A 110,239-nucleotide genomic window follows, 5' to 3' on the forward strand; every position below is an offset into this window, starting at 1 on the left:
CTCAAACTGTAACATTGATAGGCTTTTCATAGCTTTATACTCATAAAAATATTTTAAAGTTTAAATTTATATAATGTGTCCAAAATTTCAGTATCTTTTACTTATAGAAATTTATTTTAAATTAATTTTTGCCATATAAATTGTCAGAGAAAGTATAAATGGACCAATGGACCAGATTATTATTATAAATACTAAATGCATTAATCAAAACTAATTTCCATACACAGTAAATATTTTTAAGTCAATTATAATCTGATGCACATTCTCAAATGTTCGACGGCATTTTATGCTTTTACCTCCTATTTTTTTACTGTTTATATTTATATAATCATAATTGGATAGTTAAATTTCAAATAAACTTGGTAATATTTTCTCTTTAAAAAATTCAGTAGTGTTTTTGCTGTGAATCCATTTACTGATATGTAATAAACGTTGAAAACTTCTGTAAAGTATGGCTAAACTGAGTGACTTTTTATGTATTTTGTAAAGGACAAACATAGGTGTTAACTTGAAGATCAACTGTGTACACCTCACATTTTGCTATTTTTTTTTTTTTTTTTGACAGGCAGAGTTAGACAGTGAGAGAGAGAGAAACAGAGAGAAAGGTCTTCCTTTTTCCATTGGTTCACTCCCAAAGTGGCCACTATGGCTGGTGCACTGCGCCGATCCAATCTGAAGCCAGGAGCCAGGTGCTTCCTCCTGGTCTCCGATGCGGGTGCAGGGCCCAAGAACCTGGGCCATCCTCCACTGCACTCCCGGGCCACAGCAGAGAGCTGGACTGGAAGAGGAACAACCAGGACAGAACCAGCGCCCCAACCGGGACTAGAACCCGGGGTGCTGGCGCTGCAGGCAGAGGATTAGCCTAGTGAGCTGCAGCGCCAGCCACATTTTGCTGTTTTAATAATTCAATCTTCAAATATTTATTAAATACTTGCTATGTCAAGCACTTTTCTAGGTACTGCACTCTTATATGTTCCAACAATATAATATTTTGATACTTTTTATGCTTATGAAACTTTTGCATTTTAGATTATTCTTGCCTTATTCACAAATGTGGCTATTACATTTTATAAAGGAGACACCTATTTTTCCTTTATGTTTTGTAAATATTTTATTTTTCAGAGTTAATGAATAAATTTTACTGTTCCTCTCCAACTCTTCCAGCCCCAATCCTCTTTCAACTTCTGGCTCCTGAACAATCAAAATTAAGATATTACAAATCCACAAGTGCTGTTTTAAAAAACAAATCAGCTTGGAGAAAAATATCTATCAAAATGGGTTGAGTCGTATTCCAGTCCCTAAAGGTGAGAATGGATTCACCTTTGCCCACATCAGAGCATCATTCAAAGAGATAGTAGACTTCCCATCTTCAAGGAAAAATACAGGACCCTGCACATGGTGAAAAAACGAAGAAAGAGAAAGTGAGATTATAAATTTGCAACACATCTGTAAACTTTCAGAAATACAACCACTTAAATAAAAAAAATATTTAGGCCATGCTAGTGGGAAATTTAAGAATATGAAAAAAAATTAGTTTTTGAACTGTCATCAAATATAGAGACATTTTCAAATATCTTAACATTATGTCATGGTATTTCCTGATGTCTGTCAAAATAAGATTTAGTTTCATAATTTGAATTCTTTTTTAGTGTGCTTTTTTATTTTAATTTTAATTAATTTTTAACAGGCTCAGTATGATTTGTAAGTACAATTTTAAGAACACAATGATATTCCCCTCTTCCCTCCCTCCCTCCTACCCTTATTCCTTCTACTCCCCCACCTTTTTTTTAGTTTTGGAGATAACATATTTCAAATTTACATTATAGTAAAAAAAGGCTTAATACTTCACTGAATAAGAGGTTTAGCAAGTAAAAAGCAAAAGAACCCTAAAATAGTGGGAATATAGACAATGGCTATAAACAATAATTGAATGTATAAATGACCATTTCACCCATATACAGTTATTTGGTCAATTAGTCATTCATAATTTCTTTCAATGAAATACAACCAATGACAATGTAACATCTAAATAGTTCATTTAGACTTTCTGCCAAAAACAGCAGGTATTTTTAACAAATTGATTCCAACAAAACTAACTTATTTTATGAAAACATCTTCTCTTAATAATACATTTAAATGTGTTTCCCTATTTTAAGCATGTAGCCTGTTTCAGAAGATGACTATACTGCTTTATGTATGTGTATATAATTGGAATTATGTTTCACTAGGTGATTTACTAACATATTAATAATTTAGTTGCATTGGCTACTGTGCATACCAAGGGTACTTATAAAGTACCAAATATAAAAAAAATACTTTTTTTTATCTTTTATTTAATGAATATAAATTTCCAAAGTACAGCTTATGGATTACAATGGCTTCCCCCCCCCCCATAACTTCCCTCCTACCCGCAACCCTCCCCTTTCCCGCTCCCTCTCCCCTTCCATTCACATTAAGATTCATTTTCAATTCTCTTTATATACAGAAAATCAGTTTAGTATATATAAAGATTTCAACAGTTTGCCCTCACATAGCAACACAAAGTGAAAAAATACTGTTGGAGAACTAGTTATAGCATTAAATAACAGTGTACAGCACATTGATGACAGAGATCCTACATGATATTTTTTTTAAAAAAATTGATTAATTTTCTATGTAATTTCCAATTTAACACTAAGTTTTTTTTTCATTTTCAATTATCTTTATATACAGAAGATCGATTCAGTATATACTAAGTAAAGATTTCATCAGTTTGCACCCACACGTAAACACAAAGTGTAAAAATGCTGTTTCAGTACTAGCTATATCATTACTTCACATTGGACAACCCATTAAGGACAGATCCCACATGGGACGTAAGTACACAGTGACTCTTGATGTTGATTTAACAATTTAACACTCTTGTTTATGGCGTCAGTAATCTCCCTAGGCTCTAGTCATGGGTTGCCGAGGCTATGGAAGCCTTTAGGGTTCACCGACTTCGATCTTATTCCGACAGGGTCATAGTCAAAGTGGAAGTTCTCTCCTCCCGTCAGAGAAAGGTACCTCCTACCTTGATGGCCCCGTTCTTTCCACTGGGATCACACTCGCTGAGATCCTTCATTTTAGGTCTTCTTCTTTTTTTTTCCAGAGTGTCTTGGCTTTCCATGCCTAAAATACTCTCATAGGCTCTTCAGCCAGATCCAAATGCCTTAAGGGCTGATTCTGAGGCCAGAGTGCTATTTAGGACATCTGCCATTCTATGAGTCTGCTGTGTCTCCCCCTTCCCATGTTGGATCCTTCTCTCCCTTTTTGGTTTTATCAGTTAGTATTAGCAGACACTAGTCTTATTTGTGTGATCCCTTTGACTCTTAAATCTATCAGTGTGATCAATTGTGAACTGAAATTGATCACCTGGACTAGTGAGATGGCATTGGTACATGCCACCTTGATGGGATTGAAAAAAATACTTTTAATCTATATTACTCAACTCTTAGAAGAAAAAAAATATGCAACACATTCTATTTTCTTAATGTGGTTCTAAAGCTATCAAGTTTTTTGTCATGGTCTTAAATGATACACCTTGTTGTTAGTATGGTATTTTTAGATATTTGTTTGAAATTTGATAATTATACCCTAAATGCATTAATTTTCTGTTGAATTTGAAATATCCTGGAAAAGTGGCACTCAATCTACATTAATCATGTGCACTTTTCCACAAATCCTGAATGTAGATTTGGGTATGGAGGGGTTAGATCATATCCAAGAGGTTGGCTATCCCAGACAGAAAAAATCAACTTTAGGAGAAGAAAAAAAGTAACATAAATGTATTGAACAGTAAAAATTATACATAATGGGTAGGCAGTGTTACTGAAAACATTCTCTGAAAACTTCATATTTTTTCTCTAATTACAACAATGAATTTCTTGCTTTTAGTTGGTTACTTTTGCATGTAGGTGGATAATAAAAGTGTTTACAACTATATGCCCTATTTTTCTGAACAGATTGGTACATGCTGAACACTGACTAGCTTGCAGTGGCAGGTTAAGCTTTGGTTATCATCTCCATTAATATCAGTGATTTCATTTATTCTGATTGTGCTAAAAATACTTTCTTCATTAGCCTAGTGTGTCAGCACGAGAAATGTAATTTCCTGACTACATTAGAAATATATTCAATAAAATATATTACTAAGAGGTGGAGCTCTTTTAGTACAATTTTGAGTCTAAATTAGCATTCTAAAGGGACTCAGCTTAAATGTTTGCTTCATCGGGACTACAAGCCTCTATCTAATGTGGTGAGAAATTCTCTATTCAAGATAATAACACTCTTGGGTCACACTGGGGGGCTCTGGCATGGTTCATCATCATTAACTTAATTGTACATTATGGACTATTCCTTGGGAATTGCTATTTGCCATGATTAATTTCCCTCAGGACTTGACCTATATGTATTTCAAAACATTTGTTACTAAGTGTATAAATCCTTGGTTACTATGTATATGTGTTACATAAATTGCTACTGTCATAATACAATTACTGTCTTTCTGAATTTATTCTAAGGAGCAAAGAAACCATTTATACCAACTATGGAAGCACTAAGGGCAATGTTTTCTTACTGAGCCACAGACATATTCATAGTCACCAATTCTTATTCAAATTATGCTGAGTTTAAGATAACATTTCCAAAACTAAAAACACATAAAATGCAAATTTATGTCTGAGAAACTGTACCTGGATTTTTAATCCTGTAAAACATGAGATGTGAATGTCGGAATGACTTGGGAGATTTGATCCAGTCACATAATCTGGTCCAATAATTCCTCTGAATGGCTCTTCTTTTAGTCTCTTTAATAAAGTTGTATAAATCATTCTTTGTGAATCAGAAGGGGGTGTATATGTGAATTCTTCTGACGATCTGTATTTTCAACAAATGTTAAATTTTCATTGTTTCAGAATCATACAATAGGATAGATTTAGATTAGAACAGTCTCTGATGACTACTGGGTCTCCATTATGGAAGGAGGCAAATCAATTTAAAAAGGTAGAGAAGAATAGCATGGCAAATTTTTCTTGAATATATGTTGAATGAATTAGGAGTCATTGTTTAGTAATGAATTCATGCACATTTCCAATGTTTTCCTTTTCTGTAACCCTACTTTCCTTATTCCAGTTTTACACTATGTTTACCCACCGGTTGGTAGATTGTGTGCAAGCTCTCCATGCATCCAGTTCCTCAGAAAGATGCTCAAGTTTTAAGGGTACTGAAACCTTCCGACGTTTTAGTAGCTGACTGAAACATTAAAAATAAGTTAGCTAATTTGACACAAAAACCCAGGATATCAGAAAAAGCAAATATGTTTAAAATAACTGCAATTTTAGATTAAATATTGTTAAGAATATGTGTGTATGAGGGTACTCTAAATGTTTAAGGAAAATGGGATTAAGTGATAATATTTTTGGTATAAACAATTTTAAATCCATTCATATTATAATACACACATACACACACTTGTATATTTAGCATTTTAAGTCTTTTTGAAGCCAAAGGTATTCCATAAGTATTGGCTGGATGAGTGATTGAATGAGTTGTTGGATGAATAAATGAACTGTATAATGTACAGAGAACAGATAGACAAGACTAGCAATGCTGAGTAATTGCCACAGTGAGAACACTTAATCATAACCCTCATCATTTAATTCTGGTAGACAGATTAATGACATAATTAACAGAGAGAAATGGGAGAAGAAGTAGAATAGAGAAGGAAGAGGATTTTAATTCTGAGCACCCTATGGTTAAGGCTGGAAATCAGCAAACTGCTAGCAACATACAAAGGGCCTTGACGAGGAGGAGGCTATCAGATTATAAAATAGTGAATTATCTCCATAGAGATGACAGTGGAAGCTGAAAAGTGATGAGGATTCTGAAGCACAGAGTGTAGAGAGGCAGGATGTGAAAGGAGTGCATACCTGAGAGGAGAGTGAGATGGGGAGCAGGAGAAAGGGAAGGAGAGAATGGAATGAAAGAAAAACGTTGGGTCACATATTCAGTAGGGTTAGGGAAAGAAATACAGGTAGAAAGACAAGACAACAAAGATGGAATTATCGTAAAAGTTCTTTAAAATCAGGGAATTCTTAAATTTCTCTTTTGAAACAAACATGTTACTCAAATTCATGTCTCACCTCACAAATGAAAACCCTTTTTGTTATTCTTTTTTTTTTCCAAAAAAAAGATTATTTAATTCAAAGGCATAGTTACAGGATGGGGGAAGAGAGGGAGAGGGGGAGAGGGAGGGGAAGAGGGAGTGGGAGGTACAGAAAAGAGAATCTTCCATTTGCTGGTTCACTTCCCAAACAGCCACAATGGCTAGGATTGTGCTAGGCCAAAGTCAAGTCAGGAGGAGCCTGGAACTCCATACGGGTCTCCCACATGAGCAGCAGGGTCCCTAGTACTTGAGTCATCTTCTACTGCCTTTGCAGAAGCATTATCAGGGAGCCGGAACAGAAATGGAGTAGCTGGGACTGAAATTGCTGTTCATATGGAATGCCAGTGTTGCAAGCAGTGGCTTAATCTGCTGCACCACAACACTGGTCCTCCTCCTTTTTATTCTTGATATAAATTTGGGCAACCATTTTCTTTCTTATCTTCATCATTACTGAAATTATATATATATATATATATATATGTAACATATTTAATTAAGCATTATTTCAATTCTATGTTATGTAGCCTATTGTTCCACTAGTATGTTTTGATATTGCTAAAAGTAGCTTTCAGAACTTCTAAGATCAATCTTATTCACAATAGCAACAAAAAATTAAATACTTTCGAATAAATTTAACCAAGGACATCAAAGATCTCTACGATCAGAAGTAAAAGCATTGCTGGCAAAAAAATAAAAAAAAAAAGTGGCCTAAATGAAAGATCTCTGTGAGTGAGATCCCAGCGGAAAAAACGGGCCATCAAAGAGGGAGGTGCCTTTCTCTGAAGGGAGGAGAGAACTTCCACTTTGACTAGGGCCTTGTCTAAATAAGATCGGAGTTGGTGAACTCAAGAGGCTTCCATAGCCTTGACAGCTCATAACAAGAGCCTCAGGTGATTACTGACTTCATAAATAAGAGTGTCAATTGTTAAATCAACAACAGGAGTCCCTGTGCACTTTCTCCCCCTGTAGGATCTCTGTCCTTAATGTGTTGTACTATGTGAATTAACGGTATAACTAGTACTCAAACAGTACTTTACACTTTGTGTTTCTGTGTGGGTGCAAACTGTTGAAATCTTTAATTAGTATATACTAAATTGATCTTCTGTATATAAAGGGAATTGAAAATGAATCTTGATGTGAATGGGATGGGAGAGTGAGACGTGTAGATGAATAGAACAGATAATAAACTCCAGAAATCAACCTATGCATCTGCAACCTATTTATCTTTGACAAAGGAGCTAAAATCAATCCCCGGAGCAAGGACGGTCTCTTCAACAAATAGTACTATGAAAACTGGATCTCCATATGCAGAAGCATGAAGCAAGACCCTGACTTTACAGCTTACACAAAAATCCACTCAAAATGGATCAAAGACCTTAATCTACAACCTGATTACATCAAATTATTAGAAAACATTGGGGAAACCCTGAAAGACACTGACATAGGCAAAGAGTTCTTAGATAAAATCCCAGAGATACAGGCAATCAAAGCTCAAATTGACAAATGGAATTATATCAAATTGGGAAGCTTCTGCACTGTAAAAGAAACACTCAGTAAAATGAAGATGCAACACATACAATGGGAGAAATTACTTGTAAACTATACAACTGATAAAGGATTGATATCCAATATCTATAAAGAACTCAAGAAACTAAACAACAGTAAAACAAATAATCCAGTTAAGAAACGGACACAGGGTTTAAACAAACATTTTTCAAAAGAGGAAATCCAAATGGCCTACAAACACATGAAAAAATGCCCAGGATTACTAGCCATCAGGGAAAAGCAAATCAAAACCACAGTGGGGTTTCATCTCACCCCTTTTAGAATGGTTTTCATACAGAAATCAACATACAACAAATAGTGGTGAGGATGTGGGGGAAAAGGTACACTGTTGATGGGAATGTAACCTGGTACAGCTACTGTGGAAGATACGGAAATACCTCAGAAATCTGAATATAGACCTACCATATGACCCAGCCATCCCACTCCTGGAAATTTACCCAAAGGAAATGAAATCAGCATATGAAAGAGTTATCTGTACCCTCCATATTTATTGCAGCTCAATTCACAATAGCAAAGATATGGAATCAACCCAAATGTCTGTCAACTGAAGACTGGATAAAGAAATTATGGGATATGTACTCTATGGAATACTACACTGCAGTTAAAAAAGAAATCTTGTCTTTTGCAAAAAAATGAGTGAAACTGGAAAACATTATACTTAGTGAAATAAGCCAGTCCCAAAACAATAAATATCATATGTTCTTCTTGATCTGTGGTAACTAATAGAGCACCTAAAAGATAATTTGTAGAAGTGAAATTGACACTTTGAAATGTGATGACTTTGAACAGTCCTTGTCTCTACTGTTGAAGAACAGTCTTTTTTTTCATACTATTTGTTGAACTCTTCACTTAGTATAGAGTTAAACTTATGTGTATAAAAGTAGTTGAAAACAGATCTTAGTAAAAATAAGAACAGGAGAAGGAGGAGGAAGAAGTGTGGGAGTGAAGGTGGGAGGGTGGGTAGAGTGGGAAGAATCATTATGTTCCTAAATTTGTACTTGTGAAATGCATGAAGTTTGTATACCTTAAATAAAAGGTTTCTTGTGGTAAAATAAAAAAAAACCTGGTGTTAATTGGAAATGGCATAGAAAATTAATTATTTTTTTAAAAAAATATTATGTAGGATCTCTGTCTTTAATGTGCTGTACACTCTTATTTAATGCTATAACTAGTACTCCAATAGTATTTTTTTTCACTTTGTGTTGCTATATGGGGGCAAACTGTTGAAATCGTTACCTAATATATACTAAACTGATCTTCTGTATATAAAGAGAATTGAAAATGAATCATGATGTGATTGGAAGGGGAGAGGGAGCGGGAAAGGGGAGGGTTGTGGGTGGGAGGGAAGTTTTGGGAGGGGGAAGCCATTGTAACCCATAAGCTGTACTGTGGAAATTTATATTCATTAAATAAAAGTTTAATAAAAAAAAATAAAGTTGCTTTCAACATTTGGCTATGCAGTCTGTGTAGAAATAGAGTTTTCTTTGTCATCATAGTTTTAAGTCCCAAATCCTTAACTAGAACTAGATGACAGTTCCCGCTTTAATGACAAAATTGGGAGAAATTAGGGATATTAAAGGCTTTAATTTCTTTCAGAATTCCCTCAGTCATCTGAAGGGCACTTAGGAAAAACTGCTTACTCATCTGTAAGACTCTTGATATTGTTAAGAGTTAAAACATTCACTTACTATACCATTTATCAAAATGGTAGGCTTGGCAATGGTTTTTTATGGGAAACACTGTGAATTTTTTTTCAAGTTTTAAGCATTGGAGGTCAACAAGCTATTATAAAACATAGGAGTGTTTGGTAGGTTATAGTTGAATATAAAATAATTATATAATTATTGCTGCACAAATGCCCCCTTTACCGTCTTTTTCTATTCAGGAGTTTGGAAAGCTCAGATAACCAATTTTCATTTTCTTTTAAAAGTAGTGTTGCACAATTCTGGCCAGTAAGATGTAGGCATACAACCCTCAGGAGGAGTTTCTTTTCTAGGTATGATGGTTTTACCATGAGAAAGTCCTTTGTCATCTGTTTCACCCTTACCTCTCTTTCCTGTTTAGAATGTGGAAAAAACACGTTCTTGTAATCATAGGAAATTCAAGCAAGAGGAAAGAAGCCAAGAGTGTCAGAGTGGAAAGAAGCAAGGACTCTAGGCACTTGATGAAATCAGTGAAGAGATGTAACAGCCAAGAAATGCTTCGTTCAAGTGTCCTGACATATAAGACCAATCAATCTTATGCGTTTAGGCAATTAGGATTGCTATTTGCAGCCATACAGTTATTCTATATTATTCATAGAGTTAATTGCTGATTTAATATAAAGCACACACTGAGTAAATGTACAGATGCACATAATAATATATTTGGTGGCTTTCATGGTCATCTTTGTGAAATGATTTTCTTTAACATCATGGAAGGAGAAAAATTATTTTTACCTTGTGTACTCATAAAGTGCTGGAACAATGCTTTGGTACTGTTTTTGGATAGCCAATAATGCACCAATATAGCCACATAAGATGAGCAACTCATTTCTAGCTCTAAAAGAGAAGATATATATATATGTATATATATATATATATACATATTTTTTAAATTCCACAATTAGAGGCAAAAACACTACTTTCTCACATAGTTCATATACTTATATCTCTATATTATTATGGCAGCATTTACATGCAAAGACACTTTGAAAGTATTGTGAATTTGAAGATAACTTATTCATCAGCTAATAATTCCTATTCAGGCATTTATCCTATACCATAAATTGTAATATATGACAAACATATTTAAGCAGTACTTAACTCTTGCCTGCTTGTTTTTCTCTATTCCCTGGCTGCTTCTTCATGTGATTTATCTCTAAGTACCTCCTTTGGTGAGATTTAGGAATGCCTGACAGATTGTGAAGACTCTAGGAAAGGGCAAAGGCTATCTACTACATTTCCTGCTTGGGGTGTTTGCTTATTTCCAAGGTTGTTGCATGATTTTTCCATGCAGGTATTAAAACAAAGAGGTGAATGCCTCTTTTGCAAGTTAAACACGAGTTTTTAATGGCTTCAGTTATATAGATAACAGTGTCTTTAAATGGTTCTTGAATTCAAGGATGATGCCTATTTTCTATTTCCATGCATTTTTACTTCTTTACCCCAAGTTTAGTATGATGCCTTGCTCACAATAGATATTTAATAAATATAACCATTAGTTTCTTGAGGACTTGAAGTTCAAAACCATCTGGAATATTGAGTACAGAGAGAGCAGAGGCAGAGAGAGAGAGAGAGAGAGAGAGAGAGAGGTGTCTTCCATCCGCTGGTTCACTCTCCAATTGGTCGCAACGGCCAGAGCTGTGGAGCCAGGAGCTTCTTCCGGGTCTCCCACATGGGTGCAGGGGCCCAAGGACTTGAGTCATCTTGTACTGCTTTCCCAGGCCACAGCAGAGAGCCGGACAGGAAGTAGAGCAGCTGGGACTCGAACCAGCACCCATATGGGATGCCAGCGCTTCAGGCCAGGGCATTAACCCGCTGTGCCACAGCGCTGGCCCTATCAGTAAGTATTGCCACTATCATTTAATATTTGTTTCAGATTGACCTCTGTATATTTTTAAAGATTTATTTATTTATGTTGAAAGTGAGATTTACAGAGAGGGAGAGACAGAGGGAGAGGAGCGAGGGGGTGGGAGAGAGAGAGAGAATCTTTTGTGCCCTGTTTCACTCCCAAGATGGTGACAACAGCCACAGCTGGGCGATGCGGGAGCTGGAAGCCAGGAGCCAGGAGCCTCCTCCAGGTCTCCCACGTGGATGGCAAAGGCCCAAACATTTGGGCCATCTTTTGCTGCTTTTCTCAGGCCATTAGCTGGGAGCTGGATTGGAAGTGGAACAGCCGGGGCTCAAGTCAGTGCCTATATGGGAAGCCAGCACTGGAGGTGGCAGCTTTACCTGCTATGACACAACACCTGCCCCATCCTCTGTATTTTTTTAAAGAATTTTTCTACATGTGCAGTAGGTATCATTCCAAGATGATTCTATTTCTTCATTTGTACTTCAGAAAAACAAAGTCATTTAAAAACACACAGAGATTTACATTTGTAATTTGGAGAGAAAGTACTTACTCAGTACATGTATGCAAGACTAATTTTTCAGTACGAATATAACTTAAGAGGTCAAGAATAGGGTAAATGGTATCCAAAGTCCAATCTGAACTACTGATGTATTCTGGCAAAATAAAATCAAAGGATAGATTCTTTAAAGAATATATTTAAAATTTGTTCATCCAATATATAATTTACATAATAAAATCTTTGCTAGTTAGTCTGCCTACTGTTTTACTTTTTAGATCACAAGTATTTTCCTATTCACCCTTTCTCAGGTTCCCATACAATAAAATCAGAAGGGGTATCAAATTTTATATCAATAATCTCTCCTTTTAAAATTTAGGATCGTTAGTGCTTTATTTAAGGCTGAATATCACTATAAATGAGGAGATCAAATAAATAAGTAGATTTCAAATTATATTACCACCCAGAAACTTACCTTTGATGAAATCAATGCCAATAGGAAGGGCTTTCTCAGGTTCTTGACTTAGCAAGTAATACTTAACAGTTTCAAATATATTACCATTTGTATGGGCTGTCTCAGCTAATTGCATACATTCTTCTACTGTGGGTAACTTGCACTAGAAAACAATTGATTTGAAGACAGGGTCACTAAAATAAAAGTAACTGTAAATATATTTACAATATACTCAGTATAGTTTTCTTACTAAAGTTGGCCACAACAGATATAAATGAAATTATAGAATACATGCATGGGATTTCCTTACTTTCTAAAAAGAAGTGGTGTCATTAGCTATTAAGTCAGTAGTTTTTCAATACATAAATATCTAACAAAAGTGGTGGAAGCAAATTATTCTGATTGTAATTTTGGAATTAGCATCCACAAATAAAATAGGGCAAAAAAATTTTGAGATATGTTGTTTTAGACAAATATCTTGAGAGTTGTCAAAAACTACATTAAATGTAGCAAACTAAAAGAAGATACATTATTAGATGTCCTCTACATTATAATTTAATTTTACTTGGATTTTTAGGACAATGTAAATTTATTTCAGAGGCCAAAAATGCAGCAGTTGTCAAAGATGTTGCACTTAACATTTTGAAATATCACAAAATGGAAACTTTTAGTACATGAAATTTTATTAACATAAAACGAAAAGCAACACTATATATATTATATAATTATAATATTATAAAATATTATAATTTTCCTTATAATATTTTTGCTTAAAACTGAGAGTCTGGATATATTTTATATTATATTCTGATGCATTTGTAACTTGTTTCTTTTTAATATTTATTTATTTTTAAGTTTTTATTTGAAAGGCTGAGAGACGAGAGAAAATCTTTCATCTACCATTTCACACTTCAAATGCCTGCAACATCCAAGAGGTGAGTCAGGATCCTAGAACTCAATCTTAGTTTCCCAGGTGGGTAGCGGGGACCCTTGTAGTTGAGACATCATCTGCTGCCTCCTGGAGTATGCACTAGCAGAAAAACTGGATTGGAAATGGAGGAGCTGGGACTTGTGACAGGCACTCTGCTATGGGATGAAGGCAGCCAAGTGGTGGCTTAATCACTGTGCCAAAGCCTGACCCCTTATGCATTTATTATAAGTAAAACAAAACATTAAACTGTATGTTAATGTACCTTAGAAAGAAATCATTTTTATTCATTTTTTTATTTCTAAGGAACATTAATATACAGTTTAAGGTTTTGTTTTACTTATAATGCATTTATTTTAGTTTCTTATTTTTCTATAAATATTTATTTATTTATTAGAAAGTCAGAGTTACAGAGAGTCAGAGAGATCTTCCATCTGCTGGTTCTGTCCCTAGATGGCTACAGTGGCTAGTGCTTGGCTTGTCTGGAGCCAGAAGCCAGAAACTTCATCCGGGTCTCACAGTGGTGGCAGGGACCCAAATCTGCTGCTTTTGCCAGGCTGTTAGCAGGGATCTGGATCTGAAGTGAAGCAGCCAGCTCCCATATGGGTTGTGGGTGTCACAGGCAGCGGCTTTATCTGCTATAGCACAATGCCAGTCCCTATTTTCTGTTGTTTTAACATTAGGTAAATGGAACACTTTAGATCTTCCTATCCCTTTCAAAATATAAATCTGAACACACTGAGGTAGATTATCTACTGAGCAGATAATGTGCTAAGTGTTCAGCCTAAGGAAATAGAAAAAAACTTCTTCATCTTGATGTATGTCCACAGTATAGAGGGAATAAATAAGGCTGTCATTAAAGTTTCATTCTCAAATAGAATATAAAAAGAAAGGTAAGGCCATTCCTGTAATCCTTGTTCTATTTTAAAATTTTAAAAGCCATGTGAGTTAACATCAATTTGAACAGATAATTTTAGTACTATGAAATTGTTCAAAGTTATTAATACCTTTACACATACCAGAGATATAATTATATCTTTAGAAGGTATAATGAAAAGACCAGGTGAATATTATTCTTGCCCCCTCATTAAAAACTACATAAACTTATTGGTAAGTCATTTAGCTTTTCTAGGCCCCGATACTAACACCTGCACTTCTGTCCTCACAATATATGTTAGTGTATATTCAACTACTACACAGTAAGTGCAAAGCACAGTTGAAGAAATTATAATTCCTGCTACCTTCTAAATGCAATTTAATTTAAACATAAAAATAGCTTTTGGTTGCCAAGTTAATAAAAGCAAACCTTGCTTTATATGAAGAATAACTTAATGACTACAAATAGTGAAAAAAAATACTGATAATCTTACAACTCACAGGTAACTGGACATTTATCCTTTCACAGAATTTTCCTTGATAATCACACACACACAGGCACATACACACGCACACACATTTACATGCATACATCCACCTATACCAGATCAAGTATATTTACATTACACTTAGTTAGGAACTAGAATCTGTTGAATGAATACAACCACTCACCAACTGGGTGGTTCAAGCAAGTGAAACAAAACGTTATTTTGAAAATTAAAGATGAGCAAATGTTTTACTTACATTTTATGTTTTTTAAAAAAGAAACTCTAGGTATCTTCTGTTATGTGCTATAAACAATAGGTGCATTCTGAGTTATCTTCAAAATGAAGTCATATGGCATGTGCATTGTTTTGTAATCTGCTATTTAGCCATGTTTTAAAGTCATCTACTCATGACAATAAAAATAGAGCCTCATGATGTTTTTTGTGGACTAATAGCATTGAAACACAGAAATGTACTGTAATTTATATAAATAATTTCCCTTTTGTTAGACATGTTGGTTGTCTTTTATATAATATTGGATACAAATACACAGATTCTTATATTCTGAAAAGAATTATTTTTTAATACTTATTCACCTTAGAATAATGCTGGTGAATTTTGTTGTATTATATGAGTTCTTTTAAAGATTCTAAGCCATCTATTTAAAAAATTTATCATATAATAGCTTAATATGCAAAGTGGTATAGTGAAAAAGACCTAAAATTTGGAATTAGATGTGTTGAAGTTGAAATTTTTACGCCAGCATTAAATGTTTTGAGCGAGTTCTTTATCCTCTCTGAATTTGTAAAAATATAGCAATGTCCCTTATTTTTTAGGATATCAAGAGAATTATCAAAGATACTAATGTATGTAAAAATTTAGAACAGTACCAAGCACATACTAGAAGCTCAATAAATGTTATTTCTTGTTATCGTTTTTATTGGATTTAAAAGTATCTCAAAGGGATATTGTGTTTCTCTATATTACAACTTAAAACTAATTAAATACTAGCATTGCATTCCAAACCAGGATATTTAATATCATCAGCATACCTTCTCATGAAGATCATTTATCTCTTCAGTACATCCTGGGTAGAAAGCACAGAGTTTTACTAAATGTAGTTCATTATCAGGAGTCATCAGAAGAAGATCAGCTGCCAAATTCCTGTTCACATAAAAAAGGGAGAACTTACCTGGGGAAAAATCTAATATTTTAAAATATTTCATGGGCAAGAAACTCATACATATAATTTGTTTTTCTATTTACACAAGTAGTACTAACTTCCTAATTATGAAATTAGTTTTAATTTAAACAATAAATAACAAAGGGTGTGAAAGAGAAACATCTTATAAAATTACTAAATAATTTTAAAGTTTTAACTCACATACAAGTCTTTGTATAATAGATTTTATTATTAGAAATTAGTTCCCTAGCCAAGCTAAGTAGTTTCAACTAAGTTCTTTGGAGAAAATTATAAAAGAAACTTCGTGAAACCTAATTTTATCAAATTTTGTTATACTTATTAACAGTGGAAAACTGGATTAGCCAGATCATTGAAACTAGCAGAATACTTAACTATTTTAACTTTAGAATATCCTGTACATTTTTTTTTTTTTATTTTTGACAGGCCGAGTGGACAGTGAGAGAGAGAGAGACAGAGAGAAAGGTCTTCCTTTTGCCGTTGGTTCACCTTCCAATGGCCACCACAGCCGGTGCACCGCGCTGATCTGATGGCAGGAGCCAGGTGCTTCTCCTGGTCTCCCATGGGGTGCAGGGCCCAAGCACTTGGGCCATCCTCCACTGCACTCCCGGGCCATAGCAGAGAGCTGGCCTGGAAGAGGGGCAACCGGGACAGAATCCAGTGCCCCGACCGGGACTAGAACCCGGTGTGCCGGCGCCGCAAGGCGGAGGATTAGCCTATTGAGCCGCGGCGCTGGCCCTGTACATTTTTCTAAAGTTTAGGTGAAAAATCAAAGGGAGAAGTATAGTTTTCTTATTTATTTTCAACAGATTCAGACAGTGGAATATAAAATTTAAGGTTTTTTTTTTAACATATAAGAATATGGACTTAGCAGTTTCACATTAAAAGATTATATATATATATATATATATATATATATTTCAAATTACTGGTTGAGTTTTTGGCTGCCTGCATCATAACTGAGAAACCACATTATTTTCAATTATTCATATTATTTGGTTTTTAATAAGTTGAAATATAGACATTCATTCAGTATGATGTTAGAACAGGTGCTATTTCAAGATTTTATAAAATTGTGTGTCAGGGGCTCTGGAAGTAAAATGTTCTTTATTCTTTGTGAAGACTTCAGCAAAATTTCAATTGGTCATTCATTTATGTTAACCAATTGTTTCTAAAAACATAAAAGGTAAAAACAAAAAACGTAAGAGGTGCCCAATCAAATGTATGGTGAGCCTAAAGTGGAAATAGAGGTAATTTTCAACATCTAGTGTCAAATCAAAAATTTTATTTAAAAAAATACCGACACATTACAAACAGGATAATTAGCACTGAATTAAGCTTATTTTAAGGCTTTGACAATAAAAACACTTTAATGAGGTTTCATAAAATTGTTCCTAAAGTATTTTCATAACAGTCTACTAATAACTAATATTCAGGATGATGTCAGTAGACAATCACCAAGAGTTCAATGAATCATTATAATATTTTCTCAAGTTATCTAACATTAAATATAATGTCTAATCTGCCATATTTTCTATTGAACAAGTAAATCTTTAAGTATTTTTCCATATTTCAAGTTATAATAGTTTATCTGTTGTTGTTATAAAGTATGAATGACTTTATGTGTTTTGTGATAGGAAATTTAGTAGGAATTTTAAATAATGTCCATGAGAATACAGATTTATCCTTTTCTTTCAGCATATATAAAATAGCAATGCTAAAATTCTGTTCAAATTTCTATGAACTGTAGACAAACTACAACTGTCTTACTATAGAATTATATTGTCATATAGTGAAAATTATAACAGAAGTTAATTTATTCATTCTTTAATTCACCATCTTAAAATTTGATACACCAATAAAGTTAATAAATATACATACAGGTATATAAAAATAAAATACATACCAACAAAATTATCTGAACTATTACATTTCACCATAAGGTCAGGTATTTTATTTTGCTTAGATGAGTTGGCTATGGTACAGTATTGTAGAGATCCACAGTTCATTTGTTGTACAAATATTAAGTATAAAATCTTGAATGATATTGTACATAGTTCATAGGAACTGTTCTCACTACCCTGTAGTTTTTCTGTGGTTTCAGTTATATAATTATCTCTCTATATATATACACACGCACATATGGTCTGGCATATTGTAAAACAAACTGAAAATATTTAATGAACATTTTTTACTATAGAGATAGTATACAAAATGAATAAAATAGTACATGGATTTTAATAAACATGCTTTAAAATAAAACTAGATAATACCTGTATCCAACAGACGGAAAGCTAAAAAGAAAATACTCAGTATCAATATCATGAAAATACAATGAATACCAAGAAGCAACAAATTTAACCAATAAACACTAAAAATTGAATTGTGTTTAGTTTATAGAATTATGAACACTCTCTTTAAATTAATCAGGTTTTTTAATCTGTAAAATTCTACTCTTAGCTGTGAAGATTCTAGATTTCTTTGAGAAATTAACCACTATATTTAAAATTAATATATTAAATTAAGCGCTGTATTTCTCGGAATTTGACCTTTATCTTAAATTCTACTACACACATTGATGGTCACAGAAATTAAGAATTCTTGCAGAGGTTACAGGTAAAGAGAAGTTTGGATTTTATTAAAAGTGATGATACATAGTCCATCAGGAGATATTTAAACTTTTAAAAAAGCTTACAGTAGGCCGGCGCCATGGCTTAACAGGCTAATCCTCCGCCTTGTGGCGCCGGCACACTGGGTTCTAGTCCCGGTTGGGGCGCCGGATTCTATCCCGGTCGCCCCTCTTCCAGGCCAGCTCTCTGCTATGGCCCGGGAAGGCAGTGCAGGATGGCCCAAGTGCTTGGGCCCTGCACCCGCATGGGAGACCAGGAGAAGCACCTGGTTCCTGGCTTCGGATCAGTGAGATGCACTGGCCGCAGCGGCCATTGGAGGGTGAACCAACAGCAAAAAGGAAGACCTTTCTCTCTCTCTCTCTCTCTCTCTCTCTCTCTCACTATCCACTCTGCCTGTCAAAAAAAAAAAAAAAAAAGCTTACTGTATATTTGCTATGTTTTATCTTTACTTTGTTAAAACTACACCCATCTGATTTAGATGAGATGATGATTTAGCATAGAGTCAGCCACCTTTGTGAATAAATAATTTGAGTTTTATTTCATACTTTGGGATGAGTCTAAGGCAAATCATTTTAACTATGTAACTGGCTACATAGTTCTCCACAGAAGGTCAGTGGTGTTATGAGAAGATGGTAAGGTACAAACACATTTTGGTGTGGTATGGAAGTATTTGGGGAAAAAGGATACAATTCTAAAATCATCTTAATTCAACAAACTCCTCTGGAAGATAGGACCACATAATTCCTAAAGGTGACTCCAATGTGATTGGATTGTCTGACCTAAGACTGTGGCTCTGAGGATGTGAGCTACAATTGCTTGGATGTGGAATTCCCAGGATCTAATTCTTAGTATACAGCTACAGTTTGGGAAGATTGTCCATTTCGCGTCTTCAACAAAACAATTTTTGTTATTGTTTTCCCTTAAAAATCAACTTTATAAAGTTTCAACTAGGACACATGATCTGAAAGGAATACTTGATGATATGAAGAATTTTTAAGATGTGGAATGTGTTATTCTGATGATCTTAAGAATCACACAGTTGGGGCTGCCCCTGCAGTGCCGGCATCCCATATGGGTGCCAGTTCAAGACCTGGCTGCTTCACTTCCTATCCAGCTCTCCACTGTGGCCTGGGAGAGCAATGGAGGATGGCCCAAGTCCTTGGAGCCCTGTGCCTGCTTGGGAGACCTGGATGCTCCTGGCCTCCTGGCTTTGGATTGGTATAGCTCTGGCCATTGCGGCCAATTGGGGAGTGAACCAGTGGATGGAGGACCTCTTTCTCTCTCTCTCTCTCTCTCTCTCTCCCTCTCCTTCTCTCTCTGTGTAACTCTGACTTTCAAATAAATCAATCTTTAAAAAAGTGAATCACATCTTTGTTGGTCATGATATTGTAGGTGGTTTGAAACATCAAACTAAGATATAAGATACTTCAGAATGGGATGTGGCAAATTTCATTATATAAACATTGTAGTTTTCATCAGTAATTCCTTCCTGTATTGCCATTTCTTGTCATAATCTTATCAATCTTATCATTCACAAAAAAGGAGATCCTGGCCAGCGCTGTGGCTCAATAGGCTAATCCTCCGCCTGTGGCACCGGCACACCAGGTTCTGGTCCCAGTCGGGGCGCCGGATTCTGTCCCGGTTGCCCCTCTTCTAGGCCAGCTCTCTGCTGTGGCCCTGGAGGGCAGTGGAGGATGGCCCAAGTCCTTAGGCCCTGCACCCGCATGGGAGACCAGGAGAAGCACCTGGCTCCTGGCTTCGGATCAGTGCAGTGCGCCGGCCACAGCGGCCATTGGAGGGTGGACCAACAGTAAAAGGAAGACCTTTCTCTCTGTCTCTCTCTCTCTCTCACTGTCCACTCTGCCTGTCAAAACAAAAAACAAAACAAAACAAAAAAAAGGAGATCCTATATTCTCCTAACACATATCTTATCAAATGTAGCTTACAATTTTCTTTGAGTTTAGCAATTCTTACCATGTTGAAATCATCATGCATTTTCGTGCCAATAATTCTAGGGCATAGTGTGTTGCTGGCGCTGCAGACTCTCCTAGTACTGTGCCCACACAGACTGCCAATTCCAGTTCATTTCCACGAATCAGGTATGCCATAGCAAGCTTGCTCAATAAGAAAATAATTTCTTCAGTTGCATAGATGCAGGGTAGGAGCATCATTCCCCTCCAAGCTCATAAAGTAGATAAAGTAGCATTAACCTATAAATCAATTATTCTTATAAAATATTGATTGTAACATTCCTATAAAGTACCTATGAATGAGTAGCTGAAATTTTCACATGGAAAAGTGATAACAGAATACAGGAAATTTTATCAGGTGAGAATTTAAGAATTTAGAACTCTTGGTCCTACTTTTGTAATTAAGTGGTAACACAGCAATATCCTCAACACATCCTTTAATGTTCCTATCAGAAGAACACAAACATTCTTAAAAGACTCTTCAAGATTGTACACCATATGAACTACATGAAATCTGTTCTCTTTATTTTAATAAAACTTAAGTAATCAATAAAGAAAGAAAAAGAGAAAAAAATATATTACAATCACCAATTATTCTCTAAAGTAAATCTATCTAAGGATAAATGTAAAATGGAATTTTTAGCTTAATATTTTCCCTATTACATGAATGGGTCAAATGGCAAGTACCTTAAAATAAAACTTGCTAGGAATATATAAAAATATATATAAAAATGAGTCCTTTAATCTGTATTTGCATAACCTAACAACTACATGTGAATAAGGTAAAACAGGTATTCATATTTCTATTTCTTTGAGACTTCAAGAGCTAAAATGACATACCAACGTCAGTATGTGAAACAGGACTCAAAGTCAGATCTTTGAGTCCAAGTTCAGTTAATTTTCCCTTTACCACACTACCACTTTTAATACATAATGAAATATTTAAAGGATGTTGTTATAAATATTAATATTATGATAAAAAAGATTTCACAGGCTGTATATGTGCTTATTAGGGATGCTATTACTTAGGCTTGGAAAAACATGCAAAACTAAATTTTACAAAGTTACCATATCTCCCTAAACACTATGGAATTGCTAAAATGTATATGCCAATTTGAATGTTGTACCTCAATATCATCTACAGCTAGATGGCAACATGCGGCTAGTACTGCTCGTCCATCCTGAAAATACCACTCTGCAAGTTCCTTACTGACTTTGTGCAGGAGTCTAGAAAGAAAAGAACAGATATTCTATATAAACACAAGAATTCCATCACAAAAGTGAACCAATGCCCTTTCTTCATGGTGAAAAGGATTAAATATAATTTAATTTTACAACCTTGATTTAGTACAAGGCCTTATTTTTTAAAGAATTTTATTTATTTATTTGAGAGGTAGAGTTACAGACAGAGAGAGGGAGAGAAAGAGAAAGTTTTCCATCCTCTGGTTCACTCCCCAAATGGCCACCAATGGCCGGAACTGAGAGGATCTGAAGTCAGGAGCCAGGAGCTTCCTCTGGGTCTCCCACGCGGATGCAGGGGCCCAAGCACTTGGGCCATCTTTTATTGCTATCCATCAGAGAGCTGGGCTGGAAGAGGAGCAGCTGGGACACAAACCAGAGCCCATATGGGATGCCTGCATGACAGGTGGAGGCTTAGCCACAATGCTGGCCCCTAAAACCTTATTTTTCAGAAAAAATAAATCGGGAAGCCGATCTGAGAAGCTTCCCTTTACGTTTGGCTTCTATAAAGTGTCAGAAGAAAAGCCTGGGTTTCAAAACTTCCCATTTCTCATTGGATAATTATGGCTCAGCTACAGAAGTGATAACCTTAGAAGAAAAATAGGTTCAGCTGAAATTTTTCAAAATTCAGTTGGAATCAAGATATTACTAATATAGTGGATATTTACAGTGCCACATTTAGAAATGACAGAGAATAGCAGCAAAGATCCAGGAAGGGATACATAGTCCCACCATGTTATTTGTTTAACATTTGTTTAACATAATTGATGAGTGTCCTAGAAGTTTAAATATCCAATTTCTAGGGCAATAAGTAGAACTAACAGAAAGTAGAAGGTAGGCTGTCAGATTTTTAAAAAGGGTTGGAAGGCTGAAAAATTCTAATGTCTGTAGGTTTTTTATAATAAATATCTAAATTTCTTCTTTAGATGGGAACTAAGTGTTATTTCAAACATGGACTCCTGGTTCATGGGCTTATAAACTGCATTACTATGATTTTATATTTACTTGCTTTACAGTTAAATATTAATAAGCAGCACATCTTTTTTTTTCACTGCATGTCCTCCCCAACAGATTGGTAAGTTTTTAAGTATTTAGATAATTTACAAGCAACTTCTCTACTGAAATGCATTTTGCTTTTATGGAAAGCTATGTGTGTAGCTGTGTCTACTTGCCAACTATATCCTGATTTATCTAGGCATGGATGCTGTAATGGAACTAGATCATAATGAGAAATGCAGTGGAGGACACAGATAGCCAAGTTCTCAGGAGGCAGACAGATGAACTACATGTCTTCAGAAACTCATCAAGGGAAAGCAACCTTAAAAAATATTGAACTGAGGGGCCGGCGCCGTGGCTCAACAGGCTAATCCTCCGCCTTGCGGCGCCGGCACACCGGGTTCTAGTCCCGGTCGGGGCACCGATCCTGTCCCGGTTGCCCCTCTTCCAGGCCAGCTCTCTGCTGTGGCTAGGGAGTGCAGTGGAGGATGGCCCAAATGCCTGGGCCCTGCACCCCATGGGAGACCAGGAGAAGCACCTGGCTCCTGCCATCGGAACAGCGCGGTGCGCCGGCCGCAGCGCGCTACCGCGGCGGCCATTAGAGGGTGAACCAACGGCAAAGGAAGACCTTTCTCTCTGTCTCTCTCTCTCTCACTGTCCACTCTGCCTGTCAAAAAAAAAAAAAAAAAAATATTGAACTGAGGGCTGGCGCCATGGCTCACTTGGTTAATCCTCTTCCTGCGGTGCTGGAATCCCATGTGGGCACTGGGTTCTAGTCCTGGTTGCTCCTCTTCCAGTCCAGCTCTCTGCTGTGGCCTGGGAAGGCGGTGGAGAATGGCCCAGGTGCTTGGGCCCCTGCACCTGTGTGGGAGACCTGGAGGGAGTTCCTGGCTTCGGATCAGTGCAGCTCTGGCTGTTGCGACCATTTGGGGGAGGGAAGACCTTTCTCTCTGTCTCTCCCTCTCACTATCTGTAACTCTACTTCTTAAATAAATAAAATATCTAAAAAAATATTGAACTGAAACAAAGAATAAATCACTCACTCATTAAAATCTTCTTTGTAGATATCATCAGTATACGAAGCTCCTTTAGGTGTAGAAATGTGTAAGGTTTGCATGTTCCCCTCACATGCAGCCTAGAATTTAATTAAACCTTTAATTAATCTTTAGATAGTATTGATAATTTCAGAACATTATTTTAAGAAAAATGAGGTTCCAGTAAGTGATTACTAAAAAAGGAAGCTGTCCAAATACCTGAAATGTAACATTCAGCATGTGAAAAATTCAGAGTTCAAAAGTGCTTGTACGCATAAAGATCTAAAATAAGTTCAATGTGACTAGAACAAAGATAGTATGACTGAAATATTGAGGCATAGGTCAAGAGAGGTAGACAGAAGCCAAGTCATTTTTAACTTTGTCAATCACATGAAAGTGAATCCGTCAACATAATCTTCTCCCTGCTGCAAGTCCACCCACCAAATTTGTGGTATGTATAATGATATAGTTGTACCTGTGCAATTAGCAGAGCTTCTTTAAGTTGGCCTCTTGACATAAAAAAATTAACAAGCTTCCTGACATCACCAATAGCTATGCAGTATGGAATGACATCATCTTTATCTTCCTGTATTAATTGGTCAGCTCTCCTAATAAAATAAGGGTAATTTTTAACAATAGTAATTTTGATTGAAACATTAATTTCAATTGGACTGAGATTTTTCTGAAAGGATAGTTAAAATTTTTGGCAGATTTCAAAGAACATTCTAGCAAATCTATTTTAAAAAATTCATTTGAAAGGTAGAAAGAGAGAGAGAGAGAAAGAGAGATATCTTCTATTCATTGGATCATCCTCCAACTGCCCATAACAGCTAGGTCAGGTCAAAATTAGGAGCCAAGATCTCCATCTGTGTTTCCCATACAGACAACAGGGACTCACTACTTGAGCCATTATGTGTTGCCATCCCAGAGTGCACATTAGCAGGAGGCTGAATCAGAAGTGGATGTGGGACTTGATCCAAGGCCTTCTGATATGTGATGCAGGCAGCCCAAGCAGTGGGTTGACCTGCTGCCCCCAAACACCCCATCCTGTAAATCATTTTTTAAAAGATTTATATTTTGTAGTCAAATACATAGGGGAGACAAATAAAATTTTTGTAAAATAATATATACTATTGGTACTTGTTGGCCCTTAGAGCACTACATATTTCCATATTTTAAATACCCCAAACATGGTAGATCTGAAAATCAGTGTAGTTGGGGGATTCCAAAATCATGGAATAGGGAATAACATACTCTGCTAAGCTAGAAATAGATACCAAAAAAAAAAAGTGTAGGAAGTGCACTGTCAGGGGAGAACTAGAGAGAAAACTGCACTGGAAATCCTACAAAAGGAAGAAGAATGCCGTGGAGGGTGTGGACATGCAGCAAACGTGAACACAACAAATGACTGCAACAGGCAAAGCCTGAGTGGGTGGCAGCTTAGAGATGGGGGTGAGACTGGACTGCAGCAAACCAGAGTGATATAGAAAAAGGGTAAGCATGGCATGAATACAGACTGGAGCCCTGGGTGCTAGCGGTTGCCAGTGGAGGTAGTGGAGATAGAGTGACATGTTTTTCTCACCCCAATTTCCCCAAAACAGCACTTGCTGCCTGGCTGAGAAAGGGTAGGAGACATTTTGGGTTTGGGTTGCAGATGTGGTAGCTTTTGTGCGTGCGCACAGAGACAGGACACCTTCTTGGAAGTATTAGCAGCAGCGGTGGAGAGAGAGCAATATTTGGTCAGTGGCTCTTGTGTTTGCATGTGATCCAAAGATGCTAGTGGAGGGGAAAATCCCCACTGATTTTGCACCTTGCAGAGAGATGACTGGGCATCCATGTAGGGCTGTTAGGCACACCCAGCCTCCCAGAATCCAGATGCCTAGGTAAGATGGCTCTGGGAACATCTGCCTCTTTGTTAACTAGACAGGATGGCAGGACAGGACAAAACCTCTGCACCTGGTGACTGTGGGAGGCTTGTGTGCTAGACTGTGGGGACTTGGTGGTTACATGAGAAGGTGCATGGTATAGCTGAGTCTCTGCGCAATCATGTTCAGAGCTTGTTGGTTGCTCCCTGGTGACATCTACCCCACAGCTCTTGGTATTCACTGAAAGTGAAGACATTCCACTAAGCCACAGAGGCATAGCTCAAAGATAAAAGCCATCAGAAGAAAAAAACAATAATCAACTCCCCAAAATGCCTAAAATAAATGCAAAAACTCAAGAAACAAGAATAAGGAAGATACCATGACCATCACCCCAAAGAAACACAACATTTTTATATTAGAATGTAAAGATGAATATATTGAGAAAATGCCAGAAATGGAATTCAAAAAATGAATCATAGGATTACTCAAAAGCAATCTAACCAAATCCACGAATGTAAGAAAACCGTACATGACATTAATAAAATTTTTTACCATGAAATTGAAATTTTAAAGAGAAATCAAAATGAAATACTAGAAATGAAGGGTTCAAAGATCAAATAAAAAATGCAGTGGAATGCCTTAACAGCAGACTTGGTAAGGCAGAAGAAAGAATATCTAAGCTAGAAGACAAATCTTTGAAAATCTTTCAGTCAGACCAAAAAAAAAGAACAAATAAGAAACAGTGTGGGAGGGGCCAGCTCTGTGTGGCATGGCAGGTGAGGTCACCTCTTGTGGTACCAGCATCCCATATGGGCACTGGTTCAAGTCCTGGCTTTTCTACTTCCAATCCAGCTCTATGCTGTGGCCTGGGAGGGCAGTGGAGGATGGTCCAAGTCCTTGGGACCCAGCACCCACATGGAAGACTTGGAGGAAGCTCCTGGGTTCTGGTTTCAGATTGGTTCAGCTCTGGCCATTGCAGCCATTTGGTGAGTGAGCCAGCAGATGGAAACGACTCCCTCCCTCCCTCTCTCTCTGTCTCTCTGCCTTTAAAATAAAATAAATTAAAAAAAAACACTGTTGGAGATCTATGGGATACTTTCAAACGACCCAACATATAGGTCTTAGGAGTTTCTGAAGGTGTGGAAAGAGAGAATGGACAATAAAGCCTATTTAGTGAAATAATTATAGAAAACTTACCCAATTTAGAGAAAGAAAGGGACATCCAAATAGGGAAAGCACATAGAACTCCTCACAGACATGACCAGAAAAGATCTTAACCATTACACATTGTAGTCAAACTTTCCACAGTAAAACATAAAGAAAATACTCTAAAATGTGCACGAGAGTAACACCAAATTACTTTCATAGGATATCCAATTAGATTCACAGCTGACTTCTCATAAAAAACCCTATAGGCTAGAAGAGAATGGTGAGAGATAGTCTAAGTCTTAGGAGAAAAAAAGTCAACACAGAATACTGTATCCTGCAAAGCTCTCATTTATGAATGAAGATGAACTAAAGACCTTCCATAAGAAACGGAATTTTTTTTTGAAGCTAAATGCAATTTGTTTGTTTTATTAGAAAAAAATACTCAAGCAAGGTCTACAATCATCGGTCAATTAAAAATGACTTACCAGAACATGAGGCAATAAAATAAAAAACACAGGTACAAACTATATATCTGAAACACTTTTATCTGGCAATGTTATAACAAATCAAAACTTAAAAAGAACAAAGGAGCTCCCAGATTACTTCACAGTACAGAATAAAGCAACTGATGACATGCTTATGCAAAAGAAAACAAAAATGTAAGAAAACACACTGCTTTTCTTTTCAAAAATAAAATCACATTTGCTAGAGATGGCATGGATAATACCCTTATTAAACAACCATTCCAGAATGTCTTATAGCAGTGCTTTTCATTTGCACTTCATTTACTTTTATATGACTCATTTCACATATATAGCTCTTTACTCTATTGTTAATTAGTAAAGTCTCCCATAATTTTTATTTATTTTTTATTTTTTAAAGCAAATGAGAAATGACTTAAGTATCATGGAACCTTTCCCATTTTGGAACCAAAGGCTTACTTCTATATTTTTGTCTACTCTTTCTTTTAAAAAATTTAGTGTAAAAACTGCTGGTTTTTTTATCATTGTAGTAAAGTGAAAACTCCTTAATCAGGAGTATTTTCTGCAGTTTGACTGCATATAACCACAAACTTTACAATATGTCCTTCCAACAGCAAGGAAATAATGGATTTCACGGTCACTGTCAGAAATGAGTGCCATAATTCTATTATGGGTGTAGGCCCTCCCTCAAAGACTTTCTGGAAGGATGTTCAATGTGTTTTGTTCTTATAGATATTAACAGTAGTACATAGTCCCTTAAGTCTGCAAAAGACATTTATTGTTAAAGAAGGTGCTTTATTAACAATTCCTCTGGCAGCACTAGTGAATTACAATATCCTTCAATATTATTTCTACCATAATATATACATTTAACTTTCATGCCTCTAGAAAAACATCTACAATACATTTCATAATATAAAAATATATTACAAATCTGCTGAATTATTTACAAGCAATGTTCTATTATCTCTATGCAACATTTGTCTGATACAATACTAACAAGTTACACATATTTCCATTTCTGTAAGTAAAAAACAAAAATCCATATAGCTTCTTGCTTAGCAAGCAAGAAAATGATTTTATTTTCCTTTTCTTTTTTATTTTATTTTTATTTATTTTTATTTTTTGACAGGCAGAGTGGACAGTGAGAGAGAGAGATAGAGAGAAAGGTCTTCCTTTGCCGTTGGTTCACCCTCCAATGGCCGCCACGGCCGGCGCGCTGCGGTCGGCGCACCGTGCTGATCCGAAGCCAGGAGCCAGGTGCTTCTCCTGGTCTCCCATGCGGGTGCAGGGCCCAAGGACCTGGGCCATCCTCCACTGCACTCCCAGGCCACAGCAGAGAGCTGGCCTGGAAGAGGGGCAACTGGGACAGAATCCGGCGCCCCGACCGGGACTAGAACCTGGTGTGCCGGCACCGCAAGGTGGATTAGCCTAGTGAGCTGCGGTGCCGGCCTTTATTTTCCTTTTCAAAACCAACTTTGGTGCATAAAAGATTCAATTTGAAGATACTTTAAAAAATGCACTTTTTCTTATATTGATAAAAACAACTCAAAAACCAAACTGCTATCCTCAGAAAAAAAATTAGTCATATAGGTTAAATGAAAATACAAAGACTATTCAAATAATTTGAAATAGAAGTTTTTCAAAAACCATTAACAGATGAATTATATTGGTAAATATTAACATACTGTACTCCATGAGGGAACCCTAGTCCTGAAACATACATACTGCAACACTCTGTAACAGTAATTTTCAGCCCTAATTCAATAGACAAATTTTTAGTTGATTGCAAATGTTCTTCACTGTTTGCTTAAATACAAATTGAACACTTTTCTTATCAGAGTTCTGCAAAAGAACACAAATGGCAACCAATCACATCCATTTATCATAACTGAAAAGTTAATTATCTCTTGAAAAATTTTCACTGCCAAAATATTTCCTAATTTAATTCCAATTTAATAGACACTGGTAAGATAAATATCCTTACAGTGCTTTTGGAATTTGAAAGGGCACATGTTGTATTTTTCTTTTCAGTATAACTATTGTAATCACTAAAGGGAAGAAAAAAGAAAAGCAGCTTAAAGCAGCAAGCATGCAAAGCCTTTTAGAAGCTGTTCCGCTGGCGCCGTGGCTTAACAGGCTAATCCTCTGCCTTGAGGCACCGGCACACCGAGTTCTAGTCCCAGTTGGGGTGCTGGATTCTATCCCGGTTGCCCCTCTTCCAGGCCAGCTCTCTGCTATGGCCCGGGAAGGCAGTGCAGGATGGCCCAAGTGCTTGGGCCCTGCACCCGCATGGGAGACCAGGAGAAGCACCTGGCTCCTGGCTTCGGATCAGCACGATGCGCTGGCCGCAGCGGCCATTGGAGGGTGAACCAACGGTAAAAAGGAAGACCTTTCTCTCTGTTTCTCTCTCTCACTATCCACTCTGCCTGTCAAAAAAAAAAAAAAAAAAAAAAAGAAGAAGAAGAAGAAGAAGAAGAAGAAGAAGAAGAAGAAGAAGAAGAAGAAGAAGCTGTTCCACTAAGTTGCCAGCAGAGTGAAGGGACAGAATTTGAAAGAATATATCATCACCCATCCAGCCTACAAAAGATGCTTAAGGATGTGCTGCATTAAGAAACACAGAAACATGGTCATCACTATGAAAGAAGGTGAGGGCAGAAAATCTCTCAGTAAAAGTACAAAGGCAATCCAAAGCAAACAATACAAATATTTATAGAAAAAATGACAGGGCCAAGTTGTTACTTATTAATAGTCACCTTGAATGTAAATGGTCTCAACTCTCCAATTAAGATACAGACTAGGTGACTGGGTTAAAAAACAAGACCCATCTATTTGCTGCCTACAAGAAACACATTTCACCAACAAAGATACATGAAGACTGAATGTGAAAGAATTGAAAAAGGTATTCCTTGCTTATGTAAAGAAAAAAAGGGCAGGTGTTGCTATTCTAAATCAGACAAAATAGACTTTAACACAAAAGCTGTTAAATGAGTTGAAGAAGGGCACAATATAATGATTAAGTAATCAATTCAACAGGAAGATGTGACTGTATTAAATTTCTACACAACCCAAATACAGGGTGCCTGACCACTTAAAAGAAATGTTAATGGATCTAAAGGAAGACATAGACACCAACAATATTAGCAGTGGAATTCAACACCTCACTTTCATTAATGGAAAGATCAACTATACAGAAAATCAACAAAGAAACAACACAGCTAATTGACACTTTGAACCAAATAGACCTAACGGATATCTATAAAACTTTTCATCACACAGTTGCAGAATACACATTCTTCTCATCAGTGAATAAATTTAGCTAGGATAGACCATATGTTAGGCCATAAAGAAACTCAAAAAAATCATTCTGTGCATCTTCTCTAAACAAAATGGAATAAAGCTAGAAATCAACAATTCAAGAATCTCTAGATCATATATAAATACACAGAGACTGAACAACGTGTTCCAGAATAAACTGTGGGTAATAGAAGAAATCAAAAGAGAAATAAAAAAATTTCTGGAAACGAATGAAGACTACAATACATCATATAAAAACTTATGAGACACAGCAAAAGCAGTGTTAAGAGGGAAGTTTAGAGCAATTGGTGCCTACATGAACAAACTGGAAAAGTACCAAATAAATGAGCTATCAATGCATCTCAAGAACCAAGAAAAACAACAACAAATCAAACCCCAAATTAGTAGGAGAATAGAAATAATTAAAATTAGAGAAAAAATAAGCAAAATTGAAACAAAAAAATAAAGAAGATCAATGAAGAGCTGGATTTTGAAAAAAATAAATAAAACTGATACATGATTGGCCCAACTAACAAATAGAAAAATATGAGAAGACTCAATTCAATAAAATCAGAGATGAAAAAAGAAATGTTAACAGATACTATGAAAATAAAAAGAATCATCATGAGGGGCCGGCGCTGTGGCATAGTGAGTAAAGCCACCACCTGCAGTGCCAACATCTCATATAGCCACAGGTTTGAGTCTTGGCTGCTCCACTTTTCATCCAGCTCTCTACTATGGCCTGGGAAAGCAGCAGAAAATGGTCCAAGTCCTCGGGTCCATGCATCCACATGGGAGACCAGGAAGAAGCTCCTGGCTCCCGGCTTCGGATTGGCACAGCTCCAGCCATTGCAGCCAACTAGGGAGTGAACCAGTGGATGGAAGACCTCTTTCTCTCTCTCTGCCTCTCCTTCTCTCTCTGTGTAACTCTGACTTTCAAATAAATAAATAAATCTTTAAAAAAAAAAGAATCATTATGAATCACTATAAAATTCTGTATGCCAATAAATTGGGAAACCAAAATCTACCAAAATTGAGTCATGAAGACATAGAAAACCCAAAGAGACCAATAACCAAGATAGAAATTGAATCTGTAATAATGACCCTCCCACCAAAGAAAAGCACAGGACCGGACAGATTCACTGCTGAATTCTACCAGACATTTAAAGAAGAACCTATTCCAATTCTTCTTAAGCTATTTACAACAATTGAAAGGGAGGGAAGCCTCACAAACACCTTCTATGAAGCCTGCATCAATTTAATTCTTAAAACAGAAAAAGATACAACAGAGAAAGAGAACAATAGACCAATATCCCTGATGAACATAAATTCAAAAATCATCAACAAAATATTAGCTAATCGAATCCAACAATACATCAGAAATATCATTCATGTGGACCATAGTGGGATTTATCCCTGTTATGCAGGGATGGTTCAATATTCACAAATCAATCAATGTGATACATTGCGTTAACAAACTGAAGAACAAAAACCATATAGTTATCTCAATATATGAAAAGAAAGCATTTGATAAAATACAACATTCTTTCATGATGAAAATTTTAAGCAAATTGGGTATAGAATGAACATTTCTCCACACAATCAAGGCAACTGATGACAAACCAACTGCCAACATCCTATTGAATGGGAAAAAGCCGGAAGCATTCCCTTGAAGATCCAGAAGCAAGCAAGGATGCCCACTCTCATCAATGCTATTTAATACAGCCCTGGAAGATTTAACCACAGCCATTAGGCAAGAAAAATAAATTAAAGGGATACAAACTGGAAAGGAGGAAATCAAATTTTCCTTATTTGCAGATGACACGATTCTATATATAGGGAATGCAAAAGACTCCACTGAGACTATTGTAAGTCAAAAAAGAATTTGGTAAAGTGGCAGGATATAAAATCAACAAAGAAAAATCAAAATCAATACTCTTTGTATACATAGACAATGCATTGTCAAAGAATGTTTAAGATCAGTTCCATTCAGAATAGCTCCAAAAAGAATTAAATACCTTGGAATAAATTTAACCAAAGATGTCAAAGATCTCTGCAATGGAAATTGTGAAACACTAAAGAAGAAAATGGAAGAATACATTAAAAAATGGAAAAGTCATCCATGTTCATGGATTGGAATAGCATCATCAAAATGTCCGCACTACCAAAAGCAATTTAGAGATTCAATGTGATTCCAATCAAAATATCAGTGGCATTCTTCACAGATCTAGAAAAAGTGATGCTAAAATTCATATGGAAACACAAGTGACCCCGAATAGCTAAAGCAATCTTATATCATAAAAACAAATTTGGAGACATCACAATTCCAGATTTCAAGACATACTACAGTGCAATTATTATCAAAACAGCCTGGTGCTGGCACAAGAATAGACTTGTGGACCAATGGAACAGAATAGAAACTCCAAATATCAATCTACGCATCTACAAGCAACTTATCTTAGACAAAAGAGCTAAAATCAATCTCTGGAGCAAGGAGAGTCTCTTCAGCAAGTGGTGCTGGGAAAAACTGGATCTGTACATGCAGAAGTATGAAACTAGACCCCTGCCTTACACCTTACACCAAAATCCACTCAAAATGGATCAAAACACTAAATCTATGACCCAGTACCACCAAATAACTAGAGAACATTGGGGAAATTCTATAAGACTTTGGCATAGACACTTCTTGAAAAAGACCCCAGAAGCATACGCAATCAATGCCAAAGTTGACAAATTGGATTATATCAAGCTGAGAACTTTCTGTACTGCAAAAGAAACACTCAGCACAGTGAAGAAGTAACCAACAGAATGGGAGAAAATATTTGCAAACTACACAACTGATGAGGAGTTAACATCTATAAAGAGCTCAAGAAACCCAACAACAATAAAACAAACAATCCAGTTACGAAATGGGCAAAGGATTTACACAAGCATTTTTCAAAAGAGGAAATCCAAATGGCTTACAGACACTTGAAACAAAATGCTCAGGATAACTAGCCATCAGGGATATGCAGATCAAAACCACAATGAGGTTTCACCTCACTCCTGTTGGAATGGCTCTCATACAGAAATCAACAAACAATTGCTGGCAGGGGTGTGAGTAAAAAGGTACCTTAATCTACTCTGGTGGGAGTGTAAACTGGTGCAGCCACTGTGGAAGACAGTATAGAGATCCCTCAGAAATCTGAATATAGACCTACCATATGATCAAGCCATCCCACTCCTGAGATTTTATCCACACGAAAAGAAATCAGCATCTGAATGAGTTAAATGAACACCCATGTTCACTGCAGCACAATTCACAACAGCTAGGATATGGAATCAACCCAGATGTCCATCAACTTTGACAGGATAAAGAAATTATGGTATATATACATTTTGGAGTACTACTCAGCTATAAAAAAAAAATGAAATCCCATCTTTTGCAACAAGATGGACGCAACTGAAAACCATTATGCTTAGTGAAGTAAGCCAGTCTCAAAAAGATATCATATGTTTCCCCTAATCTTAGTAACTAGTAGAGTAACTAAAATGTAATGCTTAGGAGTGAAATGGACATTTTTTATATTTAATGATTGTTTACAGCCCTTGTCTCTTCTGTTGAGGAACGGTGCTTTTTTCTTCTCTTCCTTTTACATAATGTAGCGTTAACTATAAGATCATTAAGTAAATTGAAAATAGATCTTTGTAGAAATTAAGAATGGGAATGTAGGGCCACTGCTGCAGCACAGTGGGTTAATCCTCCATCTGTGGCACCAGCATCCCATATAGGCACTGGTTCTAGTTCTGGCTTCTCCTCTTCTGATCTAGCTCTCAGCTGTGGCCTGGGAAAGCAGTACAAGATGGTCCAAGTGCTTGGGACCCTGCACTCATGTGGAAGACCTGGTAGAACTCCTGGCTTTGGATCATCCCAGCTCCAGCTGTTGTGGCCATTTGGGGAGTGAACCAGCAGATGGAAAACCTTTCTCTCTGTCTCTCCCTAACACTGCCTGTAAATCTACCTCTCAAATAAATAAATAAATAAAATCTTTAAAAAAAGGAGTGGGAATGCGAGAGGAAAAATAAAGGTTGAAGCATAGGTGGGAGGTAGGGTAGAGAGGTAAGTATCACTACATTCCTAAATCTGTATATATGAAATACATAAAACTTTTATAACTTAAATAAAATTTAAAAAAATTTAAAGTGAAAAAACAGTGTAGTTTATCTATTAAAACTGGCAATTTATTTAACTAAAAATAAGTTTTAAATTAGGTATGTATAATAGGATATCTACTCATAATTGGATTAATCAAGTTTTTGAATACTACATTTTTAATGTTTCAATGAGCATAATAATGGAAAACTTCTAAATTCAAGTATTTCAAGTACCATACAAAAGAATGATACAATAAATTAATATTGATAATAAAATGCAGAATATTGTAAGTACCCAAGCAAGAAAATCTAAAAGATGATGATGTTCCAGATAGGTGGAGAGGAAAAAGAGTATCATTATTTTGATGACTGTGTAAGAGTACGTGTGTCTGTTTCTGTGTATCTAACTCTCTGTATGCATCACTGATGATCTGTCTCTCTTCCTAAGTCCTGGGTATTTTTTTAGTGACAAACCTTTTAAGTCTACTTGAAAGTTTAACTTCAGTCTTGTTTTAAAAAAGCTGACAAATTTAGTTTATGCTGATGCTTGTACTTGAGTTTAATTTCTAGTCTTTTGATAGGCATAGTGAACAGTTGCTTGTTTTTTTTTTTAATAATGGATAGTTTTATTGTTGTTTGCCCAGCTTACTGTTATAAGTTTGCAATTCATTGAGTCACAGGATATTCCTCAAATTATGGTTTTACTATTAGACCCAAATTTTCTTGTTACAGATGTTTAGAAATAAATTGATTAGAAATAATTTTCAACCTCCCTAGGCATTTGGAACCAGAACCAGGACTGAGAGACCATCAATCAATTATTTAAAATGGTTGAATCTATCAAATATAAACCCAGGAGTTGGGAGGAGGCAATTTTTCAGCCACCACATGGACTAAGGTGTAGAGAAAATGAGGTATTGCCTTTCAAGGATAAATGTAGTAGAGCTGGAAGAGTTGTCCATGTTCCCCTCTGTCTCCTACACTGCCATGCCTTCCCTGCCCCTTTTTTTATTTGACAGGTAGAGTTATAGACAGTGAGAGAGAGAGAGAGAAAGGTCTTCCTTCCGTTGGTTCACTCCCCAAATGGCCGCTACAGCTGGAGCTACGCCGATCCGAAGCCAGGAGCCAGGTGCTTCCTCCTGGTCTCCCATGTGTGTACAGGGGCCCAAGCACTTGGGCCATCTTCCACTGCCTTCCTGGGCTGTTGAGGTTGATTTGTTCTGAGAGGAGGAGCGGAGTCACCACTCAGACTCCGAGAGTCGGGTGAAAGCAGGCCAGAAGCGAGCAGCCAGCAGACTCATTCATTTCAGTTGGTATAACAGCTTATATAGCCAAGGCAGCCAATCCGGTCAAGGGGCGGTCTATGTCCTAACCAATCACAGCCTGTTGCCAGGCAGTATCTGAAACCATCCAATCACAGCCTGTTGCCAGGCAGGCTCTGTTGCCAGGTGGTTTCCCAGGGGTTTTTCCAGGGGGTTTCCGAAGCCACTCTTGAGTAACTAATGCTTGCTTGCCAGCGGCCATCTTGGCATGGCCTTCTCATTCTACCACATTTCTCATTCCACCACACCGGGCCACAGCAGAGAGCTGGACTGGAAGAGGAGCAACCAGGACTAGAACTGGTGCCCATATGGGATGCTGGTGCCACAGGCGGAAGATTAACCCCAAGTGAGCTACAGCGCAGGCCCGCCTTTTCCCCTTAACATATTCTAATTTTGATCCAGTCTCCTTCTTCCTGCCAAAAAATGCTCTCAGTATGGTCAACAATATCTTCTATGTTGCCCCTATTTTTCTCTTTGGGCTACAGAATCAAGATTATATATTATACATTGACACTAAAATCACAAAGTAACTCCAATTTCAATATATCCAACAACAACTAATAATCTTAATCCACAAGTTTTTGTTGTTATTATTTGTTTTGTATTACCTCAAAATCTCAGTAAATACCACAGCCTTTATCCATTTTTCAAACAAAAAATCTGGAATTATATTATCCTTATTTTTATTACGAAGTTCAGCTAATTTTAAATCTTAAATATAATAAACTTGCTTACTTTTCTCCATCTTCCTAATTACCACCTAAGACCTTCATCCTGTTACTATATCTTGACTTGGCTGTTCCAGCTTCCCTTACATTAGTCTCCTCACATCTGCTATTGACTTTGTCTAATCTGTTTCTGAGATGTCAGGTTGTGCAAACTTCCAAAATGAAAATCTGATCAGGTCATTTTCTGCCTTGTTTAAGACCCTTAATGTTTCTTATTCTTGAACTTAGGGTAAAGGAGAAAAACAAGCTTAACATGTGTACAAACCTCCAAAACATCTAGTTCTTGCCTTGTTTTTCCTTTTTCAAAAAAGATTTATTTATTTGAAAGGCAGAGCATGGAGGAGGGGAAAGGAGAGGTGGGAAGAGGAAGAGGGGAAGAAAGAGAGGGAGAAGGAGAAGGAGAGGAGGGGGAGGAAGAAAAGGAGGAACAAAAAGGAAGAGAGAGGTCTTCATCTACTGATTCATTCACAAAATGCCCCCAACAGCCAGGTCTGGGCAAGACCAAATCTTGGAACCAGAAACTCCATCAGGTCTACCACACTGGTGGCAGTGGCCCAATTACTTGGTCAACTTCTGTTTTCCCAGCACTTAGCAGGAGGCATGTTCTCATAGAGTAGCCAGAACTCATAGGTATGGAATGCCTGCATTGCAAACAACCTGCTTTGCCAAAATGCTGGCTCCTCCTGACCTTTTCACTCTCACTCAGGCCAAATTGCCTCCTCCCAACTCTGGGGTTTATATTTGATAGATTCGACCATTCTAAATAATTCATCGATAGTGTCTCAATCCTGGTTCTGGTTCCAAATGCCTAAGGAGGTTGAAAATTATTTCTAAACAATTTATTTCTAAACATCTGTCACAAGAAAATTTGGGTCTAATAAGTAAAACCATAATTGATCTTTTCACTTTCACTCACCGCTTCTAAGGCTTACCTGTGTCAGCCATGATACCTCTTCTTAGCTCCTTTACTCTGTTCTGTAAGCCTGGAATGCTTTCCTAGCCTCTTTACTTGGTTATCTCCTGTGTAACCCTTATAGTTCAATTCAAATACACTAATTTAGGTCACATTTCCCCTGTTACCATATCTGAGCATACCCCATATTTTAAACTCATTAGGTACCTACCATAAAAAGCAATGTAGTAGCATATTAATATTACTAGCCTCTTTAAAAGTATGTCAATAGTTATAAAAATTAAAAATAATTATTACTTTCATTCTATGAATTATTACCATAGACTGACTATACTTTTAGCCTAAGTGACATTCAAGAAAGCTTGTGGTGAGATTGAAAGAATGTCTTGTGAAATAAATATCCTCTGCTGTCTTGATTTTATTAAGGATCCAGTGGGAGAATTAGCATTCACAAGTGTGCTGTAAAGGTACAGGAACGTAGAAGTATTCGAGATTCTAGAGTTTAGAACAGAGAGTATTCAGTCAGCAAGCTAGTGACAGCCTGTCACTTAACTTATTGGGAGAATAGATGACAGGGAACAGTCTACTTTCCCACAGCAAATGTGTTAATCCTTTTAGATTTTGGTCTCTCCCTCTCTTCTCTCTCTTTCTTTCTCTGCATGTGTGAGCAGTAATTGATTAGTTTTCTCCTAAACCATGAAAAATCAAAATTTCTCTTTTCAATGCCTGAAGCAATGTAATTACTCACTAAATAGTACTCCACAGGCATAGCACAGGGATTAGCACATGGGGCACTAAATATGTATTTGTTGAAAGAACAGACTAAAATAGTTGTAAGTTGCAGGTTGTAATGCGTCCCCTCAAAAGGAATATTGAAGCTTTAACCCAGAGAACCTATGAATGTGCCCTTACATAGAAATAGGGTTTCTGGTTAGGTAATTAGTTACATTATTCATATTATTCTGGACTATGGTAGGTCCTAAATGCCATCTAACTTGTGTCATTATAAGAAAAAGAAATTTGGCACAGAGACACACAAGGATAGACATGTGGAGATCTGGCAGAGATTGGAGGGATGCATCTATAAGCTGTAAGAGGTCAAGAATGGTTAACAAGTGCTAGAAGGTAAGAGAGAAGCATGGAACTGATTCTTTTGCAGAAACTCCAGCAGGAACCAACTCTACCAATTGAGAATTCTAGCCTCCAAAACTATGAGAAAGTAAATTTGTGTTGCTTTAAGTCATCCAGAGTAGGGTAATTTGTGAAGGCAATCCTTGGAAATTAACAGATCTGTGAAAAAGTCATGTGCGTGCGTGTGTGTTTGTGTGTGTGTGTATTGGATTCTAGAACAAGGACACCTAATAATGTTCCTCACTGGTCAGATATTTCTTTTTTCAACAGTATCTCCCTTCTAACCATGGAGGGAAATGGCAGGAGTTAGTGTCTACACAGAGCATTTTGGAGATTATTTATAAAGCAATATTCTGTGGACTTCTGAAAACCTTTTAAAAATTTTATTATTTCTATTTAAATAGCAATACAATAACCTGTTAATAATTTGATAGTATGTCTTTTTGTCCACTGATATGGAAGAAATTTGCTTTCTACTGTCTTCAACAGAATTAATGTAAAATATAAGAACACCAAAATGACATACAATTGATTCATTTCATTTGTTCTATCTATGGATACAAATTTAGTTATTATATAAGACAAAAAATGGGTAAGAAATATCAATAACTACTATCACATTTATATACTGTTCCTATTTTACATGTAATTATAAAACATATATTTATACACACACTTACTGCCTTACCTCTGCATTAGCTTTTTCCAGTATTTCAAAGAGACCCCTGGTGCAATGGACAGGGCTTTGTCCCACTAGGATAGAAAGCAAGAAGAGTAGAAGCATATTTGTTTTGATTGCACTGCGTAATTCTGAACTCGTTTTTAAAAGTCAATTTGTTATATTTATAACATAGAATTTTAAAGTTTAGATTTCAATGTATATTTTTCTATCTCATGAATTCCATTCAGAATAAATGTTAAGATGTTTTAAAGTAAAAGAATAAATGCAAAATTCAAAAGAAAAATTCAATTCCAAATGTAAAGGGTGAGAAAGAGATAGAAAGAGGTATCATTATATTCTTAGAATTGTACCTATGAACTACATTTAAACCTGTCCTCATCATATTAAAAAAAATAGAAAACAAAAAGGGAAGAGATGCAGGCGGTAAGAAGGAGAGAAATGATAGGGAGGGAAGGAATAGAGACAAATATGAGGTTTGAAAAATACACAGATTAACTCTTCTAATGCAATATGAGAACAATCCATTCTATGATATTCTTTGTCAAAATAACACTGAAATTCTTACTTCACATTTACTTATATTTAACATATATGCCGGTTGTTTCTATTTTATTCTTTCTTTACTGATTTTTATAAACTTTATTTATTGCCATTTCTTCTTTTCCAGTTGGTAATACTTGTCTTCATATTATAAAAAACTGGACTGGCCGGCGCCGCGGCTCAACAGGCTAATCCTCCGCCTTGCGGCGTCGGCACACCGGGTTCTAGTCCTGGTCTGGGTGCCGGATTCTGTCCCGGTTGCCCCTCTTCCAGGCCAGCTCTCTGCTGTGGCCAGGGAGTGCAGTGGAGGATGGCCCAAGTGCTTGGGCCCTGCACCCCATGGGAGACCAGGAGAAGCACCTGGCTCCTGCCATCGGATCGGCGCGATGCGCCGGCCGCAGCGCACCAGCCACGGCGGCCATTGGAGGGTGACCTTTCTCTCTGTTTCTCTCTCTCACTGTCCACTCTGCCTGTCAAAAAAGAAAAAAAAAAAAAAAAAACTGGACTGACTATTATTGAAGCAGCTCATGTTCAATCCAAGGTGACTGTGACATTTATTTGAAAAAATGAGTTTCACTTTATTCAAAGCTAGAAGGGAACTGAGGAGAAAATATTCTGAAAATGAACTAGATGAGTCAAAATTTCATTTTAATTAAAGCTCTCCAAAAAACTAAAGTTCCACTGAAATAAGTAGAAAAGTAATTAACTGAAAATATGTTAAATTTTAATACTACATATTTAAAATTATGTTACCTAAAAGATAACTTAAAACATGTTTTTGGGAAAATTCTCTAATATAGTAGAAAATGGATAAATGAAGTTAAAATGTACACTAAATTAACTTTGAATTCAACAAGTTCTTTTAACATAAATGTCTTAAAAGTGAAAGGATTAAAAGTTTTTCTAACTCCATAGTAGTAAGCTTACAGAACTAGAAAAAATAAGGAGGTGATTATGAACAATTACAAGGATACCCATAATTCTAAACAATTGAAAGCAAAGTTTTATGAATTATTAAGTTCATCAGCCCATAAATGAGCTTTCCTAACAATATAACTATTAAATTTAATAGACAGACATTTGATTCAGATAAGTTTTGAGTTAAGAGAGTATAAAGTACAAATACCCAAATATGAAACTTAGAAAGAGAAAAAATTACATTTTTACACCAAAATTATTCATTTTCTCCTTGACTTTTGATAAGTTGTTTAGTAATGTCCTGTTAAAAAAGGAACTTTTAAATCAAATCATTATTACTGCATTAGTAACAGTGTTGCATTGTTCCTAAATACTTTTAAATTTACAATGTCTTTCCAATAACAGTTTTTAATAGTACTTACTATTTTAGAGCAAGTTGTAATGCATTGTCTCTAAGTGTATGGGGAAGTAAAAAGGTGAGTGAAATTTAATTTTGATACATTTTAATGTAACTGTATTGCTTGGTGTTATTTCATATTATTTACAAGTATATTATATGATGCTTTGTAACTACAAAATTAACCTAGAGCTTTTCAAAACTCAATAAACTATGAAATGTGCCATGCTATTCCAAACTTTGTTTTGGTATGGTAGGGAATGGGAGAATTTGTGTTGAACTAAACTACTTATGCAGAAAAAAAGTCCAATTTTATAATTCTGAACTTTCAAAAACTGAAGATAACCTTGTAACCAACAAAACACCCAGACTCACAAAACAGGAGCTCCCACTTTCCGCTGCGCTTCACTCCAGTCACTACAGACCTAGTAAAGGTCGTCGCTGCAGTAAGTTTCAACAGCACAGATTAATCTTAACTTTTTGAGAAGTATGTTTTGCTGATATAGTCCTCTGTGAAAACATCAGGAAGGGTCTTAAGCAATATACTTCATCAGATGATCCTCAATGGAAACTCCTCTTCAGGCTAGTTTAAGATTTAGTTATGACAAATAGCACTAGCAAGGAGTTTTCAATGTGAGAAAATTGACTATGATGGATATGTTTTTAAGAATCAAAGGCTCTAGTCTAAGAAAGAGGGTCTCCAACTTTAGAATACACATAAATCACCAGGAGGGTTTATGAAAAAGCAGAGTGTTGGGTTTATCCCTAGAGGTTCTGATTCTGCAGATCTGGGGTGGAAAATGCTATCTCATAGGTTCCCAAATAATGCTGACACTCAAGCCTACTGTTAATAATAACTACCATTCTAGAATTTACACTTGATATTAAATTTGTAGAGAATCAATTAGACGTGAACAAAAATAAGATTCATATTTTAAAATTTATAATTAAGTATATTTTTAATCCATTAAATGCTATTGTAAACTCATTAATTTTACTTAAACAGCATTTTACCTCTCCAAGCTCAACCATGAGTTCGCAGTATCTCTGAATTTGTCCTAATCGCAAGTGTATTTCGGCAGCTTCCTTCAATCTTTCCTCTTTAGTGGGTACACCAATACCACCACCAAATTTAGACATCTTGACAGTTGTCAGCTCTTGGGCTTCAGACTGAGTAAAAACCAAATACAAATTTAAAAACTTTGTTACATAAGACCTAGTAGTAACAGATAATCATAAAAACACTATATGGATAAATATTTTAAAAGCACCAAATATAGAAATTCAATACTAAAATATTTTCTGTATAAAACCTGATACTTCTTGGAGGCCAGCACTGTGGCATAGTGGGTAACGCCATTGCCTGTAGTGCGGGCATGCTATATGGGCACTGGTTCAAGTCTTGGCTGCTCCTTTTCCAATCCAGCTCTTTGCTATGGCCTGGGAAAGCAGTGGAAAATGGGCCAAGTGCTTAGGCCTCTAAACCCGTGTGGGAGACCTGGAAGAAGCTCCTGGCTCCTGGCTTCCAATCGGCCCAGCTCAGCTGTTTCGGCCATTTGGGAAGTGAACCAGTGTATGGAAGACCTTTCCTTCTCTCTGCCTCTGCCTCTCTGTAATTCTGCCTTTCAAATAAATAAATAAATCTTTAAACTAAACTAAGTAAATAAATAAACTAAAATAAAATGAGGTAATAATTTTAATTTCAATTTAGTTTTATTTATTTTATTTGATCAGTTGTATATCACTTCATCACTACCTTTTGGGCCCTGGACTTCTGTATACCACAACACTTAGACTATTTTAAAGAGAACAGGATACAGCCTCCCCAGTCACTACCTTATTCTAATTGGCTCCTACATTGTCAACAGTTTATTATTAAAGAAAATACTTTTACTTTATTAAAATAACTGTTTCATATGGCCATCAAATCCAGATCCCTGGTGCAATTCTCTTTATGTTCTAATAATTAACCATTGATATTTCATTGAAAATATATAAACTATTTCTTCTTTCTGGCCTCAGGATGAGTTTTGTTGTTGATACTGGACATTGCCCCATGAATAAGGTAACTAATATTTTGTACTGAAATTCACTCAGTTACAATATAATCAGTTTTAATAAAACATATTCAGAATATAGTTCATTAGGTCCTCCAAGATCAAAATCAGAATACATTTTGTCGCTATCATCCAGAAAGAGGGTAAAGATAGCATTTCAAGCAGTTCCAGTGACTTTTGAAGAATTTCATGAGAGTCAACCTATCAAAACCATGTCATAATACATTCTCAAATAATTTATGTTCTCATGATCATTTTTATCCAAGACTTATCTCCTCCATGTTCACTTATTTCAGACTGCCAAATTAATCACACATATATTCATAATACACAAGAAAGTACTTCAAAAACTGGTGGAAGAAAGATGTTTATTTTGGTGTAAAAATTTTTTGAACTCCATGCATAGATTTTTCATAATATGTAGTTTCATGAACTTTCTGCAGACTCCTCTTGTATGTATGTGTGTATGTAATATCATTTTTAATTTTCATAGTGTTAAAGCAAAAAAAAATGCTTGAGATACCATATTTTGAGTATACCATATTTCCATACTTTCCTTACCGTTCTAAATTTAGTCAGATGTTTTAAATGCATTATTCCTTTACAGTAGTTCTGAGGAAGTAAGCTATCATCTTTTCCTTTTATCACAGCAACCAAGTTCCATAAGTTGTCACTGCCACCTGGAGGCTAAAAAGATTATATAAAATATCCAAAGATATAACAGTGAATTTAAAAAATTCACAGCTGTTTGCATCTTTACAAATAGTACAATGCAGGTATATTTAAAATGAAAAAATAACAAAATAATGACTATACATTATTCTGTTTATTGTTTCTGGTTTTATGCTGATCTCATCTGTACAGATTATGTTAAGAGGGATCCACTAAATTGGAGTGGTGCATGTAGATATCTGACAACTTAATATTTTCAAAGATTCATTTTGGCTAAAGGGAAAATGATTAGGCTTAATTCCTATAATACTTACTGATAAACATTCTGAAAACCATCTTAGTTTTTTCACTCGATGATTACCACTTTGTTTTTCTATTTCTTGTTTAATATCTCTTGACACTTTACCACACAATAGAGGAGGAGTGCCTTGTTCTAAAGCATTATCTGAAGAACAGACATAATTCAGTGAGAAAATGACTCTTTTAAAGTATTATTTGAAAATAAAATCTCATCCATGCATATGTTCAGTACCAGTGTTCCCAATAATTTCTTCCCAAGGTCTGTCTGCCAGAATATTTATTTGTAAAGGAGTGATTAAAGGTGTTAATGACCAGAGTCTCACTGTGGAATCACGGGAGCAAGAGGCCATAGTGAAGGGGCGACATGGATGACATGTTAAACCTGATGGAAAAAAACCAAAACCTATTTTACTTAGGGAAAACATTAAAAAATAGTTTGTATTTGTATGCACCTCATAAAGCTACACAGAATTAATTATAAGAGAAATGTGAATAAGTTAAAAGTTTCCACAGTAAACCTTAACTTTCATTAATTAATATCTTAGCTAAAAATAATGTAAGAATTCAACAAATTATTTAGCATATTCTGTAAATATAAATATAATATTGAATAACTCTAATCATTAAAAAACAAATTGCTCTGAATTAAAATATTGAAATTATGTTTCTTTTGCTTAAGCAACAAGTATGCATAATATTAATAAAGAATAGGAGACTTTACAGTTTAAAGTATTAAAAATAAGATATTATTTTTTTTTTTGACAGGCAGAGTTAGTGGGAAAGAGAGAGACAGAGAGAAAGATATTCCCTCCGTTGGTTCACCCCCCCAAATGGCCGCCACGACTGGCCCGCTGCGCCAATCTGAAGCCATCTTATACATGTAGACTCACATTGCCTCAGTTAACAAGCCATATAAATTCAATAGGCTGTGTTAGAGTTACTTTCTCTAAGGAATTATTTTTGCATTATCAGTCTACTTTTTTCTCATCAAGGTATGGGAATGAGAGTGAATATAAATGCAAATGAGAATAAACTGATATGCAAATAACAAGTAAATTCATTTTCCAAAACCAGCTCAATTATATCAATTAATATCATATTCAAACACAAAACATTGCCCTAAATATACAAGAACAGGAGAATGGCTAACTAAGTTCTATTTATTCTATTACTGATTTTTCCTGTTTTAAATTTACTTCTGGAGTGATAAGGGAAGAGAGGAAATTCAAGCACTACTATTATAAATTAGGGGGCTGTAAAAAGCCCATTATTTTAAATTTCCATTTGCCCATGAACTTTTGGAATCTTCCTCACATGTGCATTAAGTGAATGTGTGCATTGTGTGTGTGTGTGTATACACAGAAACATTGATATAATCCCGAGAAAGAGGGAAAGATGAAGTGAGGAAGGGTGGGAGGGAGGAAGCAAGAGACAAAGTGAGAGAGAGAGGGAGAGAGAAATAGAGAAATACCACAGTGCTAACAATAGTCATCTTTTGGTCATTTCTACTGGTTTTTTTGTTTGTTTGTTTGTTTGTTTTTTTGTATTGTCTCTGTGTCTTTTGATGGCTCAATAATAAATATTCTGGGGTCAGTGCTATGCTGTAGTGGGTAAAGCCTCCACTTGCTGTGCTGGCATCCCATATGGGTGCCAGTTTGAGTCCTGGCTGCTCCACTTCTGATCCAGCTCTCTGCTATGGTCTGGGAAAGCAGAAGAAGATGGTCCAAGTCCTTGGGCCCCTGTGCCCACGTAGGATACCTAGAAGAAGCTTAAGGCTCCTGGCTCGAGATTGGCTCAGTTCTGGCCATTGCGGCCATTTGGGGAGTGAATCAGCAGATGGAAGACCTCTCTCTGCCTCTGTAACTCTGCCTTTCAAATAAATAAACCTTCAAAGAAAACCAATGAGTATTCCTATTTCATAATGAGAAATATGTTATTTAAAATGAAACTCTTCAAAGACTTTTTAAAAAATTATAAGCATCAATATATCAATATAATAAAGACATGAAAAATACTTTACCATATACATCCGCACCATGATCATAGACAGTATCCAGACAAGTTCCTTCCCTAGTGTCCCATACTTTTATAGTATAATCCCAGCTGCCAGATACTAGCAGATATGGAATCTCAGTATTCCACATTAATCCTCTTACAGGTGCAGTGTGTCCACTAAGAATATTTATGCAAGCATCTTGAGTATAATCCCAGATTCGAACAGAACTGAAAACAGAATATTATGTGTATAACTCAAATTATAATTTATCCAAAGTATTAACGTATTCTTAATAGAGCCCAATGCTTATTTCTCAGTACATTTAAAAGCATTTTATGTTTCATGATATATTCTCTTTGTAACAGGTAGAAATCAATATTTAATGAGGTTAGAGTTTGTCTGTTCCAATATGTTTTCTTTTCTGCTTTTTATTTGTCATTTATTACTGATGGTAAATGCAGTTTCACAATTTATATATGAAAAATTGTTATCTTAAATGAAGTATACAGAACACATACAATCAGAGAAAGTGTGACTAATAACATAGATAAAATAATTTAAGAACACTCAAATTACTTGCATATCTTGAGAGTATATTTATAATTATGGGCATTATTTGAAAAATAATTTCATATTTATGCTATTACCAATAGAGTAAATCATTACTTAGTGGTTTTTGCCAGTAAGTAATTTGCTTGATTAGTATAGAATCAATCTCAGAAGAAGTAAAAACACAAAATATAATAATTAATTATTGTATCTACTGTTGTATACAACACAAATGTTACTAAAATTAAAATTTTAACTCAAAATAAAATTATGATTTCCAAATGCTAATTTTACTTTCACATTTCAATATAATTTTTTAGTCTCAGACTTAGACAATACCAAAATAATAAATACCAGTTATTCATGGTATAAAACACATTTTTTTATCTTTAAGGGATAACTCTTTCTGTTTTATATAAAAGGACTCTTTCTATTCACCCTTATCCTAGCCCAGTAAAATACAATTGGATCTCCATATCTGAGGATTTCTCATTTGCAGATTCAATCAACACTAGATCAGAAATATTTTTAAAAAATGAATTGTGTCTATGGTGAACATGCACTGACATTTTCCTTGTCATATTCTTTAAACAATACAGTATAACAGCTATCTGTATAGCACTTACTTTGTGGCAGGTACTGCAGGTCAATTACATGGATCCCGAGTAATGACTATATATCCAAATATATTATAACTTAATTTTAGTGCTAATTATATATATGCTAGCATTTCAATATTTTAAGGTTGAAATCATACTTAAAGTGATTTGTATTAAAATAATTTAATTTATTGTAGAAGGCAGTAAAACAGTTGCCCTTCCTTTCATGACACTGTTGAGTTTTGTACTCACAACTAATGATACTTATGATTTTTGGTCAAGCTTTAAATAGTTTTGATCCACTACAATTAGGTACATGTTAACTGCCTACTTGTTAAGTATATATTTAAAATATCTCCCCATATTATTTTGTCTTACAAGTATGTACATTTCAAGGAAAATATAAACTCATGGTTTTAATGGCTGAAAATTTAGAATACAAAGATACATACCCATCATCAGAACCACTGCAAAGAATTCCCTCCCTTAGAGGAGACCATTTAACATGAAACACTTTTGCTGTATGTCCACTAAATACTTTCAATGGCTGATCAGAACTGGTGGCTACATAGTAGACACGGACGTTTTTGTCTTCACAGCCAGTGGCTATCATGTCCCTGAAATACCACCAATGGAACAATATTAACATGAGAAAACTTGATGTTATTTATTACGAATAATTTTACAATGTACAATAGCTCTAATTTCTAAAGATAGGTTTTTAATGAGGTTAGACAAAACACGTAAACATGTGAAAACAGTGGTCATTTGCAGAAAATATTCTAGTAGAGATAATTATCTCAGTGTTCCATTTTAATGAATTGTTTTTGTATTCTGTTTATTTAAAATCAGAAGTAATGTTTATATTTTTATATATTCTTTTTCAAAATGTTGACTCCATAGTGTCTCAAATGTTTCTCAGGCTTTATACTGTGGAACTATCAAGTTCTCAGAAAACTCTCAGATGGCTAATAATAAATTTTGCTAATTAGTTGGAAGAGAATTATTATTACATGACCTGGCCAACTTTTTTTTTTTTTTTTTTTTTTTTTGTAGCATGGGAGCATGGGTACAGATAGCAATGCTCCCCAGTGAAAGAAGGCTGGGAAGACTCCCTGCAGACACAGGCTGTCTCATGAGACAGAAAGTCACAGCGCAGTTTTCCATTCCTCTTTGGTGGATTTTCTCCCTTGAGATGCTTTCACTGTATGATGTAATTAAGGGTATTCTGCAAATGTAATATGATTTTTAATACTCTGTGTTCTTTATTCTTTCAAGAGTGAATTGAACAGCTACTCAAACTATAATGGTGGTCACACAAAGAATACTAAAAGGAAGGAAATTATGAGTACCAGTCAAACTTGTGGAAAACATGTGGATGTGGGTTAGAGTCAGCTAGCAAGTTTAGGTCTGCAGAGGTGAAACTAACAAGCTCCCATTTAATTCTATCCTCTTAATTGTCAATCAAAAAGTCCGCTTTCCCAGGATGCATTTGATTCATCCCTGACCTAAAGGGGGCTCAACCATGAAAATATGGATATTGAGCTCCATGTGAAACCTGTGAAATGCTGTGTATAATTCCCAGGTGGCTTCACGCCTGGAGAGGTACTACCTCCCAACCTCACAAAGGAGGCCAACAACTGGAATGCGCTCTTTTCTGCCACAGACCACAGCCAGAGGAACAGTTCCATGCTCTTTCCAATGCTCACTCCCTCTCTCTCTCCCCTTTCCTCCACCTCTCCTCCTTTTGGGTAACCTTTTGGCCCATTGCCCACTCAAGACTAGTATTTATCTCTGTGGGGAAGCCCATGCTCACATGTACGTAAGTGTTCATTTTCTCACCTTTTGAACAAAAAGTGCTGAGTGGAATATGAGCAGTGCAATTAGAACACTTCTAAAAAGGTTTTTAAATTTACTTGGTGTGCTTGGTAGTAAGAGTAACTTTTAAGTACAAAGGACTTCAGTGTCATTTCCATTTAAAAATTTGTTAACCAACTAAACATATTGCATTAATATATAATTTTCATCTCAGGTGGTAGAAATAAAAATGTCAAACTGTTTTATTGGTCAGATGCGAGATAATTTTATTGATTTGTATATTACAGAATATTTATTTAATTTCTACTATTTTCAAGGCATAGTGAAGGTTAGCAATGCAGTGTTTTGCTAATGATATACTGCTAATGATAGAGAACACAGTTGGTGATCTCATAGGGCTTACATTTTAGAAGCTGAAACAGTTAACATGCAAACAATTACACAATTAAAAATTAGTTCCATTAATTAAGTGCTCCAAAGGCATGTTATCAAGGAAATTTACCTACCATAGAGACCAGGGACCGCTTTTCTGTAGAGGTAACTTTTGATTTGAGAGCCAAAAGTTAGGTTGTAGTTATGTAAGCCTAAGCCATGTAGGGTATATGGTATGGAGTGGGTAGTAGAATCTTAGATAAAAAGGGTCAGTATGAGTGAAAGTCTTGAGGTAACAATCAGCTGGCTGGTGGAATGCAAAAAGCCATTGTGGCTTGAAGAAAGGAACAAGGCGGGCGCAGACTGGAAGAAAGATTAATAAAGTGGATAGGAATCAGATTGAATAGGAACTTCCTTGTAGAACTTGCTAAGAGTTTTAGTGTTATCCTACAGCTTATTGGGAAAGTAATGAAGGATTTAAGTTCAGATCTACATTTCAAATGTTCATTTTAACTGCAACACAGGGGCAGTAAGACGGGAAGAGAGGAAAGGGTGATAAAGGATGCAAATTCTGGAAATGATTGAGATTTTATGGTATATAAACAAACAATCAGTTAATTGTGATTGACTTAGAGGCAAGGGAATGGTTGCCAAAAAAAAAGTAAATATTTAGATAAAGAATATGAAAGAAGGTGATAGTTGACCAGAAATGGAAATTGAGAAACTAGAATTTGCAGAAGAAAAGGCAAAAGATACTAGTTTTACCGATTTATGTGGTTAACAACATCAGTCATTGAACTAGGAAATACTGGAGGATTTGCTGATCATGAATTCACTCTTCCTATAATCTAACAGTGTGTTATAAATTCTTTGATATTTACTGAAAGAAATACATAGGGCCATCATTTTGTACAATGTGAGAGCAGGAAATCAGTATTTAATGAAATATTTTGTTTATAAAGAATTAAATTTACTACTATTTAGCATAATAATTTAATAGGCAGAGACAGGCTTGAGGGTATTAGCTTCATTTTACAGACGAGAGTTGAGGAAATCAGTATTTCTAAATCATGTGAAAATTTCATTGGATAAAAGTAGCTAAAATTAAAAGGCAATTATAAAGCCCCTACTTATTTGCTGGTTGGGGAAATGTTACCTAAAAAAGTGACAAGTATAATCTATGGGAATAGCACCAAACTTTAAGATTATTTAAAATATCTGAAATGTGATGATTACTTCAAGAAAAAATACTTACTTGTTGTTTTGGCTCCAATCACAACCAAACACTGCAGCTGGATGTTTGTATTTGTGTAGCACTTTATTATCAATTGTTCGAATAATACTGAAATTAATAATGATACATTAACAAACAAACAACATTCTATATACATTATTTATGAGGACAAAGTCAGCACTGCAAATTTTCAATAGCAGTATTCTGGGATAGAGACTTTGTAATGAAAAGTTTGTAAAACTAGTTAAGGCAATACATTTAAATCAAAATGATACATTTTGATTTAGAAACTATTTTCTTATATTTTTAGTTAAGGAAAATATAGGTTAAAAATTTTAAAACTTACTGATATAACTAACTTATGTTTTGGATAGTCAGCTTCAACATTTTATAGTTTAAAATTTACAGTATTTAAAACAAATAGCCGGCGCCGCGGCTCACTAGGCTAATCCTCCGCCTGCGGCGCCGGCACACCAGGTTCTACTCCCGGTCGGGGTGCCGGATTCTGTCCCGGTTGCCCCTCTTCCAGGCCAGCTCTCTGCTGTGGCCCGGAGTGCAATGGAGGATGGCCCAAGTGCTTGGGCCCTACACCCCATGGGAGACCAGGATAAGCACCTGGCTCCTGCCTTTGGTTCAGCGCGGTGTGCCGGCCGCGGCGGCCATTGGAGGGTGAATCAATGGAAAAGGAAGACCTTTCTCTCTGTCTCTCTCACTGTCCACTCTGCCTGTTAAAAAAAAAACAAACAAAAAACAAAACAAAACAAAACAAAAAAACAAATAATTTACAAAGTAGGTGGTATGTGCTGACACCAAGACTTACAAATTATAACATTTTCATGGTATATTCTCAGTGATACAACTAGAAATTCAGAGAATATCTGGACCTCTGCCACCAATAAAAATTAGATTCCATATTACATAAATGCAAAAATAAAAGAAGTCTTGTACCCTACTTTATAGTTACCATAATACTTATTATTTGCATCAGGGTAAGAAAGAATCTGTGAATAAGTTAATGTATTATAGAGTTTTAAGTCTTTTAAAGAGATACTCTTAAACTAAACATCAACAGGCCCAACAAAAACATTTAAGGTTACTGAGAGTGATGGTGACTAGTGCTTTCAAATGTTTAGTTGCTGGATGTTGCATCTACCAAATAAAAATGCCCAGAAAGTATATGACTATGTGGGGAGAATTATATAGACATCCTTAATTCTTAAATTCTTAAAGTTTCCTTGAGGCAATTCACAGTCTTGTAGTTATAATTCATGTGATGTTTTCATTTAGAAGGCAATGAGTGGCTCATTTAAAAAAATACTATTGCCTTGTTATTTATTGGTGAAATATTGCAGCAAAAGAACATGGGCTTATAAATCATATTTATGATAGTTGGTGGCGCTGGCAAAATAAAACATCACTCATACAAAACTGGAATAATCAAGTGTGTTTTTTATAAAGAGTGCAATTTCATAATATCATATATTGTACTTACCAGAAACCATCACTACTGCAGGTTGCTATTCTTTTGGAATCTTTATGACTCCAGGCAATGCAGAATATTCCATTTTTTCCATGCTTCAAAAAATGCAAAATACCTATCAATAAGAAATAATTCACCCCTTTTTTCTCTTATTTACTTATTTCTTCTGAGTATCATTTTTCTATTAGGAACTTAGTCTGCATTATACTAAGAGAGACATTCCTGTCAAGAGCAGAAATGAGCATGTATACTTTCCAGGAAAGTGTAAAGCTGTCATACTTAAGAAGCAACTCCACTGTTTTTAAGACATAAATTAGGCAACTCTAGATCTTTTTGCTGGACATCATGCTTCTTAAGCCACCTGTGTATTTCAGCTGTGCTTCATGACTTTTCCTGGAAGTGCTGGTATTGAGATGCAGATAATTCCTTATATGCTTTCAAACTCAGTATTTCTACAATTATAAGGATAATTCAACAAGTTCATGGAAAACAGAATTAAAAGATTAGTTTATTTTGTTGCAAAATTCATGCATAGGTTTTAATATGCATTTCCATGAACGTTTTGAAGATATATAATGTAAGAAATGTTACAATTATTATTGTTTGCTTCTCTAAATTTCAATTTTTTTGTTAGTATGAGCAAAGGAAAATTTATTTAAGTCAGAAACCTCCTGCTGCAGCAGCCAGGAGGGTGCTCCAAGAGATGAAAACCTTCAAAATTTTACTTTTGTGAAAAAAGCAGTTTTAAAGTTATTTCTATAATTGTATTTGCATGTCATCTGTATTCTAGAACTGGGTAAAACTACATCTGGTGTGCTAAGTTTTACAATACATTATACATGGTATTGTCATTCATCTACTTTGTGATAATGAATAAAGGTTATAATCAGCTTGTTTATATATTTTAATTAAAACATTTCTATTTAGTATAGAACATAAATGGTATTGCCATTAAGGGGGAAACTGTGGTACCATTAAGGTCAAGGTTACTTTGTAAGTACTGTTTCAAATTTCTTAAGTCAATCTTTAGTCTACTGCTTTTCTCTTTGTGGGGGAAAGAGAGCTGACACAGCAGGTACAAAAATGAAACTAGCTCCCTTTTTTATTCAATTTACATGGTACAAGTTTTCTTTTAGCTTTATTTATTCCCAAGGAAAGTACACTTATAGCTAATAGTCTGCATTTACTTTTTTTTTTTTTTGACAGGCAGAGTGGACAGTGAGAGAGAGAGACAGAGAGAAAGGTCTTCCTTTTGCCGTTGGTTCACCCTCCAATGGCCGCACCCCGACCGGGACTAGAACCTGGTGTGCTGGTGCCACTAGGCGGAGGATTAGCCTGTTGAGCCACGGCGCCGGCCTGCATTTACTTTTGTGGGCACATGAAGCTTATTTGTATCTGACATTGTTAATTTTCCCTGATTTTATTGGATAGTACTTAAGCATTCCTGATATTGGTTTTATCTGTGCTACTAATGTTACAAAAGACATGAATGGATATAAGAGGTGGCCCTTGTACTGAGATGCTGAGTTGCCAAAATCATGTTGGAACTTTTAAAGCACTGATGCGCAGACATTTTAGATCACAAGATGCCGAAATGCCACAAGATAAAATGAACAGATCTGATAGGTAAGATTACAATTTTTTGATTCTAGGTCAGAAGTTCCATTTTCAGGATAATTTCTTTTTATATCCTAGTATTTATTATGGATTAAGTTGTCTTGGTGATGGAAGACAAAGGGCAGTGTGGGCATTGTTGAATTAAAAGAGCATTGCTTTGCTGCATATAGGATGTAATTTTAAAAATCATTTGTAAAACCATAGCCTTGGCAACTCATGACTAGAGCCTAGGGAGATTACTGACGCCATAAACAAGGGTGTTAAATTGTTAAATCAACAACAGGAGTCACTGTGTACTTTCGTCTCATGTGGGATCTGTCCTTAATGTGTTGTCCAATGTGAAGTAATGCTATAACTAGTACAGAAACAGTATTTTTACACTTTGTGTTTCTGTGTGGGTGCAAACTGATCAAATCCTTACTTAGTATATACTGAATCGATCTTCCATATATAAAGATAATTGAAAATGAAAAAAAAAAACTTGGTTTTAAATTGGAGATTGCATAGAAAATTAATCAATTTTTAAAAAATATCATGTAGGATCTCTGTCCTTAATGTGCTGTACATTGTGATTTTTTTTTTTTAACAAGTAGAGTGGACAGTAGAGGGAAACAGAGAGAAAGGTCTTCCTTTTTGCCGTTGGTTCACCCTCCAATGGCCGCCGCGGTAGGCGCGCTGCGGCTGGCGCACTGCACTGTTCCGATGGTAGGAGCCAGGTACTTCTCCTGGTCTCCCATGGGGTGCAGGGCCCAAGCACTTGGGCCATCCTCCACTGCACTCCCTGGCCACAGCAGAGAGCTGGCCTGGAAGAGGGGCAACCGGGACAGAATCCGGCGCCCCGACCGGGACTAGAACCTGGTGTGCCGGTGCCGCAAGGTGGAGGATTAGCCTGTTAAGCCACGGCGCCGGCTATGTACATTGTGATTTAATGCTATGACTAGTACTCCAACAGTATTTTTCACTTTGTGTTACTATGTGGGGGCAAACTGTTGAAATCTTTACTTAATATATACTAAACTGATCTTCTGTATATAAAGAGAATTGAAAATGAATCTTGATGTGAATGGAAGGGGAGAGGGAGCGGGAAACGGGAGGGTTGCGAGTGGGAGGGAAGTTTGCGGGGGGGGGGGGGGGAAGCCATTGTAATCCATAAGCTGTACTTTGGAAATTTATATTCATTAAATAAAAGTTTTTTTTTAAAAAAAGAAAATCATTAAATTCCAGCGTTTGGAAAGAAAAACGAAATAAAATTAAAGGAAATGGAAAAAACAGTATAAATATAAAATGGATATATTTAATTAGAATAATTAAAAATAATTAAAAATTCAAGTATTATTTCTTTGAAATGGCCATTGTAATTTCAAATCCTCTAGCAAATTTGATTAAGAAAAACAATGGCCAGAATTGTGGTAAAGTCGCCACTTGTGATTCCAGCATCCCATATGGGCAATGGTTTGTGTCCAGTCTGCTCCCCTTCCATTCCAATACCTTGCTAATGTCCTGGGAAAACAGTGGACGATGGCTTATATGTGTGGGCCCCTGCATCCATATGGGAGACCCAGATGAAACTCCAGACTCCCGGATTTGGCTTTGCCCAGCCCTGACCATTGTGGCCATTTGAGGAGTGAATCAGCAGATGTTAGATCTCTCTCTCTTTCTCTCTCTCTCTGTAACTCTTTCAATTAAATAAAAATTTTTTTTAAAAAGAAAAAATCATTTGTAAAAGATTCTTTTTTGACCGCAAAATTGCTTACATTTTGCATTTGCTACATTACTTCAGAAATTACTGAGAAATCTAGGTTACTAAAGTGTATCCTCAAAGGGATTACAGTTTTTTAAATACATGGCATTAAATCTTCAAATATATAGAGTACTTTCAAAGAAATTATGTTTAATATGATTCAGCAACTGTTTAAAATAAATGAAGTTTCAGGATAGTGACAAACAATCCTTGATCTTAGTCATATTTTCCTTAAATTCATACCTAACATCTTATAATTAGATTATACATATTTTTCAAATATTAATGGAACTCAGCAAAATATGAGTTGAAAATTTAATCTCTGAGTCTAAGGATAAATACAATGTGTGACATTGCAAATAGAAAATTGCTAGGTTTTACAGCCTGCCTGTCATGGAATAATAGAATTTGAGAACCGGAAGGCAATCTAACAAAATTATGCACTTCAACTTCATCATTCGGTACTTGAAGAAAAAGGTCTAGGCAACAAAATGATTCTCCCTATGTCAACAGCTAATTAACAACAGAACTAGGGCTATAAGTAGCTTAGGCTCAGTTATAATTTTCAGAATTTCATTTTAGCATGTAAATATATTCTTGCATTTTCTTTTAACTGAAAGAACATACTTGCCACCAGGTTACTGTTACGGGACATTTAGGAAATGTCAATCAGCTTCAAACTTATATTACATCTTACCTCATTAAATCGTTGTAAAATTTTGCCCTTCTGAACATCCCAAATAAAAGCACCATTTCGGGAAGTTGCCCCAGCAATGCAATTTAAACCACCTTTGAAAACAATTTGTTAGACATTCTATGAAATGCTTGACATAAATATAATTCTTTTTGACAATGTTTTTTGGGGCAGGTATTGTGGTGCATGGGTTAAGAAAAAAGTAATCTTTGAAAATATAAGACTTGAGATTTGCAAAGTTTCAAAAGTTTTTTTAAATGAGAATTATCAAATACATAATTACATAAATGCATCAAATAAAAACAATAATAAAATCAATGTGTCAATTATATAGCCTTAACAATGATTAAAACATGACCCATTTTGTTTTGTGCACAGTCCTTGGAGGGTTTCTTTGGAGCAAAAATTTGACATAATATTTATCAACAGATATTTCAGCATGGATGCCTAAGTACAGGGGCTATTTTTTTTTTTTTTTTTTTTTTTGACAGGCAGAGTTAGACAGTGAGAGAGAGACAGAGAGAAAGGTCTTCCTTCCGTTGGTTCACCCCGCAAATGACTGCCATGGCTGGCGCGCTACACTGATCCGAAGTCAGGAGCCAGATGCTTCCTCCTGGTCTCCCATGTGGGTGCAGGGCCCAAGCACTTGGGCCATCCTCCACTGCCTTCCTGGGCCACAGCAGAGAGCTGGACTGGAAGAGGAGCAACTGGGACAGAATCGGCACCCCAACTGGGACTAGAACCCAGAGTACTGGTGCCACAGGCGGAGGATTAGCCTAGTGAGCAACAGCGCCGGCCAGGGGCTATTTTACTATCAAGAACAAATTATGGGGGCCAGCACCGTGGTGTAGCGGGTAAAGACCTTGGGCCCCTGCACCTGCATAGGAGACCAGGAAGAAGCTCCTGGCTCCTGGCTGTGGATCAGCGCAGCTCCGGCCATTGTAGCCAATTGGGGAGTGAACCAGCAGATAGAAGACCTCTTCTCTCTGTGTAACTCTGACTTTCAAATAAATAAATAAATAATCTTTAAAAAAAGGAACAAATTATGATAATCACAATCACCACAAAAATTATCAACAATTCTTCAATATAGTTATATTTTAATGGTTGAGTCTTTTACTAGAAAAGTACATGAAAAATAGTTTCCATATCAAAAAATAAACAATATTTTCCGTGTATCAGAAAAAATACCCATAAAATGAATTTATTGCTAAGTTAGTAGACAGCTGACTTAAGTAAATATATTTTCCAGCACAGAGAGATTTTCTCCTGTATAAAAAAGAAGCATCTCCCTAGGAATAAAAATATGAAGGAATTACTTTTTGATAAGTGATTATAAACACTAAAGAAAAATCTTCACTGTTCTTTAATATTGTTAACATTTCCATCTTGTTTCCCTTTATGAGTTCTTAAATTTTCAAATTTTCTTGCACATATTTTTATCTTTCTTTGGTAGGTAGCTACTCTAAAATATAGAGGAATTATGCAATCATCTACATTCTACTCTACTTCCATCCTTGTCAATCTTTATTATCTTTTAAAGTTCACTCAAACTTATCTAAAAATCATGATTTATTAGTTATGACACAGCAAAAAAATGATAGATGTTCCATTTGCAACATTTTTATTTTCTTGCTGCAAATTCTCAGCATAGTGAAATAATGCTTTTAGTAGAATCAATTCTTTTGTATTCTGATTTGAAACAATGATTTTTATAGATTTTTTTATTTAAAGTTGTAAGTTTGGGATATATATATATATATATATGTATATATAAACTAGCAGCACTTACAGTTACTTATGTTACTGTACTGCTTGGTCCAATTTTTGTAAAACTGGCCAGAAGAATGTGCTATAAATTTGCATATCAGAATAATTAAGAATGCAGGCTTTGATACATTTTAGTTAAAGCAACAAACATTGTTATTAAGAGTTGTAAGAACTCTTTCAATATCTCTGGTTGTGGAAGATGAAGCACATATAAAATCAGTGATCCTTACCTTCATTTGTGTCACAAATTGCTCTGAAAATCGGATCATTATGATATGCTGATAGATACAGGTTTACACATCCATTCACTTAAAAATACTTATAAAAATTCAAGAGATTCCTAGACTCTCTGAAGATATTTACAATCCTTAGAGACCCATAAATTCAGGGTTGAGAATCCCTGCATTTGCAGGCATAAATTAAAAATAAGGGGGGGGCGGGGTGCTGTGGCATAGTGGGTGAAACCACCACCTTCAGTGCTGGCATCCCATATGGGCACCAGTTCAAGTCCCGGCAGCTCCACTTCTGATCCAGCTCTCTGCTATAGCCTGGGAAAGCAGTAGAAGATGGCCCAAATCCTTGGACCCCTGCACCTGCGTGGGAGACCCGGAAGAAGCTCCTGGCTCCTGGCTTCAAATTGGTGCAGCTCTGGCCATTGCAGCCAATTGGGAGTGAACCATTGGATGGAAGACCTCTCTCTCTCTCTCTCTCTCTCTCTCTCTCTCTGCCTCTCTTCTCTCTGTGTAACTCTGACTTTCAAATAAATAAATAAATAAATCTTTAAAAAAAAGTGTGGAATGAAGTGGCAGGAGAAACTGAAGTGAGTCCATATTGCCTGATGGCTCCATTAAAACAATAAATAAATAAAGAGGGGATGAGTATTGGGGCACAGCAGGTTATTTACTACTTTGGATGCCTGCATCCCATATCAGAGTGCCTGGTTTGAGGACAGGCCACTCTGCTTCTGATCCAGCTTCCTGCTAATGTGCTTGGGAAGTGATGGGTAATGATCCTAGTACCTGGGTCCCTGACACCCATATGAAAGGCCCTGGGCGGAATTCCTGGCTCCTGAGTTCAGCTTGCCATAGGACCAGCCATTGTGGGCATTTGGAGAGTAAAATAGCAGGTGAAGATCTCTCACTTCTCTCACTGTAACTCTGCCTTTCAAATAAAAAATTTTTCATAAAATATATAAGGATAAGATTCATACTGATTATAAGTGGTTATTAAATAAATATATCACTATTAGGAACATTAAGTAAAGTATTTATACATATATATATATACACTTTATAAAGATAAAAATCCATTTTAATGTGTAAAATAATTTGTTATAGGGAAATAGCATTTTGAGAGTTAATGTCAAAGGTTTTCTAGGACAACTCTTCTCTGCTGGATTGTACAGGTGGTGTGAGTTGCATCTTTCTGACATCAAAGAACAGATCCTATTATGGCATAGAAGTTTTAAATACTGAAAAGGTATTTCATATAGAATTACATGTTTACAATTTTAATTCTACTTGGTACACAAAGATTCTTCAAAAGTTCAAGGATTTTGCAAATTATCTTTTAGTTCCATTTTCCCATGAACATTATGAAATACCCTCATGTAATCATTCATATTTATGAAACAGATGTAACAGAAAAAGTAATCTATTACAAACTCTGAAAATAGATTTATTATTTTCATAAATTTGATTCACATGAAAAATTTCAGGAAAATTTTTATAATGTAAAGTTGCTATATCTTTAAAGGCATAGCTATATAAATATAGCTACAAGTAGATGTTTCTTTTCCATGTGACCCAGTTATACAAAAGGGCTCAGAAACAAAGTATCACCATATATAGTATGTTCTAGAACCTCTCAAAAACTGAATATTGGTATTCATTTGCCTCTACAGTTATCTCAACAAAGACATCAAAAGGAAAGAGATAATATATAAATAAAATAAAATAAAACTAAAATAAGTAACTTAATTCTCAATTTTAATAAAATATTTCTTACCTGGAGCCCATGAAATGGAATAAATAACTCCTTCATTACCCGGAGAAGTATGCACTGCTGTTAATGTATTTATATCCCAGACTTTTATGGTGCCATCAAATGAAGCTGTTGCTAAAAGATTTGGATCATCAGGTTTGAATTTGCAGTCAAAGATAGTCTCCACATGTCCCTAGGAATGTATTATGAATTGTCACAACTTGAGAAAAATCTGTGTTATAATAAACAAACCATAATATCTAATCAAGTTGACACAAATACTGTGGTGTCTCAAATATTAATGCAATGATATATAGACAAACAAAATATACAGAAAATTGGATTTATCACTGTGACTGAATTTTCTCGATGCTATAATTTGCATTAACATTTGAGTATCCCTTATTTGAAATGCTTAGAACCAGAAGTGTTTCAGATTTCAATTTTTTTTGAATTGAGATTTTTTTCAGATTTTGGAATACTCACTTATACATAATGATATATGTTGGGCATATGATATAAACCTAACATGAAATTCACTTATGTTTTTTTTTTTAATTTTTTTTTTTTTTGACAGGCAGAGTGGACAGTGAGAAAGAGACAGAGAGAAAGGTTTTCCTTTTTGCCGTTGGTTCACCCTCCAATGGCCGCCGCGGTAGCGCACTGCGGCCGGCGCACTGCGCTGATCCGATGGCAGGAGCCAGGTGCTTCTCCTGGTCTCCCATGGGGTGCAGGACCCAAGGACTTGGGCCATCCTCCACTGCACTCCCTGGCCACAGCAGAGAGCTGGCCTGGAAGAGGGGCAACCGGGACAGGATCGGTGCCCCGACCGGGACTAGAACCTGGTGTGCCAGCGCCGCAAGGCGGAGGCACTTATGTTTTATACATACTTTAAACACACTGCCTGAAGGTAATTTTATACCATATTTTTAGTGCACGTGCATCAACTGCAAACTGTCACATAAAGTCAAGTGTGGAATTTTCCATTTGTGACACATGTCAACATTCAGAAAGTGTCAGATTTTGTAGTATCTTGGATTTGGGATTTTTGGATTAGGGATGTTCAATCTATATTTTGTATATACATGGGTTCTACACAATCACAACTGTTTAGTCAGCAACCAAATACAAAGATGTTGAAATGTGCCATTTTTCAATTTCATCCAATACAAAGCATCTTTCTCTTATGTTTTAATGCATAATATAATATGCCAGTACTTTATGAAACAATGGACTCTTAATAGTTACCATATTAGTAGTATAATAGAAGGCCAAGAAAAAACTGACTGAAGCTCTCTAATGCAAATATTCCTTTAAAAATAAATACTAACAGCCGGCGCCATGGCTCAACAGGCTAATCCTCCGCCTAGCGGCGCCAGCACACCGGGTTCTAGTCCCGGTCGGGGCGCTGGATTCTGTCCTGGTTGCCCCTCTTCCAGGCTAGCTCTCTGCTATGGCCCGGGAGTGCAGTGGAGGATGGCCCAAGTGGTTGGGTCCTGCACCCCATGGGAGACCAGGAGAAGCACCTGGCTCCTGGCTTTGGATCAGCGGGGTGCGCCAGCCGCAGCATGCCAGCCGCGGCAGCCACTGGAGGGTGAACCAATGGCAAAGGAAGACCTTTCTGTCTCTCTCTCTCTCATTGTCCACTCTGCCTGTCAAAAATAAATAAATAAATAAATAAATAAATAAATAAATAAATACTAATGACATACTTCAAGATTCCATCATAGTTTTGGCATAAATGAAAGAATCAAGCATGGCAACAATTATTACTGAGCAGTGTTCCAAAATATTTTAGCAAATCTATTCCTTGAGACTTGGAAAATTGTTGCCATTACTTAGTCATTTGGATCCCAAACACCCAGAAGACTATAAAGTGGTAAATACAGATGTGTGTGTGTGTGTGTGTATGTATCTTTAAAGTGACTACAAATCACTACATGACTATAGGAAAATCTACAAAAAACTACTTAAATGGCTAGAGTTACAACTTTTCTTCTTCCAAATATAAGGAGGCTTGAGAAATTCTTGTAAAATATGTATTATGAAACAACTGCAACCATGCATAGATTTCAAAAAGTTTTCTACCAAAATAAACATATTATAGTTTCATTTTTCCTTTCATTTTTGAACTATGCTTGTATTGGAGAATAGGAATAGAAACTCCTATTCCAAGCAGCAGAAACTATAAAATGTTGGAATCTAGGGAGGAAGTTAAAATACAGGGACAGGGCTTTCTCTTCTACAACTAATACAGGAAGCCTTTTAAAATCTTTGTGCTTCAGTTAATGTCAGATTTCACAATCCTGGGCGACTGCAACACTGCTATAAATATCTTTTAGGTAAAAGGTTAGGGGAAAATATTTCAAGGCTTAGCAAGAGGGAAGGAAGACAAGTTGTTATAGTGACTAAATGTTCACTAAGCTTGAGTTGTTCCATTTGGTCACTTCCAGTGTTAAGACTATATTCAAGACAGGGTCTGTCTGTATGTGAATTTTAAAATGCTTTCTCACTGCCATGCCTTCAAGTTTTATTTTTGGAAACCTTAAAATTTGCAGATCAAGGAAAAAATTGTGCATTTTTTTCTGTTTTCTTCTTATCAGCAAGAAGATTATGGATGAAGAGCACAATGTTATAGCCCTTTTGTTAATCTTATTAAAGCAAACATTTAAACAGAAGTACAAATTTTAGAATGTATATTAGTAATATTTTTCTATCTTATATAATTTGAAATCTTTATAGTTGCTTTATATAGAGCAGAAGATCACAATGAGATGTTTCTAGTAATATTTTCAGCAATTTCAAATTCGGGGACGTGTTAACATGTGAAAAAGTCTAAGGAACACAATGGCTGCTTGCTGTCTACTGGTAGACATTTTTAAAGTGAGAAAAGCAATGAAAATAATTTATAATTAAGTAACAGCTTTTTAGGATTTATTATAATTATAAATTTAACACAGATTTTAAGTAAAATATTAAAATGTAGCTATATACTTGACAGAAAATCTACTGGATTCAAATTGTGTGATTTTTTTTCTACTAGTGTAACTGTTTTATAGCTTCCAGTGGATGGGAGCTCTATCTCTCTCTCTCTCTCTCTCTCTCTCTCTCTCTCTCTATATATATATATATATATATATATATATATATATATATATCTGTCTCTTTGCATCTCAAATAAAAATTTTAAAGTTTACTATTTAAAATTTATTTCTATACATTTTTCCAAAATCTTTAAACAACTGAGATAAAGTCTTGACAAAATCATTACTTACAATATAATTTTAACAATATTCTTATACTGATAAAAGTGAATATCTCATACTAGTTTACACAAAATAAGTACATGTTTTATAAGGAATAACCACAGACATACCAAGTCCCTAAGAAAATCCCACTTCTTGGCTCCCATATCATAAAGTCCAACTCCACCATCCAAGAAACAGCAAACTGCATGACCAGGAGGAAGAGAAAATGCTTGATTCTGTGTCAAAACTGGTGATGGGACTGCTTCGCTGGTTGAGGATGTATAATGATTTTTGATTGGAGATTGGACTGGAACTAAAAAAAGAAGGAAAAAAATAAGTATTCATATCAACAGCTTCCTATTGGAATGAAACTATGGCCTTAATTTGTTTTAACTTCCAGAATGCATTTCAGTAAATCCTTAGGCAATAATTACATTTTCTGCCACACGAACATTGTGGCATAACCAAAACAAATGGAAATATAAGCACAAATTGGATATTATTTTGAAGAGGCATATAGAAGAGCAGATGGAGTATAGGAGCAAAACGGATAAAAATTGGTGTATGAAGAATCACAATCTGTTAAGAATATCTGGTTTGTATATTTCCCCATAAAGTAAAGCACAGCATGATTATTTTTAAATTATAACCTTTATTCAAAATACTGACATTGTAGCCTTTACCCTCCTCATTAACATATATAAATGTGAATTCTTTTCTTTCAAAGCAGGTAACACTTTCCCACTAATATCCAAATCATTGAAAAAATTTTTAAAATTTTATTTGTTACACAAATTTCATCCACTTTGCCCTTCAAATAAATAAGTAAATCTTAAAAAAAAAAAAAAAAAAAAAAAAAAGGGCCGGCGCCGTGGCTCAACAGACTAATCCTCCGTCTTGTGGCGCCGGCACACCGGGTTCTAGTCCCGGTCGGGGCGCTGGATTCTGTCCCGGTTGCCCCTCTTCCAGGCCAGCTCTCTGCTGTGGCCAGGGAGTGCAGTGGAGGATGGCCCAAGTGGTTGGGTCCTGCACCCCATGGGAGACCAGGAGAAGCACCTGGCTCCTGGCTTCGGATCAGCGAGATGCGCTGGCTGCAGCATGCCAGCCGCGGTGGCCATTGGAGGGTGAACCAATGGCAAAAGGAAGACCTTTCTCTCTGTCTCTCACTCTCACTGTCCACTCTGCTGTCAAAAAGTAAAAAAAAAAAAAAAAAAAAAAAGAAAGAAAGAAAAGAAAAAAACCAGCGGCATTTGATAGTAGTCAATTTGGTTCAATGAAATTTTGTTGATAGTCTGGTTAAAAATTCATATGGTCTATGACTGAGTTTTCCAATTTTTTCTTTGTAATTTTATTTCTAATTTTATATTTGTAACCCACTTGTAATCCTATTTGTAGTAGTATTGTAATACATTTGTAACCTCTATTTGTAGTCCATTTTTTGGGGGGAATTTGTGTATATATATATATACATTTTTAAAATCTCAACTTTACAAGCGAGCTTGTTTATACTTTTTATTATACTAAAAAATTGAAGGCAAAAACCTGGAACTCAACAACAAGTGACCTGAAAATCATTATTCAAAAATGATTGTTGGGGCCAGCTCTGTGGCACAGTGAGTAAAGCTACCGCCTGAAGTGCTGGCATCCCATGTGGGAGCCAGTTCAAGTCCCGGCTGCTCCACTTCCAATCCAGCTCATTGCTGTAGCCTGGGAAAGCAACAGAAGATGACCCAAGTCCTTGGGCCCCTGCACCTGTGTGGGAGACTCAGAAGAAGCTCCTGGTTCCTAGCTTTGGATCGGTGCAGCTTCAGCTGTTGCAGTCAATTGGGGAGTGAACCAGCAGATGGAAGACCTTTCTCTCTCCCTGCCTCTCCTTCTCTCTCTGTGTAACTCTTTCAAATAAATACATAAATCTTAAAAAATAAACGATGATTGTTATGCGCTTCTTAATATTTTCTGATTTATGTCTAATGAACTTGGGTTACCTTTTAATGAGAAAAATATTACATAAAAGAAAAGTATCTATGATATGTCAGTCATTTTAGGATATGGAAGTTACTGGCCACCAAATAAAGAAGCCCACAAAAATGAAAAGAAGAATGCAGATGCACAAACAACATGCTGGTCCCCAGTGTACTACTTCTCCAGTGCTAATAAATCCACATCTGGAGTTTCCAAGCTGTAGATGTATTAGACTCCACAGAAAAACTTAGGTTGGAAAGGCTGGAGGTTAAGACACAGAGAGTTTCTACAAGTTGCCATTAACCACTAAATTTGTTATGAAAATAACTTTATTTTAATAACACTTGCTCTTTACTTAATATATTTAAAAGTTAGACAGCAATCAGTAAGGAAGAACCAATTACCTCTAATATTTAATCACTAAATACTCTACTATATATTTTTTATAATTCAAGCAAAATAGAAACAATACTAACCATATAGTCAATTTATTTTTTTTTTACATTTAAGAAATTCTAATGCTAAATCTCCCATTAATTTTCCACCTTTTTCTATAGCTTACAGGTATTTTTTCTTAATTATAGAAGAAATGAGTGATAATCATAAAAATACACAAAAATAAATGATGATATAGGATATCTGTTATGCTAATTACTAACCCAGTGATAACAGGTGAATACATGAAACAACAGTTTAGATCTTATAACAAATATTTTGATTATTTTAGCTTAGTTATAGTTATAAGATAATATACAAACCATATTTAAGATATAAAGTCCCTTGGTTTAGACCAGTCTTATTTAATCTCATCAATACGGGCATTTCCAACTTATTTTCACCAATATTTCCATTTAATCTTCATATCCAAAATTGAGATTATCTGAATATTCTTAGTAGCATTTATAAATATAAAATGGCTTTAAATATTTTCAATTTAGTAATATTATACATTTTATGCTTTCTAAAGTTTCCTTTAGAAAACTTATTGTCAAATATTATTTTTTAAAATTGCTTTTAAGTAGCATTTGATACTATTTGATATGTTTATATCACTATCAATAATTATAGAAAATAGGATAGTCTAACATATTAAAATTTTTGATAATTTTACATACACTTTTTTCTTGGAGGAGAATTAAGCACATGTAAGCAGTGGAATCCTGTTTTCTTTAATTTAAAATTATCAATAGGTGTTGTTCTTGAAACATTCCAAATGCGTAGAACTCCCACTTGAGAATCTATTCAAATCAGAAAAAAGTACATGCTAAAAATTTTGCCTGAAATTACAATACCTAGATATAAAAATAATCGGAGCTTCAACTTTCAAGATTTTTAACATTTATTATTGACATATTTCAAGTAATAATACTATAAAGTAGCACAATCAAAGAAACTGCTGAAATGCAACTGAATATTTAAAGTTTTGGCAAGTTTCACTGTTTTCTGTTCCAATCCCATTTATAGGGCTAGCAACTGCCTGCCCTTACAGCTTCCTCCCATAAAGATCTTAACAATGTGACTACCACAAAAAAGCACTTCACTGACATACATGTGTTCTAGGAAATCTCTCTAATTGTGACATTAAATAATCGTTTCTGTTTTGAATGTTTGAAAACTGCTTCACTGTCCACTTTCAATAAAGTAAGGATTGTCAAACACCCCCAAAGACCAATTAAGAAATTATCTTCCTTCCAAAAATGTCACATTAACAGCCACTTAGCCTACAGTCTGGAAGTTCCTCAAATGATGAAACATGGAATTATATGACCCAGTGGTTCCACTCCTAGGTATCTAGTCAACAGAATGATAACCATATATCCATAGAAAAGCTTCTACATAACTTTGAGTACTACTAAGATAGCTGACTAGAGGTGTTGGACACACATTCCTCTTACAAACAAGGGCCACAACACAGAATAAACAGCTACTATTCCATTAGAGTATTTGTGGGGTAGTGCTGCAGTGTACTGCACATGAAATTCAAGAGGATTAACACAGTTCTCACAGGACCACAGTTGGTTCTCACAAGAAGGTTGCTCTGAAAAAGCAAGATTAAACCTTCCTTGTTCTCTTGCTTAGCTTGCTATGTGCTCTCTGCCTGTTACATGTACTCCCACCACGAGGCTATCTGCCATAAGGGATTTGCCACAGCTGAGTGGATACCAGTGCTATACCTTATATCCCCAAAAGTGTGAGTTAAACAGACCTCTTTATTCATCATCCACCCTTAGATATTTAGTTATAATGATGGAAAATGGACTAATACATGAGTATATATCAGAGATACACATACTCAAACACTATGATATCCTATTCACAAAAAACGAAATGTGGAATCAACTGAGGTGTCCAAAAAACAGAAGAAGGGATTATATAAAATGTGATATGCGTAGATACACATTGAGATATGACTAGCCATAAAAAAAAAATGAAATCCTGTCATTTGTTTGTGGCAGCATGGAGTAAGTTGGAAGATATTATGTCAGGTGAAATGAGCCAGTTACAGAAAGACAAATTCATAGTAGAGAGATTATAGTTTATCTCCAATTTACTATGTACTTTATAGGGGGGTCTGAAGGCTCCCAATACAAAGAAATGATGCATGTTTAAGAAGACAGAAATTGTAATTACCCCAATTTGATCATTAAACATTGTGTGTATATATATATATGTGTGTGTGTGTATACTGAATTTCCATACTGTAGCCCATACAGATGAACAATTCTTATGTGTCAATTAAAAGTTTTAAAAGTCTTGTACATACATGCCCATTGCAGTATTATTCATAGTAGCATTGATATGGAAACAAAAAGGTATATCAACTGGTGAATTGATAAATAAAACTTGGCAAATGCTTTTAACAGATATGTATTAAATATAAAGGAATGAAGTATTGATACATGCTGCAAAATATAAGAGCCTTAAAAACTTTTTTTCCTGTAAAAGAAGCCAAAAAAGTAGACATATTGAATGATTTGACTTATATGGACTGTCTAAAATGGGAAAGTCCACAGAAATACAAAGCAGATTAGTGGTTTACAAATGTGCACTTGTGCAACAGGGGTTGTGGAAAAGGAGTACTGAAGAGTGACTGCTATTGGGTACAGGGTTTGTTAGGGACGAGGAGAAGAGGAAATATTCTGGAATTAGGTACTGATGATGATTGTACAATTTTATGAATATACTAGAAACCACTGAATTGTATACTTTAAAAATGGTCAATTTATTTTATGTTAAGTATATCTCAATAATAAGAATAAAGATTAAAATGTTCATGTTATTAATTATATAATGTAAAATCAAAGGCAATTAAGATACATAAATTAAAAACTACACCCATGTGCAATGTTAAGAATTTAAGAAGTAAAAACATTTCTCTAAAAATGTTGATAGATAAAGAATTTTTATGCATTATTTTTATGTATTTTTCATATTAACCAAATATGGGGATTATTTATACAGTGGCTGACAGTGTACTATCTCTTTAGAAGCCTCTCTGAACTTAACAGTAAGAGTAGAAAGTCATTTAACTTCTAGCTACTATTCCTAAATTGTCTCATCTTGCCATATCTCATCATTACTGAGCTTTGCCATTGTTCTCATGTTAGGAAACCATTAACCATTAGGAAATCTTGGCATGCTTTTAACGCAAAGTCAGAATTCCCACTGTCTAGGAAAGTTCAGGTCTGCCTCGGTATCACAGGCTATCAAATCACTGCTGAGGCTAACAGTGCTCCCATTCAGGCAAACTTTTTTTCTGGTCCGTACCTTCACTGACAACCAGCAATTCCTGAAACGTAAGCATCACAACACTCTTAATATTGCAGTGTATTTCCAGAAATTTCTAGAAACACAAGAATCTAACTTAATTTTTATTTCTCATTATGTAAATGACATATAGCATATATAAATATAAACTGGGTATTTATCAAGAAAGATGATAATATCTGAGATATATTAGTAAACTTTGTACAAATTACTACAATTTATTTGATTCTATTAAAGAATATACAGTTCAAACTTGGATGATGGCAGTAAGCTTACCTCCAGTTACAAACATCCCAGGAGCACTGGGAACCCATGCTAAGCATTGAACAGAAGCTGCTGCACTGGGGAAATTAAATGTTGTTATGCAATAAAGTGATTCAGAATCTACTAGGCGAATTCCATAATGCAAATTAGCCACCAGGAGATAATCGATGGACAGTGGGTCCCATTCCAGGGCTGTAACTGGATCCTCTTCATCTGTTCCTTCAAGAGATTCAGGTCTCAGAACATGCTTCTGATTTTTATTCCCTTTAAAATATAAATAAAATTATCTCAAAAAATTCCTCAATTACAATCATACTAAATTTCTCCTTGTGAATTGCTAAGCTCTGAGAACGCTGAGAATGCAAATCTGTTCTTTTGATACAGAAGACATAAATGACATGTGGATGCAAGAGAATTTGTCAAAGTGAGGAAGGTCAGATGCAAATGATTTGCTTTTGCAATCTTTTTTTTTTTTTGACAGGCAGAGTGGTCAGTGAGAGAGAGAGAGAGAGAGAGGGAGAGAGAGAAAGGTCTTCCTTTTGCCCTTGGTTCACCCTCCAATGGCCGCAGCCATCGCACTGCGCTGATCCGAAGCCAGGAACCAGGTGCTTCCCCTGGTCTCCCAGGCGGGTGCAGGGCCCAAGGACCTGGGCCATCCTCCACTGCACTCCCTGGCCACAGCAGAGAGCTGGCCTGGAAGAAGGGCAACCAGGACAGAATCCGGCGCCCTGACCAGTACTAGAACCCGGGGTACCGGCGCCGCAGGCAGGGGATTAGCCTATTGAGCCACGGTCCCGGCCTGCTTTTGCAATCTTAAGGTTCATGAATGGCTTTCCTATTTGTTAGAAAAACTGCAAGAAAAAAGCACACAGATAATATAGCTGATTATGTCAACAATCACAAATTGAGCTTCAGCAGCACAGGAATAGGGGAAACTTGTACTGAAATGAAAAACATCATATAGTGATTAAAGCATAGACTTTGGAGCTGGCTGTCTAGACCCAAATCCTAGTTTCATACCTAGTGGCTTTGTGCTCTCGGCTAAGCTACTGGGCCTCTGTGTCCCTCAGTTTTTTTTTGTTTTTTTGTTTTTTTTTTGTTTTATATAATGGATGATATGACAATACTTACCTCACAGGGTTAAACCTGTAATGATAAAGTAAATTCAAAGTATATGTTATTACAAAAATTAAGAAGTACAAAAAAAAAAAAAGGAATGAGGGAGGGAGGCAGAGGTTTAAAATTGTATATATGAAATATATGGGAATTGGTGTTGCGGCATAGCAGGTAAAGCTGCTGCTTGTGACACCGGCATCCTACATGGGCATGGGTTCGAGATCCGGCTGCTCCACTTCTGATCCAGCTCCCTGCTCACATGCCCAGGAAAGCAGCAGAAGATGGCCCAAGTACCTGGGCTTCTGCACCTACATGGGAGACCCAGAAGATCCTAACTCCTGGTCCACTCCCAGCCATTGTGGTCACTGGGGAGTGAGCCAGCAGATGGAAGATATTCTCACTTTCTCTTTTCTCTCTCTCTCTCTCTGTAGCTCTGACTTTCAAATAAATAAATAAATAAATCCCTTTTTAAAAAAAGATATATAAGAAATTTTTAAAAATAATAAAAATACCTACAATCTAGTAGAAAAACAACCTAAAAACTATAAGAAATGAACATAAAAATGATTAAATAAGTTAGTGTACTGAAGTACTTAGATCAGGGGCGTGCATTACAAACAGCACATCCACATTTATGGTTATTTCTTTCTCATTCATTTTACCATTTTTATAATCACAATTTATACATGAGTACTAATAAAAAAAAAGAAAACTACTACAGCACAATGCCAGCCCCCAGGTTACTTTCTGAATAAGTGTGCAGAAATAAAGTTGGACGTCTATTCACCCGACTGTTGTTTCCAGCCCTTGCCTATTTTCCTGCTGGACTGTGATCTTTATACTTATTATTATTATTTTTTTTTGACAGGCAGAGTGGACAGTGAGAGAGACAGAGAGAAAGGTCTTCCTTTGCCGTTGGTTCACCCTCCAATGGCCGCCGCGGTTGGCGCGCTGCGGCTGGCGCACCACGCTGATTCGATGGCAGGAGCCAGGTGCTTCTCCTGGTCTCCCATGGGGTGCAGGGCCCAAGCACTTGGGCCATCCTCCACTGCACTCCCTGGCCACAGCAGAGAGCTGGCCTGGAAGAGGGGCAACCGGGACGGAATCTGGCGCCCCGACCGGGACTAGAACCCGGTGTGCCGGCGCCACAAGACGGAGGATTAGCCTAGTGAGCCGCGGCGCCGGCTTATATTTATTGAACTTTGTATTTAGTGAGGCCAATAATCCTTTGACTAAAATGTAAATTAAAAATATGCTTTCTCACAAATAATAAATAAAAAATAATTGACAAAACAAAAATTTGAGATAACTAATTGATTTGCTTCAAAGAAAAATCTGCACAATTGAACTGAATATATTACAGTGCCTATAATAAAGGTTCCTTCAATGCAGTTTTTGAAATCAGTACAATACAGTATAATATTTTCACAAATATTATATAAAATTTTATTCCTTTTGTGTTTATGCTTTGCAAGTAAGAAATTACGCATGATAATAAAATATCATTTAAGAGACTTCAGTAATTCAATTCTTACCTGGCTGAAAAATTGATAGACTTCCATCAGTATGACCAAACACAACTTTTCCTTTTTTCTGGGTATGCCACCTGAATATACAGATATCAGACAAGAAGCTATGGGCTTCCTTATGTACAGTGACTCCACTATCTGGTCCTGATATGGTCCAAAGGAACAGTGGACCTCTGTGGGAAATAAATGCCACAGTATCATCTGCACTCCAGCACCAGCTAAGACAGGCAGGTATTCCTGGAGTAAATTAAACATAGGTATATAATAGGGAGATGAAGTATAATTCTCTACCATTCAATAGTGTTCATATGGTACATTTATAAAACAAATACATAAAATAAAAAACTTGTGCATTATTTAAGAAATATATTACTAGCTTACTTGAGAACTGGATTTATAAAATAACCCAACAGATTGCAGGGTACATATTTAAAAAACTTCCATAATAAAAAGAAAAGTAGAGTTAGGTTCAAATATTACTAATATGAATATATGATTCATATATTGAAAGAAATTTATAAAGTTATTTATCTTAGTAAATTACATATCAAAGCAACAAATGCTTATATTTGTATAAGACCCTCTTTAGGCATTCTATATATACAAGACAATATGGCATACAATTCTTGCTTCAAAGGATTTAAGTACCAATGGGGTATTGCAAAAATTAAAATACTAAGAAAAGAAGGAGGAGAGAGGGTGGAAACAAGGGAGAGGGGGACTGTAGGTGGGAAATATCATTGTGTTCTTAAAACTGTATATATGAAATGTGTTCCTTTTATATAAATTTCAAAAATTAAAAATAAATAAATAAATACCAATTTAGGGAGATGAGGTTAAACTGTGAATAGATAAATGCTATTATAAAAAATTAGTAACAATAGACTTGTTACAATGCTTTAGGAGTTCATTTCAAATCTTTGTCTTAGAGGAAATAAACTAGTCACTTTATCTCTTTAAATCTCTTTCTGAATCTATAAAGTGGAGATTAATAATAAAAACAGCTGGTCACCTATTACACATGAATATTAAGAAAAAGAAATATATGTAAAAGTACATTTGAAATCATAAAATATATTATAAAAGTTAATAATTCCTAGTGTAGTGTGATCAAATAAATCACACATAAAATAAGTTATAGGGAAATCACTCCAGAGTGATTATGAATCTCCCCATAGCGATACACTAGTCAGCTGCATCAGAATCAACAAATTGAATATAGCATATCAGATCATGTGAATTATGGCCCAGGAATTGACTTTTAACAAGTTTCCCAAAATGATTCACGGACATAGATTACAGAGCTTTAAACAAACTAGATTTGAATTCTATCTTGAAGGATGAGTAGTCTCTAAATATATAAAATGAGGAAATAGTATGAACAAAGACACAGAATTGAAAATTGCTGGTTGACAGTAAGTACAATTTGCATCAACACTCTATGTACTCAAAGAGACAGAAACCAGCAGCCTAGTGCTATTTAGGACCTGACGCATTCCATATACATTTGTTGAGTGAGTCAATAAGGCAAATATAAAATTAATACAGATTTAAGTTACATTAAAATATGTATTTCCCCAATAAGGGATGCTAATTTGTATGAATCAAATCACCACAGCAGAGTTGACTAAGGAAAATACAGTGTTGGCTTCTCTGAATGCATATTTGAGCAGGCAACAAGTAAATGAGTAAGCTAAAAACAATGCCATATTATTATAACAGAAAATAATTCTGTAGTGGCTTATTATATACGAGCATACAAGCATTTCTAAGTGTTCTGCAAATATCAAGTCATTTAATAATTTCAACAATATTCTGAAAAAGGTAAGCAGTATTATTATACATTGTTACAGAAAATGTGACATTATCCAAGGTGGTGACAATTACATTTACATTTGAACTAGTTAAAAATCATTTTCCTTTAAGAGTATTGTTTGCTTATTTGGAAAAAGCAATGAAATACAGAACAGAAATAGCTTCAAGCCCAATTACTGTGGAAGTTGGGGGAGAAGTTCACTTAAAGCAATTTCTACTTCACTGAAGCTGGACTGTATAACAGAAAATGAAATTCAGCACACTTCAAAATTAATTTAAATTTAATTTAAAATTACAAAAATGCCTTTTATTTCAAAAACCCAAAACTTTCAATCTTCAAATTAAGAAGTATGAAGTTGTTGGCAAGTCTTTTAAAGGTTTCAAAGAAAGAAATGACGTAAAGTTTACAAAAATTTTTACCAGAATTATCTAATAGTTCGATGACTGTTAACCAAAAGTCTTATTTATGATTACAGTGGTCAATGAAAACACAGTGCTCACAGCTGATGAAGGAAAATAATTTCTCCACCAAAAATGGATGTGATCTATATGATGTTTGATGATAAGTTCATGGCTACACTAGGAAATAATATAATAATAGGTTGTCTAATCTCTACTTTTGCATAACATTTAGAAGATATACTTATTATGCAGGTACAGTCCCATAGAGATTTTTGTTGCAATTTTAAGAGAACAATTTTATGAAACATTTTTAGTTTATGCCACAAAATGTGGGAAGAATTTTAATGAAGATGTGTTGAGTTATTTAAAATTAATCTCATACAAAACTGAATTTAAAATATTAGGGGAATAACATTCCTGGTCAGGATATATAATTGTAGAGGATATATGATAAGTGGAGAAAGACATATGCCCAGAAAACATGATGAAATATGAATAATTTTGAGTCTACCAATCACTGAAAGTTTTGTACCAAAGACAACTTGTCTTTTTCTCCTTGATGTACTAAAAAAAAAAAAAAAAGGAAAGCTGCTCATTATGTCCACAGAAGTGCACTGAAGAATTGACTTTTAAAAATATTTTGCTCAGAGATTGGAGAAAACTTTATTCATTGTCTAATAAACTGCTGCAGGTGAAAATTAAAAATGGGTTATATGAACATGGAATTGAGATTTACATTTTTCTAGTTAAAAATTAACTCATTTAGCAAATATTTTTGGCTGGAGTTTTGTCTACATTTTAAAATTAATTAATAATTAATATAAAGGTAATATATTGTACGTATTTCATATATGCAATTTTAAGAACATAATGATACTTTCCTACCATTCTCCTCCTTTCTTTCTTATTTTTCTGATGACATTCTTTCAATTTAATTTATAATTACAAGCTTAATCCTCCACTAAAAAGGATAGTAAGGTAGTAAGTAGAATTCCTCAGGAATACAGACAAGGCTGCAAACAATAATCAAACCTCAATATGTCAATTTCACTGATATACATTTTTGTACTGTATATATTTAAATAGATGCATTTATTGATTTTTTAGCATTCTTTAAGCTTGGAAAGACGAGGGAAACACAATATGCTAAATATGCTGAATATATCTAAAGGTTCCAAAAGGTATTATCATGTAAAAATTCAGGATAACCGTCTATGAATTATGAACATTGTTGCTATACACTTAGAAGAATCTTATGAAAGAATCTTGAACAAAATAGCCAGCAAGATTCTCATGTTTCAGTTTACTATCTTAAACTTACAATCTTCATTTTTAGAGATGAAGCTTAATATGGAGAAAACATTCAGCCATAGCCTAAAACCATAATCAATTGAGCAATAGTATGTGCTCAAAAAAAGGAGTAAATTATTGCAAATTTAATGCAGAATAATGATTATTCAACCTTATCATCATGAGGTAATATCACTAGCTTCAGGAAATGTTTCTATGAATTATATTGAACCTGTTAAAACCTTAAAAATAAAAATTAAAAAAGATTGAGTAAAGATTTCCACATACTACATAGAAGAATTTAATGATATTATTCAAATTCAAACACTTGACATAGGAATTGACCAAATTTAAATGAAGACCAGTTAATCTCTGCTCCAAATATATGCACAAAATTATCCATGTATTAAAAATTGGATTAGAGTAATGGATAGGCAAATCTTATTAAAATCATTTCTTCTCATTATTTTTATTTATTTTGGAAATTGTCATACTGTATTTAAACATCAATGAGATTATTTGGTATTGACTTTGTTCTTGGTTGATAATATAGTCTAATGACAATTAATTCACAAAATCTTGTTTCAGTTTGGTGCACTTATAGGATATGCAATGAAATGTCTTTCTTACATAGGTTACCATTAGAAAGTCTGAAAACATTACTTTAAAACCTGAACTAATAATACCAGTAGAAATATTGAAAGTATTTTATTCAGTAAAATAGATCCCAGTTATAAGTATACCTTTTGTATTGTTGAGTTTAGCAATGACTTTTTGTTCCTCAACATTCCAAATGATCACTAAGTTATCGGTACTGCCACTTGCAAACAGATCAGGGTTATGAGGACACCAGGAGATTGCTGTGATTGTTTTTTTATGTTCAGACATAACTGCATGAAGTTTGAATTCATTGTAACGGTGATCCAACTAAAACAAAATATATAAATAAAACACTTTAGTGCTCCTCTTTAGACAACTCACTACGCATTACTAATCACATTACACAAAGCATACATATGTGAAATTAGTTCAGCAATAAGAAAGATATGAACACATTACAAGTCTTGGTTTACATTCAAGAGTATTCAATCATCTGAAGAAAACCATTTGAAATGAAAGGAAACATCAATTTTAAAAATAAGTAAAAATAAATGTTTTCCTTTTATACATGCATGACAATCAGAGCTTTATTATATCTTTCCACAGTTACACATATTTCTTAAGGGAAAATAATCTTAGTTTTGAAATATTGGTATGTGGTTTTTCACTTATATAAGAATAAAACAATTTAGGTTTAATAAACCAAGTGCTTATTATTACATTATTAAGCTGCCCAAAGCTTCCAGTGCAATGGTATTATGGATTCTTTTCTTTTATTGGCTTTCAGATGGGGCATTATTTTATATTTTCATATGTTAACAGATGAAATGAATAGTCTTATTTTTTCTATTTTATTTGTAAACCTGCCTCCATTAGTTAGTGGCCTAGTTGATCCATCACATTAATATCTCTTAGATTATACATATATGTCATTTTCTTATGCATTGGTCTTTCAACATTTAAGGAATCTTTCAGTGTTTTGCAAGTTTTTAAATAACTTATATTGAATATTTATTATACCACACTTTCATTAACTATACACTTTCTGTAAAATCCTTACTGCTAACATGACCCACAATACCCTATCATGATCAAACCTCTACTATCTTGTCAAACTAACTTGACAACACCCTCTTCCTTTTTTACTCTGAAAATCTTGATTTTTAATATTGCGAAATTTCTGTGTTATGACCTTATAATGGCTGTTTATTTGTTCTCTAAGGTTCTACTACTGATTTGCCCAGGGTTATTCAAAATCCTACGCATGTCTGAATTCAAAAGCAACTCTTTAGAGAAATGTTTTCTGACCATGCTATCGAAATTCATAACTCTCCCCAAAACAATACTCTCTATCTTATTACCTAAACTTATAGCCTTTGTAGAATAAATTTCTTCCTGAAGTATTTACTAATTTGTTTACTCATTTTATCACTTCTCTGTTCTCTGCTCTTATTAAGAATATTACATTCCGGCTGGCGCCGTGGCTTAACAGGCTAATTCTCCACCTTGCGGCGCCGGCACACCAGGTTCTAGTCCCGGTCGGGGCGCCGGATTCTATCCCGGTTGCCCCTCTTCCAGGCCAGCTCTCTGCTATGGCCCGGGAAGGCAGTGGAGGATGGTCCAAGTCCTTGGGCCCTGCACCCGCATGGGAGACCAGGAGAAGCACCTGGCTCCTGGCTGCGGATCAGCGCGATGCGCTGGCTACAGCGGCCATTGGAGGGTGAACCAACGGCAAAAAGGAAGACCTTTCTCTCTGTCTCTCTCACTATCCACTCTGCCTGTCTAAAAATAAAAAAATAAATAAATAAAAAAAAAGAATATTACATTCCAAAAGAAGAATTTGCCTAATTTGTTCATAGTTGCATTTCTAGTGCTGAGTATTGCTTAGCCAATAGAAAACATTTAATTAATACTATTGAAGGAACAGACACTTATTATATTATTTAATATTTGTCATTTTTTCTATTACAAATGGAGCTGTATGTTATATATAAAATTCTGATTGATGATCAAATTACTTTCTCCAACTTTCTTTTTCTGTAATTTCAGTTATCTTGGACAACTGTGGATGAAAACATTATTAAAGATTATTCAGTATCAAGGGTGTCTTCTTCTGTTTAGCTATGTAGAAATAATTTGAGTTGGCCTGTAGTTATGTTTGCTATATATTTATAAATGAATAAATTTTTGAGTTTTAAGTATTTAGCAATTTAAGTTACCTATGCTACATATTGTGAATGTATCTAATAGGAAAACCTGCAATATAAGTTAAAAATTCAGTAGAATAATCCATAAATACAATAAATATATAAGGAAACTATGTTGCACATCAGTGACCCTTCACTGGCTATATTATTCAAGCTATCCATATAGTATCTGTAAGTACACTATAGAATATTTAACTATTTGTAAGTATCAATTTATTAGTACATTCCTTTATATTTACAATTTAGAATTATGAGATCATATTGTTAGATTAAAATGGATCACAAATTACTCTATTGTTAGGGTACTTCAATACAATACAATAATGAACTGTTACCTGAGTTTTCTTGCATTAATTTCTAAATCAGGGTAAGTTTTGTTTGCATTAGTCTTTAGTAACATAGGCCCTTTATGTTAATTTTAACTTAATCTTCCTAATATTTTTCTCATAAAATGTCATAATATTTGGACATATACACACTTGAAAAAATGGTCTCTACTTTCATCCACTCAGTTTCTTATTACCCTTACCTAATTAAGAGGACTAGTCTGTCTTGACTGACAAAAGCCAAAATAAAAAATAAAAAATAAAAGACAAAAAGAAAGGGACTGAAAACCAGGGTAGAGGACTTGTAGGAAGAATTTGGGTTTGAGAAGCTTGGAAGTAAATGTAGAATACAAAAAGGGAAGATAGGAGGAAAAAAGCAGGCATTTAGAAGGCTTGCTTCTGTCAATGTGAATGAATGCATTAAATTGAAGGTACAATTTGATTGCTGGATGTTTCTAGTCTTGAAATAGATTACATAAAATCTTACTCTGCTTTCATGGAAAATTATCTTTTAGGGATCAATGCAAGTATTTCTTAAATATTCTGTAAACCACGACAGTACCAACAATTAACTAGTATACCATAATTAAAAGGATTTTACTGGAGAATAAGACATTAGTTTTTACTTTTACCCAAAATGAGTTGATATTTTAAGATACATTAAAAAGGCCGGCGCCGCAGCTCAATAGGCGCCGGCACACCAGGTTCTAGTCCCGGATGGGGCTCCGGATTCTGTCCCGGTTGCCCCTCTTCCAGGCCAACTCTCTGCTGTGGCCCCGGAAGGGCAGTGGAGGATGGCCCAAGTCCTTGGGCCCTGCACCCCGTGGGAGACCAGGATAAGCACCTGGCTCCTGCCTTCAGATCAGCGCAGTGCGCCAGCCGCAGCATGCCGGCCGCAGCGATCATTGGAGGGTGAACCAACGGCAAAAAGGAAAACCTTTCTCTCAGTCTCTCTCTCTCTCTCTCTCTCACTGTCCACTCTGCCTGTAAATAAATAAATAAATAAATAAATAAATAAATAAATAAAATAAGATACATTAAAAAAAATCACCTCATTCATTTAAGATATTTAATGGATGTCTACTAAGTTTCCGAGAGTATGAAAGCATTTGAGAATTCAAAGATGGGGAAGATTCACTTCTAGTAAACGGAAGCATGTCAACAAGCAGTCCACTTTATGAAATCCTTCACAAATAAGAATGGGTCAAAAGCAGAATACGGAAAAGAGTTTATATATGTTAACCTGAGATCTGAAAGATGAGGAAATATTCTTCAGATATGCAATATAGGCAAACTGAAAAACTACTGTAAGCCAAGGCAATATATGAAAGAGTCCAAGATGTTCTGGAAAAATACAATCAGTTTGGTAGATTGGGAACACAGAATGAAAGGAGAAACAGAGGTAGCAAGATCACAAGAAATCTTGAAAATTGTACTATGAAGTTTAGATGTTAATACTATTACAGCGTGATTAGTAATTAAAATTTTTCAAATTTAGATTTGTATTAGATGATTACTATTCTGAAATATAAATTAGAAAGAGGCAAAGTAGAAGTAGTAAAGACTTTTAGTTTAAATGAGAAGGATGTAAAGAAGATACAAAATACGAGAAACATTCACTCTTGGTTACCAACGCTATAGAATGTGAGCAGAAGAGGAATTCAGACAACTCTCACATTTCTGGTTTAGATTAAAAGTTAGTTGGTCACATAGATATAGTGCCTCTGAGTTTAAGGAGAAAGCATGGCCTTGGATTTAAGATGATTATGGAACCTCTATATGGAAAAATTTAGTAGGAGGTCATCAGCTGTATAAATTGAGAACTATTAAGAAATCATTGCATGGCCATAGGATATTTTAAAAAGCAGTTGCAATAGTTATAAAGGTTTTTGTCTTAAATAAATATCATATCTTCACTGATTCTAATTATTTGTAACAGACTACTCAAATTATTCAATTGTTGACAGAATCTTTTCATATAAAATTGACAATATATTATATAAACAGGTTCTACAAGTTTAACTTATTAAAGCCAATATATTATAAATAGCAAAAATAGAAAATATACATACAGTGAAATTAAAGCATTATGCTTTTCACATGATAAGGGCTGTAAGTGTTGAATAAATATTAATTTTTATCTATTATAATTTAAAAATAATTAGTTTTATTTTACCTGATAAATATAGATTGCCAGGGTAGCACAATATGCAAACCTGTCTCCATTGGCAGCACACACATCTTTGTTCCATGGCTGACATCCAGCAGCCAGCAATCCAACTTGCCTTACCTGTGACATGTTAGCCTTGAAAAACAAATTTGAAAACAAGTCAATCATTTCCATTATCTGATAAACTTCTTTTGCATTGGCATACATCTATCTCCCCCAGTCCTGATCTTCATGTCTTAAAAAAAAAATTTACAGTTTTTCAGATAATAGAAACCAAAGTTCCAAATTTCTATAGACATCAAGAAATTCAATTTAAACTAAAGAAGAAACAGATCATAAAATGATGAATAACTTATGACACCTGGACAAGGGTTGGGAAATCCATAAGCAGTGATGGGAAAGTACAATTCTATGTAAAGGGCTTACTACCATTAGAAAAGGCCATCCCACATTGTGAAATTTATGAAATTTCTTAGAAAACTAGAAATATTAAGATTTGTGTAGAAAAATATGAATTTTTAAATATTGGCAATTCATTCATGGCAGCAAATACAGATTTAAACATTACAGGCCAATATTAGGAGGACTGTGACCCATGTCACAAAACTTTCATAGTTTTTACATGGAATCTTTATGCTCACAGAAATCATTTAAGGTATAAAAGGCAGACACTCAAGCTGGGTTAACAACATTGTTCAATGCTAATTGAACGGAAGGAAGCTGGAAATGAGTTTGTATTTGAATGAAAATTCTTTATGTGGAAGGACAAAGAACGTTGGAGTGAACAACCCTAGGGATGCAACACAAGTAGGGCAGGAAATCCTATCCAGGAAAACTAAGGATTTAAAATGAGATAACTTCACACCAAGAAATAGGGTATGATTGCTATTAGTTGCTAATCTTAGGTCTTGGTTCTTGTATCTAAAACACAGCTTCTCAACCGGATTTTCTGGAAGATTGTTTTCAGTTCCAAAAATTCTATAAATCTATGTATGAACTCTAAATATTTGCAAGACTCTATAAAAAGAAAGCAAAGAGTGAGACTGTGTGTCTATGATTGTATTAAAATCTCATCAAACAGGAAAATCATACCCAAACAAGAAACACTTGTGTAGAATATTACACTATGTAGTTATCTAATGAATCACATTAAAAATTAAATTACATACAAAATAGACTTTTTAAAGGTGGAATCCAGACCATTTTTAGTTGTATTTTTAAATACAGTCTAATGTACTGGACTAAAAATATAAAAACAAAGGGTAGGCATTTGGTACAGTAGTTAAAACCACTTGGGATGCCACATTCTGTATCAGAATGCCTGGTTCAAGTCTCAGCTCTTCTACTTCAGATCCAGCATCCTCCTGCTGCACAACCTTGGAGAAAGTGGCGATGGCTCATTTAGATGGGCCATTGTCACCCATGCTGGAGACCTGGATTAAGTTCCGTACTTCTGGCTTTGTGTGGAAAATGTATGAATTGCCAGCCCTGGCAATTGCAGGCATTTGGGGAGTGAGTCAGTAGATGGAAGATGTCTGTCTGCTGTCTCTCTGCTTTTCTTTCTTTCTTTTTCTTTTTACTTGTTGATTATGGTTAGTGGTGCATTAAGCCTGTGACTACAGAGTGGAATGCAATCATGTTTGTTCGAAAATTAAAGAAAAAAAGAAAAGAAGGGAGAAAGAGGATTGAAGGAGGGAAGGAGTATGGTTATTTTTCTAGAATTGTACCTATGAAATGCATAAAATCTCTTCTCTTTATATTAATAAAATTTAAAATAAATGAGTACTAAATACTAGTGGAAATAAATGAGCTTGAAACAAAATTCTTTGTGTAGGATACAGTTTTAAAAATGAATAAAGGAAGAAATAGACAGTCCCTCCTAATATGAGAGATCATCTTCCACATGTGCTACAAAATTATGTCATGTAATTCTTGATTTTTCACTGCTGTTAATTTTACATCTGATATTCAAATAAAAAATGCAAATAACAGTTATAGTGCTCACATTTTGTTTTAGAAAACTAAGTAGGAAACTGGGAGACACAGTAATTTTGGGTTTACCTAACATAGACAATAATTAATATTTAGTTGATATTTGACTTATGCTGCTAAAATGTTTAAAGTCACAACCAAAACATGTAAACATGACACATACTAAACACAGACATATAAATATATATGTAGATCTGATCTATGGCACAAGCATTGCAGATCCTTGCTCAGTGAATCCCCTGTAACTGTCTGCCTCAAAATAGCTTCTCTTTCTACCCTGCTATCTTATCTTTAAAGCAGGCTATTCTGAACCAATGATACCTGGTATTGTCATGGAAAAATAATCTGGTATCTCTTCTTATTATCTACTTTCTCAGGAAAAATTGTGTATTGACCATAACCCAATTTTCTTTTTTAACACTCAGAAATTAGTAATTTCTAATCAATTATTTTTCTCCAATGGATCATAATTCATATTTACTTACAAAACTATTTTCTCTTTTTTATCTTTGCCATTTGATATTTTACAATTTTGGAAAGGATCTACTTTTTCCTCTTTTCTTCTCTTTCTTACCCATTTTTTCCTATCTTTACTCCAATAATCACCTTTATCTCACTCTAGTGTGATAAAGACAGAACTAGGGATATGTGAGCAGAACTACTGATAATTTTACCCAAAATGTAAATAAATTATTTTAAGTGAAATTAACATGATAAAGTGCTTTCAATCTTAGTACTATAGAAATTCTTTTATTCTTCCTCTAATGACAACTATGTTTCTTCAAGCACTAACATTCAAAATAAAGAAGATGTACACCTTTTCCAATTAGGATTATTATGACATGCTGAAAATGGATACTATTTCAGCCTCGATGTGAATTATTTAGGCTTTTGTAGATTAAGCCAGAGATCTATGATAATTACTGGTAACATTTGTGTGCAAGCAAAAATAATTCCTGATTTCTGTTTAACAAAATTTTGACTTTATACTTCAAAAGGGAAAAATCTTTAAATACACATATTAAATGGAATCATTTTAAAATTTTTGCTTTCTCCAAACTTTTTAATTTGCTTGGAAGAAATGTTTCTTAAGTTATTTGTCCATTTTGAATGGGTAAATAATTTGCTTTTTTTAAAAAAAAAATATTTATTTATTTGAAAGGCAGAGTTACAGAGAGGGAAAGGCAGAGGCAGAGAGAGAAGTCTTCCATTTGCAGGTTCACTCCCCAAATGGCTGCAAAGGCCAGGGCTGGGCCAGACACAAACCAGGAACCAGGAGCTTCATCGGAGTCTCCCTCGTAGGTGAGGGGCCCAAGCACTTGGACCATCTTTTGCTGCTTTCCCAGACGTATTAACAGGGAGCTGGATGGGAAGTAGAGCAGCAAGAACTTGAAACAGCAACTCTATGGAATGCTCCCATTGCAGGCAGCAGCTTAACCCTGGATGATGCCACAGTGCCAGCCACAATCATTTGCTTTTGTTGCTGAATTTTAGGAGATCTATATATATTTAAGGTACTAATTTCTTACCAGATTTATGATTTATGAATCCTTTTTCCCTTTTCTGGGTTGAGAGTATCTTTTGAGACACTTTATTTTTTTTTTTCTTCATGATGTCCACTTTTGCAATTTGCCTGTGCCTTTGGTATTATATCCAAGAAATCACTGTCAAGTACAATGTTTTGAATTTTTTTAGCCTATGTTTTCTTTTGATAGTGTTATAGTTTGGGGATTTACATTTATGTTTTGATATCTTCTATTTTTGTGTATGGTGTTGTGGAAGTGTCTCATTTCATTATTTTCCATGTAGACATAGTTTTTCCAGCACCATTTATTAAAAAGATCATCCTGTCCCCACTGAAAGGTTTTGGCACTCTTGTTAAAATAACATTTGACCATATATGTGAGGATAGATTTCTGAAATCTATCCAATTTCATTAGTCTTTACTCATATGGATGTTTTATGCCAGTATGACACTGTTTTGATTAGTATGGTGTTATAAATTTTTAAATCAGGAAGTGTAAATGCTTCAGTATTGTTATCCAGGGTTCCTTGAGATTTCATATGAATTTTAGAATTTTTTTTAAAAGCTTGCCAAAATATAATTTAGTTTTTTAAGAGATTACACTGAATCTATAGATCTTACTATATAGTACTGATATCTGTTATGGATTGTGCAGAACCTGGCTCCCCAAAACCCATGCAGATGTTTAAAGTCTGAAGTTTTAATATCCATGGTTGGTGGATTAAAGGTGGAGAATTGGTCTAATTAAGGCATCTGAGAGGTGTGTCAGGTGAGAAGCCTTTAGGTTACTGGGAGCTTGTTTTGGGGAGGTAAAGCTCATGAAAGGGTTGGTCATTTGAGCTGAGTCTGGCTCACCAGGTGATCATTCCTCCACACCTGCTCTGCCATGGCCAGCCTTCATCAAATGGCAAACTAATATGGAAATCTTGTTTCTGAATTGTGAATCTCCAAACTACAAGCTGAATTGAGACTCTTTCTCCGGCTCCTCTCAGGTATCTAAGTTGAAGTAAATCTAACTAATACAACATCTTAATTAATCTTCCAATTCATGAACAACAGATATGTTAACACTTATTATTCAGTTTTTTAATGTTTTGTAGTTTTCACTAATTATATACATTTGATTAATGTGCTTTAACAATGTCCTTACTGATTTTCTAACTGGTAGATGTGTCCATTTCCGATACAGAGATGATAAAGTCTCCAACTGTAATAACAGATTCATCTTCTTATCCTTCTCTTTAATCTTTTTTTACATACTTAGATAGTCTGCCATTAGGTGCATATACATTAACGATTTTTATGCCTTTGTGGAGAATTGACCACTTCATTATTTTTAAAAAAGATTTATTTGTATTATTTGAAGGGCAGATTTACAGAGAGATGGAGAGACAGAGATCTTCCATCTGCTGGTTCACTCCAAAATGGCTGCAATGGCAAGGACTGGACCAGACTGAAGCAAGGAGCCAGGAGCTCCTTCCAGTTATCCCACATGGGTTCAGGAGCCCATTTTCTGCTGCTTTTCCAGGTGCATTAGCAGGGAGTAGGATGAGAAGTGGAGCAGCCAGAAATCCAACCAGCGTTCACATGGGATGCTGACCCTGCAGGTGGTGGCTTAACTTGCCATCATTTTGTAACATTTCTCTTTATCCCTGATATCTCTTCACACTCTGAAGTTAGCTCCATCTGCAATTAGCTACTACCATTGTGTTTTGATTATCATCAAAAGTATATATCAATGGTATAGTTCACCTTATCCACTTACTTTTAAAGTGTATGCATTTTTTATTCTTATAGACAGCATGTTGTTGGGTTTTTTTTTTAATGTTCTTTGAAAATCTCTTCTAATTGATGCAATTAGACCATTGACATTTACAGTGATTGTTGGTACATATGGATCTATTTGTTGCATGCTTCTTACTGCTATCCATTTTCCATTTGTTTTTTGTTGTTGGTGGTGATGGTAGCTTTTAAAGATTTTTATGATTTATTTGAGAGAGAGTTACAGACTGAGAGAGGTAGAGACAGAGAGAAAGGTTTTCCATTCACTGGTTCACTTCCCAAATGGCTGCAAAGGCCAGAGCTGGGCTGATCCGAAGCCAGGAGCAAAGAGCTAGGAGCTTCTTCTGGGTTTCCCACATGGATGCAGGAGCCCAAGCACTTGAACCATCTTCTACTGCTTTCCCAGGCCATAGCAGAGAGCTGTATTGGAAGAGGAGAAGCCTGGATTGAGCCGGCCCCTGTATGTAATGCTGGTGCTGCAGATGGAGGCTTAGCCCACTATGCTACAGAGCCAGCCACTCTGTTTTTTTTTTTTTTTCTTCCTTCCCTTCCCCTATCCCTCGTTTTTGCATTCCGTGTGTTTTTTGCTTTTTGTGGTTTTCATTGAGCATTTTGCATGATTCTATATTCTCTTATTTGCATATCAATTATATTTCATTGCTTACTTCTTTAGGTGATTGCTCAGTAGTTCACTATAGATAGATAGATAGATAGATAGATAGATAGATATTTGGAACTAATTCTAGTCCAGTTTCAAAGAACACTGTATGCTTCTATGCTTCATGGATATTGTAAGTGTCTTAAAGTAAAAACAATAATCTAAAAGCCTTCCTCCTATCCATTTGCTGTCATTCATTTACTTATCTATAAATGTGTATAAGCACATATTTATACGTAAGCACACATCATTGAGCACCTTGTGGTTATTATTTTGCACAAATTGTTATCTGTTAGATTAAAAATGAAAATATTTACTTTCTTGCCTTTACTATGGTTTTGTGACGGTGGACTCAAGGTTCCATGTACAAGTGCTTTACACAGGCCTTTAGTAATGTAGTGATAAGGTGTGTAAGCAGGGGTAGCAATTCATAATCTTTTGGTGAGCCAATGCCTGTTAGCAGGCTTCTCAGCCCATTCCTCTACTTGTCTAGTGGGGCTAGGTGGCTTACGGAGGCTGGAGTGGTATATTCTTCATGTTCAAAATGGGAAGCTACAGCAGGTTGGAGTTAAATATTTTGCCAGGTAGGTTATAAATTCTGATAAACCCAAGAATGTTAAATTCTGATAAAACAGTTTCTGAGAGCAAATTTTCTTAACAAGAACAGAAAACCCTGGTGTAATTAAATGGTTCCTTCTCCACTAGCCCTGATAGAAAAAAAAGTGGATTTTTCTCCATTGTTCACTGTGGTCACCTAACTCCTAAAAGTGAAACTCAAAAAAGCATGCTCCCACACCATGAGCAGGTCTTCCTCCAGTTTTTAACTTTCAGATTGTCCACACAGTTCCTCCATCCACTCAATTACAGTTCACATTTTCTTACTCTGGCAACAGTTCTCAGAGAGGTTTCTGCTCTAGTTAAGTTGTGATCCTCTGTGTCTCTCTAAATTGGGGAGCAGAGGTTTACTCTATAGTCTTAGTTTTCTGCTGGATTTAAGAAGTGTTTATTTTTCAATTTGTTCAGCTTTTTACTTGGTAGTATGGAATGGTAACTCCTAAGCTCCTTACATGCTACACTGGAAACTAGAAGTCCTTCTCTTAACATTTAATTATTAACAAATTAATTATTTTAATAGATAAATGATAGATATGAGAGAGAGAGAGAGAGAGAGAGAGATGAGAGAGAGAGAGACAGACAGAGATGAGAGAGAGAGAGAGAAACATGATTGACAGAGAGAGAACTCCCATCTACTGGTTCATGCCTTAAATGTTCACAATGGACTGGCCCAGGCTGGGCCAAAGCCAGGAGTTGGGAACTCAAACCACGTGTCCCAAGTGGATGGTAGAGAACCAATTACTTGGACAATCACTACTACCTCCCAGGATCTGTATTATTAGGGAGCTCAAGTCAGGAGCTGATACTGAGAATTAAATCCAGGCATAACTACATGAGATCTAAACATCTCAACTGACTTTTTTAACTGTTAGACTAAATGTCAGCCTCAGCCACACTCTGCTAATGTTTTATTCATTAACACAGAATGCTTCTATATCTGTGCAATATATTTTAATTATCAGTATATCTTTATTTCATATGTTTTAAGTTTCTAAAATTAGGTAATATAAGCACTTTTTTGTTGACATAAAATTTGATGTATGCTTTTGTTCTTAAATAGCTTTTACAGGTCTTACAGTCCAGAAACTTAAATCCTTTTAAAATGCAGACTTAAATAACTTCTTTTAAGTCATCCATTAAACTAGGAGGTAATAAGTGAAAAAAAACTTGTCTAAGCCATTCATTAAACCAATAAATGGGGCTTCTGGTGCAGTGGGTGATGTTGGAGCACCTAGAATCGAGTCTTGCCTTTGCTTTCAATGCAGTTTACTGCTAATGCACTGGGGAGGCAGCAGATGATGGATCAAGTCTTTGAGTCTCTGCTACTAACAAGGGAAATTCTGATAGAGCTCCTGGATCCTGGCATCAGTCTGGCTCAGCTCTTGCTATCACAGGTATTTAGGGAGTGAACCACCGGCAAATGGAAGATCTTTCTCTCGTCACTCTTCCTTTTAAATAGATGAAAATGAATACATAAACATTTAAAAAGGAATAATAGGACAAACAATAGCAATTTATTTTTAAAATATATGATTGTGGATGAAATATAAGAAACATATTGGGGCTGGCATTGCAGTGTGGTGGGTTGAGCTGTTGCTTGCTACACCAGCATCCCATATGGCCGCCAGTTCCAGACCCTGCTGCTCCTCCTCTGATACAGCTCCCTGACGATGCACCTGGGGAAGCAGCAGAAGATGGCCCAAGTGCTTGGGCCCCTGCACCCAAGTGGAAAATCCGGAAGCAACTCCTGGCTCCTGGCTTTGACCTGGCACAGCCCCAAACATTGCAGCCATTTGGAGAGTGAATCATTGGATGCAAGATCTCTCTCTGTGTCTCTCCCTCTCTGTAACAATGCCTTTCAAATAAATAAAAGTAAATCTTATTTAAAAAGAAAGAAACATATTGACTATATAAACATTATTGCATATAAAATTTTTAACTATGGAGCTGGTGCTGTGGCATATTGGGTAAAGCTGCTGCCTACAGTGCTGGCATCCCATATGGATGCCAGTTTATGTCCTGGCTGCTCCACTTCCAATCAACTCTCTGTTGTGGCCTGCGAAAGCAGTGGAAGATGGCCCAAAGTCCTTGGGCCCTTGCACCTGTGTAGGAGACCAGGAAGAAGTTTCTGGCTTCTGGCTTTGGATTGGCACAGCGCTGGCCATTGAGGTTAACTGGGGAGTGAACTAGTGGACAGAATACCTCTCTCTCTCTCTCTGGCTCTCCTTCTCTCTCTATGTAAGTAACTTTGACTTTCAAATAAATAAATAATTTTTTAAAAATAAGTTTTAACTGTAATCAAACACCTGGTACTATTTTATTCCTCCACAAAATTCTGTAAAAGGATTATCAATACATGTAATACTTATGTATGTAGCCTTTATTAAGTGCTATCTACTGTTGTCAAGGAGATGAAATGGAATGCCCAGATGGTTTTTGCTGTCTTTGTAGTCATTATGAATGGTCACACAATGAAATGCATTACTGAAAATAGAATACTCCATGGAAGGCCCATTTCAAATCATATATTTATATTTTAAATATAAATTCTACAAAATATGTCACCTATAAAGGTAAGTAAATATATTAGATTGTAACAGACAATATATGTCAGATAAATATTATCTATTATTTTTACCTTAGAACATATTTCAATTTTATGTGAGCCACATAAGAATTTTCACATATTTTACGAGTATCTGTTATTTCGGAAAACACAATATTTTTGGTCTAGAAACAGTAGATACACTTTAGAGATGAAGTACTAAACATTGCAGCTCACTGAATAATGGAGATGTATAATGAATTCAGGAAGAAAGTCTGAGCTTTGTGCCACCTCATATCCATGTTATTAGCCTGGCAACTACAGTCTTTTCGGGCATATACTGTTATTTTTTAATAATAAATTCTATTTATTTGAGCTGTTGCTTGCTACACCAGCATCCCATATGGCCACCAGTTCCAGACCCTGCTGCTCCTCCTCTGATACAGCTCCCTGACGATGCACCTGGGGAAGCAGCAGAAGATGGCTGCTTCTATTTGATACTTTAATTCTATTTGATATTTTAAATTCTATTTGATATTTTAATCTCATATCACACAAACTATACATATACAATAATTATTCTAGGTTTCTTCTCAGATTCAATAGGGAATAGATAGTAAAAAGGTGTTCTCGGTAAGCGAATGAAGCATAAATGACAAATGCTATGAGTATATCAACATTAGTTTTGTACAAATAAAACTCACTTTTGAATATGCAAGATTATTATGATATGAAATTAATATAATGAAATTCAAAACACAGATGATATAGTTACAATATTGCAAAAAAATCAAAATTACACAATTAAATTAAAATCAAGCTAAAATATGTGCCTGTTTGCATACATACACACATATTCTGTAGATATTCAGATGTTAAACACAAATAGTAACTGTTCTATTAACAAATTCATACTCATGCTTTTACACATGCTACATTTATAATTTATAATTTTTAACTAAAAATCCATTATATTTTTTGGCAAACATATAATAAGAAACTATTGAAATTTTGTTTTGGTGAATGCTGATTACATGGAATGTGATATATATGCACACATACATAAATGGAAAAACAAAAAACTGGAACTTCAGAAGAAATTGAAGTCAATATCCAGGTGCCAATTTTCTTCGTTTAGAACAGAATCTTTTGTTCTTTTCTATGTCTGTACGAAAATTAATCAAAACTTAAGCCAGAAGGAACTGAAACTCACAAAGATAACAGGGTATTGTAGAGTCAATTTATTTCTATATTGAAGCAAAGCAACTTATTAAATTGAACTCAGAATAAGGAATTCATTAACAAAGGCCAATAGTTGTGGTAAAGGTCACAGATGGTAAGAGTCTGAATACTGGGGCCAGCGCTGTAGCACAATGGGTTAAAGCCCTGGCCTGAAGCGCTGGCATGCCATATGAACGCCAGTTCTAGTCCCATCTGCTCCTCTTCAGATCCAGCTCTCTGCTGTGACCTGGGATAGCAGTGGAGGATGGCCCAAGTCCTTGGGCCCCTCCACCCATATGGGAGACCTGGAAGAAGCTCCTGGCTCCTGGCTTCAGATCGGCATAGCTCTGGCTGTTGTGGCCATCTGGGGAGGGAACCAGCAGATGGAAGACCTCTCTCTCTGTCTCTACCTCTCTCTGTAACTCTTTCAATTAAATAAAATAAATATTTTTTTAAAAAGATTCTGAATACTAATAATCTTCATCATGACCCATTTAAAAGTCACATTAAAGAAACATGTATTTTAGGAAAAAGTCCCCTAACTAAAATTAGGGGACTAAAAAATTAGTCCCCTAACCCCCAGAATTACACTATCATTTATGCCCTTTCTGTGGAGAAATGGAAAACAATTCTTGTGTTTAAAAATAACAGTTGTGAACTTGCTACTACCTATAAATTGCACTCACACAATACAAAGGATACTAACATTGGTGTGTGTATGTGTGTGTGTGTGTGTTCAGTGGGGCTTGGATTTATTAAACTTATAAGACAAAGTATTTCCATCATTTGTGGATGAAGTTGGGATTCCGGATGAAAGTTACTCAGTACTTCATAACTTCTTTTCTAAAGAATGCTTTAGGATTCACAATATGAGTTTTATTGTCCAGTTAGATATTTACTGGCTCCAGACAAGTTTACCAGCCTGATTCACAGCTTTAACAAAAGTACCTGAAAAACTCCCAAGGGTTTTCCACTGCTGAAGATTTATAATTAAAATGTAGAATCCTGAAAAAATATCTGTAATTGATGTGAACAGATTAGGAATTTGAAGAAGCAGGAAGGAAGAAACATAAAGTGCTGTACATCTTTAGCAGCATATGCTCTGGAATAACAATGGGGAGAATCTAGTCAAATCACATAGTTATTCCGGCTCTTCTGTTCCAGTAATTAATGAAAAGAAAAATCCACAATTGTCTTTACTTCAATTAAGAAATCAACCATTGAAAAGGTGAAAATAATCAGAGCATATCATAAATCCATCTTGATATAGTGAGTTTTTAAATAATTTTTCTACTATTACAATAATCAAAATACTATGGAATAGTTGCCATGGTAACAATGCAATTCTTTTTGAGAAATAATTGCTTAAAAATGAAAAATGTATCAGATATAACATGGCTCTCTTCAGAATTTTAGCACTATCTTACATTATTATAATATGTGGTGTTATATTACAGTTAGCTTCTATTTCATTAAATATTTTCCTTTATGTAAAATGGCTTTCTTAAAATTATTGATATTTTCACATTAATCTCATTATATATGTGATTTTGTATTTAAAGTCTAAAGACAATCTGAAAATATTAAAAATTTATCTGAAATCAGGATAAAGAGATCTTTTCTCCAATATATAATTATCCTCATAAATTATATTCTAAAAATTTCTGCTTTAAAATCAGAAAATGTTCACAACATAAATAATACAGAAATACAGCTGTTTGAGAAGCAAAGCAGGAAAATAATCACAGAAAATCATGACGACAAGGTAAATATATCTTACTCTTTGTAGTCCTTCATACCAATCATCTTGCTCAAACCAATTTGAAATGTAAGTCATCCAAGCCATAGAATGTTTCTATTTTAATGGAGGCAATTGGAAACTCAGCATAAGAACAGTCAGCACCTAAAGTAACAACAATGTGTTTCAACCAAACAGGCTTTACTAAAAGTTACCTTCTGAAATGAGGTTCAGTTCTGGGAGCTAGAACTGCACAAACATTTCATTTGAAAGAATTTTAATAATTTACAAATAATGGTATGTCTCAAAATAATGCTATAACAAAAACTATAAGGCGATATAGAAGAAATAGGAAAAAGTGAAATACTAATTGTGTTATTGTATAGTACCAGAGAATATTATATCAAGTGTCTTTACTAGGCTTTGCATTTTACATTAAAAAAAAAAAAACTTAGGTTCAACTTTTGCAAGAAAGAAGCATATGATTTCAACTTGGTGAAAAATCACCAAGCAAAAAACAAACAAACAAACAAACAAACCAAACAAATAAAAACCCAGAAGATTAGTTCCAACTTTAAGACTTGGACATAAAAGATACAGAAAGCATATAGGTTAAAAGGTGCACATTGACAATGTTATTCCTATTTGTATTTGCTTCCAGCTCAATGTTTGAGATTTGAATCATTTTTACAGTTTATTGCTAGTCATCCAATTGTCTTCAAGAATTTAAAGAGACCACATCACTTATTACAGTACAATGTGTCCAATACAGAATTAAAATTAGATGAATTTCATTGTTAGTTTTACTCACTTGTGGAAGAAATCATTTACCATTTATGGAACATATGAGGGTGGTGGTGTTTTTTTTTTTTTTTTTTCTACACTGCACAATACTTGAACTTAAAAATATCACCTATACTGTCTCAAGTGATATTTTCCTGATCAATCTCATCAAATTTGTATGTTTCAATACAGACAAGAGGAAAGAAGGAAGAAAGGAAAAAAAAAAAGTAAAGGAGGGAGGGAGGGAGGGAGGAAAAAGAAGGGACAGGAAGGGGAGGGAGAGGGAAAAGAAAAAATGTGAAAGGGGAAGAGAAAGTGAAAAGGATAGGGAAAAGGAAAAGGAAAGGAAAAAGGAAAAGAAGGGAAGACAAAGGGAAGGGAGGGAGAGAGGAAGAGAGGAAGATAGCAATTTTATTAATTTGGTTGTTTCACTGTTCATAGCCATAAAGTAAGGCAGCTATTATTCTAGCATAGAAAGATACACTTGTATGAAATATAAATATCACTGTATTGAGTTGAAAACAGCCTTATCTCTATTTTGAAGCCTTATCCTCTGGCAGTATTTTCAATTATACCTGCTTGAAACCTATTTACGCTTGTTCATCCTGTGATGAATCTGGACCATAGCTATTTTGCCCAGTCTTTTTATTTCCCACAGAATGCTTTGTTCCTGCCTATCTGTTCTGCAAACGTATCTCCTGTTTTATTCTACCCTTTGGATTTCCCCTCTCTTCATTGCTGTCACTCAAGTCTGTTGTTTATTCTATGTTCAGTTGCAGTTCTTGGTTTAAATCAAACTGTAAGGTTTTTTAACCTTAGTTTGATCCTTTATTCACTGGTCCAATCACTCTTTTGTCACAGTACTATTTCTACACATGCCAAGTTCTTAAATTCCACTTCAAATTACTTGATGGACCTAGATTTCTCAGCTTTTTACCTAGTCAGCTCATTAACATTTTTAAACTTTCCTTATCTCTTTCAAGTGAGGTTTCTGATTCTACCTTTCCCAAATATCCATTCTCTTGGACTGACAATTGCAATGATCATCCTTACACTCCAGACATAATCTGAGAAGAAAACATCAGGCCACCTTTGATGCTTTCATTAACACTGCTTCCAAATCCTACTACAATTGTTTACCAAGTTTTATCAAACTACCTTTAAAAGATCTTTTCAAAAGGCCCTTTGCTCTATCCCTAATGTCACTGTTTTTACTAAAACCCATCATGTCTATATCTTGTACAGATCAATCATTATTTACTTATCAGGACCCTGTTGCCACTGCAATTCCCAAACATGCTGTCCTATACTTTCATGACTTTATGGGTTGAATGATATTTTTGTTTTATTTATTTGTTTTATTTATTTATGTGGCCAAAACATAGTTGTAAAAAATTGGATTTTTCCCCTTAGCTAAATATATGAGACATTTAAAGAAATTTGAGTTGTTTTCTTTTTCAGTCTAACAATTAATCACTGAAAAAAGTTAAATAGAGTCTTGTCACAATGAGGAATGGCACCTGCTGTGTGAACTATGTATACACGGTGTGATGTTTCCATTTTGTTGTCCCTCATCCTTTTTACAGTAGTTCTTTGCAATTCTTTGTGTTAGAAATCTCTTAGGACTACCCAGGAATTACAGTGCTTATAAACAAACAGGATCCTGCTCTAATTCTGAGAAGTTGGTTATATCTTCCAGTCATCAATTCACTACTATAAAAAATAGGAACTATAATCAAGACACAGGATGCACAGTCTGTCCTAGAACTGAAAGCACTACAAGTTCTCTGGCTATGATTTATATGAACCTATCTGCTTCATAGCTTAGAATGCTGATTTTTGTTTGTTTTGCCTAAACTTGATAACAGTTTATTCAATCATGCCTGGTTAAAATAATTTTTGTCTGTTTTCTATAGCTTGGTCTCAGTAAGTTCCATTTTGATTCTACATTAAAATTTTTCCATTTAGTTCAACTTGATCTTTCAGACCAAGATATTGGCTTATTCCTCTGACATTTTAGGATTTACAGGCTATCATTTTTGTCTACTAAATCTTTCCCCCTCCTTCTTACCTGATGCACTATTTGCTGTTCTTAGATTCTCTTATCCAGCCTTTGTCTCTTCTGTCTTTTAATATAACACTAATACTTATTTAAAACTGCATAACGAACTAGGTGCACACATAAACACAGGCCATTGCTTGTTTAATCAAACAGAGTAGAATCAAGTATAAAATGTATGACAGTGTATGAAATCATCTTTCATATGTGTATCTGTGCTGCCTAGAATCATGGTAGGAGAGGGGGTTATGGATGAGAAAGACTTAGGAAGATCTTTCTCAAGATCTGAGATCACCTGCCTACTCTTACTATGAACTCAAACTTCCTTCAAAAATGAAAAAAATTATGAAAAAACTATGCATGCTCTCCAAAGGATTTTTTACACTAAAATAAGCTTGTTTTTAATTCCATTTTATACACACTTATCAGAGTACATTCAGAAATGTCACTCCCATGCAATCAGAATTAGTGGAAGGCAAATGTCAAGAGCAATACACAGTGATCACTACAATTTGGGAAGTTTTTCATCTAAGGTAGGTTAAAAACCCATATAAAAATGTCAAAAAGAAGTCTGGGATACAGAATAGTTACTTAGTTTACTCAGTGGGCTTTGAATAGTCAGAATGATTATCAGTTTTGAAGAAAAATTGTTACTAGGGACAGCATTTGCCATTGCATTGGGTTGACACTTGGGACATCCAGATCCCACATCAAGGTGTCTGAATTCAAGTCTCAGCTCTGCTTCCCACACCAGTTTCCTGTTAATGTGCATCCTTGAAAGCAGCAGATGTTGGCTCAAATAGTTGGGTCACAGCCACCCATAGGAGAGCCCTCAATTGGGTTCCCAGCTCCTGGCTTCAGCATGAACCAGTCCCAGCTGTTACAGGCATTTAGGGAGTGAATCATCAGATGGGAGATTTCTCGCTGTCTCTGTCTTCTTTTTTTTTTTTTTTGACAGGCAGAGTGGACAGAGAGAAAGAGACAGAGAGAAAGGTCTTCCTTTTTGCCGTTGGTTCACCCTCCAATGGCCACTGCGGTTGGCGCACTGCAGCAGGCGCACGGCGCTGATCCGATGGCAGGAGCCGGGGGCTTCTCCTGGTCTCCCATGGGGTGCAGGACCCAAGCACTTGGGCCATCCTCCACTGCACTCCCTGGCCACAGCAGAGAGCTGGCCTGGAAGAGGGGCAACCGGGACAGGATCGGTGCCCCGACCGGGACTAGAACCCGGTGTGCCGGCGCCGCAAGGCAGAGGATTATCCTAGTGAGCCGCGGCGCCGGCCTGTCTCTGTCTTCTTGCCTATTCAACAACTAAAAAAAATTTTTAAAAATAAACTAATATGACTTTGGTTTCCAGCAACAGTAGACATACATGTGTGTGCGTGTGTGTGTCTGTGTGTGTAAAAGTATATAAAATAGATAAAATCTCAAAGATCCCAGAGACATGGAAGTCCAAAAAGCCAAGCTAGGCGGGTTTGGGTAGATGGTAGGCACTCATTTCTCCTCCACCCCCAGAAAATTTGTCTATATTAAAGTGGTAAAGCTACCGCCTGCACGCCTGCAGTGCCAGCATCCCATATGGGCATCAGTTCAAGTCCTGGAAGCTCCACTTCCGATCCAGCTCTCTGATATGGCCTGTGAAAGCAGTGGAAGAGGGGCTGAGTCCTTGGGCCCCTCCAGCAACGTGGGAAGACCCAGAGGAAGCTCCTGGCTCCTGGCTTTGGATCAGCTCATCTCCAGCTGTTGCGGCCAATTGGGGAGTGAACCAGTGAATGGAAGACCTCTCTCTCTATGCCTCTCCTTCTCTCTCTGGGTAATCTTGACTTTCAAATAAATAAAATAAATCTTTAAAAATAAAATATTAAAAAAGTGGTGGCTGAATTGCAGAGAATCTAAGAACTTCTGATAACCTCATATGTCTGGAGGAACAAAATTGGGATGAGATGCTGTTAAGGAAAAAGTTACCTGCTAATAATATTCTTTTAGTGAAGACCATGTGGGTCCATACTATAAGAAAGGGAAAAACACACCTCATCTCACAAAATCTTAGGCCCAACTTCAATATTCATTCAATGATTGGATTAAGGTGAGTTATCTTACCTTAATATTCTCCCAAAGTAAAAGTATATTACCTCTAGAGGAAGGTAGCCTTAAATTATTAGCATTTGCTAAAATAATAAACAGGTAGGTAAAAATGCAAAAGAAGTGGGAATTATGCTTTCATTTCTAATGCAGTAATCTATAAACATTGTTCCTATCCTATAATGAGAAAAAAGGGATAACAAAATATTATAACTTTCCTTGAGCACACTAATGAATTTCAAAGAATCTAGAACCCCTATGGAAAGCAACAGCACATATTTATCTTTTGTATTTCACAGTGTATGGGAGAAGGTAGGCCATAAAATCTAATAGTAAAAATCGAGATAAAAGTGTATGTAATTCCTAGAGATCAAGTGTGAAGTATCAGTTTAGAATACTGACACATAAGGTGAGCTCACACTCACTTTTATGATCTCCACAGGCCTCAATTTGATGGTTAGGAGAATGATTGGGGAAGAATCAGACAATTTTCCTCAATGGTTCATCCTTTGCAATTGGCTATCCAAGGAACCATGGTTATCCATGAAACACTATATACTCCCCTGAAGCTTCTTACATATGAAGCAAAATATTTCAGCTGCAAGAAAAGTGTAAACACCTTCACTCCAGGGACAATGGAGAAAGTAAAAGCAAACCTCATTTGCCTCTGTGGAGGAGGCAGAACACTCTTTCTGACCTCAGAAACAGGCTGAGATGACTGCTTCCGGGAGAAGGCAAGAAACAAAGAAAACACGTTAGGCCACAACCTACACTAAAACAAAGCACGGGTTGTGCAAAAAGATCTCTTTTACTCAACACCTACCATATATATACACAAAGCAGAGTTTGGTACCACAGAAGGGAGTTTGAAGTGGGAGAGAGACACACAAATGCACCCTAAGAAGCAGATTCTCCCAGTCTGGGAGATAAACATGGTTGTATAACCCTACACTGGGTTTATTATACCATCATTAAAATGGAGTAGGATGATCAAAGGTCAAACTTAAAATGATACATACTCCATTACTCCAATTATAAAATGTTCTAAAATAAACTTAATCTATGTTACTAGAAGTTATGAGAGAAATTTCTTCAGGGAGAATGAAATAATAACTAGCAGCCAGAACTCATGAGAGGGAACTTTAGGGAGCACGGAGTTTGCTAAGGTTCCAGTAAGTAAATTTGGTAGCTACACAACACTACCACACACAGTAGTGATTTCTAATACTAACAAAATTGAGAGAGAAAAATAGCTGGAATGAACAAGTCTATTTACAGATAATGTATACTCGAATCACATTTTATATTATATTTGGGAAACTTCATTTATCGTTTCATTTTTCTCTTGGAGTTTCCTGCCCCACTCGCCACCCCCAGCCATCATATTTCAGACATATTTAAGTTTATCTCTCAGATAAAACAATAATAGGTAGGGTCTTCAAAAGTTCACTGAAATGTATATTATGAAGAAGCTATAAATAGATTTTAAATGATTTTGCACAAAAATAAACCTATCTTTTAGCTCCATTTTCCTCATACTGCTCTATTCCACAAGTAATTTTTGAAGCAATGTCAGAGACAGGCAGATGAACAAAGCAGACACAAGAACAAATAATCACCATAATGGGACAGAGTGAAAACTCAATCCTATCTAAATAAGCTGCAAGACAGATGGGTTTGGCTGGCGCCATGGCTCACTAGGCTAATCCTCCACCTGCGGTGCCAGCACCCCAGGTTCTAGTCCCAGTCGGGGCTGGATTCTGTCCCGGTTGCTCCTCTTCCAGTCCAGCTCTCTGCTGTGGCCCGGAAGTGCAGTGGAGGATGGCCCAAGTGCTTGGGCCCTGCACCCGCATGGGAGACCAGGAGGAACCACCTGGCTCCTGGCTTCGGATCGGCACAGCGCACCAGCCATAGTGGCCATTTGGGGGGTGAACCAACGGAAAAGGAAGACCTTTCTCTCTGTCTCTCTTTCACTGTCTGTAACTCTGCCTGTCAAAAAAAAAAAGAGAGAGAGAGAGATGAGTTTGATTATGATATGTGTTTGGGGACCCAAAGGAACATTTACAGGGAATCTGGTGACCTTGCATGATCATCCACAGTTGATGCCTTATTCATGTCACATCAACAATAGATCCTCTGAATCTTAATTCTTTCTATTCCACTGAAAATGTGTACTGCAGCATATCTCACTAGCAGGTTCCTAAATGTCTGAAAATATCTGCCTACACAAGCAGTTCTTATCCCAGCAATTCATACTTAGATTAAACATTCCAAAGTAACTAGCTACATCCTGAGAACTCTGAAAGCTTATCTTTTAAAATAAAAACATTTCAATGCAACAACAAACTCCAGGTATTATAATTCTGATCTGTAATTTTTTTCTTGGTGTCACTGATATTCTCAGTTGTTTTTCTTTTCTTTATGTATTTTGAGAAGGAGTGTAAGGGAGAGAGACGGGGAGAGAGAGAGAGAGAGAGAGAGAGAGAGCACATGCTCCTATCCACTGGTTCATTCCCACAAAAGCCCATAAAAATGAAAGTTGGGCAAATGCCAATGCCAAGAACTCAGAACTCAATCCAAGTCTCTCATAAGAGTTTCAAAGAACCAACAAGTTGAGCCACCATTTGTTGCCTCCCAAGGTGCACATGATCAGGAACCTGAACTCAGGACTGGTGCCAGGATTCACACCCGGACATTTTAATACGAGATGTAAGCATCCCAACAGCAGAATTTTTAGGTGACAAAATGTTCAATACACTTCCCTTTAGCTTAGGCAACATGGTCCTTTTACAGTATAGTTACAAACAAGTAGCTTAAAAGGTGCAGTGTTCAGGGCCAGCACTATGGCACAGTGAGTAAAGCTGCCTGAGTCCCAGCTGACCTACTTCCTACCCAGCTCCCTTCTAATGGCCCGGGAAAATCAGCAGAAGATGGCCAAAGTGTTTAGGCCCTTGCCACCCATGCAGAAGACTCAAATGTAACTCCTGGCTTTGGGCTGGCCATTGCTGCCACCTGAGAAGGAAACCAGAAGACAAATGATCTCTCTTTCTCTCTCCCTCTCTCTCTGTAACTCTGACTCTCAAATTTATAAAAATAAATATTTTTAAAAGTGAAATTATTTACTAGAGAACTGGATACTTGAATAAAATGGATACTCTAAAATTGAAAAAAAATGGAATTTGTATCTCAAAGGATGAGGTTATTGGTTGAATATAGGATAAGTCAATATTAGTGCAGTGAAATATGAACAAACAGCATATACCAAAATAAATGCAAAGAGGAAAGGAAGAGTGAAATAGAACAGAGGCTAAGAGACAATAATAATGCTGAACAAGTAGAGGAAAGAGATAACAGAACCAACATTCAGAGAAATAAAGAAAAGAAATTTCCAGAAATGATTCTGAAAATCAGGCTTCTGAAGTTCACCAAATCTCAAGCAGGTTAAGTTAAACAAAATTTTATTAGGGCATACCATAATAAATTTCTAAAAACTAAAGAAAACATCTTAAATTTTAAAAATGGTAACATTACAGTAAAAAAAAGATATAATGGAAGTCGGGAAAAGTGGAATGAAATTAAAACAATGAGAAAAAGATAACTACACACCTAATAAAAATATCCCTCAAAAACTGAAGGTAAAGGTATGATGTTTTCATGCAAACCAAATGTAAGAAATTAATTTTAGTAGCCATGTACTAGAAATTCTATATGGGTATAAAACATCAGAATAATATAGTCAATAAAATTGACTGATTTACTATACAGAATGTTATACCTGACAATGATTGGATTCACCTTTTCTCAAGTGTATGTGAAATATTTACAAGAATGAACTGTATGCTGAACCATAAAGAAGACCTTACAAAACATCTAAATATTGAAATCAAAGTATATTTTCTTGCCACAGTGGAATTTAGTCTGAATTAAGTAAGAAAAATAACTAGAAAATCCACAACTGCTAGTAATTTAGAAAACATGTTTTCAAATAATTCTTGAATCAAAAACATTATAAAATGGAAGCTGTAAAATGTTTAGTACTAAATATCAAAGTCACAACACACAGAAATGTGTGAGCTGAAGATAAAGCAATGCTTGGGTTGAGGATGGTTATAGCTTTGATTTTTTTCCTAACAGAAAAGAAAAATGAAGGAAAATGAAGGTTCAAGATTCTATTTCAAAAAACTGAGAAAAAAATGGGAAATGAATCTTAAAAAGCTACAAATGTGGGACCAGTGCTGTGGCGCAGTGGGTTAAAGCCCCAGCCTGCAGCACTGGCATCCCATAGGGGTGCTGGTTTGAGTCCTGGTTGCTCCACTTCAGATCTAGCTCTCTGCTATGGCCTGGGAAAGCAGTGGAAGATGGCCCAAGTCCTTGGGTCCCTGCACCCACATGGGACACTTGGAAGAAGCTCCTGGCTCCTGGCTCCTGGGTTCAGATCAGCTCAGTTCTGGCCACTGCAGTCATCTGGGGAGTGAACCAGTGGATGGAAGACCTCTCTCTCTCTCTCTTTCTCTCATTCTTGTTCTCGCTCTACCTCTCTGTGTCTTTCAAATAAATAAAATAAGACTAAAAAAGAAAAAAAAGCTACGAGTGGAAATCATTCCTAAAAGTAGGGAAATCAATGAAAAAGTTTAGAAATTTACAGTCAACTAAACCAAATGCCAGTTCCTTTAGATGAACTCCTAGAAGATCAATGAAGGAAAACAAACAAAATCAGAAAAAGTACAAATATCAATCTCAGAAATAGAATCAATACCATTATACAAACTACTGACATCAAAAAAGAACATTAAGAACACCTCTACAGCAATATGGTAGATAACTTGTATGAACAGAAATATTACTCAAGAAAATACAAGTTGCCAAAGTTAATGAAAGAACAATAAAATTAAATAGTCCGAATATGAATGAGTCCACATTTAAAACTTTTCCAAAAATAACCTCTCAGGCCCAAATAGTTTCATCAGTAAATTTTTTACAAAATTATTTAAAGAAGAAAAGTTACATAAACTTTCTCAGAGTATAATAAAATAAATTACCTTTCAATTATTTATATCCTCCCCAAATCTCAAAAAACACTTTACAAGAAAGGAAATTACAAAGAAATCTATCTTTTAAATCAAATGTGGAATTATAAACAAATAAGAATTGTAAACATGTAAATTAGCTCAAATTAATCTAAAAAAAAAGGCCGGCGCTGAGGCTCAACAGGCTAATCCTCCGCCTTGCAGCGCCGGCAAACCAGGTTCTAGTCCCGGTTGGGGTGCCGGATTCTGTCCCGGTTGCCCCTCTTCCAGGCCAGCTCTCTGCTATGGCCCGGGAGTGCAGTGGAGGATGGCCCAAGTGCTTGGGCCCTGCACCCCATGCGCGGTGAACCGGCCGCAGTGCACCAGCCGCGGCGGCCATTGGAGGGTGAACCAACGGCAAAGGAAGACCTTTCTCTCTGTCTCTCTCTCTCTCACTGTCCGCTCTGCCTGTCAAAAATTAAAAACAAACAAACAAACAAACAAAAAACAATATAAGGACTGTTGTTGTGGCATAGTGGGTAGATACCGCCAGGGATGCTGGCAACCCATATGGACATTAGTTTGTGTTCTGGTTACTCCACTTTTCATCTAGCTCCCTGATAATGGTCTAGGAAAAGCAGCTAATGAGCTGGTGCTTGGGCCCCTGCAACCTACTTGGGAGACCTGGAAGAAGCTCCCAGTTCTTGGCTTCTGCCTAGCCCAGCTCTGGCCATTGCAGCCATGTGAGGAGTGAACCAGAGGATGAATGACCTCTCTCTCTGTCTCTCCCTCTCTCTCTGCAACTCTGCTTTTCAAATAAATCTTTTTAAAAAGCAAGCAATACAATTCTTATCAAATTATTAGATTTTTTGTGGAAATTGCAAGTTAATTCTAAAATGTATAAGAAAATGCAAATAGCCAAGAATAGCAAAGGTGTTCTTGAAACATCAAAGGTTTTACACCAACAAGCTGAAAGTTTGTACTACTAGTTATCAATATCTTTCATAAAGCTATAATAATAGAGACAGTATGGGATTGATGCAAGAATATACAAATTGACTAACAGAACAAAATCTGAGTACAAAATGATTCCTTTCATATACTGTTATCTAATTTATAATGATGGTAATAATGCAGTACATTGGAGTAAAGAACATACATTCAATAAGTACTTAGAGGTAATTCAATACTCCTAGAAGAAAATGTAAAATAACCTGACACTGATCTCATAGACTACAAATGCAAAACTGAAAATTTTAATATGCAAAGTAAATAGCAAAGCTTTAAAATGATAATACTGCATCTCTGAAGTAGAAGATTTACTGAATAAGACCCAAAACATATACGCAGGGTTGACACTATTTTAGCTAAACAAATAAATTATTTACCTATGCATTCACTTCATTAATATCACATATTATTTAATGAAAATATATAAATTCATACAGCTCTGCTGCATCATTATATTTCACTCCTTCCCAGCAAATAATAAGCACTGATGCAGGTTCCTCAAGATACAAGATAAACAAGAAACAAACAGAAAAGAAAAATCCCTATTTCAAGAAGCTTAGAGCAGACAGATAATCCAAAGGCAGATAATATATGTTGTCTAACCAAAAACCACTTCCCTTGCTCCAGAAGGGGAAGGGGGAAGTTTACCTTTATCTGTTAACAGAGCTCCCACTTTGATATGGGTAGAAATATGTTCATCTAAGGGAGGAGAGGTTCTTATCCCACTGTTAGAATGGCAATGGTCTAAACCTATTGTAGAAATTTCATCCTCCTTGGATAATTAGGGACTTAACTGTGGATACCTGACCCAGTTTCTACTAATGAGATATAAATGGAAATCTCTGGCATCATTTTCCTATCCGCTTTCTGACTTGGATGTGGACGTGATGCTATTGCTGCAGTAGCTACCTTGCGTACATGAAGGAAAAGCCAAGAAAACTGTGGAACTATTACAATCCTAGCATTATTGAGGTGTTATTTTTTCTTTCTTTTTTTTTTTTTTTAGATTTATTCATTCATTTATTTGAAAGGCAGAGTAACAAAGACAGGATAGACAGAGAGACCTTCCATCTGCTAGTTCACTTCCCAAATGCCCACAACAGCCAAGACCAGGTCATGTTGAAGTCAGGAGCCAGGAACTCCATTAGGGCTTACCACAAAGGGGGAAAGATGCTGCCTCCTCTCTGTTGGCAGGAAGCTGGATCAGCAGTGTGGAGTATATAAGACTTGAGCCTGGCACTCTCAGCATTCTGATATGGGATGTGAAGTCCCAAGTGGTGGCTTAACCTAGTGTGCTACAATACCTGCCTCTGGTTAATATGTTACATGAAAAACAGCGTCTGCTTTACTGATTTTCTGTTATCTGCACTTGACTTCACTCTCTATAGACACAAATAAATGTGTAAAGCAATATGCAATGGCTGATTGCATATTGATGATGAACAAGATGCTTAGAGAAAAAGAAAGAAAAATTTTCCTAAATATGCTTCAGATGGTCAGGACTTTACTAAAAACAAGTGGGATTTAAACTTGTAAGTAAAAATTATTTTTCTATGCCTAACTTACAACAGTATATAATGGACAGACAGGCAATGAAAGAAGGAAAATCATGTACATGATGATTTTAAACATGGTAATGATGATAGCAGATTTTGTGTTTTACAAATATTATCCTACACTATTAAAAGAAGGCATGAGGGTGAGAGGGTGGCAAAAACATACAGAAGTAGATGGGAAATGGTGAGGGTCTATACTTAAATTTAACTTCACCATCAAAACAAAACTTCTGATGTACCCTGCAACATATATCCCTATCTGCTTTTTATTTTTAATTTTTTTTTTTTTGTAATTCGGCAAATGACCACAAACCTAACTATAATAAATAACTACTGAAGACCACATATAAAGCACTCTTCCTTAATTTTCCTTAATATGAACCTTCGGGTTACAGATAATCAAAATTTAAATTATTTAAACTGAGGGGTGTGTTTGTATTTTAGTATTGTCTATACATGTATACTTTTAAAAGCATTGAAAGAGAAAATACTTATATCACTAACAAAACACAGGCTTTGTTTTTCCAAATCTAATATTTTTTTCTTATTTTACATTCCATCACTTATTAAAAAACCGATGGCAAAAACTAATGTATTAGTAGAACTGGAAAGATAAACATAAAATATAATTTTTTTGACAGGCAGAGTTAGACAGTGAGAGAGAGAGACAGAGAGAAAGGTCTTCCTTTCTTTGGTTCATCCCCCAAATGGCTGCCATGGCCGGCGTGCTACACTGATCCGAAGCCAGGAGCCAGATGGCACTTGGGCCATCCTCCACTGCCTTCCTGGGCCACAGCAGAGAGCTGGACTGGAAGAGGAGCAACTGGGACAGAACCAGTGCCCCGACTGGGACTAGAACTCGGGGTGCCGGCGCCGCAGGTGGAGGATTAGCCTAGTAAGCCATGGTGCTGGCCATAAAATATAATTTTAATAAAAAAGTTCTTCATTTTCATATTTCAACTGAGGAATTTCCCCTCAAGGAATAAAGGTCAAAGCCCTGTTTTGTTCATAGGTTCAATGTACCTGCAGTCATCTGTGTTACAGGAGCATAGATGTGTTCTAGGTTATGACAATATTTCTAGGAACTCCTGACAGGGCTTCTTACAACTTTTCATTTAAACACAGTAGTTAATATTTGTTTTCCTCCCCACCATCTCTATTCCTTTCTTTATGAAATAGATCTACATCTGTATTTGTGATTCTCTCCTCTGCTTCTGTGCAGGTTTAGGAAAAATTCAAATCCCTGAACTAAAGAGCATGATTTTGACTTATGTTAATCATTTCCCTGATCATTTTTATGATTCACTGATAGGAACACAGAGCATATATGCCTTACCATGAAATATAGGAATTTTAGATGAACTAAAGAGGCTCTTTGTTCTGTGGACTTAAATAATAGATCATCTGAAGTTATACATAGGTAACAGATCTCATCTTGGTCATCATGAAGAGATATGTAAAATTACCAGAAACTTCTACCTGGAACTTGAGGAAAAACTAGCATAATACACAGTGGGTGACTCAAAATTATATCAGTTGAGCACTACAGCTAGCTATGAGTGACATAACTCATCATGCAACTCTGTCCTTGGACATTTTAATTTATACAAGCCAGTAATACGAATTGTATTTTCTGTTACCTACAACTGAAAGAACCCTCATTGGTACTTAGAAGATCATAGAAAAACACACACACATACACATACACAAACCTCACAGTAACACTTAAAACAAGATCTTAGTATCAACCACACTGTAATCTGGGAGACATTTCCATTATACCCAGGTACTACAATTGGTATCATAGGTGCTATGGAAAAGGTACAACACAGTGTCATAGGTGGACCATCAAAAATTTGCTAGAAATTTCAAAAGCCTCTCTCCTAGTATACATCTAAACTGTCATTGCCTCATTAGATTTGCTCAGTTAGAAAAACTTGGTCTATCTCAGTCAGATCTATGACAATTTCTATCACTGTCTATTCCACAATGGCATGGAAGTCATAGTACTGTTTCTTTATCATTTTCATTATGGAAATAATGAAGTTATTATGGAAAGAGAATCATAGACAACATAAAATGTTAGTTACAAACACCAAAAAAAGCTTAAATTGTTTAACCAGACATTGGGAATTAGGTAAAGAAGAGAAAATAACACATACATAATTTTTGTTTTATAAAAGTAAATAATAGACAACTTACTTCCAGAAACTTAAAATATCATGAGAGAGATAGAGTCAACATCATTCTTACAACTTAAAAAAAAAAAAAAGGATGAGAGGGTGAATATTTACTGTAACAATGATGCTTGTATCTCACAAAGGAATAACTCGGTGTGATTACCAGCTCCAATTACTGAATGCAAATTCCCTGCTAATGCAGGTGTAGAGAGACTAGAAGTGACGGCTCAAGTCATTGCATTCCTACCACTACAAGGGAGACCTCCTTGGAGTTCCTAACTCCCAGTTTCTGCTTCTGCCCAGTCCCAACCTTGAGGGTATTTCAAGTATGAACCAGCAAATGGGTGCTATCTCTCTCTAGAATTTTTTAAAATTTATTTTGGTGCAAAACACACACACATAAACAAATAAATATGTTTATTTTGGTACAGAAAAATGAAATACATGAATAGTTTTTCCATAACACAAATTTTCCATAAACTTTTTGTTTATTTATTTATTTATTTATTTATTTATTTTTATTTTTGACAGGCAGAGTGGACAGTGAGAGACAGAGACAGGGAGAAAGGTCTTCCTTTTGCCGTTGGTTCACCCTCCAATGGCCGCCGCGGTAGCGCGCTGCGGCCGGCACACCGCGCTGATCCAATGGCAGGAGCCAGGTGTTTATCCTGGTCTCCCATGGGGTGCAGGGCCCAAGGGTTTGGGCCATCCTCCACTGCACTCCCTGGCCACAGCAGAGAGCTGGCCTGGAAGAGGGGCAACCGGGACAGGATCGGTGCCCCGACCGGGACTAGAACCCGGTGTGCCGGCGCCGCAAGGCAGAGGATTAGCCTATTGAGCCGCGGCGCCGGCCCTCCATAAACTTTTTGAAGACCCATAATATACATGGCTTTCAACATTTTTCTAAAGATTTATTTTTGAGAGGCAGAGTTACAGACAGAGGGGAAAAGACAGAGTGAAAGGTCTTTCCTTTGCTAGTTCACTCTGCAATGGCCACAATGGCCAGAGCTGGACTCATCCAAAGCCAGGAGGCAGGAGCCTTCTCAGGGTCTCTCATGTGGGTGCAGGGAACTGAGAACTTGGGCCATCTTCCACTGCTTTCCCAGGCCACCAGCAGAAAGCTAGATCAGAAGAGGAGCAGCCTGGACTAGAACCTGTGGCCATATGGGATGCTGGTGCCATAGGCAGAGGCTTAATCTACTACGCCACAGTGCCTGCCCTTTCAAAATTTTGCTCCGTGAACTTTTTGAAGTACTGTCATTTATATAAAATACTTAGTGTGCAAAGTTACTGTAAACCAATGATTTTAAAAAAGTCTACACAGTTAACATAAATGTGTACTACAGCTCTGTATTTTAAAATTTATATTTATACACATATACATTTAAAAATGAGGAATATATATCACAAGGTAAATTGTTAGCTATTTCTGAGTGGTAGGATTTGGGAAATTTTATTATTCTTTTCACTTGTTTTTAATTTAATATTCAATTCTCCATTCATTTATTTGACAAATACTTATTGAGCAATTAACTATGTGCCAGGCAAGCACTGAAGGTAAAGCACTCAATAAAACATAAAAGATCTGTTTTCCAAAGCTTTTATCCTTGAAGGAGCAAATCAGAAAATGAGAAAAGAATATTAGTAATGATATATATTACTAGATAAATTGTACACTGAAAAATAATGCAAGGAAAGAGGATTGAGAGTTCTGGAGATGGAATTCACATTGCAATTTTTAAAAGATGCAATGGGAAGATCTTACATGTCCATCAAGCAAATACTTGAAGGAGATGAAAGAGAAAAATATAAAGATATCTGATAGAAATGCTTTCTAAACAAAGGGAGAAGAAAAAGCAAAAGGAAAGATTCTGATTCATGTTTCTGGTAGGCTTGAGAAATAAAAAAATCAATAAAAATACCTAAAAATGTATATTAGAAATTCAGAGATATACTGACATTCAGGGAAGTTCTGACAAACTCACATTTATATTCTTTTTATCTTTGTAAATTTTCTTTAATAAAAATGCATTGCCTTTATTGCTAAAAACAAAAAGCAAATACTAAAAAAAAGTCTTTTGAGAAATCAGTGTTTAAAATCCAAATATACCATAGTCTCAGACCTATGTAAACTACTGATCTAGTTCAATAATAGTAGAGATAAGTTAGACAAGTTAGCAATTATCTTTTATAATTATATAATTAATGCATGTGTATTATTTGGAAAACATTTGAAAACAGCCATTATGAAGGGTCAGCACTGTGGCACATCAGGCTAAGCTGTTGCTTGTGACACCAGCGTCCCATGTTAGTGTGCTAGTTCAAGTTGAGGTTACTCCACTTCCAATCCCGCTTCTTCCAAAAAACACCTGGAAAGGCAATGATTGGTGGCCCGAGTTATTGGGCCCCAGCCACCAACATGGGAGTCCAGAAGGTGTTCTTGGTTCCTGGCTTTGGCATGGCCCAGACCTGGCTGCTGTGGCTATTTAGGAAGTAAACCAGCAGATGCAAAATCAATCTCTCTCTCTGTCTCTCTCTCTGTTTCTGTCTCTGTCTCTCTCTCTTGGTCTCTCTCTTCTCCCCACTCTCCTCCCAATTGTTTTGCCTTTCAAATAAGTAAATAACTGAGTAAGTAAATGAAAACTTTTTTTTTTAGAAGAATCAGCCATTATCTCACTAAATTTATGTTTTCCTGGGTCTTGAATCTATAATTCTAAATAACCATTATTCTAAATAA

At 35.7% G+C, this 110,239-nt stretch overlaps 1 protein-coding gene across 5 annotated transcripts; it reads right to left on the reverse strand.

Annotated features, from left to right (window-relative positions):
- Positions 1 to 1,155: 1,155 nt before the first annotated feature.
- On the reverse strand, positions 1,156 to 92,936 carry WDR17 (WD repeat domain 17). 5 transcript variants are annotated; one of them, XM_062212869.1, is made up of 31 exons: positions 92,871 to 92,936; positions 80,759 to 80,887; positions 76,193 to 76,376; positions 71,949 to 72,179; positions 69,310 to 69,561; positions 66,381 to 66,503; positions 63,432 to 63,616; positions 60,080 to 60,248; positions 56,306 to 56,397; positions 52,263 to 52,345; positions 50,792 to 50,878; positions 47,799 to 47,963; positions 46,223 to 46,425; positions 44,435 to 44,584; positions 44,217 to 44,347; positions 43,792 to 43,917; positions 42,188 to 42,343; positions 39,325 to 39,389; positions 24,091 to 24,223; positions 23,625 to 23,716; positions 21,474 to 21,573; positions 20,351 to 20,490; positions 18,020 to 18,040; position 17,113; positions 15,598 to 15,732; positions 12,277 to 12,418; positions 11,856 to 11,958; positions 10,189 to 10,290; positions 5,173 to 5,271; positions 4,713 to 4,896; positions 1,156 to 1,389 (listed from the first exon to the last, which is right to left on the reverse strand). In XM_062212869.1, the coding sequence occupies exons 1-31, from the start codon at positions 92,934 to 92,936 to the stop codon at positions 1,270 to 1,272; spliced, it is 3,969 nt and encodes a 1,322-aa protein (XP_062068853.1). In that variant the 3' UTR covers positions 1,156 to 1,269. The 5 variants fall into 5 exon arrangements, with proteins under 5 accessions (XP_062068853.1, XP_062068851.1, XP_062068854.1 ...); XM_062212867.1 differs by lacking the exon at position 17,113 and having other exon boundaries at positions 15,598 to 15,709; XM_062212870.1 differs by lacking the exons at position 17,113; positions 18,020 to 18,040 and having other exon boundaries at positions 15,598 to 15,709.
- Positions 92,937 to 110,239: the final 17,303 nt, after the last annotated feature.

Source organism: Lepus europaeus, chromosome 16, assembly GCF_033115175.1.
Source record: "Lepus europaeus isolate LE1 chromosome 16, mLepTim1.pri, whole genome shotgun sequence".
NCBI lineage: Eukaryota > Metazoa > Chordata > Mammalia > Lagomorpha > Leporidae > Lepus > Lepus europaeus.

What these genes read in the sequence shown, in the direction of transcription:
- WDR17 (XM_062212869.1), bottom strand. Translation starts at nt 92,936, where the DNA reads ATGGCTTGGATGACTTACATTTCAAATTGGTTTGAGCAAGATGATTGG. An exon ending in TGGGATGTTTGTAACTGGAG is followed by an intron (nt 66,504 to 69,309) that starts GTAAGCTTACTG and finishes TGATTTGAATAG; the next exon opens with ATTCTCAAGTGGGAGTTCTA. An exon ending in GGGATTTTCTTAGGGACTTG is followed by an intron (nt 60,249 to 63,431) that starts GTATGTCTGTGG and finishes ATACATTCCTAG; the next exon opens with GGACATGTGGAGACTATCTT.